General features: G+C 43.7%; 1 protein-coding gene and 1 long non-coding RNA gene across 2 annotated transcripts; one reads left to right on the plus strand and one right to left on the minus strand.

Annotated features, from left to right (window-relative positions):
• The first annotated feature begins 45616 nt into the window (after nt 1-45616).
• LOC137375786 (uncharacterized) lies at nt 45617-94931 on the plus strand. The gene is made up of 3 exons (XR_010976058.1): nt 45617-45807; nt 46140-46484; nt 94829-94931. It is a non-coding gene; the product is annotated as an uncharacterized lncRNA (long non-coding RNA).
• On the minus strand, nt 74852-92434 carry il12ba (interleukin 12Ba). Its single transcript, XM_068043217.1, has 8 exons — nt 92313-92434; nt 86322-86397; nt 84330-84587; nt 83752-83860; nt 81640-81833; nt 80650-80840; nt 78497-78699; nt 74852-77766 (listed from the first exon to the last, which is right to left on the minus strand). The coding sequence occupies exons 2-8, from the start codon at nt 86395-86397 to the stop codon at nt 77715-77717; spliced, it is 1083 nt and encodes a 360-aa protein (XP_067899318.1). The 5' UTR covers nt 92313-92434; the 3' UTR covers nt 74852-77714.
• Nucleotides 94932-144179: the final 49248 nt, after the last annotated feature.

The raw sequence follows: 144179 nt of genomic DNA on the forward strand, positions 1-144179 counted from the left end.
GGGCAATAAGTACTGGCCGAGCCAGTGACAAATAAAAAAAATTCCAGAAAAAGGGGGAAATAATACTAAAATTCGAGATAGGCCATTTAGAAGCAAAATGAGGAAGCACCTTTTCATACTAAGGGTTGAAGAAGTCAGAACTCGCTTCCTCTGTGGATGCTGGGACAATTGGAGCTTTCAAAACTCAGAATGATAGATGGTTGTCAAGTAATGATATCAAGAGGTATGGAGAAAATGTAGGTAAATAGAGTTGTGGTATAGATCTGCTATAATCTGACTGAATAATGGAATAGGATTAAGGTGTGTAATGACCTACTCCTGGTCCTATATTCCTAGATCTGACCATAAACCTTGAAATGATCATGAAAAAGCCATCCATGAAACTCCACCAAGATGTCCAAGCATGTTATGAAAGTTACAAACGTCCTGTTTGACAGTTTGATACAAGAAATGTACAGAGCTGTATCTAATTGATGACTAGAGTCAAAGCCACCTACCTGGAATGAAATACACATTTGACAAGGGCGAATGAAAACTCTGTGTGTGATACTGTCTCCCAGTGTCAAAAAGACTAGATGAGATGTTAACTAAAACTAAGAAAGAGCAGACATTGCAAAATCCTAATCTTAAAATTTACAAGAAACACAATCTGGAGTTGATCCTGAAATACAAAAGTATTGGAACTTGCTTAAGTTTTCACTATCATGGAATAGTCTTCAACAATTGCAACCCTGCATTCCGGCATTATTTTCATATATCTCTCTGGCTGCCTACTCTTTCAAAGGCTTCCTCAACATTTACCTCATTGAACTGGTCTTTGGTCATCATCCCTCACCTTCTCCATGTTCTTGGACTGGGACATTCAGGCACATTTAAAGAGGTTGTGTAATTTGTTGCTGGATTGCAACTTATGAGATGCCATGTACCAATATTCACAATTAAGCAAAGTAACATTTTCCCTCTCCTGCACAACTTAGAAACATAGGAATTGCTGGACAAGAAAAGACCAAAGTCCATCTAGTTCATTTCTACCATCCTGGTTGTCCCATGGAGTTGTTGACTAAGCATGCAATCAATCTCTATCAATTAGCCTACAACAGATCCATATGTTATTTCTCATTTACCAGCAGCAGAAAGAGCCCATATTACTGGCTGTTATCATAGTCCCTACTGTTCCTGCAGTGGTTGTCTTGAGATCCCAGAAGCCGTGTTGACATTGTCACCAATAATTTCCTTGGTGATTCTCCTGGCCTCCTGCCATTTTTCCAGAGTTTCTGCTGGTCTTCCTTTAAGACTACTGATGAAGGTCACAACCTTCAGCACTCCCGCAGTGCTGTACTAGAACTTCACCCTGGTTCATGACCCCATGGGTTTGAATCCACAAGCTTCCAACACATTCCTTTAAGAATGTTATGTAGTTTGCCGATACAAGGGAATTGGATATAAACTTCAAAAGAAAAGAAATGCAGGGTTATGGTGAAGGAATGGGAGGAGCGGGACTAATAGGATAGCTCTTTCAAAGAGGGCGCACAGGCACAATGGGCTGAATGGCCTTTTTCTGTGCTGTAAGATTCTATGGTTTTAAACGAAGTGGCTGCAGAGATAGTGGAGGCATTGGTCGAAATATTCCAGAACTCACTGGATTCCGGGAGGGTCCCAGTGGATTGGAAAACCGCTAATGTGATGCCCCTGTTCAAGAAGGGAGGGAGACAAAAAGCAGGAAACTATAGGCCAGTCGGTCTAACATCGGTTGTTGGGAAAATGCTGGAGTCCATTATTAAGGAAGAAATAGCAGGATATTTAGAAAAGCTTAACACAATTAAACGGAGTCAACATGGTTTTGTGAAAGGGAAATCATGTTTGACAAATTTGCTAGAGTTCTTTGAGGATATAACAAGCAGAGTTGATCAGGGGAACCGGTAGATGCAGTGTATTTAGATTTCCAGAAGGCATTCAATAAGGTGCCACATAAAAGATTATTGCACAAGATAGGAGCTCACGGTATTGGGGGTAATGTATTAGCATGGATTGAGGATTGGTTAACTCGCAGAAGACAGAGTCGGGATTAATAGGTCTTTTTCAGGTTAGAAACCTGAAACTAGTGGAGTGCCACAAAGATCAGTGCTAGGGCCTCAATTATTTACTATCTATATTAATGACTTGGAGGAAGGGGCAGAGTGTAATATATCCAAATTTGCTGATGATACAAAAATAGGTGGGAGGGCATGTTGTGATGAGGACATAAGGAATCTGCAATGGGATATACATAGGTTGAGTGAGTGGGCAAAAACTTGGCAGACGGAGTTTAATATAGGAAAGCGAGGTCATGCACTTTGGTAGGAAGAATCAAAAGGCAGACTATTATTTAAATGGAGAGAGACTTCAAAAAAGTGCAGCACAGAGGGATCTGGGTGTTATTGTGCATGAAACACAAAAAGTTAGCATGCAGGTGTAGCGAGTAATTAAGAATGCAAATGAAATTTTGGCCTTTATTGCTAGGGGGTTGGAGTTAAAAATAGGGAAGTCTTGTTACAACTGTACAGGCTGTTGGTGAGGCCGCACCTGGAGTATTGTGTCCAGTTTTGATCCCCGTATTTAAGAAAGGATATACTGGCACTGGAGGCAGTTCAAAAGAGATTCACTAGGCTGATTCCTGGGATGAAGGGGTTGACTTATCAAGAACGGCTAAACAGGTTAGGCCTTTATTCATTGGAGTTTAGAAGAATGAGGGGTGATCTTATTGAAATGTACAAGATTCTGAGGAGGCTTGACAGGGGAGATGTTGAGAAGATGCTTCCACCAGTGGGGGAATCTTGAACTAGGGGACATGGTTACAGAATAAGGGGACACTCATTTAAAACTGAGATGCGAAGGAATTTCTTGTCTCAGAGGGTAGTGAATGTCTGGAATTCTCCACCACAGAGAGTTGTGGAGGCTAGATTACTGAAAGTATTTAAAAAAGAGGTAGATAGATTTTTGAAATATCGGGGAGTTGAGGGCTATGTGGAGCTGGCACGAAAGAAGAGTTGAGATTTGGGGAGATCAGCCATGGTCTTATTGAATGGCGGGGCAGGCTTGAGGGGCTGAATGGCCTACTCCTGCTTCTATTTCTTATGTTCTTATGCTGCCACAAGATTTGCAGACTTTATATTGAGGAACTAACTGGAACTTGCAGGCTCTAGGAACAGTTGAGCAATATCCAACTTCCTTTATTCTGTTATGAAGAGAAGGCTGTTGCAATGTATTGGAATGAATCACAAATAAAATGAAATGCACACAATTGAATTTCGGAATAAATGTCACTTCTTGATTTTCATGTCAAACTGCAACTATCACCCTCCCCCCACCCCCTAACAAACAGAGTTGTTATCTCTGGGTTGTTGCCCGTGCCACGTGCTAGCGAAGTGAGGAATAGGGAGAGAGAGGAGTTGAACACGTGGCTGCAGGGATGGTGCAGGAGGGAGGGTTTTGGTTTCCTGGATAATTGGGGCTCTTTCTGGGGTAGGTGGGACCTCTACAAACAGGATGGTCTTCACCTGAACCAGAGGGGTACCAATATCCTGGGGGGGAGATTTGCTAGTGCTCTTCGGGGGGGTTTAAACTAATTCAGCAGGGGGATGGGAACCTAAATTGTAGTTCCAGTGTGCAGGATGTTGAGAGTAGTGAGGTCAGGGATAAGGTTATAAGGACACAAGAGGGCACTGGCATGCAAGAGCTTGGTTTAAAATGTGTCTACTTCAACGCCAGGAGCATCCGGAATAAGGTGGGTGAGCTTGCAGCATGAGTTGGTACCTGGGATCTCGATGTTGTGGCCATTTCAGAGACATGGGTAGAGCAGGGACAGGAATGGATGTTGCGGGTTCTGGGATTTAGATGTTTCACGAAGAACAGAGAAGATGGTAAAAGAGGGGGGGGGTGTGGCACTGTTAATCAAGGAAAGTATTACAGCGGCAGAAAGGACGTTTGAGGACTCGTCTACTGAGGTAGTCTGGGCCGAGGTTAGAAACAGGAGAGGAGAGGTCACCCTGTTGGGAGTTTTCTATAGACCTCCGAATAGTTCCAGAGATGTAGAGGAAAGGATAGCAAAGATGATTCTTGACAGGAGCGAGAGTAACAGAGTAGTGGTTATGGGGGACTTTAACTTTCCAAATATTGACTGGAAATACTATAGTTCGAGTACTTTAGATGGGTCTGTTTTTGTCCAGTGTGTGCAGGAGGGTTTTCTGACACAGTATGTAGACAGGCCAACCAGGGGCAATGCCACATTGGATTTGGTACTGGGTAATGAACCCGGCCAGGTGTTAGATTTAGATGTAGGTGAGCAGTTTGGTGATAGTGATCACAATTCGGTTAGGTTTACCTTAGCGATGGGCAGGGACAGGCATATACAGCAGGGCAAGAATTATAGCTGGGGGAAAGGAAATTAATGATGCGATTAGGCAAGATTTAGGATGCGTAGGATGGGGAAGGAAACTGCAGGGGATGGGCACAATCGAAATGTGGAGCTTATTCAAGGAGCAGCTACTGCGTGTCCTTGATAAGTATGTACCTGTCAGGCAGGGAGGAAGTTGTCGAGCGAGGGAGCCGAGGTTTGCTAAAGAACTTGAAGAGCTTGTCAAGAGGAAGAAGAAGGCTTATGTTAGGATGAGACGTGAAGGTTCAGTTAGGGCGCTTGAGAGTTACAAGCTAGCCAGGAAGGATCTAAAGGGAGAGATAAGAAGAGCAAGGAGAGGACACGAGAAGTCATTGGCGGATAGGATCAAAGAAAACCCTAAGGCTTTCTATAGGTATATCAGGAATAAAAGAATGACTAGAGATAGGTTAGGGCCAATCAAGGATAGTAGTGGGAAGTTGTGTGTGGAATCGGAGGAGATAGGGGAAGTGTTAAATGAATATTTTTCGTCAGTATTTACAGTGGAGAAAGAAAATGTTGTCGAGGAGAATACTGAGATACAGACTACTAGGCGAGATGGGATTGAGGTTCACAAGGAGGAGGTGATAGCAATTTTGGAAAGTGTGAAAATAGATAAGTCCCCTGGGCCAGATGGGATTTATCCTAGGATTCTCTGGGAAGCCAGGGAGGAGATTGCAGAGCCTTTGTCCTTGATTTTTATGTCGTCATTGTCAACAGGAATAGTGCCGGAAGACTGGAGGATAGCAAATGTTGTCCCCTTGTTCAAGAAGGGGAGTAGAGACAGCCCTGGTAATTATAGACCTGTGAGCCTTACTTCGGTTGTGGGTAAAATGTTGGAAAAGGTTATAAGAGATAGGATTTATACTGATCTTGAAAATAATAAGTTCATTAGTGATAGTCAGCACGGTTTTGTGAAGGGTAGGTCGTGCCTCACAAACCTTATTGAGTTTTTTGACAAGGTGACCAAACAGGTGGATGAGGGTAAAGCCGTGGATGTGGTCTACATGGATTTCAGTAAGGCGTTTGATAAAGTTCCCCACGGTAAGCTATTGCAGAAAATACAGAAGTATGGGATTGAAGGTGAATTAGTGCTTTGGATCAGAAATTGGCTAGCTGAAAGAAGACAGAGGGTGGTGGTTGATGGTAAATGTTCATCCTGGAGTATAGTTTCTAGTGGTGTACCGCAAGGATCTGTTTTGGGGCCACTGCTGTTTGTCATTTTTATAAATGACCTGGATGAGGGTGTAGAAGGGTGGGTTAGTAAAGTTGCGGATGACACGAAGGTCGGTGGAGTTGTGGATAGTGCCGAAGGATGTTGTAGGTTACAGAGGGACATAGATAGGCTGCAGAGCTGGGCTGAGAGATGGCAAATGGAGTTTAATGCGGAAAAGTGTGAGGTGATTCACTTCGGAAGGAGTAACAGGATTGCAGAATACTGGGCTAATGGGAAGATTCTTGGTAGTGTAGATGAGCAGAGAGATCTTGGTGTCCAGGTACATAAATCCCTGAAAGTTGCCACCCAGGTTAATAGAGCTGTTAAGAAGGCATATGGTGTGTTAGCTTTTATTAGTAGGGGGATCGAGTTTAGGAGCCACGAGGTCATGCTGCAGCTGTACAGAACTCTGGTGCGGCCGCACCTGGAGTATTGCGTGCAGTTCTGGTCACCGCATTATAGGATGTGGAAGCTTTGGAAAAGGTGCAGAGGAGATTTACTAGGATGTTGCCTGGTATGGAGGGAAGGTCTTACGAGGAAAGGCTGAGGGACTTGAGGTTGTTTTCGTTAGAGAGAAGAGGTGACTTAATAGAGACATATAAGATAATCAGAGGGTTGGACAGGGTGGATAGTGAGAGCCTTTTTCCTCAGATGGTGATGGCAAACACGAGGGGACTTAGCTTTAAGTTGAGGGGTGATAGATATAGGACAGATGTCAGAGGTAGTTTCTTTACACAGAGAGTAGCAGGGGCATGGAACGCCCTGCCTGCAACAGTAGTAGACTCGCCAACTTTAAGGGCATTTAAGTGGTCATTGGATAGACATATGGATGAAAATGGAATAGTGTAGGTCAGATGGTTTCACAGGTCGGTGCAACATCGAGGGCCGAAGGGCCTGTACTGCGCTGTAATGTTCTATGTTCTAACACTCCGCTTCAGTTGGGGAACCAATTGGCTAATGTGTGGTAAGAATACTTTAGCTGTTACAGGAGCTATTACTCCAATTAACCAGTCAGATGGTCCCATACGTCTCATGTAATAGCATTGCATTTTATTGGTCTGATACAGTAATGAGGACTATTTGAAGTGAAAGAACGTTGAAAGACAAATCTATCATTGATTTATATCAATGCAACAAAATAGCACATGCCTGTTAAAGGATCATATTTAATCAGTCATATTAAGAGGACATATAATTACTCTGTTGTTCCCACGTGGTCATGAATTAAGTTCATTGTAAAATATGCTTTCTCACTGACAAAATTGTTCTGTTCGCGGACGTTAATTAAATGAAGTGGCTTTTATGGCTGCTTTTGGCACATACTGTATGGGAACCTTTTTAACCCGAATGAATAGATACTCCCTCTAATATTCTTTCCTGAAAGACATATACCTGGACCTGTGTCTCCATTAATCAACCATATTGAATTGTTTGGTTTACCTTACCAGTTAAGTGCAGGCATGTGTTGAGATTATATCTATGGGAGACAAAGTGAGCACAAATGAAACCCACCAGAAACTGGTAGGCAGTGAGTGTCCTACTTTTGCCCTCGGTGTCCGTGCAGACATTTCAGGAACTGGGAATGTGATGGCTGCCATGCCAATAAGGAGAGCTAAACTCTGAGGTAGGAGGTTCAAAGATTGAGGGTGATGAGAAGTGAACAACAGCAACCTAAGATGTTAAAATTTACAAATGTCCATTGCTCTCACACTGAGGCCAGCTTTAACTCAGCAAAATCAGTGATTAGGACTTTACAGTAAACTTCCCGCTCCATTAACACTGATGGCCCGACTGCCTCTAATCAAATGCTCAATGCCCAGGAAAGTTAGTGTTGCACACAAATGAACAAACAGAAGGGAACATGGAACCATGATAGGGTTCCCCTTGTCCTCACCATCTACCCCACCAGCTGCCATATTCATTCTCCGCCATTTCTACCACTTCCAGTGAGATGCCACCATCAAACACATCTCCCCCTCCCCTCCCCTTTCAGCATTCCGAAGGGCCCATTCCTTCCGTGATACCCTGGTCCACTCATCAACCACCCTACACCATCTCCCTTTCCTGCGGCATCTTTCCATGCAAGCACAGGAAATACAATAGCTATTCTTTTACCCTCTCCCTTCTCACTGTTCAAGGTCCCAAACACTCCTACAGGTGAAACAGCAATTTGCTTGCACTTCTTTCAATTTAGTATACTGTATTCGTTGCTCACAATGTGGTCTCCTTTACACTGGGGAGATCAAATGCATTCAGGGTGACCGCTTTGTGGAATACCTCCATTCAGCCTGTAAATTTGACCCTGAGCTTCCAGTCACCTGTCAATTGAATTCTCCATCTTGCTCCCACTCTGACCTTTCTGATCTTGGCCTGCCGCAGTGTTCCAATGAAGCTCAATGTAAGCTCAAGGAACAGCACTTCATCTTCGACTGGACACTTTACAGCCTTCTGGATTTAACATTGAATTCAACAATTTTTGATCATCACCTCTGCCCCCATTTTGTTTCATTTTTCTTTGCTGTTTTTTTTTCTCTCGCTTGTTTCTCTCGTATTTCCAGTTTTTGCTTTCAGATGGAGGCTATTCAGGATCCTGCCATTCCCACCTCATCTAGACACATCTTTTGTTCCTTTACTTGTCCCATTCCCACTCCCTTTGGCTTCACCATGAAACCTTTTGTCATTAATTTCTCCTGCCCTCCACCCTATGACAGACCTTTCCTTTTGTTCTTATTCCCACCTTCTCCCCTTTCACTTGCTCAAAACCTGTTACATCTCTAAATTTTTTGATGAAAGGTCACAGACCTGAACTGTTAAGTTTGCTTCTTTGTCCAGACATGCTGTCTGACCTGCTGAGCATTTCCAGCTTTTTCTGTTTTTATTGTAGAGGAACCATGGGCTGGATTTTACCTTCTTGCCACATCATGGGTCCTGCCCATTTAGAAAACGAGTCATGCTCACAATATTGATACCATAGTGACAGTTGTTACGACCAGGTGAGAAAGGTGTCTAGGGGTCTTTTACTATCTTCACCTGGTCTTACTGTAACAGGGTTTAATTTTAAACACACTGTGTTTTGAGCTTCCCCTTGGTGAATCCTTGTTCACCACTTTCCAATTATAAGGCAAAGAAATGAGCACAAACAGGCCTTCTTAGGTTTAAAGAAGAAAAGTGAAATTTATTAAAACTTAAACTCTAATTTGGTTAACGCTTACGGATACATGCCATGTCCGACGCTAGCATGCGTGCGCGATACGCCCATGCAAATAGAGACAGAAAAGAGCAGAAGAAAAACTAAAGTAGAGAGGTTTGAGGCAATATCTGAAGAGTTTCTTGTTACTGTACTTCGAGCTCACGGTAGTCCTTGCTTGTAGGTAGTCTTGCTTTTCGTTGGAGACCAATATTCTTCTTAAACCTTGTTCACTGTAGGAGACCTTTTTTCTCTTAGTGTTCATGTGTCTTCAATGGTTTCCGAAGCTGGTGAGTGCGAGATGAGAGCAGACAGGAGAGAGATGTTCTCAGTCCAGAACCGAACATCTTTCTGAGTTTCAAACACTCTGTGGCAAGTTCAAATTCAAACAGCCAGTTAGTCATGTGACTAAACTGGTCTGACCAGGTCTTCTGTGTATTGGAGAAGCAGGGAAGGGTCCTTTATTCTAACACTGTCTGCTAGTATGCAAAAAGGTATTTCCGGCAAGGGGTCTGGCAATTCTTTGTGATAGGCCCTTTTTCCTTCCCAGCAACATTTTAAAGTTTTTAATCTTGATGTGGCAAAATAATGTGTGCCTCATTCTTGGCAGGTGGGGGCCTGCATGACACAGTCATAACCTTTCTTATCTCCCCCAATGTTATTGTTAGAATTAAATTCAGTGCTCCTACAAAACTTATCTTTCTTAATCTTTAAAAGCTGCGAGAATGTGGTCTTTTCCTCTACATCCCCAAGGCTCATTACATTGTCCACTAATCTGATTCTTCTTCAGGGTTTAAACCTGTGAAATTTCTGGCCCCTGTCACCCTTTCCCTTCCATTTACAACCTTCAGGCTGTTAAAACCCAATGCATGTTGTTACGCCAATGTGCTTTGTTGAATGATAATTTTCTTTAATACACTGATTGGAAAACTGAATTTATATTTTTTTTATAAGACACTTAAAAAAGAAAAGCTACAAGGATGACCTTGCTGGCAGCTTAAGATGGCCACCTAAATTGCAACACTGTAGCCTACATTGCAATGCTTGTGAGGAGGGAGATGAAATATCTGCTCATGCCCCAGAAAGATCCAAACCCAGGAAGTTTAAAGGAACTACCTGTTCTTTTTAGCAATACTGCTAACTGCTATGCTTGAATGGCTGAGTGACTGTCATATGAGAAGCCTTTCCCTATGTGGTTTTAAGCTTGTGCCTTTTTGCAGGAGAGAGAGGAGAAGCAACTGGACTCTGACACATGCAGACCCGAGTGGGGGTCCCTTTCTCTCCTTACCAGCTTGAAAGCTTTCAAATCCTGCCTGTTGACTGACCACCTTTGCATACTCCAGCTACAATCAGAAACCCTGTTGGAGGAAATCATTTCCATCGCTGTCTCCAAGGGACCCACTGAACCAGTCATCTAACTCTTTAAACTAAAACCCTCAGGACTACCTAGAAGCCAGCCGAATCACCAAATGCCACAGACTGTATATCCCTTTTTTCTATGGACTCTAACTCAAGCAATCTACCTTTCCCCACTCTGTAACCTATTTGTGTATGGGAAAACCTTTAGTATGTGCACATGAGTGAAAGTTGGCATGTTGTTTATTATTTTCATTAGTTCGGTTTAGGTACAATAAGGTTAACTGCTTTCTTTGTTAAACTCAAGAAAACCTGTCCAAATGGTTCTTGTCATGATCATAGCAAGTAAGTAATTGCACTTACTGGTTGGATGTCCTTTTGGCCAGCTACTGAGCAGAAGGCACCCCTACAATAAGTTAATATGGACCTGTCTTAGTCAGAAGGTCATGTTTCACGTTCCATTCCAGAGACCTGAGCACAAAGTCTAGGCTGATGCTCCAGTACAGTACTGAGGGAGGGCTGCACTGTCGGAGGGGCCGTCTTTGAATGAGCTGTTAAACCGAGGCCCTGTTCTGCCCTCTCAGGTTGACATAAAAGATCTCATGGCACTATTTCAAAGAAGAGCAAAAGAGATCCCCCTGGTGTCCTGGCTCATATTTACCCCTCAACCAACATCACTAACAACATTATCGAGGTATTATTACAATGCTGTTTGTGGGAACTTGCTGTGTGCGAATTAGCTATCGTATTTCCTGTCCTGTGACAGTGACTACACTACAAAAGTACTTCATTGGCTGTGAAGCATTTTGGGACATCCTGAGGTGGTGAAAGGCACAATAAAAATGCAATTCTTCCTTATATCACTTTGAACATGCACTCCACTGTATACCCCTCAAAATGCTGTTACGAAATCTTACGCAAGATCCCATCTGTTACACAGTAACAGGCATGTCACTAACCAAGAACACTGCCCTGGCATTGTTATGCTAAAATCCTTGGTGAAGTGGAGTAGAAAGAGGTGGTGGTCATTGGACAACACATTTGCATGCAGCTCCTTTGTGTTAACAAAATGCTAGACAGGCAAGACACAATGAAGTAGCTTCTCCCAGACAATAATTTTATATATTTGGGTGGTGGCTGTACCCGAGACACTACACATGTAGTGTCTCCCACCCACCCTCCTCCTCTAACCAAAAAAAAGGACTCTGGTGTGATGATAAGGTAATCTTTTTATTTAAGAAGTTCTGTCCGTTGGATTGCTAACCTAACAAGTTTTGACTTTTTCTTTTGGTTTTTAAGTAGATTTGTTGGGAATTTAGAATAGTGGGAATGGAAGTTAAGGCAGTTGTATGTTCCTCCTGCAGAATGTGGGAGGTAAGGGTCGCCAAGAGTGTCCCTGCTGACTGCATCTGCGGGAAGTGCACCCAACTCCAGCTCCTCGAGAACCGCGTTAGGGAACTGGAGCTGGAGCTGGATGAACTTCGGATCATTCGGGAGGCGGAGGGGGTTATTGAGAGGAGTTATGGGGAGGTAGTCACACCTCAGGTAAAAGAAGTAGGTAGATGGGATACCGTCAGGGGAAGGAGAGGGAACCAGCAGGCAGTGCAGGGATCCCCTGTGGCCGTTTCCCTCCACAACAGGTATACCGTTGAGGATACAGTTGCGGGGGACGACTTACCAGGGGTAAGCAATGGGGTACAGGTATCTGGCACAGAGTCTGTCCCTGTTGCTCAGAAGGGAAGGGGGAAGAGGAGCAGAGCATTAGTCATTGGGGACTCCATAGTTAGGGGAACAGATAGGAGGTTCTGTGGGAACGAGAGAGACTCACGGTTGGTGTGTTGCCTCCCAGGTGCCAGGGTTCGTGATGTCTCGGATCGTGTTTTTGGGATCCTTAGGGGGGAGGGGGAGCAGCTCCAAGTCGTGGTCCACATAGGCACCAACGACATAGGTAGGAAGAGAGATGGGGATTTAAGACAGAAATTCAGGGAGCTAGGGTGGAAGCTTAGAGCGAGAACAAACAGAGTTGTTATCTCTGGGTTGTTGCCCGTGCCACGTGATAGCGAAGCGAGGAATAGGGAGAGAGAGGAGTTGAACACGTGGCTGCAGGGATGGTGCAGGAGGGAGGGTTTTGGTTTCCTGGATAATTGGGGCTCTTTCTGGGGTAGGTGGGACCTCTACAAACAGGATGGTCTTCACCTGAACCAGAGGGGTACCAATATCCTGGGGGGGAGATTTGCTAGTGCTCTTCGGGGGGGGTTTAAACTAATTCAGCAGGGGAATGGGAACCTAAATTGTAGTGCCAGTGTACAGGATGTTGAGAGTAGTGAGGTCAGGGATAAGGTTACAAGGACGCAAGAGGGCACTGGCAAGCAAGAACCTGGTTTAAAGTGTGTCTACTTCAACGCCAGGAGCATCCGGAATAAGGTGGGTGAGCTTGCAGCATGGATTGGTACCTGGGATCTCGATGTCGTGGCCATTTCGGAGACATGGGTAGAGCAGGGGCAGGAATGGATGTTGCAGGTTCCGGGATTTAGATGTTTCAGTAAGAACAGAGAAGATGGTAAAAGAGGGGAGGGTGTGGCATTGTTAATCAAGGAGAGTATTACAGCGACAGAAAGGACATTTGAGGACTCGCCTAATGAGGTAATATGGGCCGAGGTTAGAAACAGGAGAGGTGAGGTCACCCTGTTGGGAGTCTTTTATAGACCTCCGAATAGTTCCAGAGATGTAGAGGGAAGGATAGCGAAGATGATTCTCGACAGGGGCGAGAGTAACAGGGTAGTTGTTATGGGGGACTTTAACTTTCCAAATATTGACTGGAAATACTATAGTTCGAGTACTTTAGATGGGTCAGTTTTTGTCCAGTGTGTGCAGGAGGGTTTTCTGACACAATATGTAGACAGGCCAACCAGGGGTGATGCCACATTGGATTTGGTACTGGGTAATGAACCCGGCCAGGTGTTAGATTTAGATGTAGGTGAGCAGTTTGGTGATAGTGATCACAATTCGGTTAGGTTTACCTTAGCGATGGGCAGGGACAGGTACATACCGCAGGGCAAGAATTATAGCTGGGGGAAAGGAAATTATGATGCGATTAGGCAAGATTTAGGATGCGTAGGATGGGGAAGGAAACTGCAGGGGATGGGAACAATCGAAATGTGGAGCTTATTCAAGGAGCAGCTACTGCGTGTCCTTGATAAGTATGTACCTGTCAGGCAGGGAGGAAGTTGTCGAGCGAGGGAGCCGTGGTTTACTAAAGAAGTTGAAGCGCTTGTCAAGAGGAAGAAGAAGGCTTATGTTAGGATGAGACGTGAAGGCTCAGTTAGGGCGCTTGAGAGTTACAAGCTAGCCAGGAAGGATCTAAAGGGAGAGCTAAGAAGAGCAAGGAGAGGACACGAGAAGTCATTGGCGGATAGGATCAGGGAAAACCCTAAGGCTTTCTATAGGTATATCAGGAATAAAAGAATGACTAGAGTTAGATTAGGGCCAATCAAGGATAGTAGTGGGAAGTTGTGTGTGGAATCAGAGGAGATAGGGGAAGCGTTAAATGAATATTTTGCGTCAGTATTTACAGTAGAGAAAGAAAATGTTGTCGAGGAGAATACTGAGATTCAGGCTACTAGGTTAGATGGGATTGAGGTTCACAAGGAGGAGGTGTTAGCAATTTTGGAAAGTGTGAAAATAGATAAGTCCCCTGGGCCAGATGGGATTTATCCTAGGATTCTCTGGGAAGCTAGGGAGGAGATTGCAGAGCCTTTGTCCTTGATCTTTATGTCGTCATTGTCGACAGGAATAGTGCCGGAAGACTGGAGGATAGCAAACGTTGTCCCCTTGTTCAAGAAGGGAGTAGAGACAGCCCTGGTAATTATAGACCTGTGAGCCTTACTTCAGTTGTGGGTAAAATGTTGGAAAAGGTTATAAGAGACAGGATTTATAATCATCTAGAAAAGAATAAGTTCATTAGCAATAGTCAGCACGGTTTTGTGAAGGGTAGGTCGTGCCTCACAAACCTTATTGAGTTTTTTGAGAAGGTGACCAAACAGGTGGATGAGGGTAAAGCAGTGGATGTCGTGTATATGGATTTCAGTAAGGCGTTTGATAAGGTTCCCCACGGTAGGCTATTGCAGAAAATACGGAAGTATGGGGTTGAAGGTGATTTAGAGATTTGGATCAGAAATTGGATAGCTGAAAGAAGACAGAGGGTGGTGGTTGATGGCAAATGTTCATCCTGGAGTTTAGTTACTAGTGGTGTACCGCAAGGATCTGTTTTGGGGCCACTGTTGTTTGTCATTTTTATAAATGACCTGGAAGAGGGTGTAGAAGGGTGGGTTAGTAAATTTGCAGATGACACTAAGGTCGGTGGAGTTGTGGATAGTGCCGAAGCATGTTGTAGGGTACAGAGGGACATAGATAGGCTGCAGAGCTGGGCTGAGAGATGGCAAATGGAGTTTAATGCGGAAAAGTGTGAGGTGATTCACTTTGGAAGGAGTAACAGGAATGCAGAGTACTGGGCTAATGGGAAGATTCTTGGTAGTGTAGATGAACAAGAGAGATCTTGGTGTCCAGGTACATAAATCCCTGAAGGTTGCTACCCAGGTTAATAGGGCTGTTAAGAAGGCATATGGTGTGTTAGCTTTTATTAGTAGGGGGATCGAGTTTCGGAGCCACGATGTCATGCTGCAGCTGTACAAAACTCTGGTGAGACCGCACCTGGAGTATTGCGTGCAGTTCTGGTCACCGCATTATAGGAAGGATGTGGAAGCTTTGGAAAGGGTGCAGAGGAGATTTACTAGGATGTTGCCTGGTATGGAGGGAAGGTCTTACGAGGAAAGGCTGAGGGACTTGAGGTTGTTTTCGTTGGAGAGAAGGAGGAGGAGAGGTGACTTAATAGAGACATATAAGATAATCAGAGGGTTAGATAGGGTGGATAGTGAGAGTCATTTTCCTCAGATGGTGATGGCAAACACGAGGGGACATAGCTTTACGTTGAGGGGTGATAGATATAGGACAGATGTCAGAGGTAGTTTCTTTACTCAGAGAGTTGTAGGGGCGTGGAACGCCCTGCCTGCAGCAGTAGTAAACTCGCCAACATTAGGGGCATTTAAGTGGTCATTGGATAGACATATGGATGAAAATGGAATTGTGTAGGTCAGATGGTTTCACAGGTCGGCACAACATCGAGGGCCGAAGAGCCTGTACTGCGCTGTAATATTCTAATTCTAATTCTAATTCTAATTCTAATTCTAATAACATATAGTTCACCGTGCATGCCAGATAGCAGTCACTGATTAGGGCTGCCAACTCATCACCTCCTACCTCCAACTGCTGCAGCTCCACACTCCAGCTACCAGTTTCCCAACATGTCCATGTTGGCAGTGCACGGCCAATGGGAAAGCAAATAAGACTCTTCATTACCTGATTGGATGATTTGTGACCATCAGTCAAGAAACCTTTCTCCCCACGTCCAATATTTTTATAATTAGTGTCATGCAGGCCCCCACCTGCCAAGAATGAGGCATATTAATTTCACCACATGGACATTAAATTTCAAATTGTTGTTGGGAAGAAGAGACGGCCTGTGACAAGAGTTGCCAGGCCCCTGGCTAGAAAGACATTTTTGCATATTAAAAGACAGTGTTGGAACAAAGGAGCTGTATCCTGTTCCAATACAATCCACAAACAGACATGGTCAGACTAGTTAGTCACATGACTAACCTACATGGCAGTCTGGGTTTTTTTTCTGAATTGTTGAGTTTTGAACAGAAAGCTGTTTGTTCATGAATTGAAAAGACCTCTCCTGGCTGGCTCGCTACAGCCTCTTCTGTCTGCTCCCATCTCTTTCTCACGGAACTCCAAAACCCACTGAAGACACTTGAACCCCAAGAGAGAAAAGTCTCCTACAGTGAACAAGGTTTAAGAAGAATACTTGGCCCCAATGAAAATCAAGGATTCCACAGTGAGCTTGAAGAACCGTAACAACTCTTCAGATATTGCCTCAAACCTTTCCACTTTATTTTTCTTCTGCTCTTTTCTGTCTCTATTTGCATGTGTGTATTGCTTTTGCATGCTAGCGTGGGTGTGTCATGCATCCATAGGTGTTAACTGAATTAGAGTTTAAGTTCAAGTTTAATAAAATTTAACTTTTCTTTTTTAACGCTAAGAAAACATGTTGTGCTGGTTTCTTTGCCTTATAATTGGAAAGTGGTGAACAAGGATTCACTAATGGGGAGTCAAAAACATGATGTGTTTAAAATTATGTGTTACAGTAAAACCAGGTGAAGGCTGAAAGGGAACCCTAGACCTGTTTCTCACCTGGTCATAACACTAGTAAACAACAGTCTTGAAAGATTTTTTTAAGTTTTAACTTTCAATGCTCCTGTGCTTTTTCTCCTATGTTACTAAAAGCATAGACACAGGTTAATAAGGCCATAAAAAAAACAAATAAAGCACTAGGGTTCATTTTTGAGAGGGACAGAATTGAAAAGCAGAGAATTTATTTTAAACTTGTATAAAACCTTGGTTAGACTACACAGAGTACTGTAAATAGTTCTGGTCTCCATATTATAAAAAGAACATAGAGGGCCTGGAGAAGGTGCACAAAAGATTTCCTAGAATTATACCTGAACTGAGAGGTTATATCTGTCAGGAGAGATTGAACAGGTTGGGGCACTCTTTAGAAAAGAGAAGACCAAGGAGTGATCTGATAGAGGGTTTGATAGGGTAGGTGTAGAGAAGATGTTTCCAAGAGTGAGGCCAAAACTAGGGGCCATAAATATAAGACATAAGATCGTCACTATTAAACCCAATAAGGAATTCAGGAGAAACTTCTTTACCATGAGAGTGGTTAGACTGTGTAACTTGCTACTGCAATTGAGGCAAAGAGCCCAGATGCATTTATGGGGAAGCTAGATAAGCAAATGAGGGATAACGGAATAGAAGGATATGTTGATAGGGTTAGATGAAGAAGGGTGGGAGAAGGCTCCTGTGGACCATAAACACTGGCATTGACTAGTTGGGCCGAATGGCCTGTTTCTGTGCTGTAAATATTTCATAATATTTAGTAATAGTCACAGCAGGATCCTGGAGATTAGTATTTAATTCATAGTGACTCCAGGGCAATTGTGGAGAGCTGGCACCTCAAATACTAATAGTAATCTGAAGCACCTTCTCACTAGTTAGCTTACACTCCCATCCACCTGCCCTATATTTCTGTGGATATCAAAGAAATCAAACATAATCATAGTTAGATCTAAATGCTGGAGAGGTATTAGGGCTAAGTCATTCAGAGGCCATGTCACTAAAGCTGAAAGGAAAAGTGACCTTTTCTCTTTCAGTTGCTGGTGGAGCTGCCTTGTTTTCCCACCATTTTCTGAAGTGCCTGGAAAATTACAGAGCTAGCAATGGAGAGTATTTTTTACCCAACGAGATGTTACGATCTGGTATGCACTGCCCGAAAGGATGGTGGAAGTGGATTTCATTGTAACCTTCAAAACCCATGTGGATACATACTTAAAAATGAAAAATTTGTAGGGCTATAGGGAAGAGGGGGAAAGTGGGACAAATTGAATAGCTCTTTTTCAAAGAGCTGACACAGGCCTGAAGGGCCTCCTGTTGTGCTGTAAGATTCTACGATTCTATGGAGACTTGTGATTCTGGTCTTTGTTAACTGACAGATGGGTGGGATAATCAGAAAATATCTGCCTGGGGCTGGATTGTGGGAAGGAAGCTTTCAGTGATTGTTTTCTTAGTGAGTTTAAATCAATTACTGTTGTTTTATTAATTGCAGCCTGACCTTGTACGCCTCTGCGTGTAAAGTATAATTCGTTGCTTTCTACCTTGCGTGCTTCCACCTCAAGGTTTACACCAAAAAACTTCCCCAAGCCGTGAAATTTTAATAAGCACTGTATCTGACAAAGAGAAACAGGGTAACACCTATAATCTTCTCTAATTCTCCTAGTTTCTAAATAGATCCGATAATTAAAGGGAGATTAGCCGCTCACTTTGAATTATGTTGTCTGTGGTTAATCCTACTTCCTAATACTAGTGTTGGGCAAATCAAAAGGTAGAAATCCCTCTTTGGTTAGCTTGTTATCAACATTTGTATACAGGGCTATAATTAGAGCGCCTAAATGATTTGATCCCATCAACTAACTCATTATTGAATTTTAAACTAGTTCCTCTTTTCAACCCATTAATTTAGCAATAATCCTTAGCCGTCAGCTTTGGTCCCTTGCACGAACGGATGGTGTTGTTGGAGGAGTTCACACAAGTTCTGAGTTAGAAGGGAGTTGTGCTGGACCTTTGCAAGGAGAGGAGTGGATTTTGAAGGCCTCTGAGCAGAAAACTTGCACTCAGTTATGGGGCGATAGCTGCAATTCCTCTTGGGCTGCAGTATCACAGAGAGATGGAGCTGAGAGGAGAAACTATGTGCAGAGGGAGGAGAAGGAGGGCTCTCAATAGAAGACTCTACCCTCCTCGGGCATTCAGAGAGCACTTGTCCTTTCTCCCTCAGCCAGGGGCAGTGTCTGAGGTGGCTGATTACTGAACTGTGCCACCTCATCAATCCAGACCTACAGTCACAGAGCAGGGTGAGGACAGAGTTGCCTGTTGGCATCAAGGTCATCATCACCCTCAATTTCAATGCTTCAGAATCCTTCTAGGCTGGAGCTGGTGACATCGCCAATATCTCTCAGTTTTCCCAACATCACTGCATCTGAGAGGTCACTGAGGGCATGTACACCAGGAGAGGGGACTTAATTGTTTTCTCTCTAAGCAGAGAGGAGTTGGAGAAGCAGGCACATGGTTTTGCCAGGGTGGTGGGCTTCCAAGTGTTGCAGGGAGCCATTGACTGCACACATGTGGCTCTGTGGGCACCATATCTCAGCAGAGATCTATACTGGAACTGGTTCTTTGCTGCTCCCTCCTGTTATGTGCCACTTTGTTCTGCAAGAGAGAGGAGAGAGTGTCAGTGAGTGTTTTGCAATGTGTTTGGGAGATGTGTCTGTGAGAGCTGAATAACTGGAAATATGAAGAAGCTGCGAGATGTGGGTGTAAGGCTTGCAGCAGTGGTAAATGTGTGAGGTTGAGGTGGAGTATGTGAATGTTAGGCCTGAGTCTCGTTTGTTAATGGGTGAGTGATGAGACTGTGGTAAGTTTAAAAGTGTGTGAGGTTGGGAGTGCGGTGGATAAGCGATGGTATTTGAGCATGCATTTACTGACCTTGATCACTTGTGAGGTCATTGAAATTTTTCTGGCACTGCAGCTCGGTCCTCAGGGCCAGACTCCTTGCACTGTCCATGGCTGATGTGACGGAAACCACACCTGCCAAAAATGAGACATATTAATTTTGTCATATGGAACATTATTTTTGAACTGTTACTGGACTTGAAATAACTTGTTTAAAAAGACACAACAGTGGCTGAAAACGTGGTTGCACATTTGCATTCTAAAATACAGTTGCCTGAAGAAGACAATGGGAGTGCCTCCCTGATTCAATTAGCCAGATGGATTTTGATCAAGAGACATTGAATGTATAAAAGCCAGCATTCGCAACTGCCACCCCCCACCCCCCACACCCCGCTGTCCCCCCTCCCCCACTAAGAGTGTCTGGTAAACTTGGGGGAAATCCACAAACCTCACAGAAGAGGTGGTTCCGAATAAGGAGATAGTCACATGACTAACCTGCTGGCCAACTTGGAGTTAATTGGATTGTGACACACAGAAAAGAAGAGATGGCAATTTGACGACCAAAGACAAGGAAGGTCTCTCCCTGTTTCTTTCTCTCTCACGCAGATTTCCAGGGACCCACGGAAGTAACTCAAGCCTCAAGCCTCAAGACAGATGACCATTGAAACAAGTTTGACAGTGTGCACTGGGCCCCAACGAGAACTGCAAGACTTAACCTCAATCAAAAACTTTACATCAAACCCAAAGCCAGTAACTGAACTCCATCTATTGCTTCAATCCTTTTCTCCTTCATTTCTTTCTCCTTCTCTGTCTTTATTTGCAAGTGTGTTTATCGCGTATGCATGCTAGCGTGGTTATGTTGCGTGTATTTTGTAGTTTTAACTGAATTAGAGTTTTAAGGTTAATAAACTTACACCTTTCTTGTTTAAATCCAAGAAAACCTGTCTGGTTGATTTTGTTGCCATTACAATTAGAGAGCAGAGAGCAAGGACTCACTGAGAGGGAAGCTAAAACACTGTGTTTTAAAAATTAAACCATGTTACGGCCAAACCAGGAAAAGGCTGAGAGGGAACCCCTAGACCGCTCTCTCATGTGGTCATAACAGAAATTTAGGGGCTAGTGTCCCGGATTGAAAGAAAGAGAGGAGAGAGAGAAAGAAAGAAACATCCAGAAGGAATGTGAGGAAAGAGAGCTGAGGCGGCTTGAGTTAACTAGAGGCTGACAGAGTTACCTCAGTGAAAGCATGGAAGATACAAGTGCGGGGCCATGTACAGAATTATTAAAATTTTCCCAATTGATTCCAAAATTCAATGAGGAAGACGTGGAAGCAGTTTTTGTATCTCTTGAAAAATATGCAAGGCAGTTAAAGTGGCCGGCTGAGACTTGGACTCTTCTGTTGCAAAGTAAATTAACAGGAAAAGCCCATGAGGTGTATTCCCTGTTGCCAGATGAGAGTTCATCAAATCATGAACTGACAAAAAGTGCTATCCTCGGGGCATACGAGCTAGTACTGGAAGCCTACCGCCAAAACTTTTGAACCCTCAAGAAGAAAGCTGATCAAACCTACCTGGAGTTTGAGAGAAGTAAGGAGCTAGCTTTTGACCAGTGGGTGAGGGCTCTTAATGTCCAGCCCAGCTATGAAAACCCCAGAGGGGTAATTTTGCTGGAGGAATCTAAAAACTCTCTCTCAATCTCCATAAAGACTCATGTAGAGGAACAAAAAGTTAGAGCAAGGCAAGCCACAGTTCTGGCTGATGAGTTTGTTCTAATATACAAGTCAGTTCCCCAGGGGAAAACTGTTCCTAGTCACCCCCACAAATCCAAAAACAACAAAGGGTGGGAAGGTGATAGCCAAAGCAGTCCTGGGAGAGAGAGAAAAGCAGGAGACACAGGAGGCCCTCCTCCAGCCAAAAAGGAAGGTGCTGTAAGTAGGAGTGAGACACAGAGACCTGTGTGGTTTCATTGTAATAAGGCAGGTCATCTAAGAGCTGACTGCTGGAAACTATGGGTAAAGCCAGTTAATCAGAGCACACCCGCTCAGTGAAGGAGAGACAACTCTGATAGAAAGCACAGCAGAACAAGGTGTGGCTTTAACTGCAGCAGTAGTAAAGCCCAGAAAACATACTGCTCTGGGTGCAAGAAAATTTAATAGGTTCCCTGAAGGTTATCAGGATTTTGTGTCTGAAGGGAGAGTAACCCCATACCACTCGAGTGGGGCAAGTAAACCCATGGTAATCCTCAGGGACACAGGGGCCACTAGATCCCTTTTACTGGGAAAAGGCCTGACCTTTCTCCCAGAGAGTGCAGTAAACACCAGAATGGTGGTGAATGGTTTTGGAGGGCAGTGTATGTCTGTACCTTTACGCCGGGTGCACTTGGAGTGCGACCTAGTTTTGGGACCGATGACTGGAGGGATTGTCCCTAGTTTGCCTGTGGACGGGGATGACCTGCTCCTAGGTAATGATCTGGCAGTGATGAAGGTGGTAGCTTCCCAGTAGTGAAAGAGAGACTTCAGGACATCAGAGAGACAGGGCAGTGGCAGGAGACAGTCCCCTGCAGTGCCCCTGAATGTGTAGTGAATCAGGCCATAATCAAACCAGCTCCCCCAGAGGAGACTGCATTGGCACTGCAGGCAGATAACCATGAGTTCTGTCTGTCCAAGACTTTTTTTTGGAAAGTTAGAGGACCCAGGGAATGAATTAAATGAATCTTCCCCAGCTGAGGCTCAGCGAGCTGACCCAGTACTGAAAGAGTTAGGACAGGCTGCCCAATCTGAAATGAAGCAGACGGAGTCCCTGACTGCTAGTATTTAAAGAATGAAGTACTGATGAGGAAGTGGAGTTCTCCTCACAGACCTGTGGGCAAAGAGTGGACAGTGGTTCACCAGTTACTATTCTTTAAATACTAGCAGTCAGGGACTCCGTCTGCTTCATTTCAGATTGGGCAGCCTGTCCTAACTCTTTCAGTACTGGGTCATCTCGCTGAGCCTCAGCTGGGGAAGATTCATTTAATTCATTCCCTGGGTCCTCTAACTTTCCAAAAAAAAGTCTCGGACAGACAGAACTCATGGTACCGGAGTGAAATATTAAGAATGGCCCATGACATTACAATGGCTGTACATTGCGAAGGAAACCCGACCCAAGTCTGAATCCTGGACCCGGAAGCCCGACCAGACCCAACCCGAACCCGACACATGACGTCGGATTCCATTGGGGTCAGGTCGGGTAACAGGCCTTTACCCATTTACTGATGTAAAGGTCTGCCACTCGACCTGACCCCAACGGGTCCCAACGACATGTGTCGGGTTCTGGTCGGGTGGGGTCAGACTTCCGGATCTGGAATTCGGGCTGGCGTCGGGTTTCCTTTGCACGCCTCTACATGTTGGTATACAAAAAACCAAAGCCCACATAAGACAGCAGTTTGACTGGCCAAAACTCAACAAAGATGTGGTGGAGAACTGCAGGAGTTGCCACATGTGCCAGGTTGAGAGGAAACCCCAACCTACAGTGAAACCCGCACTCCTAAATCCTGTATCAGCGTTTGGCGGACCCTCCAGCAGAGCTGGTGAACTGTAAGGGACCCCTGCCAAGAATAATAGGGACAGACAGGCGTAGGACTAGCAAAATGTTAGAGAGGAAAGGGGAAAAAGGGACAAAGAGGAAAGGTTAAAGGAGATCTGAGAGGATTCCCAAACGGAAGCCCCTACTGTTCAGCCAGTCAACCCCGAAATGTTGGAAATCTTAGACTCCACAACCTCCTATGTAAATGAAGACACTAGAAGCACCCCACCAGAGTTGCTCACAGCATTTACAGAAACCTGCAAGGACAAGGAAAGTCCTCAAGAGAGCAAAGAAACTGTGAGGGTGGTGTCTCACCTCATCGAAGTGCCGCAGGGGAGTGCAGTAGAATTTGGACAAATACCTGCAATCAAGAATGTCCCAGAGGACAAAGGGAAGATTAGAAAATAAGTCTCCCCCACGGTCAGGAGAAAAGGAAACCAACCATACCATAAAGCAAAAAGCCTTAGCATGATTCATCAAAGCACTGAAAGAGAGGTCAGAGTGGATCCGCCCACTGCTGACTCTCATGAGCAGAACTCCAAACCAGTGCTAACTAAATCTAACCCTCCCCCTGCAGACCTTAAGAGGAACATAGGCATCCTCGGCAGTCATGGGAATGTGCAAACTGCAAACCTTCCCAAAAATTACATGTTTATTGGGATGCCCATTCCCAAAGTATTTCAGGCTGATAGTGAAGAAACTTTAAACACCTTTGGGCAACACATAACTATCTCAGACCCACCTTGAAGGAAAAGGGGCAGTTTAAAGCAGCACTGCTACAAAGGAAAGATCAGCCAGTGCTGCTACCCTTGACTGCTCCCCAATATTCATTGTTGGAAGCAATGCATATATAGATGTTGGCTGATCACAGGATCGGCCTCAGTTGTGATATGTCCCATTGGTGGAATGGCCAGTTGGATTTGGAAACCTTGGGGATTGTCAGAGGAAGGGAAAGCTGAGGGTCATAGGGAATCTCACCATCTGGAGCCCTGGGATGAAAGTGAGTTAAAAGTTGGAGATCGGCAACAAATCTTAATTTTAACACAGGAACAAGAGACAGTGCACCGGTTTAGCACCTTAGTTTGAACAAGAGAGGGAAAAAAAAACTCAGAGGAGCAGTGACAGTTGTTGCATCAAAGAAATAAAGATGGGCAAGGATAGTTTTGACAGAGAGAGAGAGAAAGTTCAAAGCAATTGACTTTAAAAAAAACTCACTGGAGTTTTAGAAAACAAATATAATATAGATTATTGACATTTAGAAAATTTTCAGAATCTTATGCAACATTAAACTAAAGAAGGAAGATGTTATGTGAAAAAGCATTTTGCTGCTTATTACACAGTCTAATCTGGCATATGCGTGCTTCTTCCATTGTGTGGTAGCTCAGAAATATCCATAATTACATAATTACCACTGTAGCTATAGGGAAAGAAAGGATTCTAACAGGATGAAATTGTGGGCAGGTAATTTGGTCCTATTTGGAACTAATATTTATACTGAAGGCAGATTGCACAATATGAGAGTGTGTGACTCTGCTCTTTTATTACTGTGTAAAAAAATACAAGGCCCTGTAGCATATGAAACTGGATCTTTCTTTAATTGTCATTAGTGCTAAAGACTTTGGAGAATTGCCCTGAAATTATCATTCTTTAGCAGCGTAATTTGTGAGATTCATTTTCAAGGTGTTGTTGTTGAGGTAGTTATGTTTTTGAAGAATTTGTTTTTAACTTTGAATCTAGCTTCTGTATGGTTGTCTCCCATTAACCTCTTCAGTAGCTGCCTCAGGCAGAACAAGATAAAAAAAGGTTAACAATTCTATAGCACTTTTCACAACCTCTGGCCATCCCAAACACTTTACAGCCAATTAAGTGCTTTTTTGAATTGTGATCACTGCTGTAATGCAGGGAAGGCAGCAGCTAATTTGTGCAGATCTCACAAAAAAGCAACGTGATAATGACCAGATAATCTGTTTTCGTGATATTGATTGAGGCATAAATGTTGGCCAGGACACCAGAGAGAACTGTTTCGAAATTGTATACGGGATCTTTTACATTCACCTAAGAGGGACGACGGGGCCTCGGTTTAACATCTCATTCAAAAGATTGCAGCTCCCTCAGTAGTAACATAGTAAAAGATGACATAGGAGCTCATCAAATAAAATTTGACACAAAGCCACATAAGGAACTATTAGGAAAGGCTTGGTCAGAGTTAGGTTTTAAGGAGTGTCTTAAAGGAAGAAAGAGGTACAGAGGCGGAGATGGTTAAGGAGAGAATCCCAGAATTTCAGGTTTAGACAGTTGAAGGTATGGCCGCCAATGGTGGGGTGAAGGAAATTGGGGATGTGCAAAAGGCCAGAATTGAAGGAGCACAGAGTTCTCGGAGGATTATAGGGCTGGAAAAGGTTGCAGAGGTAGCAAGAGGCGAGGCCATAGAGGGATTTCAAAACAAAGTTGAGAATTGTAAAATAGAGATGCTCCTGGAATGGGAGCAAAAATAGGTCAGAAAATGTAGGAGTGATGGGTGAATGAGACTTGGTGCAAGTTAGGATATGGCTAGCCATTTTGGATGAGTTCAAGTTTATGAAGGGTGCAGGATGGGAAACTGGCCAGGAGAGCATTGGAATTGTCATATTAAAACTGGGGCATACTGCAAAATAATCTAATTTGGTTGTTCAAATATGCAAACAAAAATCAAATATATATAAGATAAAAAGAACTCAAAATATTAAAGATGTTTTATTCATATCAATCTACTAATTTCTCTCTCATTTATTTAAAGAACACCAGTGTCTGAACTCCTAAAAGTTATTCATTGGTTGCAAAGCACTTAGAGGCATCTTGCAACAATAGGATGTTATAAGGCACTAAAGAAATTCAGTTTGTCTGTTTTATCTATCGTTCTATATATTTCCAAATTTCTACATTTCTATTTATATCTCTATGTATATATATTATTCTCTGTATATTTTCTCTTTATCTATTTATCTCCATTTCTGCCTCTATTTCTCACTTCTCTTATGTTTTCTCATTTAATTTCCATATCTATCTTTCTCCCTCTGTTTACCTATGTACCACTGTTTTATTGTCCCTTCAATCATTCAGGTCATGAATCAAAAACCCATTGTACCCTCAACCAAGCATCACCCAGTAATTCATCCAATCAGATCCAAGAGACTCTTTGTCTTTTGACCAATCAGATCCCTGAACAATATTTGTACCGCCATTACTGATTAGATCAGTCATTAAAAAAAAAGCCAATCAAATTCTGCCAAGATCTCCCTGAGGCAAATGGCTGTCAAGTTAGTTCCTTATTCACCCAACTAGAGACCCTAAAAATAAAATAATAACCACCGCCCTCCCCCCCAAATTAAAACGGTCAGAAAAGAAATATCACAGACATATTTATAAATTTGGCTCCAATAATTTCTCTCCCTTCCCTCAAATGGTCTAGCACATCACACTTAAAGACAGATGATCAGTCATGATCTAGTTGAATGGCGGAGCAGGCTCAAGGGGCCGAATGGCCTACTCCTGCTCTTATTTCCTATGCTCTTGTGAAAGGCATTTCTCCTCTGCAATCCCACCTGAAATCACAGTGGAGAATGTTGGATAATCTGAATCGTGAGGCCTAATTGTGAGTCATTGCATGCCCAGGATTCCCCTTTCATTGTCTCCCCTGGAACAACATGTTCCTGTTATTTTCCCATCTCCCACATATGGTGGGGACAGAGAGCCTGGTGTGCAGACAACTTTCCCTGATCTTTGCTATATTCGCTGCCACATTTGCCTAATGGTGGTAAAAGTCACAGGAAGTGTCAGTAAGAACCAAAAGTGAGGCGAAAGGCCCTTTAGGGACCTCCTTTCCATAGAATTATAGAACCATAGAAAAGGTATGGCACAGAAAGAGGCCATTCAGCCCATCATGTCTGTGCCAGCTAAAAAAATAGCCGCCCAATCTAATCCCACCTTCCAGCACCTGGTCTGTAGCCTTGCAGGTTACAGCGTTTCAGGTGCATGTCCAGGCACCTTTTAAATGAGTTGAGGATTTCTGCCTCCACCATTGATCCGGGCAGTGAATTTCAGACACCTACCACCCTGTGGGTGAAAAAGTTTTTCCTCATGTCCATTCTAATCCTTCTACCAATCACCTTAAATCTGTGCCCCCTGGTAATTGACCTCTCTGCTAAGGGAAACAGGACCTTCCTGTCTACGCTATCTAGGCCCCTCGTAATTTTGTACACCTCAATTAGGGCACCCCTCAGCCTCCTCTGTTCTAAGGAACACATCCCTAGCCTATCCATTCTTTCCTCATAGCTGCAATTTTCAAACTCGGGCGACATTGTTGTAAATATCCTCTGTACTCTCTCCAGAGCAATTATGTCCTTCCTGTAATGTGGTGACCAGAACTGTGCGCAATATTCCAGCCGTGGCCCAACCAGCACTTTATACAGTTCCAGCATTACATCCCTGCTTTTGTATTCTATACCTCGGCCAATAAAGGAAAGCATTCCATAAGTTTTCTTCACCACTTTATCTACCTGTCCTGACACCTTCAGGGACCTGTGGACATGCACTCCAAGGTCTCTCACTTCTTCTACCCCTCCCATTTATTGTGTATTCCCTTGCTTTGTTTGCCCTCCTCAAATGCATTCCCTCACACTTCTCCGAATTGAATTCCATTTGCCACTTTTCCGCCCACTCAACCAAACCATTGATATCATTCTGGAGTCTACAGTTATCCTCTTCACTATCAACTACGCGACCAATTTTTGTGTCATCTGCAATAGCCTAATCATTCCTCCCACATTTAAGTTCAAATCATTAATATATACCACAAACAGCAAGGGACCCAACACTGAGCCCAGTGGAACGCCACTGGAAACCGCTTTCCATTTGCAAAAGCATCCGTCGACCATCGCCCAATTTTGGATCCACCTTACCACATTCCTCTGTATCCCACAGACTTTTACTTTTCTGACCAGTCTGTGATGTGGAACCTTGTCAAATGCCTTACTAAAATCCATGTAGATAACATCCACTGCACTACCCTTATCAATCCTCCTTGTTACTTCCTCATAAAAGTCAATTAAGTTACACAACCTTCCCTCCAGATGGCCCAAAGATTTCTCTACCTGATGCCTCAGGCTCAGTCTTGGTCCAGGTCTTCAGCAGGACACCTTGTTCTAATATTCATGGTGCTTCCAGGTTCCTTTAAAACCCTGCTGAAATTCCTGGCTGGCAAGTTGCCTTCTTCTTGACGTTGGGAATACAGCTAATAACCCAACCACCGTGCATGTCTCGTGAGTCCCAAATCCTGAAAAATGGGTCGCAACCAAGGTCGGACATGGAGGGTCAGATGGATTTTGGAAGCACTGCCACACTAAAAGTCCACCCCAAAGAGGAAATCCAAGCCTTGAGGCTCTGAACATCCTACAGAATCCAATCATTTCCTCATCTCCTCTCCATGGTCCAACCCTGTCAGCTGACCCCTGCTGACCCACTGTGTTGCCATGGCTCCAATGTTCGTGCAAAGGAGTGCGCTTCTTTCTTCATATAATGGGCTTGTGCTCCTCCTAAAGCATGGCCTCTCCCTTCTCATTCTCTTTGCTTTCAGTGCAATCAAACTGTTGGACAGGGAATGACACAGAAGTGGGGGCAGCTGAAAGAGAACTACATTTAGGTTACAAAATGAAAACAGGCCATTCGGCGCAACCAGTCCACGTTGATGTTTATTCATCGCATAAGCAAATAGTTCTAATCACATTTACCCACCCTGTTCCCATATCCCTTCAACCCCCTTTTCTTCATCAGCCAATCCAATCTAACCTTGAATGTTGACATAAATTCTGTGTCAACCACTGAACCCGCAGGAAAATTCCACAGCCTCACAATTTTGTCTGTGAAGAAGCTTCTACTGCCCTCTGTTCTAAATCTCTTACATTTAATCTTATATTTATGGCCCCTCGTTCTGAACCCCTCAACTACTGGAAACAGTCTGCTTCCATTCACCCTGTCCACCTGTTTATGATTTTAAATACTTCTATCACAGTCACTATTAGAAGTGTTTTGACAGCAGTCGTGTTAAGCAGAAGGGACCGTGATAATAGACGGACCACAGCAAGCTTTCATCCTGACATCCCAAGGAAAGAAAAGTAATAAAATAGGTTGATAGATTTTGTTAAGTAAGGGTATTGAGGGATATGTAACTAGTAGATAAAAAACTAGTAGATAGAACAAAGATACAGATCAGCCATGATCTAATCGAATGGTGGAACAGATAACAAATTTTTCAAGTCCTTCATACTATTTGAGTTTCTTTGCACCAGGCAAAGTCCCAGTGAATCTGCATTAAAATGGAAGTGCAGGAGAAAGTTGGAAGGAGAAGGAAAAAGAGGGAAAAAATGAAAGGAAGGAAGAAGTTCTGATGAAAGATCGTTGGCTGTTAACTCTGTTTCTCTCTCCACAGATGCTGCCTGACCTGCTGAGTGTTTCCAACTATTTCTGTTTTTATATTAGAAAGAATTACAGAATGAGAATAGCAGAGACAGATGAAAGGAGCATTTTTAACATTTTTTTTCATAATAAACATATGAAAAACAAGTTTCTTTTTATAAAGAATGAAATAAAATGAAACCTTTGTGATAGCATGTTGTATCTTTGTTCAAATTGCATGCCATGTCCTTCATTCTTCTGACTAGAGAGGCTATGGGTAACAAACCTGTATTTTTATCAGGGCAGGTATCATTGCCAGAAATTGTTGGCTATTAGTAGGAGTGGAGATGTTTGTCCGTTCATATGACTGGAGCGCAAAGAGAGAGATTTGGTGTCTTAGCTTTGCACTGATTACCAGCTATTCATACACAATGGAGGTGAGTTCCAAGATATACCTGAAAAGCTCATTGCATGCAAGACAGGAATCAAAGCCACTGGCAACTTAAGCAATCACTCCCAGCAGTCAAGGTGACCGAGCTCTTTCTGAATTTCAACTCCCAAATTACTAATTGCCCCAAAGCAGCACTCTGCATACCCAATTTTTCTACAGATAACATAACCTGTACTATTCACAGGAACATAAGAACACAAGTGGGTCATTCAGCCCTTTGAGACTGTTCCAATATTCAGTTAGATCAGGGTTGATCCCTGTTTTTACTACATCTACCGGTCTTGGATTCATATCCCTTAACACCCTTACTTAACAAAAATTTTTTTTTTAAATTTCCAAAATATACTTTATTCATAAAAATCTGTAAAAATTACATTGCCAAACAGTTTCAAAACAGCACCAAAAAATACAAACATTGCAAGGGAGATCAGTTTCCTTCAATACTGTCATGAGTTTCTTCACAACCCTTCCATTTCACAATTGTCATGCCAATTACAGTTTTACATTTACAGCAATTGAGAATATTAACGATACAGTTCGAGGGGTTTCCCATGGATCCAGCCCCTCAGTCCAACTTGGTGGGGGGACCTTACACTGTGGTCTTTCCCCATTGAGTCTTTGCTGCGGCTGCCCCAAGCTTTAGTGCGTCCCTCAGCACGTAGTCCTGGACCTTGGAATGTGCCAGTCTGCAACATTCGGTGGTGGACAACTCTTTGCGCTGGAAGACCAGCAAGTTTCGGGCAGACCAAAGGGCGTCTTTCACCGAATTGATAGTCCTCCAGCAGCAGTTGATGTTTGTCTCGGTGTGCGTCCCTGGGAACAGCCCGTAGAGCACAGACTCCTGTGTTACAGAGCTGCTTGGGATGAACCTTGACAAAAACCACTGCATCTCTTTCCACACCTGCTTTGCAAAGGCACATTCCAGGAGGAGGTGGGCGACCATCTCTTCCCCACCACAGCCAACGCGGGGGCACTGTGCGGAGGGGGCGAGACTTCAGGTGTGCATGAAGGATCTGATGGGGAGGGCCCTTCTCACCACCAGCCAAGCTACGTCTTGGTGCTTGTTTGAAAGTTCTGGTGATGAGGCATTCCGCCAAATGACTTTGACGGTCTGCTCGGGGAACCATCCGACAGGATCCACCGTCTCCTTTTCCCGTACGGCCTTGAGGACATTCCGTGCAGACCACTGCCTGATGGGCCGGTGGTCAAAGGTGTTTTCCCGCAGAAACTGCTCCACGAAGGATAGGTGGTACGGCACGGCCCAACTGCATGGAGCGTTCCGTGGCAATGTGACCAGGCCCATCCTTCGCAACACCGGGGACAGATAGAACCTCAGCACGTAGTGACACTTGGAGTTTGCGTACTGGAGATCTACACACAGCTTGATGCAGCCGCACACGAAAGTGGTCATCAGGATGAGGGCCACGTTGGGTACATTTTTCCCGCCCTTGTCCAGAGATTTGAACATCGTGTCCCTCCGGACCCGGTCCATTTTAGATCCCCAGATGAAGCGGAAAATGGCTCGGGTGATTGCCACAGCGCAGGAGTGGGGTATGGGCCAGACCTGCGCCACGTAGAGCAACAACGTGAGCGCCTCGCACCTGATGACCAGGTTCTTACCCACAATGGAGAGAGATCGCTGCCCCCACATGCCCAACTTTTGTCGTACCTTGGCTACTCGCTCCTCCCAGGTTTTGGTGCACGCCCCGGCCCTTCCGAACCATATCCCCAGCACCTTCAGGTAATCTGACCTGACGGTGAAGGGGACAAAGGATCGGTCAGCCCAGTTGCCAAAGAACATGGCCTCGCTCTTGCCGTGGTTAACTTTGGCTCCCGAGGCAAAAATCTATCAATCCATTTTATTACTTTTCTTTCCTTGGGGTGTCAGGATTGAAGTTTGCTGTGGTCCAACTATTATCGTGGCCCCTTCTGGTTAACATGGCTGCTGTCAAAACACTTCTAAGACACCCTGACACCTTTATGAAAGGAGAAAAGCTCAAGCTTTGCATGTTTCCCCTCCTTTAGAATGCTCCTTAAAACCTACCTCTTTGACCAAGCTTTTAATCACCAGCCCTGATGGCTCCTATGTGGCTCGATGTCTATTTTTCTCTGAGTGCACTTCTGTGAAGTACCTTGGATGTTTTATTTTTATTTTATTTAGAGATACAACACTGAAACAGGCCCTTTGGCCCACCAAGTCTGTGCCGACCAACAACCACCCATTTATACTAATCCTACATTAATCCCATATTCCCTACCACATCCCCACCATTCTCCTACCTCTTACCTACACTAGGGGCAATTTACAATGACCAATTTACCTATCAACCTGCAAGTCTTTAGCTGTGGGAGGAAACCGGAGCACCCGGTGGAAACCCACGCGGTCACAGGGAGAACATGCAAACTCCGCACAGGCAGTACCCAGAATCGAACCCCGGGTCGCTGGAGCTGTGAGGCTGCGGTGCTAACCACTGCGCCACTGTGCCGCCCACATTATTACGTTAAAGGTGTAATATAAATGCAAATTGTTGTTATTTGGTATTGCAAAGCAGCACAAAGTTGATAAATACAGTAAAGGATAGAATATGAATTACTGAATTATGTTTTGAGGCAAATTATGGGTACATGTTTTATGTCACCACGAAGTATAATTGCTGACAACCCTCAACTGCCTCATGATGTTTCACACAATGAATTACTTTAGGAGTGCAGAGACTGGTTTATGTGTGTAAAATAGGGCAGTCACTATGCACCAGGAACAGCCATCAAATGCAATTATCACAGAACCTGATAGCACAGAAGGAGGCCATTCAGTCCAACGTGTCTGTACTGGCTCTTTAGAGCCACCCAATTAGTTTCGACACTCGCTCTTTCTGCAAAGCCCTGTATTTTTTTTTCCTGTTCAGGTTTTTACTCGATTCCTTTCTGAAGTCACTACCAAATATGCTTCCACTACCCTTTCAGACAGCGAACTCCAGAATATAACAAGTCGCTACATAAAAATAGCTTTTCCTCATGTCACCTCTGGTTCTGTTGCGAATCACATTAAATCTGATTTACCGACTCATCTACCAGTGGAAATAGTTCCTCCTTAATTAGTCTATTAAAACCTTTCATAATTTTGAATACCGCTATTAAATCTCCTCTTAAAACCTCTCTGTTCGAAGAAGAACAATTCCAGTTTTTCCAGTCTCTTCACATAATGGGTCCCTCAGCCTTGGTACCATTCTAATAAATAATGTTTTATTCATTGGTGTCTTTGATTGAGGGAGGAATGTTGATCAGACCACCGGGGGAACTCGCTGCTATTATTAAAGAAGTGCCAAGGCTGCTTTGATGTCCACCTGAGTGGGCAGGCGGTCTTTAGTTTAATGTCTCATTTGAAGGATGGTTTTGCGAAGTAGCATTCGGTTAATACTGCACTGATGTAGCAGCCTACTTTATACACTCAGGTCCTGATGGTGGGGCTTCACGCTCACAAACTTCTGACTAAGAATTGAAAGTGCTATCAGCTGAATCAAGCTGGCTTTAGCTGAAACTGCATTTACACAGTGCCTTTCATGTTCTTCGGACAGCCCAAAGCACTTCACACCGAACAAATTACATGATAAAGTGCAGTCAATGGAAGCAAACCAGCTTCGTATGCGATGATCTTACAAACAGTAATGAGATAATAACCAGTTCATCTGTTTAAGTGGGGTTGGTTGAGGAGTCAATCTTGCCAGAACATCCCTACACTTCCTGAAATAGTGTCATGGGATCTTTCACATCACCCGGAATGGCATAAAGGCCCTTGGTTTAATATCCAATCTGACAGATGGCACGTCCTACAGTGCAGCACTCCTCCAGTACTGCACTGAAGTTTTGGCCTTAAATCCTGGTGGTGGGTTGAACCCATGATCTTCTGACTCAGAGCCAGGCATGCTATCATTAAGCTGACCTGACATTTATATTCACTATTGCCCAAGTGGTTAGCACCTAGATTTCTAATCAACTTTCCTTTCTGCACACAAGCCTCAAACACAAAAGTGAAGCTATTGCAGGGAATATGCTAAGGATGCAAACAGTTACCTCTAGACATTTTATGATAAGCGAGTTTTCTCCACCCTGCCCTCAACTGATCACAAGAATAAACTACAGCAAATATTTGTTGATTTACTTGTCCAAACATATTGTAGCAGGGTCATTTGGCAGGGCTCAGGCGGTTGGGGTGGGTGTAGGGGATCGGGGTTGGCACAGGAGTAGGGGCAGGAGTAAGCCATTCAGCCTCTTGAGCCTGTTCAATTAGATCATGGCTGATTTGTACCTTTGAGCCTTTGCTCATATCCCTTGATATCCTTGCCCAGCAAACATTTATTGATTTCATTCTTGTCCTCAGCCTCTAACTGTCATGAGTAAGGCAGTGTAATCGTACCTTGTGACTTCAGAAAGACACATCAAGTGGCACATGTATCATTGCCTTAAGAGTGATGTTCCTAGAAGATCTCAGTATGCGAGTGAGCTAAGTATCAGGATGTAGTCATGTGACTACAAGCCAGATTCACTCTGCAACTGTAACACCCAGACGAAGGGTCTGTAAATAGTTGGCTCTGTACTGTATATAATAGTTTAACTATAATAAACCCGTTAGAGATCTTCAGCATAACTGAACTCCATGTATCTCATTTATGTTGCATCAGACAACATAAAGAACTCATTATATGGTGGCAGCGGTGGGATGAAAAGACAGAATCTAAGGTTGAAGACCGCAGGTAAAGCAGCTTTGAAAACAACCCTTCCTACAACCACTAGAGAGAAAGTTCCAAAGAAATACTGACCCAAACAGTTGAAAGAAAAATAACTTTCCTCCAGCTGTAGAAGACAGAGCACAGAACAAAAGGCTGCAAATAAATTCTTGCGATCGGGTGAGTCATTGTGCCAACGGTTGAGGGATACTGATTTTAAAAAAAAACAAGCTTTGAAGTTCTTAAGTAATTGATTTTATTTCAAAGGCTCCATGGGTGAGGAAAACAACGGGGAAAATCTGATTCCTCTCCCAGGCTGATTGAGGTCAGCGCCATTACAGGAGGAGTCGGATAGCAAACGCGCAGGAAACCCTGATCACTGCAGAGTCTCCATTCACGCAGCCAAAGTTTTAAAAATTTAACCCACTCAAGCATGAAGAGTTCCGATTCATGCAGCGGCAGCTAAAAAAATAATTAAACCACTTTAGCATGAAGAATATAAACAAACTCTAGCAAAAAAGCCATTAAACTGCCTATTGAGCAGCTGTGTAAACAGACAAACGTAAGTGCTGCAAGCAAAATAAAGTAACAGCACTGCAAAACACCTGCTCCTTTCCATAAAAGCAGCCAGTCTAAATAACAGAGAGTTTCTTAAAGGGGAAACAGCACAGAGTCATAGATCAAGTCTTAAGGCAAGTTTTAAGCAAAAGAACAGCAGAAGGATGGATACCAAATTTCCCAGCATGAAGTAGAAGGCCATTGATAGTCCATCCGAGTGCCAACTTTTTAAACAAAGAATACAGTTATGCTTCACAGACCAAGTAATTGTAGAACCAGAGAAGCAGGCTGTAATAATACCAATAACAGATGGAAATGAGGGATTACATAGAGTCAATACCTTTGGCTTATCTGACGAGGACCAGAAAGATCACGCAAAGATATGGAAAGTGCAAGAAGATCAGCTCCAATTAAGAGTGAATTTTAGAATTCACCACCTAGAATTGATGTCCAACAGGCAACAGCCTCAGGAATCAATAGATTAGTTCATCAATAGATGCCGCAGTAAGTGCAACAAATGCGATTTTTCAGAAACTGAGCTGTCGGAGCTACTAATGGAGCTGGTAATTGTCTCAACACCCATTGAAGCTTTTCAGAAAGACCTCTTGGAGAAAAATAAAGGTCACAGCATTGATGAACTGCTAGAAGATGGCAGGAAATATGAAGCCATTGTAGCTGGATAACAGCACCTACAAGCACTTGGTGCAACTACTAACAGTATTAGCACAATAACTAGGTTGAAAAGAGAAAGCAAGTTGTGTGGTAAGTGTAGTTGCTCCCACTCATCATGAAGTTGTCCTGCATTTCATGATCTGTGCAAGGCGGGAGGTGCAAAAGGACACTGGGCTGCCTATGCAAGAAATCTGGCTCCAAAAATGCAGCCAGATTTCACTGTAGGACACTGACAAACAGACAAAAGGTGCAGCAGTATGGCAACAGCAGCAAGGAGACCACCAGAGCCCTGCATAAACACAAGCCAATACACAAAGTCCACAGTGAAACAGACCCGAGGCAAGACTCAGAGTGGAGTAATACTCAGCCAGAAGATGAGCAGGCGTTTCACATTGTGAACCTGACAACATTGTGTTGATGAAGTCAAACAACTGGAAGCTTTCGCTACCATCAACTTCACGTGCCCAAAGAAAGTTGGCAAACATACACTCAGGGTTAAAATTGACACTGGCACTAGTGCAAATATCCTACCAGCCTGAATCCTGAAGGATATGCACTGGGGTCATTGGAAATCAATGATACAGCTGACAACTGCAAAGTTATCTGCGTACAATGGGTCACCCTTTCCTTGCAGCGGCGTACTAACAATGCAATGCAGCTTTGGCAGGTCAGCATGGAAACCACAAATATTTAACCTGGTTGACATGAGTGAACCGGCAATGGCAGGACTACCAGCACGTAAGAACCTCAACATCATAACCATCCACGAGGTCACCAAGGTACCCATTACAGCAGAAGAGCCCAAGGGTACCTGCATTGAGTCACAGTTCCTCCAAGATCACAGTAGTTCTGGTTTGGCGAGTATCAGCCTCTTCTCAGAAACGCCACACCAAGAAAATGAATATTCAAAATGAGATGGTAAAAGTTCTTCGCCAACGGGCAGTGTCTCTTTGTGCTCCAGCGATTCAGAAGAAGAGATTGACATTGTAACTACTGAGAAGCAAAGGCTGGCAGTGGGGAGCATTCCCAAGGGGAAATCTCCAAGCACCAAAACCCACTTGTAGACTCTAGCCAGCATCAAACGGTGCAGTCTGGAAACCCAGCAACAGGACAATTATGCCATTCCTTCACTTCTGCTCTTTAGAGAACCACCAGCACCAAAACAAGCCAGAACAGACAGGTACCTCCACAAAGCCAAGCACTCCTCCCCCAAGAAGTCCTCAACCTTGAGCCCCAGGGCTTCAGACACGGAGGATGAGAGGCAAAGGACACACGATGTCCTAAAGAGGCAGAGGAGGAATGAGTTGAAGCATTGTTGGCTCTTCGAGATGAGGTGCCGGAACTTCCCAAGAATGACAAGGCATCAAAAGTTGTCAGCTTGAGAAAAGCAATACAGTATGTTAGCAGGCTGAAGGCAAAGCAACAGAAACTGAATACAGAGAGGAAGAAACATCAAAAAGAACAGCAACAGATGAGACGCAGATTCCCCGAGCAAGACTTGTCAAACTACTGAGACGATATATGGACTTTTAAGCATCTATACTTGTAAATTTCACAATCCCTATCCTATACCTGTAAATTTTATAGCTTCTATCATATAAACTAATTTTGATGTTATCTAATTTTATGTGTTTTTTTACTTGTAGCATACAAGATTTATCTTTGGCAAGAAAGGGGATGTTATATGATTGCCTTTCGAGTGATGTCCTTTTAAGATCTCGGTATGCTAATGAGCTAAGTACCAGGATGTAGTCATGTGACTACAAACCAGATTCACTCAGTAACTAATAGCCAGGCAAAGGTTGTGTAAATTGTTTGCTCTGTACTGTATATAATAGTTTAGCTGTAATAAACCTGTTAGAGATCTTCAGCATAACTGGACTCCACATGTCTCATTTATGTTGCATCAGACAACATAAAGAGCTCATTACAGCACACATTAGCAGCAGAATAATATATCACATTATTGTACTCTCCTTTCTTTAAATACATAAAACAGCATCTGACTTGACATAAGCAATGACAAATCGTGATCAAACCAGAGTAAACTGGAAATGCCACAGCTCGTGCATATATGAAAATAAAAACTCTCCCCTCCTCCCTTGATGGTGTTGATTCTCATCTGGAAACAGTTCCAATGACACAGACAACACTTCAGAAATTATCTGTGACAAATTCCAATACATTGATGGTTTTCAAAGATATCCTAAAAAATCTGTTCCCTGAAAAAAGGCAGATTTTAATTTGTTATACAGAATCGCACTTCCAATTAATTGATCCCTCCCTTTTCAGCCGTGACTCTGTCGGCAGTGCTTTCGCCTCTGAGTCAGCAGGTCACACCAGTGCAGAACGGAGGGAATGTTGCACTCTCTGAGGTGCCATCTTTAGGATGAGACATCAAACTGAGGTTCCGTCTGCCTTGTCATAAAAGGGTGGTCATAAAAGTTCCCTTGGTACTATTTTGAAGCAGAGCAGGGACATCTCCCTGGTCAATATTTATCCTTCAACAAACATCTGTAAACCAGATTATCTGGTCACTATCATATTGCTCTTTGTGGGAGCTTGCTATGCACAATTTGGCTTCCATGTTTCCTACATTACAATTGTGACTACGCTTCAAAATATATTTACATCAGGAAAGAAACAGAGCCATGCAAACCTGACTCTATCCCAACACTGAACTTGTGCCGTGAGTTAAGATCAATAGTTGGTTAAAAATCATGCTTTAAAAGCTTGTTGAATTGCACCTTTCATAATCCAGTCCATGTTAACTTCTACACCGGAGTTGTCCAACATACAGCCCGTGGTCCAGAATCTGGCCTGCCAAAGTTTTTGGGCGGTTCAGGGAGTAAGCGAATGAATGGGAATGGCTGCTGCAAGGGAGAGGGAGAGAGAACCCGAGAGGAGAGCAGGAAGCAGGCCAGCACACAGCCAGAGGCAGAGGTGGAAGTGGTGGTGAGTGAGCAGAGAGAGACAGAAAGTCAAGCAGCCCTTTAAATCAGCACTGGCTGATGAGCAGAAGGAGATATGGAGAGAGAGAGTGCACAAGAGTGAGGAGAGAGATAAACACGGTGGGGGTGGTGGAGACAAAAGGAGGCAAGAGGAGGTGGAGAAAATGGGGAGAGGGAGAGAAGGGGTCACGGGGGAAGAGACAGAGGGGGAGAGAGGTGAGAGAGGGACATGGCGGGGAAAGGGAAGGAAAGAGGGAGAGATAGGGAGAGAGAGCGACACAGAGGGAGAGAGAGAGGAGATGGGGGGAGAGAGAGGGACACGGTGGAGAAAGTGGGGAGAGAGAAGGGGGAGAGAGATGGGCACAGAGATGGGAGAGAGAGGTGGGAGAGAAATTAATACAGAGAGGGAAGATAGACACAGAGAGGGTGAAGAGAAAGGAGGAAAGAGAGAAAGGGGGTGAGAGAGGGAGAGAGAGAGGGGAGAGAGATGGATGCAGAGAGGGCAGAGAGAGAGGGAAGAGAAAGAGATCAAAATCATTCCTGACAGATGGACATTTATCCTAATACACCATATCGCTACACCAAGTGTGCGGGCAGACATTGACTACTTGTGCAAGCAAAAACCATGCCAGGTATCTCAATAAATCAGTGTTCAACATAGTGATGAGAAAGTAAGTTAATAAATTAGTCTTCTCATTAAAGGCTTGTTCACAAAAGTGCACATTTTTTGTTGTTTTGATTAATAGCAAGAGCAATTTACAAAGTCTTTATCTTCTGAAATTTGCTCATCAGCCCCCTCTGTAGGACAAAAATTGTAATGTTGCCCCTCACACAAAAAGGTTGGACATTCCTGTTCTACACTCCACATAAGTAGAAAGTGTTAACTCCTGCAAAAACAGTCTCAGCGCTTCAGGATGTTATGGTGATCATTTTTAGCTTTCGTGCCTTCTCAGTAGCATTATGGTGATTTAGAAAGAAGACTTAAGTAACTTATCAAAACAACTCAAACTGGTTTGGTTTATCATAACATCAGGTTTGCTTCTTTCCCCTGCCAATGTAAACAGTGTAATCTGAAATTCAAGAGTGGTTAAATCCACTTATTAACTTATTAACTTAGTGACTAGTTAAGGTAGACTAACTATTTTACCCTGTCCAGAACAGCAGAACCAATGGACACAATCTGTGGTTGAAGGGGAGAAAATTCAAAACTAACCTGCAGAAACATTTTAAGGGCTCCCTTGGGATGGGATTGGAGATGGGTGGGGGCGGGGGGGGTGGGGGGGGCACTGTGGGCGAGGTGGTGGGGGGAGGCAATAAAATTGTGTTGGAAGGCGGGGGTGGAGTGCCTGTCACCTTACTGACGCCTTCCAATTTAGTCCAGGGTGAGGAAGGCCGAGGACGGCCTTCCCGCCCCAGATCAATTAATGGCCACTGAAGGGCCTCTTTCTGCGTCTGCCTCAATCTATTAGAAGGTGAAGGGTCCTGCTGCCGTGGGGAGATGCCACCAGTTAAAAGTGCGGTCAGGGGAGGTTTCTCCTTGGGGGGCAATCCTGGACTCACAGTGGACCCCCCGGCTGCAATTGCTGCACCCCACCTCGGGAAGAACCCCCCCACCACCTAAACCTCACCAAACACCCCTACCCTCCACTCCATCACTGAGGCCTACCTGAATGACCATGACAACTCCCCTGACCCCACTTACCTCTCCCGGGGTCTTCTCTCTCGCTGCTGCAGGGGCTCCTACAGGACCGGCAATGGACACTGCTCCCAGTGGCACTGCCAGTACTGCAGAGCTGCTGGCCTTATGATTGACCAGCAGCTCTCAGAGGCAGGAGCTCGTCCCTTACAGGGATGGCGTGCTCAATGGTGGGCAGTTAATTGCCTGCCTGATGTGAAATTGCAATGGGGGTCTGATGGAGGGCGGAGGCAAGGTCTCCTCCCACCTTCCGGCCTGCCACTGGGACCCCTGTCGTCAGAACAAAATTCAAGAAAATATTTCAGTGAGTGAGTGGTTAATCTATGAAACAGACTTCCTAGGAGATGATGGAAGCAATTAGTATTAATTCACTCAAATGCAAATAAGGCAGATTTCCTTCAGAAAATGACATTTTGTGATACAGTATATGAGTAATTTGTGACATGGCATGTGGTAAGTGTAATATGCTTGGGAGGAAGAGGTTACTTTAGATGTTCTCAAAGCTATCCACCACTTTGTCTTTGTATCATCTCTCCGTCTGTAGACTAATTGATAGAAACTGAGGGCTATGAGTGATCAACAAATCCATTATCATTTTATCATGTGACTTCCAGGATGGTCGAAGGTGAACTAGATAGACCCTTTGGTCTTTTGTCATTTTGCAATTCCTATGTGACTGGGAAATGGCTGTGTCTCAGTATAGCTCAGATACATTGACTGTATGGATCAGACTGGAGAGGGGAAGTCTGAAGAGGTTCCCACCCTGGTTCACTGTCCAGTAACCCTTTTAAGGGTGGCGCAGTGGTTAGCACTGCAGCCTCACAGCTCCAGAGACCCAGGTTTGGTTCTGGATACTGCCTGTGCGGAGTTTGTAAGTTCTCCCTGTGACCGCGTGGGTTTCTTTCGGGTGTTCCGGTTTCCTCCCACATGCCAAAGACTTGCGGGTTGACAGGTAAATTGGCCATTGTAAATTGCCTCTAGTGTAGGTAGGTGGTAGGGGAATTGAGGGAAGGTGGGGATGTGAGAGGGAAATGGGATTAATGCAGGATTAGTATAAATGGGTGGTTGATGGTCGGCACAGACTCAATGGGCCGAAGGGCCTGTTTCAGTGCTGTATCTCTCTATGACACCCCCACCAAGCATGTATAGTGTGGATCTTGGATGAGGATGGGATTGAGCTCTGCTGTGGTACTTCCGACAGTTGAATAGCCTGCTAACACACTGCCTGAGCCCATATAACTACCCCACTTGGGCAGGGCATCAAAGTAGCTGACATTTGTGGAGCTGTACTCGAGGAAGAGGCAAGGACTTTGGGAGAGGGCTGGAGAAAACACCAGTATTAGATAATACTGCTTTAACAGTTCATCTGGTAAGAGATTCCAAAGGAGACAAAACCAATATGGTATGGAGCGGGTGTATTTTAATAGATTTAAAAGAATACACAGCAGTCGCAGAGTCAACAAGCTGACTCACTTGCAGGTAACACAAGTTAGAGCAATTAATACAACAGACATGATACTATCAGGTTCCACTGGGAGGAAAGTTGTTCCTGTTCATATTCTTTTTAGTCCAGCTATTGTGAGAGATTGCTAGATCTGATCAAGGACTTCCTCCTCCCCTTGCTACTCACAGTCTGTTTGTCTGGCTATTGTGGGAGATTGATAGCTGCTGATTGTGGGAGACTGATAGCTTGATAGATCTAATCAAGAACTTACCTCTGATCTTCGAATTCGCAGCCCATTCATCTGGCTATTGTGGGTGAGCAATAGATGTTTGGTCTGATGGAACAGTATGCTGAGGTACAAAGCTTTTCCAATACATAAAATATCGAAATGAGCATGCATTGGTGTTCTAGGCTCTATCCTATAGTCTGGAACCCACTTGCTTTGGTGCCTGTCTTGGTTCAGTTGGTCACATCTTGCTTCTGAGTGAGAGAGTTGTGGTTTCAAGTCCCACACCAGAGACTTGAGCACATAATCCTGTCTAATACTCTGGTGCAGTACTGAGGGAGTGCTATACTGTCAGAGATGCGCTTGCAGAAGATCACACGGCACCATTTGAAGTAAGAATAGGAGAGCTCTTTCAGTGTCCTGGCCAATATTTATCTTTCTGCACTTTCAGAATTGGTAGCATTGTGATAATGCTAATGGACTTGTAATTCAGAGGCTGAGACTAATGCTCCAGAGATATGAGTTCAAATCCTATCACAGCAGCTGGGGGAATTTAAATTCAATTAATTAATAACTCTGGAATAAAAAGCTAGTCTTATTAGTAATGATCATGAAACTACTAGATTGTCGATCGACTTCACTAATGTCTTTCAGAGGAGAAAATTTGCCATCCTTATCTGGTCTGGTTTTCATGGGACTCCAGATCCATAGCAATGTGGTTGACTCCTGCCCTCTGAAATGCCATAGCAAGCCAGTCAGTTGTATCAAAGCGTTACAGAAAAAAGCACTGTGAGTATACCGGCACTACACAGAATGTGGCAGTTCAAGAAGGCAGCTCACCACCACCTTCTCAAGGGCAATTAGGGATGGGTAATAAATGCTGGCATTGCCAGTGAAGGTCACATTGTAAGATAAAAATTAAAAAACAGTACTTCATTGACTGTAAAGTACTTTTGGAGGTCCTGAGGCTGTGAAGGCACTGTATAGATGTAAGTATTTATTTTCTTTTAAGTACCTGTATTGTGACTAAGGTTTCCTTTTCTTATGTTTAAACAAAATAAGATCTTAAAAGTTTAAATTAAAAATCTTGCTTAACTAATACTGAGTGCAAATAGAAGTGGCTAAGGTAGTGGTCTAGCAAAATAAGAATATGAAAACGGTGGCATCAAGCCGGCCCTACACTCATGATGGCTGGAACATCTTGACTCGACTCTTCCAACCACCGACCCTGCAGCCCCCCAATCTCCTCGGAGAGGAAAATCACGGAGAAAAATCCAAGGCCAACAAGGGAAAAAAATACTCTGGAAAGTACCTCTCTGACCCCCTCATGTGATCTAAACCAGCCGAGGCGATCACATGGACCATGTATATATTAATCGTTCTAAAAGCAAAATACTGCGGATGCTGGAAATCTGAAATAAAAACAAGAAATGCTGGAACCACTCAGCAGGTCTGGCAGCATCTGTGAAAAGAGAAGCAGAGTTAACGTTTCGGGTCAGTGACCCTTCATCGGAACTGACCCGAAAAAAGTTTTCTAATATTTGTCAGTTCCGAAGAAGGGTCACTGACCCGAAACGTTAACTCTGCTTCTCTTTCCACAGATGCTGCCAGACCTGCTGAGTGGTTCCAGCATTTCTTGTTTTTATATTAATTGTTAATCCACTTACCTTCAATATGTCATGATCTCTGCCCCAGTAAGGAACCAGTCCAGCTGCCTCTTGAAAACTTGAAGAAAGCCAATACCTACCTCACCAGCCATCAATGTATTTCAGAGGCTCACTATTCTTAAGGAGAAGTAGAACTGCTATTCTTACTTATAATCTTTAACTTAACCTACAACTTATAACGTACCTCCAATCTGTCAAACTGAAATAATCTATCAGTAGATGTGTAGCAAGCACTTTCATTATTTTATAAACCTCTATCAGGTCAACTGTAAATCTACAAAAACACAATACTGCAGATGTTGGAAATCTGAAACAAAAGCAGAAAATGCTGGAAATACTCAGCAGGTCAGGTAGCATCTGTGATGAGAAAAAAACAGTTAATGTTTCAGGCCGATGATCTTTCATCAGAACCTTTAAATCGACATAGCTCTGTACCTCTCTTCTGAACTTTCCTTCCATATGATGTAAGCCAAGAGGTTCAAATCCCTCTATGGCAAGTCATGCAATTGAATTCAATAAATCTGGTCATTTCTGCACGATCACCAGGAAAAGAAGTGACCATGAAATTGGCCAAATTCTCATTACAAACCCAACTGGCTAGGGAGATCCAACTGGATGACAGGAAGTCCTTTTTGTAGAGAGCCATCGACCTTTGAAATAAGTTGCTGGCTCATGTGGATTCACTGCAAGTATTCAAAAGGTAGCCGGACATACGTACATGAGCAATAAACATCTCTGCATGCAAATGAAGGAGCGCTGCACTGTTGGAGGTGCCACCTTTCGGATGAGACATTAAACCAAGACCCCATCTGCCCGGTTAGATGGATGTAAAAAATTTCGAAGAAGTGTAAGGCGCTAGCTCCATTGTCCAGGTCAATATTTATCCCTCAACCAACATCACAAAGTATATATCATCTTGCCATTATCTACATTGCCATTTACGGAAGCTCTATCTGCACAAATTGGCTGCCACTTTTCCCTTTTTGCAACACTTCAAAATACTTCATTGGCTGTCAAACACTTTGGGTTGTCCTGAGGCCATGCAAAGCAATATATAAATGCAAGTCTTTCTTTTATTCTTTCTTTTTACCCTGTCCCACCCCTTTATAATTTTAAACAGCTCTATCAAATCACCCTGCAAACTGTTCTGATGAGAACAGCGCCAATTCTCCTTGGGGCCTAATCTGTGATCAATAATCAGTAAACATCTTCTGAGATAAGCATGCTCATTACACATTTGACAGGTTGTTCACCCATTGTGTGCAGAGGTGGGCACTACAGATGGGCCATTGCTATCCTCAACCAACATTCACATGTGCACACTTCCCAGTACAAGTCACTGGAAAACAGTCAGGTAACAGGAACCCTGGCCAGTTTGCTTTCCTTTGGGCCCGGGTAGCTGAGGCCCAATTCTAATGCTCTCTGGATCAGGTCATCTGACAGGGCGGATATGGAACTGAACGTCGGGACTTCCTGCTCTATATATGACTGCAATCCTGAGCTAAAATAGGGAGGTGGGGGTACGTGGGGTGCATAGAGAAGCCATAGTTCCTGCTCCATTGGTGAGGATGAGCAGGATTGAGTTAAATAGTGATGCTCCCTATGAGTGTGAGGCCTAATAGCCCTGCCTGATAGGCTTGTTCATAAACAACATACAGAATAACAGCCTATGCCTGTGGGAACGTCGCCAAGTATGACTCAGCACCTTTGGCAGAGATAGGGAATGAGTCTAGGGTCAAAAATAGTCCTTTAAAAATGATCAATCACGACAATTATGACAATTCCCATGAACAAAAAGTACTTTGCGTAACATCTCCGTATCAGTCTCAAATATCAAGAGGTTGCTTGCACAACTTGTCATCAAAGGCACGAGAATTGTAGGTTACAGAACTCAACAGAGCCGATCAAGGTCATGTCACGCAAATATCATGTCATTTACGGGTGATTTTGGAGCAAGTTCATATGATTCCAAAAGGCCTCAAGCTAAAACCTCCCATCAGCAGCCTTTCTTTCTGTGGTTGCTGATTGAAGAAATAATCCCCTGAGATTCCCAGCCATTGCATCATATAAAAGGTAAACGATTTATTAGTTAACAAAAGCATGGTCAATGTAATCTTTTGGACTGGATTTGATCGCCTAATAAGGTCAGAGAGCAGTTTTCCTGAGTTTAATTTTTCCTTATTGGTCCTGGGTTCTGTTCTGTTTGTGCTTTTGCCTTTCCCAGTAAATTACATGGCTTCGGGAGAGTAAGGAAATGTCTAGTCACAATGCTGCAGCCATCATGAGTATGGGGCAGGCTTAATGGACCAGCTGGTCTTTTCCTGCCCATCACATTCATATGTTTAACACTTTGTTGCCATTTTGATTTTAATCATTTCAGAGCTTGTTGTCATTCTGTCTTTCAGATCCAATACAATTTCTCCTGGGAGTATCAGTGATATTTTAAATATGAAAATAAAACAAGACTCAGGACTTCAGCTCCTAATTGTCCTAATGCCTCTTTCTTTAACTTGATGAAAATCTTATTCAACTTGGGACGTTTTACTGGATGCAGGCTGATGTTGTTTCAATACAAGCTTACTCGGTGCAGATACATCATGTTAATTTGTGAGCTGAAACACAGCAATGGATTCCACACTGACAAGACAAAACTGCATGACAATGCACTCCTGTCCCAGACTCCATGGTAACCCGATGCAGGTGGACAATTACCTGTGCTGATAGTAGCTGATTTAATAATTTTTCTACTGGTAAGTACTGTTAAGAAGTTCAAAGGTGAGTCACTGTCATTGAAGTAAAATCTTAGAAATCAGTTCTGATGAAGGGTCATGCCTAAACATTTATCTGTCATTTCCTGTTTTAGTAGCAGATTGGCTTGCTGTGAATTTGAAACATTTTGGGCTACAAATTTGGTTGCGCTATGTTTTGGGTCATGGGGGATCACAATTGGTGACCTGTCCACGCCCGTTCAGTTTGTGGTGGGCAATATAGAAACTCATTTGCATGATTGTATTGTCTGTCCGAGCAGGTCCCACGCTGCTGCCTTCATCCTAACGCTGCTGATTGCCTCTGCGCTCAGCAGGGGAGCCCAGTAGCATTGTTCACAAGCTGCACGGTGCTGCCAGCCTGCTCTTCTTATTGGCAGGCTGTTCCTCTTAAAGGGAAACTGCACCAAAGAAAATTGTTGCAATTTAAAACATAAATATTTGAACACCAGGGCACAGAGAAGGTTCCAGAGTATTAGATATAGCGTAGGAGTCATTCATGGTGGAGGGAGGTAGGAGAAGGAGAGACGCCATGATTCCGTGGAGTGGCCCAGGAGGTCCTCAAGAGCAACCCTCAGAAAGGACTAGGAGCTGATGGCCAGGGAAATCAATTCACGGAGTTTAGATCTGAGGACCTAGCAGCTGTGCCACGAGAGGTCTAATGTCCTCATGTATGTAGTCAAGCTCAGAGAATGCATCCTCACATGACATCTCCTACCCATCGTTCCACCAAACTCTCACACTGCTTAATGCACCACACCCTCATCACTCCCTGGCACGCAAGGCTCACACCTAACATCCAGCTACTCCATGTCACTCTTACACACCTACCAATGCTGCCAACCTCACATCCACCTCTCACTACCTTCACATACCTCCAGCTATTCATCCATGGCAGGCACATCATGCAAGATAAGCACGACACAATTACTGGCATTCTGCCCTCTCTCATGCAAGAGAAGGGCACACAATAGAAGGAATCAGAGCAAAACCAGCAGGGGACAAGGACACCTGCATCCTCTGAGCCCTATAGAGGAAATGGCCATCAGCATCATGGGGCCGGCTGCAATGGAGCTTCTGGCATTCAGTGTCACTAAGATCCATTGGGGATGGCAGTATGTTACTGCCTTATGCCCCTTCTCAACTCACACCCTCATCCTGCTTTCTGGAATGATGTACGAGCTGCTGATGGTGTGACTTTGGAGCTCTTGCTTTACATCCCACCCCCCACCCCCCCACTTCCCTCACACCAACCTTCCCCTTCTGATTTCTGGCTTTCAAACATTAAAGAACTGCTACCTGCCCAACCACAGTAGCCCAAGGAGGAAGAGGGAGAGCAACAGGACAGCATTGATGAATATGTCTTGTCACTTGATCTGACACTTGCAGCCACCAGCACAGATACTGGTACCGCACATAACCAGGAGGCTAGTATAGAGTTGGGACCAGCATATGGTAAGCTGGGCATAAGTGGCTTGCAGCCAGGTCAGGGGTAAAGGATGGTTCATTTGCCAGCTCCCTGGAGGCGAGGTCGCAGACAGGTTCTGCTGCAGAGGGCTCCGATGAGGGCTTTGATGGGCCGGAATGCAGGAGAGTGCTGATGTGTATGCACACCGAGATGCTGGCCTTCCAAAGCCTCTTGTCATTGTCAAGGAGCATGGAGGAATCCAGCTCCATATTGGCATAGTGCAGAGCTTTCCCTCACGGCAGCCTCTGCTCCATCCCCCTGCTGTTCTGCAGACTCAGAGGCACTGCCACTGCCCCCTACTTGTTGCAACCTTTTGAGTGGACAGGTCACCTACTCTGCCATCACTGTGAGGATAAGGCAACACTTTCCATCAACTCCAGGAGCTCAACACAAAAGATCTCCAGAAACACTCCACAGTACTCCCAGATACTTTACCTTAGCTGCAATTTGGATGCCTGGTCCTTTCAGAACATTAGTGGAGGGCCCATCTTGCAGCTTCATGCCAGATCTTTGAAGAGTGATGAACCAATCCATACACTGGACCTGCGTGGTCCAAATTTGGAATCCTGGCAACACATCAACCATGGAGGAAACAACTGGCAATGCATCGTGCCACCGGGAAGCAGTAGTATAGGCCTCGAGTGCAGCTGTGTGACTGAATTTCTTGCCCAGTCTCTGTTTTTGCCATTTGATATGACAGACAGATATGAGCCTGAAAAAAGGGAAGACAAAAGCTGTTTTAAACAAATGAATTTTTCAGATTAGGATGAAGATTCAACTCAGATCAGGCCTTCGTGCTGACAGTGACTTGACGCATCTGGAGGAATATCAGCGGGGATTAGAAGGACATTAGGTACCTGTAGTGCTGGCAATCATTCTAACTCAGAAATCTAGCTCAATCTTCCATGGACACCAACTCTGCCTACAATTATAAGCTTTGGTAAGGGAATAGGTCAGCAATTACTCAATGTCTAGAAGAGAAGATAGGATCTCTTCTGATAACTAAGTAAGACATAAAATTCAAGAACGAGTAAAGACCAGTTGGCCAATCAAAGTTTATCCCTCTAATTCTAAACTGTCCCATCACGACCTGTAATGTGTATTAAATAGGCTTCTTTCTTGGCAGATTATTCTAAACATGTACCACTTTTAGAATTTATTTTTTCTGTTCTACATATGCTTTTGACTACTTTCTATTTATTCCCTTTGGTTGTCTGATAGTCAGGGCAGCAGTAGTTGAAACTGTCTATTCACCATAAAGCCTTGAACCCTGAGAGTTACTTGATGTGAGGAATGATGCGACCACTGATTGCTGACATTCTGCCTCAGCAAGTCTATCAAGCATTATGCCAACTACTGGAGCTCTTCGGGTGTCTTTGCTTAACCTGGCCATTAATCTCATTCAGCAGGCTCTATCTATGTTTCCGTTTTGTTACTGAGTCAGTCAGACTGGAAAAGCCAATGGACTCAGTCCCTGCTCTGTACTGTGCTACATGATTTCATCAGGGGCAGTGGTGAGGGAACTACTTCGGCTTCAGCTTGAGAAGGGAACATTCAACTAGGATTCCTGGTCCTCCTTATTTTCAGTGACCGCATTTGGAAGTGCAAAGAAGTGGACATAGAATCATAGAATGGTTCCAGCACTGAAAGAGACCATTCAGCCCGTCCTGTCTGTGCCGGCTCTCTGGAAGAGCAACTCAACTGATCCCGCTGCCATGTCTCTTCCCCGTAGCCCTGCAAATTTCTTTTGCTTCAGATAATTATCCAATTCTCTTTTGAAAGCCATGATTGAATCTGCCTCCACCACACTCTCAGGCAGTGCATTCCAGATTCTAGCCATGTGCTGTGTAAAAAAAAGGTTTATCCTCATGTCCCCTCTGGTTCTTTTGCCAATCACTTTAAATCAGTGCCCTCTGGTTCTCAACTCTTCCACCAATGGAAACAGTTTCTCCCTATCTACTCTGTCAAGACCCCTTATGATTTTGAACATCTCTATCAAATCTTCTCTTAATCTTCTATTCTCCAAAGACAACAGCCCCAGCTTCTCCAATCTATCCAAGTAACTTAAGTTCCTCATCCCTGGAACCATTCTTGCGAATCTTTTCTGCACCCTCTCTAATGCTTTCACATCCTTCCTAAAGTGTGATGCCCAGAATTGGACATGGTACTCCAGATGAGGACGAACCAGGGATTTGTACAAGTTCATCATAATTTCCTTGCTTTTGTACTCTATGCCCTTATTTATAAAGCTCAGGATACTGTGTGCTTTATTAATGACTTTCTCAACCTGCCCTGCCACCTTCAATGATTTGAACACATATTGCCCCAGTCCCTCTGCTCCTGCACCCCCTTTAGAATTGTACCATTTAAGTTTTTGAACAAGGGTGTAACATTTGCAATTCTCCAGTCCTTTGGCATCACCCCTGTGTCTAAGGAGGATTTGAAGGTTATGGCCGGTTCCCCTGCAATTTCCACAGTATAATTGAATGGATCTGATCTAACCTTGGTGACTTATCAACTTTAAGTATAGCCAGCCTTTCTAATACCTCCTCTTTATCAAGTTTTAGCTCATCTAGTGTCTCAACTACCTCGTCTTTCACTATGACTTGTACAGCACCTTCTTGCTTGGTTAAGGCAGATGCAGAGTACTCATTGAGTATCTAAGCCATGCCCTGCCTCTATGCATAAAAATCTCCTTTTAGGTAACTAATCAGCTCCACTCCTCCTCTTACCACCCTTTTACTATTTAAATGCCTATAGAAGACTTTTGGATTCCCTTTGTGTTAGCTGCCAGTCTTTTCTCATACCCTCTCTTTGCCTCTCATTTCTTTTCTCACTTCCTCTATGAACTTTCACTATTCAGCCTGGTTCCCAATTATATCAGCTGCCTGACATCTGCCTCAGCAAGTCTATCAAGCATTATGCCAACTTTTTGCACCCTTTTTCTGCTTTTTCTTACTCTCTATCACTGTTGTCATCCAGGGAGCTCTGGATCTTGTTTGTCCATCTTTTCCCCTCTTTGAAGACAGCCCATTGTTCAATTAAAGTTTTGCCTGCAAATCTTTGATTCCAATTTACCTGCGGCAGATCTATTCTCACCCCATTGAAGTTGGCCCTTTCCCAATTAATTATTATTACTCTGGATTGCTCCTTGTTCTTTTCCATAGCCAACCTAAACCTTTTGATACTATTATCACTGTCCCCTAAATGTTCCCCTATTGATACTTGATCCACTTGACCCATCTCATTCCCTCGAAAAAGATCCCTTGTTGGGCCAGAAACATACTGATCTAGAAAATTTTGCTGAACACACTTCACGAATTCTTACATCTCTCTGCCTTTTACACTATTGCTATTCCAGTCTATATTAAGATAATTAAAGACCCGCATTATAACTACTCAAAGGTCTTGCACCTCTCCATAATTTCCTTGCAAATTTGTTCCTTTATATTTTTCCCATTAGACATTGGCCTATAGAATACCTCCAGCAATGTAATGGCACCTCTGTTGTTTCTTAGCTTCATCTCTAGACCGCTCTCGGACACCCTCTCTCTCCAGCACTGTAATGTTTGCCTCAATCAGGACTGCTATACCACCTCCTTTCTTTCCTTCCTTATCCTTCCTGAACAGCTTGTATCCAAGAATATATTTTTTTATTTCTTTGGGGGATGTGGACATCACTGGCTAGTCCAGCATTTATTACCCATCCCTAATTGCCCTTGAGAAGGTGGTGGTAAGCTGCCTTCTTAAATCACTGCAGTCCTTGGGGTGTAGTGCGCTGCGAGGAAGAGAGTTCCAGGATTTTGACCCAGCGACAGTGAAGGAACGGCGATAGAGTTCCAAATCAGGATGGTGTGTGGCTTGGAGGGGAACATGCAGGTGGTGGTGTTCCTATGCATCTGCTGCTCTGGACCTTCTAGGCACTAGAGGTCGTGGATTTGGAAGGTGCTGTTGAAGGAGTCTTGGTGAGTTGCTGCGGTGCATCTTGTAGATGATACACATTGCTGCCACTGTGCATCGGTGGTGGAGGGAGTGAATGATGAAGGTGGTGGATGGGTGCAAATCAAGCGGGCTACTTTGTCCTGGATGGTGACAAACCTCTTGAGTGTTGTTGGAGCTGCACCCATCCAGGCAAGTGGAGAGTATTCCATCACACTCCTGACTTGTGCCTTGTAGATGGTGGACAGGCATTGGGGACTCAGGAGGTGAGTTACTCAATGCAGAGTTCTCAGCTTCTGAACTGCTCTTGTAGTCACAACATTTATGTGGCTGGTCCAGTTCAGTTTCTGGTCAATGGTGAACCCCAGGATATTGATTAAGTGGATTTAGTGATTGTAATGCCATTGAATGTTAAGGGGAGACGGTTAGATTCTCTTTTGTTTGAGATGATCATTGCCTGGCACTTGTGTGGTGCAAGTATTATTCGCCACGTATCAGCCCAAGCCTGGATATTGTCCAGATCTTGCTGCATATGGACATGGGCTACTTCAGTATCTGAGGTGTTGCAAATGGTGCTGAACATTGTGCAATCATCGGCAAACATCTCCACTTCTGACCTTATGATTGAGGGAAGGTCATTGATGAAGCAGCTGAAGATGGTTGGGCCTAGGACATTACCCTGAGGAACTCCTGCAAGATCCAGTCCTGCCCTTTTATCGGCCAGGTCTCCGTTATCGCCACAACATCATTTTCTGACGTGGCAGCTGCACCTGCAGCTCACCAACCTTATTCCACACTCCACGCAATCACATCCATGCACAGTAAACTTAATTTAGACCTTATTTCATTCCCTCTTACTCTGACCTCACATAATGCTTTACTATTTCCTACTCTAGTGCCATCTGTCTCTTCCAATTCTCTGTTCACCTTGTTTTCCCTCTCTAATGACACCTCCTGGTTCCGATCTCCCTGCTAAATTAGTTTAAACCCTCGCCAAAAGCACCAGAAAATTGCCCTGCAAGGATATCGGTGAAGATGTCCAAATAATTCACCAATCATCACTGTTCAGGCTTACACATAAATAATTTGGGTGGATGACGACTGTGGAATTGTAACCCAGCAAGAGTGGGCCCTTTCGAAAGGTAGCAGGGGAAACGTATGCAAACTATCTGAAGAATGGGTGCAAAGCATCATCTTGGGGCCTCGTTTCCAGTGACCCCCTCCCCGTATTTTGTCATTCTAGGGTGTTGAGTCTTTTCCCAATTAGCATCTACAGTTGAAAGTGTGGCAGTGTTGAAACCTGTCACTAGAAATTGCATACTGTGCAAACCTATCAATTCAGAAGGGGACAAGCTCTGTTGGAAAGCTTTTTGCAGCTTTCTGCAGAAAACATACTGCAGAAATATTTCTGTGCAATATTCTGGGTGGCGCATCGCAGAAACCCAACATAACAATAATGTCGATTCTCAGAATGTATTTATATAAAGCTGTATCTGGCAGGTGAATACTGTGCGATGTTGACATCAGTTGTGGCATCAATTCGATATCCAAGTGACGTGTGTTAATTTCACATATTCTAAGTGCTGCCAATGGCCTCGTCCATTCCTATCTCTGTAAGTTCTTCCAGCCCTACAATTCTCTGAGAACTCTGCATTCCCCCAACTTCAGCCTCCTGTGCATTCTCCACTTCCTTCACACCACCATTTCTGGCCCTGCTTTCAGCCATTTTGTCCCTAATCACTGGAATTCCCTCTCTGCCTCTCTCTCCTCCTTTAAGACACTCCTTAAACCCACCTCTTTGATCAAGCTTTTGGTCATCTGTCCTTACGTCTACTTTTTTGGCTCAGTGATTATGCTCGTACGAAGCACTACAGGAACTTTTCCTGCATTATAGCCTTTTTTTAATTTTTTCATGGGATATGGGCGTCGCTAGCTAGGCCAGCATTTATTGCCCATTCCTCATTGCCCTTGAGAAGGTGATGGTGAGCTGCCTTCTTAAACTGCTGCAGTCCTTGAGGTGTAGCTACACCAACAGTGCTGTTGGGAAGGGATTTCCAGGATTTTGACCCAGCGACAGTGAAGGAATGGCGATATAGTTCCAAGTCAGGATGGTGTGTGGCTTTGAGGGGAACTTGCAGGTGGTGGTGTTCCCATGCAACTGCTGCCCTTGTCTTTCTAGATGGTAGAGGCCGCGGGTTTGAAAGGTGCTGTCTAAGGAGCCTTGGTGCGTTGCTGCAGTGTAGATGGTACACACTGCTGCCACTGTGTGTCAGTGGTGGAGGGAGTGAATATTTGTGAATGGGGTGCCAATCAAGTGGGCTGCTTTGTCCTGGATGGTGTCGAGTTTCTTTAGTGTTTTTGGAGCTGCACCCATCCAGGCAAGTGGAAAGTCTTCCATCACACTCCTGACCTGACTTGTGGATAGTGGACATGCTTTGGGGAGTCAGGAGGTGAGTTATTCGCTGCAGATTCTTAGCCTCTGACCTGTTCTTGTAACTACAGTATTTATATGGCTATGTCAGTTCAGTTTCTGGTCAATGATAACCCACAGGATGTTGTTAATGAGGGATTCAGTGATTGTAATGTCATTGAATGGCAAGGGGAGATGGTTAGATACTGTTTTGTTAGAGATGGTCATTGTCTGGCACTTGTGCGGCGAAAATGTTACTTGCCACTTATCAGCCCAAGCCTGGATATTGTCCAGGTCTTACTGCATTTCTACACAGACTGCTTCAGTATCTGAGGAGTCACTGGATTACTCTTCAAAAGAACTGGCACAGATTCAATGGGCTGAATGGTCTCTTTCTGTACTGTACTGTTCAGTGATTCCATGATTTAAGTCGCTTACGTTTCAAGATTTTCTAATGCTTTCTTTTTAGGCAGTGCATTTTTTAAGAAAGCAATGGTTTATGTAACTCATTCTGTTTTTGCATTTGGCATAACTGATACTTCAAACAGCCTTTTTCCCATATCGCCATTAAATATCAAAAGCAATATACTGCAGATGCTGGAAATCTGAAATAAAAACAGAAAATTTTGGAAAAATGCGGCGGGACAGGCAGAATCTGTGGAGAGAGAAGCATTTATGGTTGGTGATCTATCATCAGAACAGAGAGCACTTTACAGTTAAGCCAAGCGCAAAAATGGCATGTGTTATGTCAGCCATCAACCTCAAATGTTAACTCCGTTTTTTAGCACAGATGTTGCCCGACCTGCTGAGATGTTTCCAGCATCTCTGTCCCCATTTAACATCCTTGTGCCTTAGCCGATCAGATTACAGATCCTTCATAATCAGTTATGACATAGAAGTGACCTCTGAACTTTTCACCTTTGTGCTGGCTGATCTGTCACCTGTGACTCCATCCTCCTTCTCACTGTTAACAGGATTGCTGGCATTTTCTTCCTCTCTCTCATTGATTCTTGGCAGAACAGGGGCAAGCATAGGCAAGAGAGTTGGACAAATGCAAAGGTTTCCTGCCACCAAACTTCAATGGCTGCGTTTGCTGACAACGCTACAACTAGGTGGCGCTGCAGCGGCACATGCGCAAATGCAGCTTGTACCACTAAAACGTCACAGTCTGCGACTTCAGGCAGCTGCCAGGACTAAAAATGGAGCTGCTCAATTAATCACACGAAGGCAACCTAACCTAAACACATGGCAGCACACAATGGCGGGAGGGAGAAAGCGAGCCGGCTAGGGGGGTGGGGGGAGTGGAGCAGGCTGAGGCCGGGGACAGTGGGTGGTGGGGGGGGGAGCTGAGCGGGCCGGGGACGGGGAGGGAGCAGAGCGGGATGGGCCGGTGGGGGGAGTGGAGCAGGCTGGGGACGGGGGTGGGGGGGGGTAGCGGAGTGGGCAAGCGTGCGGGCCGGGGATGGGGGGGGGAACGGAGCGGCCGAAAGAGCGGAATGGCTGGAGAGAACAGCGAGGGGGGAGCAGAGCGGCTGGAGAGAACAGCGAGGCGGGGAGCAGAGCGGCTGGAGAGAACAGCGAGGGGGAAGTGGAGCGGCTGAAAGAGCGGAGCGGCCGGAGAGGACAGTGAGGGGGGCAGCGGAGCTTGACGCATGAGTGAATACCCGTTGGCGTTGCATTGCTGTATGCGTAAAGTGCATGTGCAGAGGCCGACCAGGCGCGTTGCCCGAAGATGCACACGTCATGCGATGATGTCATCAGCGCATGCGCTAACCAGTCCTGGCAAGTCGGAACGCAGCGCACGCGCAGAGAGCAGGAGCCTGTCTGCGCATGTGCACACCTTGGGGTAGCCTGATGACGTCAGTGGCCGGCTGCGTTGTCAGGAATCACTTTGAACTTCATTGCATCTAGCCATATATACACAAGTGTATTATAGTGATAGCTAAGTTATGAGAATCCAGTATGTCATTCAAAGTACTTCCTGTTAATTATGCCATAGCAACCCTGGACACATGGGATGCCTTTTGGCACTTGAGAGCTGGTAATGCTTTAAATGGCAGAAGGGCCATTGGAAATTAAAATTAGTGTAATGTAATCGCTGACCTACATTGGCTCCTGCTCCAGCAATGTCTCGATTTTAAAATTCTCAACCTTGTTTTCATCCACGTCCTTCCCTATCTCTGCAAGCTCCTCCAGCCATGTAACCCTCCAAGATCTCTGCGCCTCTCAACTTCTGATCTCTTGCGAATCCCAAATTTTCATCACTTCATCATTGGCGACCGTGCCTTCAGCTACTTAGGCCCTAAGCTCTAGGAATTGCCTCCCGAAACCTCTCTACCTCTCTTTCCTCCTTTAAGATGTTTCTTAAACCTACCTCTTTGACCATGTCTGAAAATCTCTTCATGTGGCTCAGGGTCAAATTTTGCTTGATAATGCTCCTGAGAAGTGCCTTGGGAAATTTAACTACGTTAACGGTGCTGCTATGTATTATTGCGACCTCAGTGAGACTGTTAACATTAAAACCAGAGACAGGAACTCCCCACACCAATTTAAAGAAATACACAAGATTTCATGTTTTAAGACTCATACTACAACAACTAAACTAAAAAAAAATCATCCTTAACTAAATAGTACTTTGTAAGTATCTAATACACTAAATTATAGAGAAAGGTATTTCCCTTAGCTTATCAACACACTTGAAAACCCCACACCACATTTATATACTACAGTGTACTCATTGAAGCAATATCTTTACACTTAAAAGTCCCAAATTCCTCCCAGTTGCAATGGGTTGGATCTCCCCAGTCTTTCTCAAAGTCAATGTCCTTGTTGCTCACTTCTTCCAAGCACTTTTGACATGAATAAGCGATTTTTGTTGACCCTGTTGGTCTTTTTCTTCTGCAAATCTCAGCTTTCGAAATGGGTTCAAGTCTTAGCAGCCTTTCATTGTATCAGTCTTCTGAGAGCAGGTGTATTCTCTCTCTCTCTTCTGAGGCTGCCATTGATGGTCTTTGTCTTCCAGTCTTCATTATAGCCTGCCAGACTTCTGAAGGCCTGTTGAATTTATCCACAATCAAAAGTCAATGGCATTTGTCTTTTCCAATATGCAGAGTCCACAAGCCTGGCCACAGCAGAACCAGCGGGGCCTTCCTTTGTTTCCAGCAATGCACCAAGGTTGCTTAGGCAGCACCTTCCAAACCCGTGACCTCTACCACCTAGAAGGACAAGGGCAGCAGATGCTCAGGAACACCACCACCTGCATGTTCACCTCCAAGCCACACACCAACCTGTCTTAGAACTATATCGGCATTCCTCACTGTCACTGGGTCAAAATCCTGGAACTCCCTTCCTAATAGCACTATGGGTGTACCTACCCCACTTGGACTACAGCGGTTCAAGAAGGCAGCTCACCACCACCTTCTCATGAGCCATTAGGAACGGGCAATAAATGCAGGCCTGGCCTGAGACATCCACATCCCATGAAACGAATAAAAAAAAGGTGTTAAAAATTTTAACTCAAGATTGAAACTTCAGAGCCCCTGGCTCCCTGTTTGTGATCTGAGAGTCTGAGAGCGTGAATCCCATTGTTCTTCAGGTGTTACAACCTTGCCGTTTGCTTTCAAAAGGATCTTTGATCTGGGTTTCTTGTTTGCATGGTAACCAGGATCCCTGTCATGTCTCTACGTAAAGGTGGTGTGAGGTCACCTGTCTCCACCGACTCCATCTTTTTTACACTACATTAAAAATCACAATTTTTAAAACCAAATCATACTATCAGGTCCACCATTCATAACAGTGTAAATACAAGTGTTGCTGTCTGACAATAGTATTCAACTTGAGCAGTAAACTGAATATTCATGTCTGACAAATGCTACTCCGTCCCTCCAAAGGCCAGCTGCAAATCAATAAGATGCTTTATCTCACAGTAAGGTAAATGTGCAAGAAACCGGTTATAATTGAAACTCACTTCACTTCCTGTTAGTGAAGAAAGTAATGAATTCACTACACGATTCCACATTGGTGGACTGCCTTACTCCTATTTACAGAATGATGTCTTTGTAAGAAAGTTTGTGTTGACATTTTGGGCCTTTAGCCGAGGGCAGAACCACCTCTCCCCTACAGTCTATATATTCTTACCTAACCTAACTGTAGTGTAAGCTCTCAGTCAAAACTGACTACCCTCCTGCCCAAAGGCAAAATTCACCAGTCTGATTTAGCAATGACTCCTCCTGAGTTCACATGGGCAGAGCTGCTGTCGCAACAATAAGTGTAAGATTACTGGAAAGTTACATTACTTTCATTGCACACAGCACATTGGCCTAGCTATCCCAACAGAAAACTAATCTGCATCTCCCTGTCCTGTGAATTTTGAGAGATTGCAGCTCAACTGTTGCAATTTTTAGCGTACATTGCATGATTACATGGAAGTCCTATAGCACAGTGTACCACTACAGGTCAAATAGCTTGGCAAAAGCATAGAGCATGATGGGATAGTTAGCATATTGTAGATGAATGAAGTGTGTACAATGGAACATGAAGAATCAGCTGAACTCAGCTGTCAGGGAGACTGAGATAAAACAAAACAAGTATTATGCCAGGAGAATTATATTCAGAGCTATTTTGAACAGTCACCCTTTTTAGCATTGTGCCAGTTTTCACTGGTTCTCTAAGTTGCTATGTATGTTGGTTGTGAGTCTTGTCGGCCTTTATATGGTATAGAGTGGCGCAAAGCTAACCCTCTTCCTGTGCCACCCAAGGACCGTATGTGTACAGCAGGAGTCACTCAATGGCAATCAAGAGCAAGAGAAGATGGCTGATTTCATCCCCTTTTGTAGCCAAGTTGCTGAGGTCAATTGTAATGCTAACTTTCCCTTTTGAATAGACCTGGCTCAGGAAGGTGCAAAGTATGCATGTCACAAAATGAGCCTTTTTGTATTTATTTCCCATGTAGAACCACACTTGTTAATCAAGGAAAGTCTCCTATGTGTGTGTTTGTGTGTAAGAGTGAAGTTTTCCCACTGGCTGCTCCGAATGGAACTTGACAATGTCATGTCATCATGACCCTTCCTCTAAGTGTAGTCATTATGGATACACAGAAAACTAGTGTCACCTGTTTGACCAGACCCCAATGGCAGGCTTCATAGCCAACAGCAAATAACTGTGGTGTTTTACCTCAGGAAGGTCACAATGTGAAAACAACTCTGTGCTGTGTGAGTTAATGGTTCATGTGTCGTAGAACTTTTTTTTTTACTCTTTCATGTGATGTAGGCATTGCTGGCTGGCCAGCATTTTTTGCCCATCTCTAAATCATAGCTCACAGAATGATACAACACAGAAGAAAGCCATCTGGCCCATTGTGCATTTGCCGACACTTTGGTACAGCTATACAATTAATCCCACTCCTATGCTCTGTCCCTATAGCCCTGTAATCATTTTTCCCTTGAAGCGTATATCCAATTCACTTTTGAAGGTTACTATTGAATCTGTTTCTACCATCGTTTCAGCAAGTGCATTCCACAACTCACTGTGCAAAAAAGTGTTTCCTCCTGTCACCTCTGGTTCTTTTTCCAATCGCCTTAAATCTGTGTCTTCTGGTTACCAACCCTTCTGCCAATGGGAATAGTTTCTGTCTAATCTACTCTGTCCAGGCCCCTCTTGATTTTGAACATCTCTATCAAATTTCCTCTCAACCTCCTCTTCTCTAAGGAGAATAATTCCAGCTTCTCCAGTCTCTCCATGTAACTGAAATCCCTCATCTCCTGTACCTTTCAAGTAAATCTCTTCTGTACCCTCTCCAAGGTCTTAACATACTTCCTAAAGTGTGGTGCCCCAAACTGAACACAATTGTGCAGCTTAAGTGTCAGCTGTGGTTCAGTTGGTACCACTGTTATCTCTGAGGTTCAAGTCCAATGCCAAAGACTTGAGCATGAATTCTAGGCTTCAGTGCAATACTGCAGGAGTTCTGTACTGTTAGAGGAGCTGTCTTTCAGTGGAGAGGATAAATTGAGGCTCAGTCTGCCTTTTGTAAGGCAGATGTAAAAAAATTCATGACACAATTTTAAAGAGCAGGGGAGTTCTCCCTGGTGTCCTGGTCAATATTTATCCCACAATCAACAGGACGAACATAGATATGGTCATTATCTCATTGCTGTTTGTGGGATCTTGCTGTGTGCAAATTGACTTCTGTGGTTCCTACAGTACAAAAGTAACTACGATTCAAAAAAAGTACTTTTTAGCCATCAAGCGCTTTGGAAAGTCCTAAGGTCGTGCAAAGCTCTATATAAATACAAGTCTTTCTTTTCTTTGAGGCTTAACCAGTGTTTTATAAATGTTTAGCATATGTTCTAGTATATTATATCAAGCTCTCACATGGTACAACCATACACACATGCCCACAAAAGCCTTCCTTATCCCAATGAAAAATGGAATTTATCTACCGTTATTTTGTCACTAAAAATAGATTCTGTAGCAAAACTGTTCTGTCCAGAACAAGAGGTATAAATATAATGTAGTCACCAAGAGATCAAATAAATGATTTTGTGATGAATTTATTTACACAGCGGGTGGTGACAATGTGGAACACATAGCCACATGGAGTGGTTGATGCAGATCGCATTGAAGCATTTAAGGGGAGACTTGGCATATATATGAGGGAGAAGGAAGCAGAGGGATATGGCGGGGTGGGGGAGAGGGGGCAGGATGGAAGGAAGTAATTGGATTGGACGAAAGCTCATGAGGAGTATCAACCCCAGCATAGACTATTTGCCTGTTTCGATGCTGTAAATTTCTTGGTAATTCTGTGTAATATTCTGCCCTGAACATAATTAAAACACATTATTTGATCATTTTTGTGTTGCTGTTTGTGGAAGTTTGCTGTGTGAAAATTGGCTGCAACATTTCTTACAACAGTGACCACACTTTAAAAGTACATAATTGGCTGTAAAGCATTTTGAGACATCCTGAAGTCTTTCTCTCTTTAATGATTGTGCTAGCCACGAGCCATCACATCAGTTTGTGGCAGGTTTCTCACCTGCATTTAGACCAGCAAACGAGAAAATCAGAACAAAAACAGCAAATGCTGTAAATATGCGGCAGGTCAGGCAGCATCTCTGGAGAGAAAAGCAAAGTTAATGTTTCAGGTCGATGACCTTTCATCAGAACATCAGAAAGGAAAAAATCAAGTTGGGAAGAGGCATTATTAAGGAACTGCAGTCCTTCCTTCCTTTCTGAGCTATGATTTCTCTTCAGAAAATTCTCTTCAGCTGGCCCTGATCTATGTGCCCCGAGTGAAGCATTACCCTGTATAGGGGGAATCAAGCTTGATTTCTTGTATATATGAGTTGGCTTATCTCAGCGGGGATTACTATTGGAGTGGTACATTTACCCTCCTCATTGGATGAGGTTGGGGTAAATTCAGGCAGCGTACCTTTTACTAATCGACATCTGGTGGGTCCTCACTGCAGATTCTGTGAGCTTGGACATTAGAACATAGAACATAACAGCGCAGTACAGGCCCTTTGGCCCTCGATGTTGCGCCGACCTGTGAAACCATCTGACCTACACTATTCCATTTTCATCCATATGTCTATCCAATGACCACTTAAATGCCCTTAAAGTTGGCGAGTCCACTACTGTTGCAGGCAGGGCGTTCCACGTCCCTACTACTCTCTGAGTAAAGAAACTACCTCTAACATCTGTCCTATATCTATCACCCCTCAACTTAAAGCTATGTCCCCTCGTGTTTGTCATCACCATCCGGGGAAATAGACTCTCACTATCCACCCTATCTAACCCTCTGATTATCTTATATGTCTCTATTAAGTCACCTCTCCTCCTCCTTCTCTCCAACGAAAACAACCTCAAGTCCCTCAGCCTTTCCTCCATACCAGGCAACATCCTAGTAAATCTCCTCTGCACCCTTTCCAAAGCTTCCACATCCTTCCTATAATGCGGTGACCAGAACTGCACGCAATACTCCAGGTGCGGCCGCACCAGAGTTTTGTACAGCTGCAGCATAACCTCGTGGCTCCGAAACTCGATCCCCCTACTAATAAAAGCTAACACACCATATGCCTCCTTAATAGCCCTATTAACCTGGGTAGCAACTTTCAGGGATTTATGTACCTGGACACCAAGATCTCTCTGCTCATCTACACTACCAAGAATCTTCCCATTAGCCCAGTACTCTGCATTCCTGTTACTCCTTCCAAAGTGAATCACCTCACACTTTTCCACATTAAACTCCATTTGCCATCTCTCAGCCCAGCTCTGCAGCCTATCTATGTCCCTCTGTAACCTACAACATCCTTCGGCACTATCCACAACTCCACCGACCTTCGTATCATCCGCAAATTTACTAACCCACCCTTCTACACCCTCTTCCAGGTCATTTATAAAAATGACAAACAGCAGTGGCCCCAAAACAGATCCTTGCGGTACACCACTTGTAACTAAACTCCAGGATGAACATTTTCTATCAACCACCACCCTCTGTCTTCTTTCAGCTAGCCAATTTCTGATCCAAAGCTCTAAATCACCTTCAATCCCATACTTCCGTATTTTCTGCAACAGCCTACCGTGGGGAACCTTATCAAACGCCTTACTGAAATCCATATACACCACATCCACGGCTTTACCCTCATCCACCTGTTTGGTCACCTTCTCGAAAAACTCAGTAAAGGTTTGTGAGGCACGACCTACCCTTCACAAAACCGTGCTGACTATCGCTAATGAACTTATTATTTTCAAGATGATTATAAATCCTATTTCTTATAACCTTTTCCAACATTTTACCCACAACCGAAGTAAGGCTCACAGGTCTATAATTACCAGGGCTGTCTCTACTCCCCTTCTTGAACAAGGGGACAACATTTGCTATCCTCCAGTCTTCTGGCACTATTCCTGTCGACAATGACGGCATAAAGATCAAGGACAAAGGCTCTGCAATCTCCTCCCTAGCTTCCCAGAGAATCCTAGGATAAATCCCATCTGGCCCAGGGGACTTATCTATTTTCATACTTTCCAAAATTGCTAACACCTCCTCCTTGTGAACCTCAATCCCATCTAGCCTAGTAGTCTCTATCTCAGTATTCTCCTCAACAACATTTTCTTTCTCTACTGTAAATACTGACGAAAAATATTCATTTAACGCTTCCCCTATCTCCTCTGATTCCACACACAACTTCCCACTACTATCCTTGATTGGCCCTAATCTAACTCTAGTCATTCATTTATTCCTGATATACCTATAGAAAGCCTTAGGGTTTTCCTTGATCCTATCCGCCAATGACTTCTCGTGTCCTCTCCTCGCTCTTCTTAGCTCTCCCTTTAGATCCTTCCTGGCTAGCTTGTAACTCTCAAGCGCCCTAACTGAGCCTTCACATCTCATCCTAACATAAGCCTTCTTCTTCCTCTTGACAAGCGCTTCAACTTCTTTAGTAAACCACGGCTCCCTCACTCGACAACTTCCTCCCTGCCTGACAGGTACATACTTATCAAGGACACGCAGTAGCTGCTCCTTGAATAAGCTCCACATTTCTATTGTGCCCATCCCCATCCTACGCATCCTAAATCTTGCCTAATCACATCATAATTTCCTTTCCCCCAGCTATAATTCTTGCCCTGCGGTATATACCTGTCCCTGCCCATCGCTAAGGTAAACCTAACCGAATTGTGATCACTATCACCAAAGTGCTCACCTACATCTAAATCTAACACCTGGCCGGGTTCATTACCCAGTACCAAATCCAATGTGGCATCGCCCCTGGTTGGCCTGTCTACATACTGTGTCAGAAAACCCTCCTGCACACACTGGACAAAAACTGACCCATCTAAAGTACTCGAACTATAGTATTTCCAGTCAATATTTGGAAAGTTAAAGTCCCCCATAACAACTACCCTGTTACTCTCGCTCCTGTCGAGAATCATCTTTGCTATCCTTTCCTCTACATCTCTGGAACTATTCGGAGGTCTATAGAAAACTCCCAACAGGGTGACCTCACCTCTCCTGTTTCTAACCTCGGCCCATACTACCTCAGTAGACGAGTCCTCAAACGTCCTTTCTGCTGCTGTAATACTTTCCTTGATTAACAATGCCACACCCTCCCCTCTTTTACCATCTTCTCTGTTCTTACTGAAACATCTAAATCCCGGAACCTGCAACATCCATTCCTGCCCCTGCTCTACCCATGTCTTCGAAATGGCCACAATATCGAGATCCCAGGTACCAACCCATGCTGCAAGCTCACCCACCTTATTCCGGATGCTCCTGGCGTTGAAGTAGACACACTTTAAACCAAGTTCTTGCTTGCCAGTGCCCTCTTGCGTCCTTGTAACCTTATCCCTGACCTCACTACTCTCAACATCCTGTACACTGGAACTACAATTTAGGTTCCCATTCCCCTGCTGAATTAGTTTAAACCCCCCCCGAAGAGCACTAGCAAATCTCCCCCCCAGGATATTGGTACCCCTCTGGTTCAGGTGAAGACCATCCTGTTTGTAGAGGTCCCACCTACCCCAGAAAGAGCCCCAATTATCCAGGAAAACAAAACCCTCCCTCCTGCACCATCCCTGCAGCCACGTGTTCAACTCCTCTCTCTCCCTATTCCTCGCTTTGCTAGCACGTGGCACGGGCAACAACCCAGAGATAACAACTCTGTTTGTTCTCGCTCTAAGCTTCCACCCTAGCTCCCTGAATTTCTGCCTTAAATCCCCATCTCTCTTCCTACCTATGTCGTTGGTGCCTATGTGGACCACGACTTGGGGCTGCTCCCCCTCCCCCTTAAGGATCCCAAAAACACGATCCGAGACATCACGAACCCTGGCACCTGGGAGGCAACACACCAACCATGAGTCTCTCTCGTTCCCACAGAACCTCCTATCTGTTCCCCTAACTATGGAGTCCCCAATGACTAATGCTCTGCTCCTCTTCCCATTTCCCTTCTGAGCAACAGGGACAGACTCTGTGCCAGAGACCTGTACCCCATTGCTTACCCCTGGTAAGTCGTCCCCCGCAACAGTATCCAAAACGGTATACCTGTTGTTGAGGGAAACGGCCACAGGGGATCCCTGCACTGCCTGCTGGTTCCCTCTCCTTCCCCTGACGGTAACCCATCTACCTACTTCTTTTACCTGAGGTGTGACTACCTCCCTATAACTCCTCTCAATAACCCCCTCCGCCTCCCGAATGATCCGAAGTTCATCCAGCTCCAGCTCCAGTTCCCTAACGCGGTCCTCGAGGAGCTGGAGTTGGGTGCACTTCCCGCAGATGCAGTCAGCAGGGACACTCTTGGCGACCCTTACCTCCCACATTCTGCAGGAGGAACATTCAACTGCCTTAACCTCCATTCCCTCTATTCTAAATTCCCAACAAATCTACTGAAAAACCAAAAAAAAAGTCAAAACTTGTTAGCTTATCAATCCGACGGACAGAACTTTTTAAATAAAACGCTTACCTTATCAACACACCAGAGTCCTTTTTTTTTAAGTTAGAGGAGGAGGATGGGTGGGAGACACTACCTGAGTACTGTTTCGGGTAAAGCAACCACCCAAATATGTAACCTCACTTATCCAGCAGTCCCCTGGTCCGCCGAAACAAAAGGTAATTAACTTTAACCTGAAACTGACCTCTCAGCTGTTAGCTCGCTCGCACTATCAGCTCCCGAAAAAAGCCGCTGTACCAAAACATTGCATGAGGATAGAATCAATCTTGGCTTTGATGCCCTCCATGACAGAATTGCCAAATCAACCAAATCTCTGTGCCTCTGGAAGAAGTGGAAAGCTGCCAGTGTCCATGGAACTGAATTCCAGAATGAGAAGAACCTATATTACATTATATTACATTAGCACAACTGTGACATCAGAACGTCTCAAAATAATTCACAACAGATGTATTACATTTGAAGTGCAGTCATTCATGTGTCAGTGGTGGCTCAGTTGGTGGTATCTTTGCCTGTAAGCTATGCAGGCCGTGGGCTCAAGTTCTGTCATGGACTTGAGTACAATAGTCTAGCCTGGCATTCCAGAGCATTGCTGCAGGAGTACTGTATTTCTGGCATTGTCTGCCCTCTCAGGTGGATGTTAAAGATTCCTTGGTGATGTTTTCAAGAAGAACAGAGGAGTTGTCTCCATGTGCTGACCAATATTTTTTCCTCAATCAACATCATAAAAATTATCTGGTCATCACATTGCTAATTTGTGGGAGCTTGCTGTGTGCAAATTGGCTGCCATGTTTCCTACAATCCAACAGTGACTACATTTCAAAAATTACTTCATTGGCTGCAACACACATTGGGATGACTGGTGGTTGTAGGAGTTGCTTTATAAATGCAAGACTTTCTTTTTTGCGATGTCGGTAAACACAGCAGACATTTTGTGTGTAGGTGAATGACCAACGAAATGAGTTTCATGGGATTGTTTTGGGGAAAAATGTTGGTTAACAGAGATGAAGAATCTGGACCATCAGGAAAGGGGCGGATGAAATTGGAGATACACAAAGATGTTACTTTGTGTTTTAAAAAGTTCAATTTTTTCTGTTCTGTGCGACTCATGTCCTTGTGTTGATTTAGTGACTACTCATTCCCACTCATGTTTCTTTTTGCTGTGAATGGCCCCTCTTCTGTCCACCAGCTGCTAATTTGTCAATCTGCTGGAACGGTATTATGCAACAATTTATTTGTTTGCTAAACAACAGTAATTTTCCTTTCTCTTTGAGATACAAAATAGCACCATGCCATGCAGTAGGGAAGGAATTCCTGTTTTATTGCCTAAAGGTTGACCGCTTTGCCTTAAGCTGGCAAAATTCCTCCTTCCCTCAAGTAAGACAAGTGATTGACAATGACACATCATGGGCTGAATTTTACCAGCCCCTCGATGCCACGAGTCATGGAGTGGGGGCCGGTAAAATTCTACGGAGAGAGACCTGCCTTGACCAGTGACGTCGAGAAGTGCCCACTGCATATTACTGGCAGTGGGGGGACTCAGTACAGCACCCCCACCACCGCCCCCCCCACCGCTTGGCGGTGGACCCTTCATATTCCTATGCAAATCATTCCAAATGAGATGCAAATAAACTTACCGGCGGCGGCCGGCCCACACCAATTTTATAGCCGCCGTTTGTCCTTCATGCGCCTTCGGAACTCCACATGGAGTTCCGAAGCGAGAACCTGGTGGGGAGGGGCAAGGAATAAAATTTTCAGAGCGGGAGTGGCGGAGGAGCAGGGAAATCAATTTTTATTGGATGTGGGGATGAGGAGAAGGGGTTATAGGCCAAATGTTAGAAAGTTGGGGGGGGTAAAGGGAAAAAGGCATGTTTTGGTTATTTTGGGGAATTGAAATGAGAATTGGGGTGTTGGAAACGGGTCTCCATCTCTTTATTATCTGCTTCATAAAAATGCCGATTACTTTGCCTTTAAAAATTAAAACTTCATCTAAGGCCTAAAGCCCTTTAAAAGTGGTGCAGGTGTCTGCGCGGTGGTGATGGATGTCATTGCCAGGGACACGGCGGCAGCCCCCCTCCATATCATCAGGGGCGGCCACTCTGCCCCCTCTATTTAAATGAGCCCCCGTTGTAATATCACGGGGGGTCCTCGGCAGCATTTCCATGTCGGAAGGCCGCCGAGTTAACAGAGCACCACTGCGCAGCGCAGTATTTAATTAAAATCCAGGCTGATATGTTTGATTGTCAAAATGTTAAAACGCCCTTTCTAGATAGCCATTGACATCACTGAGGTAGGAAATCTCTCACTATTACTTTACTCTTGCTCAATGAAATGTAACAAATTCAATAAGGATTCCTTCCTCTTCCCCCTAATAGAATAATGTCTCTGTGCAGCTGTGCAGGGCTGCTAGGCGGGGCACTCCTCAGCAGATATGGTAAAAACTAGCCAAGGTTGATACTCCTGGTTCCTTTTTGTCCTGCGCACTGGACTACCAGGGACTTAATGTTTCCTTGTGGAAAACCTAGCATTGCATTTCAGCTTGCTTTTTTTTCTCTTTTATGTTCCATGCGAAAGCTATGATTTAGGATTTGACTGACTGTCTTGCATGGATTGTTCTCAAGGACCATACAGGAATTATAATAAGTACAAATAAAGGAAGATGTGAAATTCTATAATACCTTTCCCCACACGCATGTGCACACGCACGCAAACACATATGCGTGTACACACATACATGCGCAGGCAAACACCTGCATATGGATACCATACACACAAACACACACATGCACAAACACATGCAAACACACAGACACGTGCGCACACACATACACATAAACAGACACACAAATGAACACACGTGCATGCAAACACACATTGCATGCATGCACACCCTGATGCACAGATATGCAAGAATATTCACAGGCAGAAAGAGGGCAGCAAATATTGAGCAGGAATTAGGAGACCAGTTAAGAGAGTGAAACATCCTTGTGTGTGTGCATAGGCGGACACATATGTAGAGACACGGATGCATAATAGGCAATCACCCAGAGCAATTGGAATTTTTCAGTATATCCGTGTACTTGGACAAATTTTCAGTTTAGACAATACATGCCAATCACGAGAATTCAAGGTGGCGGGGGGTCAAGATACAAAGCATAGAATTAAAACAGTCAGAACAAAAGAAAATGGAGACACTGCTGAAGGCCAAAGAGAGTAGCTTTGAGTTATGTTTTGTTTTTGATTCAGCTATCTCAGACCACTCTTATAGATTGGCCCTTACTCATTATGTACCAGAAAATGCTTATATTTGACCAACATCTAAATCATTTAGCATACCTAGGGATCAACTAGAGAACTATCTTCACTGGTTACTGGTTTTATCACATGTTCTTTGCAGTTTAAACCCTGTCCTAAAAGAGTTTCGCTCATTAGTGTCATAATTAACTATTGTCTTGGAGCTATTTTCTTTAAAATTATGTAAATAGACTATGCTGCATGACATAAGAGTTAAAGGTAACTTATTAAATCCAAAACTATTCTGCAAAATGACCAGAAGATCCCAAAATGTGCTACCTCTCCCTCCCTAACAGCTTTCATATTGAATATACCTATCTACAAAACACTACATAAATACGAGTTTTTGTAGCTGTGCCAAAATACAATAAACATGATATTATTCATGTTAATTTTTTTTTTATTCATTCATGGGATATAAGCGTCGTTGGCTAGGCAGCATTTATTGTCCATCTCTAGTTGCCCTTGAGAAGGTGGTGGTGAGCTGCCTTCTTGAACTGCTGCAGTCCAAGTGGGGTAGTTACATCCACAGTGCTGTTAGGAAGGGAGTTCCAGGATTTTGACCCAGTGACAGTGAAGGAACGACGATATAGTTCCAAGTCAGGATGGTGTGTGACTTGGAGGGGAACTTGCAGGTGATGGTGTTCCCATGCAATCAAGTGGGCTGCTTTGTTCTAGATGGTGTCGAGCTTCTTGAGTTTTGTTGGAGCTGCACCCATCCAGGCAAGTGGAGAGTATTCCATCACACTCCTGACTTCTGCCTTGTAGATGGTGGACATGCTTTGGGGAGTCAGGAAGTAAGTTGCTCGCCACAAAATTCCTAGCCTCTGACCTGTTCTTGTAGCCATGTTATTTATATGGCTACTCCAGTTCAGTTTCTGGTCAATTGTAGCCCTAGGATGTTGATAATGGGGGATTCAGCGATGGTAATGCCTTTGAATGTCAAGGGGAGATGGTTATATTCTCTCTTGTTGGAGATGGTCATTGCCTGGCACTTGTGTGGCACGAATGTTACTTGCCACCTATCAGCCCAAGCCTGGATATTGTCTAAGTCTTGCTGCATTTTTACACGGACTGCTTCAGTATCTGAGATGTCACGACTGGTGTTGAACATTGTGCAATCATCAGTGAACATCCCCGCTTCTGACCTTATGATTGAAGGAAAGTCATTGATGAAGCAGCTGAAGATGCTTGGGCCTAGGACACAATGCTGAGGAACTCCTGCAGTGATGTCCTGGAGCTCAAATGACTGACCTCCAACAACCACAACCTTCTTCCTTTGCGCTAGGTTTGACTCCAACCAGCGGAGAGTTTCCCCCTGGTTCCCATTGACCTCAGTTTTACTAGGGCTCCTTGAAACCATACTCGGTCAAATCCTGCCTTGGTATCAAGGGCAGTCACTCTCACTTCACCTCTCGAGTTCAACTCTTTTGTCCATGTTTGAACCAAGGCTGTAATGAGGTCAGGAGCTGAGTGGCCCTGGCGGAACCCAAATTGAGCGTCACTGAGCAGGTTATTACTAAGCAAGTGGAGCTTGATGGCACTTTTGAAGACACCTTCCATCACTTTACTGATGATTGAGAGTAGGCTGATGGGGCAGTAATTGGCCCGGTTGGACTTGTCCTGCTTTTTGTGTACAGGACATACCTGGGCAATTTTCCACATTGCAGGGTCCTGCAGAGGATGCTAAGATATACAACCATCCCAGCTCATACGAGGTTCAGACACCCAGTGGTGTGCTTCTCAGAAGAAACTGGAGTCAGCTCAGAGAGAGATGTATGACAACACTACATGTGACAATCCTGTGGCATCACAGATGCATTGAAAAACAAAATCTGGCAATGAACGCACAGAGGCTTCAAACACTGAAAGAAAACAGACTAACCAGAGTTCTGAGTCACCAGTATCTCAAGGGAATCATCAAGCTGCGCTCAACTCTGGGAAGAGACATCACAACCAGACCCGGATGAATCAAGGTCATTTACGGCACAGAAGGAGGCCATTCAGCCCTTCGAGCCCATGCTGGCTCTCCATAGAGATACTGTCGGACCCACTTCCCCACTCAATCCCCATAACTCTGCAAGTCTATTTCCTTCAAGTGGCTATCCAATTTTCCCTTGACGTCATTCAGATACTGGAAGAACCTTTGTACAAATTAAGATTTGCAACTAAAAACAAAATCAGATAGCATGAAATAGAAATGACATTGCAAAGAGTTTACTCGTAACACTTCTGGAATTACAGTATGTTATATAAAAACAAGAATTGATTTAGCACCTTTTACAATCTCAGGTCATTCAAGTCTCTTCAGATAATTAAATAATTTAAGTGTAGTCACTGCTTGTAATGTCGAAAAATGCAGCAATTTGCACAAAACAAGGTCGCACAAATAGCAAATAGGTGCGAAAAACAGTATTTAGCGGTTTGTTGAGGAATAAATTTTGGCCAGAACAGAGCTTTGATTTCTTTTTAATTGTGTGAAAATATTTCTTTTTAAAAAACGCCAACCCCAAGACTCTAAAATGACAATTAAAAAGATGGTGCTTCCAATAATGCAGCATTGCCTCAATAATGCATGGAATTGTCAGCCAAGATTGTGTGCTTAAGTATATGGTGTGGCATGTGAACTGACAACTGTCAGATTCAGGAGTTGAAAATGTTACTACTGTGCTAAAACAGAGAAATAAAGGTTTCAAATGCATTAGTTTACTTTAGAACAAGGCTCACATTCCTCTCGTGTCCACTGTCCTGCCAGGGTTTGTCAGTAGAGCCAGATACTTTCTCATAGACAAGTAGGACTACATTTAGTTGTCCCTAAGATCAAGTGAAAAACTAGTTTGTGCTGCAATTGGATGACTTTAAGAAAAGGCCCTTCTTTGGGAAGATATCGAAGAGAAAAATCAGTAGAGCCAAGAAATGCCTCAGCAACTGCTGGAAATGCGAAATAAAAACAAAAATGCCAGAAACGTAGGTCAGTCAACATCTGAAAAGGAAAAGGCAAGTTAAATACTTTGAGTGGACGTAGTGAAAACATTTTCTTTTAGGCGCATTGGAGCAAACTATAGGAGAATAAGCAAACCTCCTCTACGTTTTACAGACTGTTCAATTTGAAACAAAACATTATTTACAGATATGCAATCATGTATAGTTTGTCAGAAACACAAAATATGTACATATGTTTTTATCTTTGAAAAAAAGGGGAATGTTGTGGGACTGTCTTAAGCAAGGACTACCTTAAGACTGGATCACCTGAAGGACAGCAAGTGCAGATCATCAGAGGAAGTGATAACAAGTCACATGCAACCAGGCAGTTGGGGGTGGAGTCCAATATAGTAAGATGTATGTAGATGATCTCGTGCAGTAAACATCTGTCTTCACATGTTCCAGTTCAGTTATAATAAAACCCAAGTTTATTTTTGGCTATTACTTGTAGTCCTTTGACTCTTAATAACAGAGCACACGCCAAGGGCCAAGTAATATTACACTGACTATACAAAAATGCTCTTTCTTGGGACATGCTATTTTAATTTGGGTTCTGGAAGACCTGCAATCATGCACCAGCTCCTGGCATTTATGCTGTAAATCTGTCTCTCATATCCTGGCTATAGGTAGACACATATGTTATATGTTTGTTTGGTATGCTGCCACCTTTAATATGCTTAGTTAGTCTAGCTCAGAGAAATTCCTTAGTCTAGAACAATTAGAACTTTACCTTTTATTATATTATAGCTATGTACAGCTTCACACTAGTCTGTGTGACTCCTTCAAAGCCACGCTGCATCGGTCTTCAAGTCACTCTCACATGTGATCTCTTACATCATCATGATAGGAGGTATTCTTTACACTCTCTCAACATTAACCCTTTCAAACACTTATACTACAACTTAGACCCAGTCTTCCATGGCTCTATGGGCCTGTGGCCAGGACAGAGCAGCTGGATCTAAGTGGTGTAAATGATGGGATTAAGGTGGTCAATCCTCTAGGATTGCCGTGGAGACTCCAGGAACAACAGATTAATCTCCAGGACACTGCTGTGAGCAACCCTGGGAAAGAAATTACAAGGGCATTGCAATGATTTATTCAATTTCCTTGAACATGTATTATAAAAATATTGGAGTTGGGATAAAAAGACTGTTTGACTGACAGACAAGCATCCAATCAGGTAATTGAGAGCCTGTTTGCTTTCCAATTTGTGTGGGAAGAGGGAATGTGCAAGGATGGATATGTCAGGCGACCAATGGGGAGAGTAAGGGGAGTGAGGTGGCTGGAGGCTGGAGGTCACATGATAAAACCTCCAGGAATGCATCCAATCAGGGCTGGCAACCGGCAGACTTCTGGAGTGTGAATTGAAACAGCACCAGTGTGAAAGCAGCTAAACCCCTACCGACATCAAGTATCAATCTAACCACAGACCACTGACAAAGCAAAGCCATGTGTAGAGAGAGGAGAATGGGTGACCTGCAAGTGTTGAAAATCTAAAATAAAAAGGGAAAATCCATAGCATTGTTGAGGACAAGTGGTTAATGTTAGATCTGTCCAAGGGTTATAGCCAGAAAATAAAAACAACAGACAAAAATGACCAGCTGGTCCTTTAAACCTGCCCCGTATTGATGACGACTGAACACTTCCTCTCTCTCTCCCTCCCTCACTCCCTCCTTCCATTTCCCCCACCACCATCACCCCTCCCCACAGCCACGTAACCACCTGGGAAAGGCAAAGTAACGAGAGAAAAACCCAGGGCCAATAAGGTACAAAATACTCTCACCTAATGCCCCAGTCAGTCAAAACCAGTCCAGGAGATCACATGGAGCATAAATGATCTGTTAATCCATTACCTTCCCTCTGATGTAATCTCTTCCCCAGTCAGGAACTAGCCCAACTCCCTCATGAAAGCGTGTAGAGAGTCAACACCCAACTCACCAGCAGGCAAAGCATCACTACTCTCTGGAAAATGTCGAATTGCTGAACACGCAGTCTATTCCTATGTTTGTGTAGTTTAAATGCATGTCTGCTGGTCCTTCCCAATCTGTCAAACTGGAATAACCTGTCAATAGACACACTATCCAGCCCTTTCATTATTTTACAGCCTTTATCAGGTGGCCTCTAAAGTTATGCTGCCCTAGAGTAAATAGACTCAGCTGTTTAAGTCATTGAATTAGCTTTTCTCATTACAAAAGCAGACGCTCATCTCCCCAATAGTAGCTTCAGAGCGGTGCAAAACTAAAATATTTCTCTAAAAATCTCCAACAAACTACATAAACATTGCAAAGATCAAAGCCATCTGTACAAAATAAATAGTTACATTCAAGTGTGCTGTTTTAAAAAAAAAAGTCTAAGTAATGAGGGACATTTTACTACATTTAAAGTGCTATCTAAATGTAAGTTTTTGTTGTTGTTGGGCTGGGTAAACCTCGATAAAATATCGGAAACAGAATTTCACGCACATTTTGCGCTAATATTGCACGCCGTGATTTTGAGGCTTAGCGCTCTATCAACATAGTCGGCCTGTCAAACCAATGCTATTTTAACTGGTGGGAGCAGGAGGAGGAGGAAGATGATGCAAAATGGGTTGATTATCTCAGAGAGGAACAATCAAAAATGAAGTGTAGCTGAGCCTTACCAGAGGGAATAAGGTGATTCCCAGAAACCTCTATAACTAATGTGAGCAACTTAAGCATCCTTTAAAAATAAAAGGGGCTTTTATTCTTTGCAAAACAAAAGCATGAACCAAATTTACATTTTCAATGCTTTTATTGGCGAATAAAACAAAATATTAACTTAAATACAATAAATTAGAAATGAATTCTTCTAATACAAGGGCATTTTTATTTAAAAATAAAACTATATAACAGATTCCAAGTACTGACAGTGTGCATTGGTTTTTCAGAAATAAATAAATATCACAGAAAGTGGGGTATTTGCAATATGCCCGTGATCAGTATTTACTGAACACTTCAAATCGTTTGCTTTTTCTTCTTTTCCTTCATTGTCAAAGCATCACTTGTTACCATGGCACCATACTGATAGATCCAAACACCTCATAAACGGGAGTTCCACACAAATACAAAAAAGACCTTAAAATGCCAACATTTTGCATGTGCAGCGTTCTCCATCAAAATGGAAGCCCAACCCTGGATGGCTATTACCGCGGTAACTATGGTGAGCTCTGCTGCTCACGTGGAGTCTTGCCAGAGGTGAGCAACAGTCATATTACCAAAGCCACAGCTCCATCACCAGCTCGCTGTTGCTCAGCAAGGCTCCATACTGACAGCAGAGCTGTGTGAATCTATCCCTTCTTCACGAGTGTGCAGTATCAAGTGAACTCTCTGACATGACACACCATCCCAATCAATTCCCATGCATGGCCTCCTGTGCCCATTTACTCAAATTGCACATAATGAGGGGAAATGAAAATGGAGGGCTTGAGGGGGTTTACGTGATGACTAAACACTTGCTCAAACAAAGCTAAGTATATCTTCCGACAGGAAACAGAGTATGGTGGATATCTGTGTAGTATGTACCTCATGTTGGGTCCATCACTTGTAAAAATATCATAGCAACTGTTTGTGCAAGTGTTATGTACTAAATAGGACATCAGCATTATACAACAGCAATCTGTGCATTCATTTTTATGTTAATTTTTGGGATGTGGGCTGGCATTTATTGCCCATCCTTACTTGTCCTGAGAAGGTGGTAGTTGGTCTTCTGCTTGTGGTTTGATGGAATGGAGTGGGTTGCTGGGCCACTTCAGAATTAACCACATTGGTGTAACATTGGAGTGTCATCGAGGTCAGACTAGGTAAGAATTGCAGATTTCCTCCTCCAAAGGACATTAGTGAACCTGTGTGCTTTTTATGGTCACTTTTACTGGTACCAACATTTTATTTTAAACCCAAATCAAACGCTCAAATTTCCACAGAGAGATTGGAACACACAGATCACTACACGATTCAAGCAGGTTGCTGGACTACTCATCCACTTATGTAACCATTACTTTACCACCCCGTTATAGAATGGCATCAGGATTACAGGACATTCAAAAATCACAGACTGCTCAATGATTAAATCAACACTGAAAAATGATCTCAACAAAATAGCTCATAGTTAGATAATTAAATAATTACTCAGCATTCCTGATTGGAATCTACTAGATAAAGGGTAAGTGAATATCTTTTGTTCGACATTTCATGAAGAGCCACAGTTTTCTTACTGCATGGGTTAAAACAGGATTTAGATCTGCCTCACTCTTTGGGCCAGAGTTTAACTCATTCAAAACCTATCCACATACACACAGTTAAAATTGTGTCCTTTTTATCTCAATGTTTAAGTTTTTGGCACTTCTGTTAATTAATATTTTTCCAAAATTATCATTTCATCACGTTCAATTATGCACCAATTTAAACACATTCAGAAATGGAATATCGGGCTGGATCTTAAGGAGCCCTCGATGTCAAGATCCGTGGCAGGGGTGGGGGGCCTGAAGACAGCCCCAGATGAGGCCTGCTATGGACCTTGGTGCCAGCAGGCCCGTCCCAATATTACCAGCGGCAGCGAGGCCTCATGGCGGATACCCGTCACTCGGTGATGGTGCCACAATTTAAATATATAAATAAATTAAAATACCTGAATTAATTAATTTCACATCGCCTCCTGATGTCCCGCCACAATCTTTACCCCGGAGGCTAGCACTGCCACGCCTTCGGATCCCCCGTCACGGAAACGTGGCAGAACAATTGTGGGGAGGGGGGTAGATACGTTTGACAGTGTGGTGTTGGGGGGAGGGGGAAATGGAGTCAAATTAGGGTTATGGGTGTAGGGGATTGTGGGAAGGGTTGTAGGTGAACGTTTGTGCAGTTTGGCAGGGGGAGGTCAGATGGTAAAGGTAACTGTTATGAGGGGGGGGAAAGCAAATAATTAATTTAATTTTAATTGGGGTGGGGTGGGAGAGCGGCAAAAGAGATGTATTTATTTTTGAAATTCCAGTTAACTTTAAATATTTAAATTTCCTGGTAGGGATGACAGCCCTTTAAAAATGGCGTCAGCACCTGCGCACAGGCAACTGACGCCATTGCCGGGGATGGGCAGCCCACCCCTGCATGTGATTGGGGGAGGAGGGGACGACCTGTCCCGGCTATTTAAATGAGCCACTGCATTTGGGATCGTGGCGGCTCTTAGGCGCATTTATTTCACCTGCTGCCAATTTCGGCAGCGGGCTTATAAAATTCAGCCAATTGTGTCTTTTTCCTCACTCTCCACCCCTCGAAATGCTGACTCTTGCTGGGGGACAGTTCTACGGATGCACTATGGACAGGCCATTCAAGCACAGGTCGCATTACGACCAAGTCCAATCTTTGCACACTGTCCAGCGAGGGGCCATGGATAGTGATCGGGGCAGGAATCTCGGCCACTTTCCCTCCCTCCTTCCCTCCCCTCAACCAGCCAGTTGGTACTGGTACTAACTGTAGCAAATCTACTGCACTTATTACAGTTTAACGGGAAAAAAACAATTAAATTATTAAATATATGTGTCATTACAAAACAAATTAGCTCTGAATAAATTAGGAAGTAAATAAAATAATTAAATAAAGTGTATTCACTCTGCTGTAATTCATTTCAACAAGACCTCTAGCTTATTTGAAGACTGTGCTTGAGGGTAGTGTTGGGTCTCACTGTGCTGTGCTGTCAGGAATGCACTCAACCTCCTCCTGATTGTTTTTTCTGTGAACAGATCAATAGAAGAAGTTACTAGCAATTGTGTGAATTTGTGTGAATGTATAACATGTTCATGAGAAACTTGAGAAGTTTGTGCTCATCGAGGTGAGGGATGTTAGCTCTGGGGAATTGAACACTTTTTTTTATCACCAACCAGCACTCCCAGAGCAGATATTGAATTGTAAGGCACAGAGTCTTTGCCTCTACCTCAGAAAAAATATAAGGCAGTTTCTGAGGAAGCAATACACATTTAAAACATAACATTAGGAACTGCAGGAGACTATTCAGCCACTCGAGCCTGCTCCGCCATTCAATTAGATCATGGCTGATCTGTATCTTCATGCCATCTACCTGCCTTGGTTCTATAACTCTTAATAAGGGTAAGTGAATATCTTAATAGCTCTTAACACCTAACAAAAATGTATCAATCTCGGGTTTGACACTTAATTGACCTTGAGCCTCAATAGCTTTTTGTAGAAGGGAGCTCAAGATTTTCACTAACCTTTGTGTGAAAAGGTGCTTTCTGACATCACCCCTGGCCTAGCTCTAATTTTAAGGTAACCCACCACTCGTCCAACCCTGTTCTGGGCTCCCTCACCAGGCAAAATGGTTTCTCTCGATCCACCCTCTTGTTAGATGATGGCATGTGTCAGATGGCTGAACCGTGGGAGGCGGCCAATACCTATAAAGCTTGTAAAGATAATCTTTCAGGATGTCCCTGCTGCCCCTTACTTACTTTTGGTGATTGTTGCAGCAGGGCTTGCTCCAAGTTGAGTTGAAGAACAACTCCTTCACACGGACACATATCCTCCCTATCTTGTGACTCTGCTTCTTGGTGACTGAAAACACCACGCAGGGACTCTCGGTGTAGCAGCTGATAGTCTGATAGTGTTTCAGCTGCTGGTGGATCTCAGTGGCATTGCTGCATAAAATCAGTGACTGTGACAAAAAAAATAGCATTGGTTGAAGATTATTTTACAGGAATATAGAATCACACAGCATTATTTTAGCATCAAGTCACTGTCGACACGATGAAGACCTGATCTGTGAGTCAAATTTACATGACAAACTGAAGGTTAATTTGTTTAAAACATGTTTTGTCTTTATTTTTTAAAGGGTTCAAATCTATCTGTCCTGTCAATGGCAAAAATAGAGACTTTATTTTAAATTCAAGGTGTTAGTGCTGGGCAAGGAACATTTTCTAAGCACTCAGTCACAGTGTGAAGTACTCCGAGGCTAGATAAAACATCTCTGCTGTAAAGTAATCATACTGCATAGAGGGAGGCCATTTGGCCCATCTTGTCTATGCCAGCTCTTTGAAAGAACTATGGTATTATTTCTACTCCCTGCTCTTTCTGCTCATCCGACAAATGTTTCATTTTCAAGTATGTATCTAATTTCCTTCTGAAAGTTACTGTTGAATCTGCTTCCATCTCCTTTTCAGGCACTGCATTCCAGACCATAACAACTCGCTGCATATATTATTTTTAAACCTCAACAGCTTTTTGTGTGAAAAAGTGCTTCCTGATTCATCCCAAAACGGCCTAGCTCGAATTTTAAGCTCTAGTTCCCTTATTCTTGATTCCCCCACCAGAGGAAATAGTTTCTCTGTTTTTACCCTATTGGATTCTTTTAACATTTTAAGCATCATCATTTCCTAATAGTAACTTGTGATACTTGTCTTGCGATATAAAATTAAACTCAAGTTATTGAGGTTCTTAACACTGGCAGAAGAAAGGCAGCAATTCGAGATTACAATTCCTCCTTCAGCCCTGCCCCTCTCTTGCTTTGGACGAGGGACAAGCCAGTTGCAGACAAATTCAGGAGTTTCTGTCTGTGAGGCAGTGGGGAGTCTTCCTAGTCACTTCTGTATTTGTCGCCTGCATGTGCGTGTGTGTCTATTGTCACCTACTGATTTTAATATGTATTACACCACTGTCTAAAAGTGTTTAGAAAAAGCACTGCAGTTTCATAGAAAGCAAAGAAAGAACTTGCAATTATATTGTGCCTTTCATGGCCTCAGGACAGCCTAATGTGCTTCCCACCCAATGACCCACCTTTCAAGTGTAGCTATTGTTGTAATGTAGGGAACACAGCAGCCAATTTACACAGCTAGATCCTACAATGACCACAGAGTTTGTTTTTTTAACCGACAATTCAGGTATAAATATGGGCCCACGGCACCATGAGAACTATTCTTTTACATCTTGGCTTGAAAGTTTTTTCTCCCCTTTAAATTAATAGCACTGTAGCCAACACGTGAACTGTGCACGTGTGTGGATGTACAACTCTGAACTTCGGAAAGCATGGAATGAGAAAGGCCACAAGACCAATTGAAGCTTGTCCCTCCACAATCCGCTTTGTGACAGATTCTACCCAAGCATTACACTGTGGATGGAGAGGGCAGCACTCTCAAAAGTAACTAAGCAATATTCATCCATTTCAAGTTCCACTATAGAGACGGACACGGGGAGTGCTGCACTTTAGGAGATGCCGTCTTTTGGATGAGACATTAAACCAAGGCCCCATCTGCCGTCTTAGGTGGATGTAAAAGATCCCATGGTGCTATTTCAAAGAAGAGCAGGTGAGTTCGGGCCAATCTTTCTCCCTCAACCAATATCACTCAAACAGATAATGTGGTCATTACCTCATTGCTATTTGTGGGAGCTTGCTGTGCACAAGTTGTCTGCCACATTTCCTACATTAAAACAGTGATTGCACTTCAAAAGTACTTCATTGGCTGGGAAGTACTGTGGAGTGTTCCAAGGCGCTATAGAAATGCAAGTTATTTCTTTGCTTTTAGGTGACGGGACAACATGCTTATCCATTATATCTCCCAATTCCTCTGCTGAGCAACTTTCGACTAATGATCTACATCCCAAAATGTACCTCATTTGATGTGTCCTTGTTCCTGATCTGTCTCTTATGTTTTCTCCTTCTGGAAGTGAGTTCGACATCGACCTTGGAGAGTAGTGGGAAGTAGGAATGAGGGCTATTCCAGGAATCTGGGAAGTTCCAGTTGATTCCCACCTTTTGTGCCTTCACATATGTTGTTAGTTGCTTTGGAGCAGCAGGTTTTACTGAAACGGAAGTAGGAGATGCCATGAAAATGGTGTGAGGACACCTCCCCTCCAAGTGTCAGGTGCACAATTTGCTTGGTGACCTGCCCCCAAAATAAAATAAACCCATTGAATAAGGGCTTCATCTCATTCCATTACTATTAAATTGTTGCCATTGTTTTTTTGTCAATTTCCCACCCTCCCCCTCCACCTGCTGTCCAGAAAGTGTTGGCTCTGGTCAGGGTACAGTTCCCTGGGTACCTCATCCAACTGACTATTCTCAATGCTTCAGACTAGACCAGACAAGCTCTTTGGCCATGCAGGGGGAAGCGTCTCCTATCCCAACGCCATCACCTGCCATCTGCGTTTTGCAAAGGGAATCCCCCCTGATACCAGTCGTGAGTTGAAAGCCTGAGTAAGTTTTCCTCTCAGTTGGCAATGGTGGGGTGAAGTACACAGGAGACCAGAGCCAGAAATGCAAAGATCTCAGAGGGTTGTAGGGCTGGAGGAAGTTACTGAGATAGGGAAGGGTGAGGCCATGAGGGGATTTGAGCACACAGATGAGAATTTTATGTACAAACCCAGGGTCCTCTGGTCTATATGGGGTATTAGACTGTGTGGTGTCTTGGCTCACCCAGTCATCCAGGGCGTTAATAATTATTTTGTCATTCTGTTTTAGCACTATGTTTCCAGGTACAAATTGGAGGAGGCATTACTTATCACAGTCAGGTGCAATAAAAGGATCCTGTAATGACAGTAATGTTGGCTTCAATGAGCTTAAATTAGTCAATTTTCAAGAGATAAATCTTTGCATACTTACAAATATCTCTGATGTAGAAACGTTTTGTGTGCTTTTCATATCGTTTGCTTGTAGCTGCCTCCACAGTGAAGGTGATTTGCCTTAACTCTTCAGCATATGGGGAAAAGGTGTGGTCTGTGCAGGTTGCTTGGACAGTGCTGTGTGAATGCTTACATGGTGTCAAGACACAGTCCTTGGAGTCTCCGTTCCAACCTCTGTAACACAACAGGAAAAAGAAATGAATACTGAATCTCACACAATACACAGGCCAGAAAATATAGAGCATGCAATGTCTATCTCACTCAAAGGATGGATGGTGTGGCAAGCAAGAAATTTTGCACTGGGGCAGTAGGACATCCCTATTACGATTGTGGCTGAAACATATTGTTGGGGCAGAGAACGGGAGGATTCTACCCTGCTTCGAGCCCTGACATTTATTTTTGCAGTTAAGTCTTGGTATGTGGGTGTCACTGGCAAGGCCAACATGTATTGCCCAGCTTTAGCTACCCTGAGAAGGTGGCAGTGGGCCTTCTTTTGAAACAATGAGTGGCAGTTCCAATACAACTGAGTGGTTTGCTAGGCCACTTCCAAGTGGCAGTTAAGAGTCAATCACGTTGGTGTGGGATGGAGTCACTTATCGGTCTAGACCAGGTAAAGAGAGCAGGTTTCCTTCTCTAAAGAACATGAATGAACCAGTTGCGGGGAGGAGGGGGTGGTGGTTGTGCCTGATCATGACACTGGGTGCCAGAGATGTAACACAAACCATCCTTCAGCACTAACGTCCTTCACCTTGAGAAGCATCGTGTTCACATACAAAAATATGAGAGGCTCAAGTGCCATGAGGCAGCAACAAAAGATTTAACACAATTTGTCTTCTTGTTTTCCTGGTGATCTTTATGGTGTCAAGTTGTCATGTTTCTATTTCAAGGGATAACAGTCCAAATATGACCGAGGGAAGAATCAGTCTTCTCCATTGCTCCTGAAGAAGTCAACTGTCCCAGCATCGGACATGCTGGGCCACAATGAACAATGTTGTTTTCACTCATTAAAATACCAGCCATGTGGGGAGGGGAGGGGGTGGGGGGGTTGGCTGGATGGCACAATGAGTTGGACAGAAGCCTTTCACCTCTGGGAATTAGGTTCAAAATCCAGCCCAGACAGATGGAATGAAAATCTTCCAGCCTTGCTTTGCTTCCACATTTATGGCCAGAAAAAACCTGTAACCTGGTCACAAACCGAATACAAGGCCTAAATACAAGTGCAGTCCAATTGCATGAGCTCAAAGGGTCTCTCAGCATTGCAAACAGGTTTTCAGGTGCGGCAGGAAAGGAAATAATTTTTCTGGTATTTTACTGTGAACCTTTTGAATGCTTTAAAAAAACCTATCCTCATTGAGGCCTGCTCATATTTTCCGTCTCGTTAAATGCATTTTTATGGCCTCAATATAAGTCACACTTAAAATTAAAAACATTCCCTGCTTGCAGGTTCTTAAACATGCTAATGTCTGATGTGCATGAATGATGGTTAAATGAGCTGAAACTTATACTTTTATACTTAGAGAAGGAATATAGTGTTGTGGATTCAGTGTTGTTTTGACACTGATTGTTAACACTAATTTATATCCATTGACATCCATTTAAAGCAGCCATATTCTAATGAGTTTGGGAGGATGCTTGGTCCAAACTTTAAATTAACAAAATGGGTCTACAACACTGCATGCCTATTTGGGTCTAACATCCAAGTTCTACCGATGGAGGAAGCCCCAACCCCCTCTCATGTCTGATCGATGTACGGAGCCAGTGTTGATTAATTTCCCACTGTGCCCCTTCATTTTGGCTCCCTCACTCATAGAGGTCACAGGGTGACCATTGTGAGAAACACATCACCCTGACGCAGTGTGTGAGTGCTGTACTGAAGCCTCGGAAGGAGATTCATTACTGGGGCCGGAGTTTCACTCTCCTGCTAACTGAGGCTTGAAGGAACCTGCTGATCAAAATGGGGAAAGGTTCTGTTCCTCCACCTGCACTGATATTGCTCCTGCCCACGAGCATTAAAAAAGAGGAAAGGCTATTTCTTCAAATGTAAACATTGCATATTGCTGAATAAGGGATCGATTGAAATGAGTTTCCTTACTTTCGGTGGAAGCTTGCTGAGAAAATGGCTTTTTCCCTCTTACTCCAGAAGCAGGTGAAGTTCCCACTGAATCTCTCCGCCTCGCATGTGATGTAGTTTCCATTTGCTTCTGTTTGTAGGCAGAGAAAAAACAGAAGATTACAGCATTTTGATAGAGATCGACTCCATTGTCATTGACTACCAGAATGGTAGCAGGCAAACCAGATGGACATTTTTTTTTATCATTTGGCAATTCCTATGTATTTGAAGAAAATTCAAAATATACTTCATGCAGATTTGTGTACCAGAGTAGTATCAGTGAAAATCTCAGTCCCCAGCTCCCTGTACCCCAACAGACAAAACCCCTCTCAGCACCACATCACCTCCTCATCCCAACTCAAGTATTCTGGCCCTGCCAACTCCATGCTAACAGGTGGAACTGCCATTTGGGGCACTGATGCGTGGAACTCTCACCCAGAGGCATATGCAGCAAGTTGTTGGATCTGCCCAAAGCCTGATGCACAATCGGCAGTGTAAATGGGTGCTTCCAGCTCGTGGGTGTTTTTTAAAAAGGTACCTTGCACTTGTGGTTCTCTCACCTTTCAGTATTTTATCAGTTTGTTTCCCCACATCTATCAGTATATAGTAGTGTTTTAGTAACTCTGCCGTGTTGTTGAGGTGACAGCTATAGTTGCCCGCATCTGGCCGGTCTGTCACTTCCAAGTCGAGTATGTTCGCATGGGCGTTCCTGCTCAGTGGTACGCCATCGAGCCGCCAATGGATGCCAGTCCGCAGCTGATCAGGAGAGGCCTTGCAGCTCAGGTGTATCAACTGATTGGGTTTGTTTACAATAGTGTCTATGGAAATAAAAATATACATATATATTTTTAAAAGGTAAGAAAAAGACATGTTAAACCAAAGGTTTAGGGCAGAATTCCCAACAGCCCTGTCTTACCAGCTCTGACATACTAAAAAAAAGTTTCATTAATATTTTAGGGTGAGGTGAAAGTTGCCTTGGGTGAGAACCAATTGCCAGGCCCATTTTACATCCTAACTGATTTTGTCTTCCATTGAAGTCCATTATTTCCGAGAATGAGAGAAGGAACAAACATGTATTCTTTGCAGCTTTCGTGCCCTCAGAATATTTCAAAGTGATTCACAGCCAATGTGTAGCTTGTATCATACTGGGAGGAGCATTTCCCTACACAGCCACATGAGGAAGTGGGGGTCACTCTTCTTGCTCAGGCCTAGGATTGCCATCTCCGGTGTGATCCATTCCTGGACATTTGATCACATCCCCTTCAGTCACATGACACCACTCATGTGATGCTTGGTATTTGCCTGCTGTTTGCAAATGTCCATTTACCTGAGTTGAGGCTTCGAGTATCACCAAGTCCCCAAATAAAATATTTAACTTTTTGTTTTATAGTGAGGTAAATAACATGGTTTATAAATCAAAGAAAGAACACAAAAGAACAGAAAGATTTAAGGATCTGTTTAAATAAAAGCTATCTGTGATCATCCTACAGTATTAGCCATAATGAGAAACACCAAGTAAAGGACATCATCAATATAAATAACTTTCAAGTGACGTTTTTATCCCATTTTATGACATTTCACAATCCACAAGTTATAAAAATAAAAAATAGAACCAAAACCAAACCTAATTTAATCCACTCCCACACCCCACCATTGATGCCCACCATAATGGAGGTGAGGTAAAGTCCTCAGAGAGCAACACCAAAACTGCCTGACACATCACAGGCTGACGTGGCCTCTCCCTCCCTAATTTGTGTTTTTTTTTCTCTCTCTCCCCCCCTTTCATTTTGAGTTTCTCTCTCTCCCCTCAGTTTGAGTTTCTTCCTCTTCTCCCACTTTGTGTTTCTCTCTCTTTCTCAGTTTGTGTTTCTCTCTCTTTCCCACTTTGTGTTTCTCTCTCTTTCTCAGTTTGAGTTTCTTCCTCTTCTCCCACTTTGTGTTTCTCTCTCTTTCTCAGTTTGTGTTTCTCTCTCTTTCCCACTTTGTGTTTCTCTCTCTTTCTCAGTTTGTGTTTCTCTCTCCCCTTTCAGTTTGAGTTTCTCTCTCTTTCCCCAGTTTGTGTTTCTCTCTCTCCCGTCCTGCCCCAGTTGCTCTCTCAGGACTGATGGAATTTCCAGACAATTTCCGATGACCCTGATCTTGTCACCTTCACAACCCAACAATGAAGCAGTGTCCTCCGAAGAGCGGGGCAGATCAGCAGGGCTCAGGTAATGCAGATTGGTTGCAAGACATGACTGCCATGGTATAGTGCATGCATAGACCATACACACAAGGATCCTTTCCTCCAAGTTGCCAACAGCACTCAGGAAACCAATTACCCCTTCCTGTAAAATCCTGCCCAAAGTGGGAGAGTTGGGAACTATTTGGAAAAATGCAGGTAGTATCCGTCTGCTATTTTTAGCCCCAATTAGTTATTGAAAGACATGGTTGTTGATGTACCAACCACTGGCCCAGGGCTGGGGCAAGAAATCTCTCCTTTGCAGGACAAATACAACTTTGTTTCACGTTAACTAAAAACAGCAAAAAAAAACTCACACCAGGGTATCACTTACACTTCTCATCAAATGCCATCCTCACCGTCACACTCAAGGATGACAACCACAAACAGAGTAACCAACGGCCAACCATCTGCCAGAGAGAGAAGAGGATGAAATTAGAAGCTTGAAACACAGGGAAATGTCCCAGCCCTCAGTGAGCAGCTGAGTTCCAAAGAAACAGTCAGTGTGTTCTGGACTGATGTCCTTCCTCGATAGGGACTTGAATACCTAGGCTGCTTCAGTTAGATTTGATTCATTGAAAAGAAAAGAAAGATACAAAGAAAGAGTGAAAAATAAATTGCATTTATATAGCACCTTTCATAACCTTGGATGTCCTCAAGTGCTTTACAGTAATGAAGTACTTTTCAACTGTTGTCACTGTTGTAATATAAGAAACGTGGCAGCCAATTGCACATAGCAAGTTCCCAACAGCAATTTGATCATAACCTGGTAATCTGTTTTAGTGATCTTGGTTGAGAGATAAATATTGGCCATGACATCGGGGAGAACTCCCATGCTCTTCTTCGAAACAGTGCCATGGAATCCTTTACCTTCACCTGAGAGGGCAGATGCAACCTGGGTTTAATACCTTATCTGAAAGATGGCCTGGCCTCCCTGACAGCGCAGCACTTCCTCAGTTCTAACACTGGAGTGTCAGCCTAAATTTTACTCTCTAGTCTCCAGATTGGGACTTAAATCCACACACTTCTGACTCAGAGGCAAGAGTTGCAGCTGTGGTCACCATGTGTCAATATGAGAGTTTCATTGCTTGTTCTTGTGGTCTGAGCCATGGCTGACACTTAAACATTTAACACCTAACATTGCAATGGTGTAGACACATGCATAATTGATTGTCTCACATCCTTGTTCATTTACCTGTATATAAAACTTCACATAGCAAAAGCATTAGGGGTGTAAAACAATGTGCAATACATTGTAAACGGGCTGATATTTGCCACCAATTTCATTCTATAGTGTAACAAACTGCTTATATCACAGAGTCTTGTCATAGGTCCACGGCCCTAAAATGATAGAATCAAAGAATCTTACAATACAGAAAGAGGCCCTTGGGCCCATCATGCCTATGCTGTCTCTTCGAAAGACACTCCACTGCTCTTTCCCATAGCCCTGCAATTCTTTCCTTTTCACTTATATGTGCAATTCCCTTTTGAAAGTTACGACTGAACCTGCTTCCACCACCCTGTCTGGCAGAGCATTCCAAATCATAATGTCCCACTGGGTATAAAAAAATCTCTCTCATCTCTTTTTGCTAGTATATGGACTCTTAAGACACTTGTCTGAAATTTCTCTCTGCTTTTCTTTTAAACAGCTAAAATATCAAGCAGAGCTAAAATTTCCCATGAACACATAGTATCACTTTGAGACCTGTATGTTTTTCTAAAATACCCCTGCCTCTGAAGCAAGAAAAAACAATTTAAATTGCACAATTTTCACTGGTGCAGCAATGATTTTGTATCAAATTGTGCAAAGAAATTTGGGTCCACTTGTCAAATGTCCAGTTGGCCAAGAAGTACAAGATCACCTCTCTGATCTACAGTATTACAATCTCACACTCATTGCACAGTATGATGAAGCCAGTGTCACACCAAGCAGGTATTTCACTGAGCAAGTATCGCACCGAGCATCTATCACACTGAGCAGATATAGCACTGAGCAGGTATTGCTTCAAAACCGGTACCTGCATTTCTATAACACTGCAAATTACACAACTGCTGTGTTATTATTTTCACAACTGGCAACTCGCAATGTTGAGGTTCCTGCAGGCCACAAGCTTATAATTGAAAATGGTTCAGAAGAATGCACTTCTTTCTGGATAGAAAGTCAGACGTCTTTAGTAAAAGATACAAATCTTTAAAACTATTATTCTACAATACACATTGACTGTCTCCGCACTGGACAGACTTGCAGCGGGAATGTCAGGGTCAATGTCAATGGGGACATTGGTGATGAATCCAGGACTCAGATATGGCAATCAGATATCCTTGGAGCTTGATTAACCATCCCATGTGGCAGATTAAACTCAAATAACAGAAGTCATGATGTGATTTCAGGTCTGGATTTGAGAAGAGATGTTAAAAGGAGGCCCCGTCCAGGAGCAGACTGGCCATAACTGAACGGTTTCACTGCACTGTAAGATTGGCATCCGCTCTTTTCCATCAGAATTCCCGAGGTCACCCATGCCCTTTCATAGCAAGCTAGTCCACCTTGGCCCCATCCACCTGTTGTCTGATTTCAGGTGGGTGTTATAAGTTCCGTGGCACTATTTGAAGAAGAGCAGGGAGTTCTTCCCAGTGTCTTGGCAAATTTTCCTCCTTTAACCAATACCATAGAAAGAAACAAATGAACTGGTCATTCATCTTATTTTTATCTGTGGGTCACTGCCACCTTCTCACCTACACAGTGACAGTCACTGCACTTCATTCTAACAAGCAGTGTGTTTAGACATAAAGCGACAAATATTTAAATTACTATACAGGCAATGGTTCGAAACTCACATTTCACTGCAAAGCCTTGTGATACAGTCTGTACACCTTAATAAGATTAAATAGGGAAATAGCTTGCATTTATATAGTACCTTTACATAGTGACTTCATGATGTCCTAAAGTGCTTCACAGGCAATGAAGTTCTTTTGAACTATAGTCACTGTTGTAATGTAGGGAATTCCACAGTCAATTTGTACAATTCAATAATGTCCAGATTATTTATTTTATTGATGTTGGTTGAGGGATGAATATTGGATCAGGACACTAGGGAGTACTCCCCTACTCTTTTTTGAAATACTGCCCCGTGATCTTTTACAGCCACTTGAGAGAACAGACTGGTCCTTGTTTAACGTCTCATCTGAAAGACAGCATCTTTGACAGGGTAGGATTCGTCAGTATGGCACTTAAGTGTCAGTCTAGATTTTGGAGTGGGTTTTAAACTCACAACCTTCTGACTCAGGAGCAAAAGCACTACCAACTGAGCCACAGCTAACACCCATTGCCATGTGATCATTCCATGATACCTACGGGCACTATTGTACCATGGCTATTAATCTGACACCAGGTTAGTGTTTTATGGGGATTATGCAGTCCGTAGTTATACTGCAGGCTCAACTGACCAGGAAAAGCCCAGAGTTTTCCTCACTTGCATCCAAATACCAATCTTAGGAGGTGACAGCACAATTGGCACTTTGCAATTTTTTTTCAAAAAAACTTCTATGAAATGAATTCAAGATTATTCAACCAACTGGGATATTTTTAAAGTTCACTTTGCACCATTTTCAGCGATTGTACATCCCATGTTGTCCTTATAACACCCCTACGCTGTTGTAATCTACCTCCTTCAAAGCCTTTGACATTCATATGAGCTGGTCTTCACCTCCGAGTTAATGACACAGTTTGTTCCCAGGAAAATCCAAAATGGCTTTGCACCAGACCAACCTTCCCTAACTTCAGTGTCACAGTGGTTAGCACCGCAGCCTCACAGCTCCAGCGACCCGGGTTCAGTTCTGGGTACTGCCTGTGCGGAGTTTGCAAGTTCTCCCTGTGTCTGCGTGGGTTTCCGCCGGGTGCTCCGGTTTCCTCCCACCTCCAAAGACTTGCAGGTTGATAGGTAAATTGGCCATTGTAAATTGCCCCTAGTGTAGGTAGGTGGTAGGAGAATTGTGGGGATGCGGTAGAGAATATGGGGTTAATGTAGGATTAGTATAAATGGGTGGTTGTTGGTCGGCACAGACTCGGTGGACTGAAGGGCCTGTTTCAGTGCTGTATCTCTAAATAAACTAAATAAATAAAGTTTAGCTATTATATTCAGGCCTGGCTCAGTGTGTAATACTCTCATGTCTGCGACATAGCATTGTGGCTTCAAACCTCACTCTAGAGATTTGAACACAAAATCCAGGCTGATGCCTCACTGCAGTATTGAGGGAGTGCTACACTGTCAGCAGCGGTACCACCTTTTGGATGAGCTGTTAAATTAAGGCCTGGTCTGCCCTCTCAGGTGCATGTAAAAGATCCTATTGGCACTATTGGAAGAAGAGGTGAGTTCTCCCAGTGTCCTGACCAATATTTATTCCTCAAGTAACATCACTAAAACAGATGAACTGGTTATTCTTGCTGTTTGTAAGACCTTGCTGTGCTCCACTATTCCAACAGTGACTGCACTTCAAAAAGCTGTGCACTGGAAAATGTGGTGTCCCCAGAGCGTGAAAGGGCTGAATAAATGCAACTTTGAAAGAACAGCGTAATAAAAAAATTGAAAATTAGAGCTTACTCTTTGCATTATAACCTCATTAATGTTCTTAGCAGACTGCGGTAGAGAAATTACAGTCCGTGCTGTTTTGCTATAAACTCTCCGACCGTTTATTTTCAACGCCTGAGCTTAAAAAAAAAGCCGAGGGACGAATTTGGGACCAGTCCGTTATATGTTGGTACCAGAAAAGCGCCGATTGTTAATTTTTCTCTTCACATTACTTTCTACTTTTTCTGAAAAAAAATTACAAGCCATACTAAATTTTGAAAAACATGGATTTTCGATAAATGTTTTACTCCACGACCATTGCGTTATGTGGTCCAGTCGCTCCATTGGGATAATAGGATATCACCAGGCTGGGTACATGTTATTTATGCTCTGCATCGCCCAATAAACGGAACGAAACCCTCCCAATTTAAACTGGATTGCCAGAATCTAGCGTGTGTGTGTATCAAAATAAGCCCAGGGACTACTTTAGACGAGCCTTTTCTGTTTCACCCTCAGCTCAACTCAAAACAGACCCTATTCCGATATATTAAAACATTGTCTTACCTTTAAACTAAACCTTTGCTGATCATCTCTCACTTTGATGTACGACTTTTACATCCCGGCCCTTATATATAAGCTTTCCCCAGCGCTGTTTGCACATTTATGTAAATAAGCAAGGGATTCCTTAAGGGGGTTACCACACAATGAACCCTACAGGAATTTTAGATACTCTTTTGTGTATCACCCACGGTAACAATGTTTTTTTTTAGAAAGTCAGTCTTTCAATAGTAACAATTCACACACTAACCTTCTGCAAAATAGGTAGCAGGAGCGTACGAGAAGTTGAAAAGCCGAGTCATTGAAAATTGCTTACCAATTACTAATATATTAAATGATAATTCTGCTTTAAAAAAAAAATCAAATTCCACATTTTCGTTGTCTAACAGTTATGGCTACGGTTTGGCTGTCTGCCAATTAATTTGCATGTACCTGCACCACATAGACTGCAGCGGTTCAAGAAAGCGGCTCACTACAAACTTCTCAAGGACAATTCGGGATGGCCTACCCAGCGATGCTCACATCCCAAGAATGAATTCAAAAATGCTGTCAAATATAGAATTTTTTTTAGCAGAAAATTAACTCCCACTTGGCACGTTAGAAAAGACGAATACATATTTCAGATGAGAATGCATCCTTGCATATTCCTGTGAAAAAAGATTTCCAGTTCTTTGAAAACGAATCTTTTGCTACCAATAGATGAATGTAATTAAAATATTTAATTCTAGATATTAATCTGTGAAAATTCAGAATATATCATTTCAAATTAATCGTTTATTTACTGACGCAGAAAGCATAAGAGGTGCGTTCAGCCAGTTCATCTTTCATCCTAATACACACGCATTGATTTCAAAGACTTCCAATGACAAGCATAAATACTTTCTTTTATAATGATTAAAAATCTATACCGTTCGGTGACAGGAGGTATGTTTTGTGCAAATCTAGAAATCTGCTTTTAAAGTTTTTGCAAACTAGTTCTAAATGAATAAAATGCCTATATTTCTAAATAAAATGTTTCAATTCCTAAATTAATAAAACGTTTCCATTCCTAAATTAATAAGATGCTATTATTTAGCTATGATCTATTAGTCGCTATTCAATCCACCTGTAAAAGTAAAATCCGTTCATTAGAGGGAAAAGAACATAAGGCATTAAATTACAATAAAATATAATTTCAACTTTAACACGGACGAGTATTTTACCTTGTCTCTCGCTGTGCAGTGGCCTGTCTTCGGTCACCTGTGATCTAACTAGCGAGCTAATGTTGCGAGTTTATATCAGATTTGGAATGGAGGGGGGCGGGGGCAAAAATGGAAAATGAATGAATCCTGCTCCCCGATAGTCTAAACAATACGTGTGAAAATATTCAAGCTCAACGGACATTTTTCTTTTATGGAAACAATATCCTAGAGAAGTGACTCCCCTTTTTTATTTTCCCCGGGGGTTCCCCTCTCTACTTTTGAAAATACTCCTTTGCTGTCGTACACTCTCACGCCCCATCCGCAGCATACCTTTCCATTTGGCAAACACATTGTTAAACGAAAATCTATAATTCTCTCCATGTTGCAACTACGTAACTTTTCATAACAGCGTTTCGGCCTGAGGGCGGTACCTTTCTATCTCCACTTGCAGTTTTTGTTGGTTTAGTAATTTCTCCTTTAGTTATTTTTCAGGTGGTGGGGGAGGGAAGAGCAGAAATGAATGAAATTGCAGGTTGAAAGTGACGCGAAACAAGGTGAGCCCTAAGATCATATAGGCTGGGTGAACAGGGGCGTGCAGTGGACTGCATAACACAACTCAAATTTATTTAAGTATTTAAGTTCAGCATCTCATATACGAGAATTGGGATAAAGGAAGACTTTTGCTTGTCCACTTCGAGAATATTCTATCACAAAGTGGCAGGTAGCGTGAGTGTCAGAAATATCCACACATTTGTTAGACTGTGTCAAGTTTCCTTTTAGTTAATGAGAGTTGGACGAAAATTTCTCAAGCGGTTAGCCCTCTATCTCCCTCCCAAGTTTTTGTGTAACATTCCGCATCGGATAATCCCAAAGGGTAAACATCCTCTTCCATGATAATCACGGTATTGTTTCCCATAACCTTGCTCTGATCTCAGGGGAAATTTACATCCCATGGACAGAGCTTCCCACTTCCTCTCTCTCGCTCTCTCCGCCCGCTTCAACGTCAGACGTACGTTCAGTGCTGACTGTCCTTCACTTTCAGTTTCTGACCCCCTGGTGTGTAAACATAAGGGACTGGGTTTTATGTAAAGTCGAGGGACTGCCCCTAAAGTAACCCGCCCGCCTGAAATCAGCCCCCTGGCTTTGCTGGCTATATTGCCATAGTTCCTTATAGGAATATTTGTAGTGTTAATTCCATGCCACATACATTCGTGTCACACCTTAGATAAACCCTGCTCTGCAATTTCGAAACAGCCACATTAAAAAAAAGGGTTTGCAAATTGGAGTGAGTCTTTGCATTAGAATTTCAGCGAGGTTCTATTGAATGGGTTAAAGAAATGCTGGGGCTACTGGCTTGGGTCACCATCAACAACAACAATTTACATTTATATAGCACCTTTAATGTAATAAGATACCTCAAGCTGCTTCAGAGGAGTGTTACCAGGCAAAATAAAATTGACACTGAGCCAAATAAGGACATATTCAAAGAATCTTACAGCCTGTGCCAACTCTTTGAAAGCGCTATCCACTTGAATCCCACATCCCAGTTTTTCTTTATACTCCTGAAAATTAGTTTGCTTCAAATATCTGTACAATTGCCTTTTAGAAGTTCCTGTGGAATCTGATTCCACCATCCTTTCCAATCGTGCATTCCAGATCACAACAACCCTCTGTGTGAAATAATTTCTCCTCATTTCCCCTCTAGCTCTTTAACTAATTAGTTTAAATCTACGATCTCTGGTTCCTGACCCTCTTGCCAGACGAATCAGTTTCTCCCTACTTGTTCTATTAAAACCCTTAAAAATATGGAATACCTCTATTAGGTCTGACCTTAACCTTCTCTGTTGCAAGGAGAACAACCTCAGCTTTTCCTATCTCTCCACATAACTGAAGTCCCTCATTCCTGGTATGAGTAAACCTCTTCTGTACTCTCTCTAAAGCCTAAAATCTTTGCTAAAATGTGATGCTCAGAATAGTACACAATACTGCACCTGAGGTCGAAACATTTGTAAACATGATTTCCTTGTTTTTGTATTCAATGCCTCTATTTACAAAGCCAAGCAACTTACCAACTTGACCTGCCACCTTCAATAATTTCTGAATATGTACCCCAGATCTGTCTGCTCGCATCCTCCTTAAAATCATCCTATTTAGATTATATTGCCTCTCCATATTGTTTCTCACAAACTTCCTTACTTCACACTTATCCACAAAAATTGCATCTGCCATGTGTCTGACCATTTCACCAGCCTATTTAAGGCCTCCCAAAGTCTTCTCTTATACTCCTCACTATTCATTATGTTGCTGAGTTTTGTAGCATCTGCAAATTTTGAAATTATACTCCTTATACCAAGGTCCAGGTCATTCATACAAAACAAGAATCCTAATCCTAATACCGACCCTGGGATATCTCATGGCATATTTCTCTCCAGTCAGAAAAACATATGTTCACTGCTATTCTCCGCTGCCTGCCACTTAGCCAATTGCATACCCAAGTTACCATCATTCCTTTAATACCATATGCTTTTATTTTTCAGAAGTTTTTTATGTGGTACTTCATCAAATGTCTTCTGAATGTCTATATATACATCTACTGCAAGGCTGTCGTCAATCCTTTCCGTTACATCACCAAAGAACTCAATCAGGTTAGTCAGACTGAATTTGCCTTTAACAAATCCATGCTAGCTATTCTTTATTGACCCATATATCTCCAAGCGAGAATTAATTTTGTCCTTGATAATGATTTCTAGTAGTTTTCCTGCCTCTAATGTTAGGCACAGTGTGGCTTTCGTGCAGAGAGATCGACTATTGACATGCTGTTCTCCCTTCGTCAGATACAGGAGAAATGCCGTGAACAACAGATGCCCCTCTACATTGCTTTCATTGATCTCACCAAAGCCTTTGACCTCGTCAGCAGACGTGGTCTCTTCAGACTACTAGAAAAGATCGGATGTCCACCAAAGCTACTAAGTACCATCACCTCATTCCATGACAATATGAAAGGCACAATTCAACATGGTGGCTCCTCATCAGAGCCCTTTCCTATCCTGAGTGGTGTGAAACAGGGCTGTGTTCTCGCACCCACACTTTTTGGGATTTTCTTCTCCCTGCTGCTTTCACATGCGTTCAAATCCTCTGAAGAAGGAATTTTCCTCCACACAAGATCAGGGGGCAGGTTGTTCAACCTTGCCCGTCTAAGAGCGAAGTCCAAAGTACGGAAAGTCCTCATCAGAGAACTCCTCTTTGCTGACGATGCTGCTTTAACATCTCACACTGAAGAATGCCTGCAGAGTCTCATCGACAGGTTTGCGTCTGCCTGCAATGAATTTGGCCTAACCATCAGCCTCAAGAAAACGAACATCATGGGGCAGGATGTCAGAAATGCTCCATCCATCAATATTGGCGACCACGCTCTGGAAGTGGTTCAAGAGTTCACCTACCTAGGCTCAACTATCACCAGTAACCTGTCTCTAGATGCAGAAATCAACAAGCGCATGGGTAAGGCTTCCACTGCTATGTCCAGACTGGCCAAGAGAGTGTGGGAAAATGGCGCACTGACACGGAACACAAAAGTCCGAGTGTATCAGGCCTGTGTCCTCAGTACCTTGCTCTACGGCAGCGAGACCTGGACAACGTATGCCAGCCAAGAGCGACGTCTCAATTCATTCCATCTTCGCTGCCTTCGGAGAATACTTGGCATCAGGTGGCAGGACTATATCTCCAACACAGAAGTCCTTGAAGCGGCCAACACCCCCAGCTTATACACACTACTGAGTCAGCGGCGCTTGAGATGGCTTGGCCATGTGAGCCGCATGGAAGATGGCAGGATCCCCAAAGACACATTGTACAGCGAGCTCGCCACTGGTATCAGACCCACCGGCCGTCCATGTCTCCGTTATAAAGACGTCTGCAAACGCGACATGAAATCGTGTGACATTGATCACAAGTCGTGGGAGTCAGTTGCCAGCATTCGCCAGAGCTGGCGGGCAGCCATAAAGACAGGGCTAAATTGTGGCGAGTCGAAGAGACTTAGTAGTTGGCAGGAAAAAAGACAGAGGCGCAAGGGGAGAGCCAACTGTGCAACAGCCCCAACAAACAAATTTCTCTGCAGCACCTGTGGAAGAGCCTGTCACTCCAGAATTGGCCTTTATAGCCACTCCAGGCGCTGCTTCACAAACCACTGACCACCTCCAGGCGCGTATCCATTGTCTCTCGAGATAAGGAGGCCCAAAAGAAAGAAAAAAGAATGTTAGACTGATTAGCCTATAGTTACCAGGTTTATTCATCTCCCCCTTTTTTAAACAAGGCTGTAACATTTGTAATTCTCCAGTCCTCTGGCACCACTCTCATATCCAAGGAGGATTGAAAGATTGTGGTCAGACCATCTTTTATCTCCACCCTTCCATCAGCAACCTAGTTTGCATTACATTTGGACCAAATGACTTGTTGACTTTGAGTGACTATTTAGCTCCTCCTTTCTATCTATTTTTATCCTATTCAATATCTCTACTCCCTCTTCCTCGACACCAACATTAATATAATCTTCCTCTTTTATTAAAACAGATGCAGAGTGTTCATTCAGTACCTCAGTCATGCCCTCTGCCTTCACAAGAAGATTTCCTTTTATGTCCCTAATCTGTCCCACCATTCTTTAACTATCATTTTACTTTTATATGTTTATAAGATTTTTGGTTTCCATTTCATGTTACCTGCCTATCGTATCTCCTGCTCTCTCATTCCCTTCTTGTATCTTTTTTCAATTTCCCCTGCACTCTTTGTATCCTGCCTGGTTTTCTACTTTATTCTGTGATTAAAATCTTAATCAAAGAGGTTGGTTTTGAGGAGTGTCTTAAAGGAAGAGAGAGAGGTGCAGACACAGATATGGAGAAAATTCCAGAGCTTAGGAACTTGGATGCTGAAGGCATGGCTGCCAATGGTGGAGCAAAAGAAATTGGGGATATTCAGAGGCCAGAATTGGAGGAGATCAGAGATCTCAAGGGCTGTCGGACTGGACAAGGTTACAGAGATGGGGAAGGCCAATTCCATGGAGGGATTTGAAAACAATGATAAGCCTCCTTTTTGGCAAGTAATTGAATGCAGATGAATAGAGGCTTTGGGCTTAAGTGTGATGCCCTTTGTGATCAAATGGCCAACCAATATTTGCTATTTAACCTCACATGTGCGGAGCGTCACCTGAGAGATGTAGCAGAGGATCTCGATGGAAACACAGCCACTAGTGATCATAGCCCTCAATCCCACAGGGATGTGTAAATGCTGAATACGCTGCTCTAAATAGCCATAATTGCAAAGTCAACTGAGATGGTTAGTAAAGTAGTAACTCTAGGAACAGAAGGAGGCCAGCTCTGCCATTCAATTAGATCATGGCTGGACTGCACCTCAACTCTATTTTTCTTCTTTGATGCATATCCCTTGATACTCTTACTTAACAAAAATCTATCAATCTCCAACTCAAAAGCTCCAATTCTCCCTCAGCATCCATAGCCTTTTGGAGGAGAGAATTTCAAATTTCTATTACCCTATGTGTGAAAAAGTGCTTCCTGACTTCCCTCCTGATAGGCTTAAATTTAAGATACTTGGAAAGTAAGTGGATGACAACTGATATATGTATTGACCAGACAGGAACAACCCTTCTGGTCCATCCAGTCTGTTCCACACAAATATGATGTGTATTGTTATGGATAGGTCGGAAATGATAGGGGCGGTTTCTCTTTTCGCCTCTCAACTGACTGTAGACATTGTTTTTATTAAGATTGTGTTTTAACCCTTGAGCATTGTTATGGACATTCACGGCAGGTTTTCTCATAGGTTTAAAGAAAAATAAATGTTTATTAAACAAAAACCCGAAAATTCACGACTTCACCCACACACACAAACACACATGCACACACATGTATTTAGGTCTGGTGTTTTTTAAAAGAAGAGTTTTTGTGAAACCTTGTTTGTTTTCCCAGGAAGAAAAATTAAATGATGCAGGCCTGTTCTTCCTTTTCTCCTGGTTCACTGAGTCAAGCTTTGGAGAGTTTCAGGTGGACGGATGCTTTACTGCAGACTTCTTTGGTTAACTCTCAGTTACAGGCTGATGATTCTATTTCAATCTCTCAGATGGGGAGTTTTCAAAGGTTACCTTTTCATCTCTGCCTCTAGGTAGTTTTTTAAAAAGTTGGTATTCATCAAGGTCTTCTTGGCTGGGATAGATCTCTCTCTCTCAGCATCCTGGCTGCTGGCTTTCTCTCTCTGCTTTGGCTTTCTGCACAGAAAAGTTTCATTAAAAAAAAATACTTATCAGGCTTGCTATCTGTCAGGTGACCAAAGCTGCTTTCCCCTGGTGTTTTCGTACAATGCCTCTGAATGTGTGGCCATTGTTAGACAATGGTGTTTGAATGTTGCTCATCTTGTTAAAGTGGTGTTTGGTCACACCTATTATCCTGAGTTTGGGTCTGGAGACTCTGTGTCTGCAAAAAGCTCGTCCAACTGGTTGAAAAAGGCAGCCATTAACACTGAATGGGGCCAGAAGCATTTTGAATACTTTCTTCAAGACTGGTCCAGACATGATGATGGGTTCAGTCTCCAGTAGAGACTGTGTGTATTCACAGTACAGGAGAGGTCACCTGACCTCTTACTCCATTTTGTCTTGTAGCATTTTTGGAGGTTAATTCATCAGTTCATTTTTATAGTTCATAATTGCTCCTTGCATGAGCATGACAGTATCTCAACGCAAACATTCCACATTTCCACCTGGGAAAGAGAAACAAAAAACAGATTAAATACCCAGACCAGTTCAAAAGAAATCTGGGAAATTGCTCTCCAACCTGCTTAGGTGATAGGAGCTAGCCAGGAGACCATTCTGGATCTGATTCATACCATGCAGCTGCTACCTTTGTATGAGGTGATGGCTAACCCAGCAAGAAACACGTGCAGCTCCTGTTTGAAGGAATTCAATGAATCAATGTTCACTGCACGGGCTGACAGCCTGTTCGCCATTTATATAGCACTCCTCCTATCTAGGAAGAGGTTTTAAAGTACAATAAGGAGGAAAGGGATATAATGGATAATGTGAATGAGGAAAAGGAGGGGAATAGAGAAGTTAGGATGGGGAAACTCAAGGCAACTCAACTCAAAGGGAAGGGTTATAAAACCGGGAGGAGGTAACAAGGCACAGATGAAACTAGGTAGAGAATTCCAAAAGCAGAAACACAGGAGGTGAATGAGAATGGTGCAGCAAGAGAGCAGGGAAAATCCAGTGCTAGAGCAGTAGAGGCCATATGCAGTGAAGCAAGGCAGGAGAAAAATGACAGATCGTGTGGGGCAAGGCCTCAGAGAGAATTGCGAACAAGCACAAGAATCTTGAACTCAAGGAAATAGAAAAGAAAGATTGGGAATTGGAATGTAGAAGATAGAGGTGCTAAACAAATTGGTGGAGCAGGCTGAGAGGACTGAACGGTCTACTCTCGTTCCTATGCCAGTATGAGTAGACTTTGCAAAAACAAAAATTGGAAAAGATGTTACTTACTTTTTCAATTAAATAATCAGTTTCTTATTTTTTTCCCAGCTCTTAAAGAACTTTGTCACACAGGGGTTTCACCAACACCCAACAGCAGGCATGATCATGCATTGGTATCAGTCAAGCAACTGGTGCTATGGAGATAAAAGCAAAGCAGGGAGCTACTGCAGAATGGGGCTGGGATCTATGGAGCGGCATTAATCCATTTATTTGGAGGCAGGGCTCCCAACACCGGGCCAAAAAGCTGGATGGAACCCGCCTCGGCCTTTTCACGTCCCCCTGGCGTAATCCTCCATTGTTCTGGAGGCGAAGTTTCTGCCGCGGAATCTCCATCACTTTAAAGAAGAGGAGCTCGCCTCCATGAGCTGCTTTCCAATCAGAGGGCTGGCAGCTCAGCAGTATCAGCAGCACCACTGGGAGCAATGGCCACTGTCCGTACTGTAGAGCCCATGGACCCAGGGCTGGAACCCTGGTAAATGAGGCAGGGTTTTCGGGGCCAGTCGGGAAGGCCCCCATGAGTGGGGGTGGGTGTGAAGTCCGGGGGTTGGGGGGGATCTATGGAGGTGGAGATTTTGCTGGTGGGGGTCTTCCATGGGCAACAGACTGCCCATGTAGGAGGAACCCCCCCCCCCCCCCTCCACAAAGCCTGCAGGAAGGGCGCCTCATTTTACAAGGTTCCTTCCCCGCATGGCAGAGCTACCCCTGCCACTGTTTAGATCCCAGCAGTGGCAGGAAGAGGCCCTTAAGTGGCTACTAATAGGCCTCTTAAGGGCCTCAATTGGTGTCTGGGTGGGAAGGCTGTCATTGGCCTATCCTGCCCCTAGCAAAATCACTTGGGGTGGCATCCGACCCCACCTCAAGGGGGCCCATAAAATCCAGCTTTGGATAGGCGATGGCGGACTGCAAGATGCTGGTGGAAACAGTAAGCAATTCATTGTTGCGGGAATGACATGGCACATTGTGAGGATGAAGAGTTTCTGTTTATGTAAATTGGTATGTTCTCATTTAGAAAGTAAGGGTTGAAGTTATATGAATGCTGCTTTTAGAACTTCAAAGGGAATAGATAATGAAGACCATGACAAGCTATTTCACCTTGTCCAGAACCATTGAAACAGAGGACATGGCCTGCACTTGAATTGAGCTAAATTCAAAGTTAATCTGTGGAAACAATATTTCAGTGAATGAATGGTTAATCTACGGAGCATGCTCCCAAGCGAGAGGTTGGAAGCAGTTAGTATTAATTCATTCAAATCCAAATTATACAGATTTCCTTCAGAAAATGACATTTTTGGAATATAGTCTATAAGTTATTTGAGACATGACATATAGTAAGTGTAGCATGCTTAGAAGACAAAAGGTGACTTTGTACCTATGGTTCCCATAGTTCTCCATCATTTTCCTGGTGTCATGTCTGATTCTGCTGCCAACTAATTGATATAGATTGATTGCTGTGTTTAGTTAACAACTCCATTATTATTGTAACATTACCAGGATAGTGGGAGGTTAAATAGATGGACCTTGGTCTTTATTTGGCTAGCAATTCCCACATTGCTATGTTTCCATTAGGCTGATTGAACCCAAAGATACTCAGTCCTTGAAATTATGCTGTGTGATATTAACGTACAAACATTTCTATGCCCTATTTTAGCAGAGGCATTAATCCATTTATTTTAGGCATTCAACCACTAGCATCAAACAGATCATTTAAAAGTCCTTTGATTTTGAAATGAAAAGCTGGAATTCTGAAATAAAAACAAAAAATGCTAGGACTGCAAAGCAGTCAAGACCAAACCTGTAAAAGAGAGTCAGACCATAGAATTATACAGCACAGGAGATCTTTCGGCCCATCGTGCTTGTGCAGACTCTTTGGAAGAGCTATCCATTTAGTTCCACTCCCCTGCTCTTTCCTGATGACCCATCAAGTGTTTATCCAATTCTCTTTTCAAAGTTATTATCGAATCTGCTTCCACCATCTTTTCAGCCTGTACATTCTCGTTCATAATAACTCACTGCATAAAAAATTGTCCTCATTTCGCCTCTGATTCTCTTACCAATTACAGAATCACAGAATTATTATAGTGCAGAAGGAGGCCATTTGGCCCATCGTGTCTGCACCGGCTCTCTGAAAGAACAATTCACCCAGTGCCACTCCCCCACCTTCTCCCTGTAACATTGCACAGTCTCCCTTTTCATAAAATAGTCAACTCCCTTTTGAATGCTTCAATTGGACCTGACTCCACCACACTCTCAGGCAGTGCATTGCTGACCTTAACCACTCACTGCGTGAAAAGGTTTTTCCTCATGTCGCTTTTGCTTCTTTTACCAATTACTTTAAATCTGTGCCCTCTCGTTCTCGACCCGTTCATGAGTGGAAACAGTTTCTCTCTGTCTACCCTGTCCAGACTCCTCATGATTTTAAATACCTCTAACAAATCACCTCTCAGCCTTCTCCTCTTCAAGGAAAACAGTGTGAACTTCTCCAATCTACCTTCATAACTGAAGTTCCAAATCCCTGGAACCATTCTCGTGAATCTTTTCTGCATCCTCTCTAATGCCTTCACATCCTTCCTCAAGTGTGGGCCCAGAACTGGATGCAATATCCCAGCTGAGGCCAAACTAGTGTCTTATATAAGTTCAACATAACTTCCTTGCTCTTGTACTGTATGGCCCTATTAATAAAGCTCAGGATATTGTATGCTGTATTAATCGCTCTCTCAACCTGCCCCGCCACCTTCAATGACTTATGAACATATACACCCAGGTTCTTCTGCTCCTGCACCCCCTTTAGAATTGTACCCTTTATTTTATATTGTCTCTCCATGTTCTTCCTACCAAAATGTATCACTTCACATTTCTCCACATTGTACTTCATCTGTCACCTGTCCACCCATTCCACCAACTTGCCTTTTGAACTTCTACTCTATCTTCACAAGGCTTCCATGCTTTGTATTGTCTACAAACCTTGAAATTGTGCCCTGTACACCAAGGTCTAGATCATTAATATATATCAGGAAAAGCAAGGGTCCCAACACTGATCCCGGGGGAACTCCATTGTAAACCCTCCTCCAGCCCACAAACATCCATTAACTACTACTATTTGTTTTCTGTCACTCAGCCAGTTCCACATAGATGTTATGACTGTCCCTTTTATTCCATGAGCTATAACTTTACTCACAAGTCTGTTATGTGGCACTGTATCAAATGCCTTTTGGAAGTTACCTTTATTATTATCCAGTGGGAATAGTTTCTCCTTATCTACTTGGTCCAAATGCCTCATAATTTTAGAACAGCTCATTTGGATTCCAATGAAGTCTCTCCAACTGCAATACTAGCCTGTCAGACTGGAAATGTATTTTCAACGCATTTAGTTTTATTGCAAGACACTTTTTCCTACTGTTAGAGATAGGTGAGAGAAGATAGGGGTGGTTCCCCCTTTTCCACCTCTCGACTGACCGAAGACAGCAATTTTTTTTAAAAGGTCCTTTTTTAACCCGAGTGCTTTAATTATCAAGAACAGACAAATGACGGGTTTTCTGCTAAATTTAAAAAGAAAGATAAATGTTTATTATTCAACACGTGAAATGTACACAGCAACACCCGCTCTCACACTCATACAGATACACATACACTCAAGAGAAGATAGAGTTTATAAAGATAACATGCATTAGGTCTGATGATTTGTAAAGAGTTCTCTGTTAAACTTGCTTTGCCCCGGGAGTGAAGACTTAAAACATTGCAGGCCTGTAATCTTTTCCTTTGTTCACTGAAGAAAGACTTGGAAGGTTCAGGAATGCAGATGCGCTGTTGCAGACTGCTGTTGTTATATTCTAGCCAAAGGTCACTGGCGAAGTCCTGGTACGATTTCTCAGGTAGGAAGTTCAAAACTGGTAATTTTAGACAGGGTCCTTTCTCTTCAATGGCATAGATTGATCCACTATGTCTTATTAAAGATTCTTATCAGAAACCTAGTTTCTATCATGTGACCAGCGTTTCTCTTTCCGTTGTCCTCATAAATGGTTTCTGATGATGAGGCCATTGTTAGACAATGGAGTGCGGGAGTCATTCATTCTCATCTCACCTTGATAAAGGAAGGCTTTTCATACCCATTCTTTGGAATTTGAGTTTGGAGTCCCAAAGGTCTGCAACAGTATTGTTAACCCAAACAGTTGGAGAGAAGCAGCCATTACCACAGAAAGGGTCATTTGCATTTTAATAATTTCTCAGGGATATGTTCAGAAAGGCCAATTGTATTTTAACAACTCCTCCAAGACTTGTCCAGACATGAAGATTAGCTAAGGGTGCTTGTAGTTCTATGTGTATTGACAGGAAATGAAAGGTCACCTGATCTCTTTCTTACTCCAAGAAAAGTGCCTGTTTTGGGTTTACTTCATAAGTTCATTTTATAGTTCAGAAGTTCACATTTTGTGGGTGTGATGCTGTTGTAAAGTGAAACAAGTAAACTATGTTTATGATCATGCTTTGGTTCAATTGGTAACATCCTTGCTGCTGATTCAGAAGGTTTTGGATTCAATCCCCACTCCAGAGACTTGAGCACATAATCCAAGCTAACACTCCAGTACAGTACTGAGGGAGCATTGCACTGACAGAAGTGTCAACTTTTGGATGAGACGTTAAAATGAAGACCCGTCTGCCCCTCAGAGATACATAAAAGATTCCATGGCACTATTTCAAAGTAAAGCAGAAGAGTTCTCCCTGGTATTCTGGCCAACATCACCAGAAACAGATTACTTGGTCATTACCACATTGCTGTTTGTGGGAGTTAGCTGCGTGCAAATTGGCTGCTGCATTTCGTACATTACAACAACAACACTTCAAAAGTCCTCATTGGCTGTAAAACACTTTAGGACATTCTGAGGTTGTGAAAGGCACTATATAAAAGCACATTTTTCCTTTTTTCACATTTTCATTTTTGGGCAAGCATTGGATTCTAAATGGTATATATGATGTCTTAGTTATTTTTTTACTCAATTTCTCATTGCTGTACATGCCGGCTCAGGTTCAGTTTATTAGAGATTACTATTGCTACTGTCAAGGGTGAAATTGGGGAAGGAAGCAATGGCCCATATAGAAGGAAGTGGTAGCCTCATAGAGGAACATCTTTGGTGAATATAACCATCAATTAAGTGTGTGCCAAGGTATCCCTGGCTCTGGTGCTTCTACAATTTCTGTCACTGGTTACATGCCACTCTTCTTCGAAGATCCTTACCAATCATTTTACCATCTATACAATATGAGATGTTTGTCTTACAAGCAACAATGTTTAAATGCGAGATGATTAAAAGTTCTAAGTCAATTCAGTCAAATGCAAGTCGGCACTGGAGGTGAAAACAACATACGATGGAATGGACACACTGAGTGTTTATATATTACCAGATTGTGCCAGGGTGTGGTAGGTCTTGGCACTTGCCAAGCTGTGAGTTCACAGTCATCTAGCTAGTATAAGTACAGGAGGTTTTGCTAAATCACAAAGTAAGTAGCACAAAGTCCAGCTCAACTGAGTCCTGCGACACAAAGTGCTTAACTTGGGAATTTGGTAAGTGTGGGAATTTGGTGTAGTGAGGGAGGAGGTGCTGTTCTGGTTTTTTACAGAGCAAGGAGTGATCTAAGAGAGGGAACCGGAGACAATGACACCTGAGAGCTAAAGCCGGCATTAATTAAGTGAGCAGGTTGGTGATTGGGCGGCATGTTTTAAGCTTTTTTTCCTTTCTAAACTGGGGCAGTATTTTAAACTGCCACGGGGCAGATTTAAGTATTGCATTAAATTTGTAGCTTAACTAGTTAAACTACTTAACATAACTACAAATGATCATTCTGTGATATTTCTAAACTTGAAGCCTAATTAGTTAAATAAAACACAATAAAGATGGCAGGGCAGATGATGTGTAGCAGTAGTAGCATTTGGGCACTGGTGGACACCAATGTGATCCACAGCAACCACATCTGCAGCAAGTGTCTGTTGATGAGCTGGAGTCTGAGATTCGGACACTGCGATGTATCAGGGAGGGGGAAAGTTACCTGAATACTTTGTTCCAGGAGGCAGTCGTACCCCTTAGGTTAGGTACTTCAGATTTAGTCCGTCCTCAGGGATAGGAAGATATGACTACGAGTGAGGCAGGTGTGGGGATCCAGAAGTTAGCAATGGAGAAGCCTCAGCCCTTGCACTTGTCCAACAGATTCGAGGTTCTTGCAGCTTGTGTGGATGAGAGCAGGGACTGCGGGGAAGATGAGAAAACTGACCACAGTACCATAGTGCGGGGGCCATTTAAGTAGGGGGAATAAAAAGGAATGTAATTATAGTGGGGGACAGTATCGATAGGGGGCTAGGTGCTGTTGTCTGCAGGCAAAAGGGTGATTCCTGAAGGCTGTGTTGCCTGCCCAGTGCCAGGCATAAGGACATCTCCTCAGGGCTGGAGAGGAACTTGGGGTGAGAGGGGAAGGATCCAGTTGTTGAGGTCCACATAGGCACCAATGATATAGGTAAGACAAAGAAAGAGGTTCTGCTGAGGGAATATGTGCAGGTGGGACTAAATTAAAAAGCAGAACCACAAAGCTAATAATCTCTGGATTACTATCTGAGCCATGACTATAGGGTAAATAAGATCAGAAAGCGTGGCTCAAAGATTGATGTAGGAGAAATGGGTTTTGATTCATGAGGCAGTGACACCAGCACTGGGGAAAGAGGGAGCTGTACCGTTGGAATGGCCTCCACCTGAACTGTGCTGGGCGCACTGTCCTGGAGAATCATATAACTAGGGCTGTTGAAGGGGCTTTAAGCTAAATAGTTGCGGGAGGGGGAGGGTTCCGGTGAGGGAAAATTTAGAAGTGTAACGAGAAAGGACAAGGTTATGGTCCAGGGAAGCAATCCGGGCAATGGTATCCAAGCAGGAAGGGGCAGAGTGTAAAAACATAAGAGTGCTGCAACAGAGTAAGGAAAAATGGTAAAAAGACAGAATTAAAGTCTCTTCACCTGAATGCTTGCAACATTCATAACAAGATGGATGAATTGATAGTATAAATAGAAATAAATGAGCATGATAATGATAGCCATTACAGAAATGTGTTTGCAAGGTGACCAAGGCTGGGAACTGAATATTCAAGGGTATTTGACATTTTGGAAGGATAGGAAGAAGGGAATAGGAGGTGAGGTAGCTCTGTTAATAAATGAGGTGAGATGAGTACATTCATGAGAAATTATCGTGGCTCAGAAGATCAAGATGTAGAATCAGTTTGGGTGGAAGTAAGAAATAGCAAAGGAAAGAAGTCATTAGTGGAATAGTTTATCGGCCCCCTAACAGTAGCTACCATGTAGAACAGAGTATAAATCAAGAAATCATGAGGGCTTGTAGGAAAGGTACTGCAATAATTGTGGGCAATTTTAATCTCCATATAGATTGGACTAATCAAATTGGCAAAGGTAGCCTGGAGGATGAATTTTTAGATTGTACGGGAACAGCTTCTTGGAACAATATGTTGTGGAACCAACCTCGGTGCAGGCTGTTTTAGATTTGGTAATGTGCAATGAGACAGGATTAACTATTGACCTCACAGTAAAGTATCCTCCAGGTAAGAGTGATCATAACATGACAGAATTTCACATTCAGTTTGAGGGTGAGAAATTTGCACTGGAAACTAGTGTCTTAAACATAAATAAAGGCAATTACAAGTGTATGAGGACAGTGTTGGCTAAATTGAACTGGGAAAATAAGTTAAAAGGTAAGATGGTAGAGAAACGGTGGCAGACATTTAAGAGGATATTTCATAACTCTCAACAAATATATATTCCATTGAGAAAGACAGACTCGATGAGAAGGTTGCACCATCCGTGGAGAACTAAGGAAGTTAAGGATGGTTTCAAATTGAAAGAAAAGGCATACATTGCTGTAAAGATTAGTGGTAGGCCAGCAGATTGGGAAAATCTTAGAAACAAGCAGTGGATCATTAAAAAAAATGAGTGAGCAATTAGAGCATCAGAGTGAACTAGCAAGAAATATAAAACAGTAAAAGCTTCTACAAATATATAAAAAGGAAGAGAGTAGCTAAAGTAAGTGTTGGTCCCTTCGAGGATGAGACTGGGGAATTAAAAATAGGAAACAAGAAAATGGCAGAGACTTTGAACGAGTATGTTTTATCTGTCTTCACAGTAGAAGACACAAAAAGCAGCCCACGAGTAACAGAAAATCAAGGGGCAAAAGGGAGGGAGGAACTTAAAACTATCACTGACACTGGGGAAAAAATGTACTAGGAAAACTAATGGGACTAAAGGCTGAAAATTCTCCTGGACCTGATGGCTTACATCCTGGGGTCTTAAAAAAGTGGCTGCAGAGATTGTGGATACATTGATTGTAATCTTCCAAAATTCCCTAGTTTCTGCAGACGCCCAAGTGGATTGGAACAGCTCTATTCAAGAAAGGAGGGAGCTAGATAACAGGAAACTATAGGCCAGTTAGCCTAACATCTGTCATTTGGAAAATGCTAGAGTCCATTATTAAGGAAGAAAGACATTTAGAAAATCATAATGCAATCCGGCAGAGTTAACATGGCTTTACGAAAAGGAAATTCTGTTTGACAAATTTTTTAGAGTTCTTTGAGGATGCAATGAGCAGGGTGGTTAAAGGGAAACTGGTAGATGTAGTATATTTGGATTTTCAAAAGGCATTTGATAAGGTGCCACATGAAAGGTTATTACACAAGATATGAGCTCATGGTGTTGGGGGTAATATATTAACATGGATCAAGGATTGGCTAACTAGCAGGAAACAGAGAATCGGGATAAATGGGGCATTTTCAGGTTGGCAAACTGTAACTAGTGGAGAGCCACAGGGATCAGTGCTGGGGCGTCAACTATTTACAATTTATATTAATGACTTGGATGAAGAGACCGAGTGTATTGTAGTCAAATTTGTGGATGTTACAAACATAGGTAGGCAAGCAATTTGTGAGGAGGACACAAAGTGAGCGGGCAAAAATTTGGCAGGTGGAGTATAATGTGGGAAAAGGTGAGATTGTCCACTTTGGTGGGAAGAATAGAAAAGCAGAATATTATTTAAATGGAGAGAGACTGCAGAATGCTGCGGTACAGAGGGATCTGGGTGTCCTTGTACATGAATCACAAAAGGTTAGCGTGCAGGTACAGCAAGTAATTAGGAAGACAAATGGAATGTTGGCATTTATTGCAAGGGGGATGTAGTATAAAAGTAGGGAAGTCTTGCTACAACTGTACAGAGTAATTGTGAGCGTACACCTAGAGTACTACATATAGTTCTGGTCTCTATAAGGAGGGATGTACTTGCATTGGAAGCAGTTCAGAAGAAGGTTCACTAGTCTGATTCTTGGGATGAAGGGATTGTCTTATGAGGATCAGTTGAACAGGTTGGGCCCATACTCATTGGAGTTTAGAAGAATGCGAGATGATCTTATTGAAATAGATTCTGAGGGGGCCTTGACCAAGAGGATGTTTCCCCTCATGAGAGAATCTAAATCTAAGGGGCACAGTTTAAATTGGAGGGGTCTCCTTTTTAAGACAGAGATGAGGAGGAATTTCTTCTCTCAGAGGGTCATTGTTCTTTGGAAATCTCTTCCCCAGAGAGCATGGAGGCTGGGTCATTGACTATATTCAAGGCTGAGTTAGACAGATTTTTGATCTACGAGGGAGTTAAGGGTTATGGGAGGGCAGGCAGGTAAGTTGAGATAAGGCCACAATCAGATCGGCCATGATCTTTTTGAATGGCAGAGCAGGTTCGAGCGGCTGAATATCCTCCTCCTGCTCCTTATGATCTTGTGATCTGGCCTGCCAAGCGATGGCACCAAGCAGAAGCTTGGCAACAGAAGTTGGAATCAGAGGTAAGGCTGTCCAAGATGATGCTGATGGAACCTCTAGCAACAGAGAGTCAAATGGTCCATTGGCAGATTATGAGAGGATTGAGCATTGTACAGACAAGTATTGGTAGAGATAATTAAGTACCGTGGAGAACATAATGGGATCATATAATATGACGTTAGGCATTTGGGTGTAGAATCTAAGGTGATGTATTTTTGAAGTGTGGTCACTGCTGCAATGTAGAAAATGCTACAGAGTTCTGCCTCAGCTGTGGCAATATCAATGAAGGCTAGCACCGTCTACTCCATCGGGGTGAGGGCATGCAGCTGTGCTTGTTCCCCACCGGTTGCTGCATCCGATTATTGGCCACCTTGTCCTGCAAGAGAGAAGGCAGTATGTCAGTGAGTATGGCGCAATGTGTTTGGGCAATGTGCCAGTCACAGTTGAATAGCTGGCATTGTGTGCAAGCTGTGAGATACAAGTGTGAGGCCTGCAGCATTGCTAAGTGCGTGAGGGTCAGGTGAGGCTATGGATGTTGGGTCTGAGTCATGTTTGATGGAAAATGTTGGCAGGTGAGTGAAGGGGAGTGGTGAATGGAGCAGTGTGTGAGGATAATGACATATTTATAAGGATATGGCAAGTGACAATGCGTCACTGACCTTGACTACTCATCTGAGGTCATTGAACTTCTTGTGGCACTGCATCCAGGTACTCAGGGCTACACTGTTGGCATTGATGTAATGGCTATCTGCTTCCCATGTACTCACTTGTCCAACTGGAGGGCTGCCTGGCCCCCTAAAGGAAGAAGACCTCTCTCCTCCTTCTACCTGTTGCACAATGGCCTCCAGTGCTGTATTGGAGAAACTTGGAGTGCGCTTTCTGGCCTGTTGTGCCATTCCACTGCTCATTCTGCTCATAAACACTTCCCCAGCCACTTCCAGCATCTGCTGCAGCTAGAATGCACCTCACCTTTAAGAGGTGCAGTCTGACTTTAAATAGTGCAGGCTAGATTCAAGTGATATGAACCTCACACAAACCTGGGACCCTGCAGAGGTGTGCCTGCTACTGTCATTGAAATCACCAGGCAACATGAAGTGTGTGTGCTATCTGCATCACAAGGAACGAGCACGAGTTTATCACTAGTCACCAATCACCACGCCTGATTACTGGTCTTTTCTAATTTTTCCCTATTGGAATTACAATGCTTCAGAAAGCAAATTACTTTGGGGTATGGTAATTCCAATAGTTCACTATATATTCTAGACCAAGAATGTTTCAAAGCAGTATTGAGATGAATGAGCAGCTAATCCTATTCTTGCCAGTGCTGATTCATGGTAGAATTTCGGTCCAGGATGTGAGTAGATCTTCCTGCTTGTCCTCACATAGTGCCACTCAACCTTTCACGTGTGCCTGAACAGACAGATAGGACTTTGATTTACCCTTTGAGCCAAGGAATACCACCTCTGACAATAGAGCATTCCCTCAGCACTGCACTGGAATGCCTACCTGGGCTCTGCACTCGAGTCCTGTGAGACTCAACCTCATTGACTTTTTAACAGTGCTGTGAAGTGAGTCATGCAGGTAAATATTTATCTGGCAGAAAACAGTGGGGATATTTTGCAATGCCTTGTCATATTCAAGCAGAAGAGATGACATCGTTCATTCGTCCTGTCACTTAGCACCAGTGAGCTGAGCTAGTTTGAGGAAGATACAGATGAGATCATGGCTGTTCAGTCATGCTGCACTGTTATGTAACAACAGAATTACTTTTGATTTTCCAAAACAAGCAGCTCAGATGTAACTCCACAGGAAGTCCTGAATGGCAATGATATTAGAATTTCTATTACTTGGAATCATAGAGCAGAAGGAGGCTGTTTGGCCCAGCATGCGAATGCTGCCTTTCTGAAAGAGCTACCAATTACTCCCAGTCACCTGCTCCTTCCCCATACCACTGCAAGCTTTTTCCTTTTTAAGTGGAAATCCAATTCCCTTTACTTTTGAATCTGCTTCTACCACCGTTTCAGGCAGCACATTCTAGATCATCATAATTCACTGACTAAAAAAACTGTCCTCATCTCCTCTCTGGCCTTTTTGCCAATTATTTTAAATCTGTCTCCTCTGGTGATCGACCCTGTTGCCAGTGGAAACAGTCTCTCCCTATCAACTCTATCAAAACACCTCATAATTTTGAATGCCTTTAATAAATGTCAGAGACGCCATCTATGACTCAGCAATGACCACCTTTGGCAAACGTGAGAAGCAGAATGCAGACTGGTTTCAATCTCACTTTGAAGAGCTGGAACCTGTCATAGCCGCTAAGCGCACTGCACTGTTGAACCTCAAGAAAGCCCCCAGCGAGTTAACATCCGTAGCACTTAAAGCAGCCAGAAGCGCTGCACAAAGAACAGCCAGGCGCTTTGCAAATGACTACTGGCAACACCTATGCAGTCATGTTCAGCTGGCCTCCGACACCAGAAACATCAGAGGAATGTATGATGGCATTAAGAGAGCTTTTGGGCCAACCATCAGTAAGATCGCCCCCCCTCAAGTCTAAATCAGGGGACACAATCACTGACCAACACAATCAAATGGACCGAATGGTTGAACAGATGTTGTCAAAAGGGTGTTAAATGAAAAAATGCAAAATAAAAAATAATAATTGTGATGAGATAATTTCAGAAGCAAATGCATCTGCAAGCTGAATTTTCTTTATGGGGGGGGTGGTAAACATTAAGAATACATGTTGCCTCATAGGTGTTCCCAGTGTTTTATTCCTGATGTCCTTCTCTCGCCATTGTATGGCCATCAGTTTGCCCATCCTGCTGTAATCTGGTAGCTGCTTGTAGGTGTGGTGAGGGAGCTGCCTTTTCGGTCTCACACTCTGTGCAAAAGTAAAGATGTGTGAACATTGAATGAGAGCTATTAATTTTGTGCATGTTGGTCAGTGTTTTGCATGGCACACCCTTGTATCAATTTGGGAATCGTGAAACAGTAAGTGAAAGCTACACAGCAGCAAAGGCACGCAGAATCGCCTTCTGAGCCTTGAAATCTTAGTGAACAAAACTTTTTATTCATTATTGTTAGTGTTTAATTTTACGTTTAATTTATTTGTCACTAACTATAATGTTATGTCATGAAAATATTGTTTATTATTTAGATTGTGAAAAATCTTTTGAGATTGCAGCTTTATTTCTGAACTTTTGCTATTACTGCTCAAAGAATTGGCACCAAAATATAAGTTTGCCCAGGACACATTTTCCCTAAGGTTGGCCATACACCTTACCATGTGATCAGGGTAACATTTCTCCATAAATTAGGGAAATAGTCACAATTTGTAATCTTGACTAACAAGATTGTTGAAAAATTAGCTAAGTTCCACCCCCCTCCCTCCACCACTGCCCTAGCTTCCATTGATGTGCGATCCCCTTGTATTTGGCTTGTATCAAGTTATCACATAAAAGTTTCCCAGCAAGAAACTAAGAAGTTTCCATTATTTTCAGTGGGAATCCACAGCCGGTCATGCTGATTAGTGAGCATTCCCATCAGCAAGGCAACTTCAGTTTATGAACTTTGAATGGATTGAAACACTTCCAGACTTAAAAGGCAACAGTTTTTTTCTTTTCTCAAATAAAGTTGTGAAAGGAGGACTGAACACTTTATTGTAAAAATAAATCAGTACTGCAGCGGTGATTCAGTTTCAGCTTTTGTCTCAAACAGGAAGTTCCATGGGATGATTAATTATCTGACTTGTTTTCTGAAAAGTTTATCCCAATCGAGTCCAATGATCGAGAAAGCAACTCTCTGTCTGCCAGCTGTAAGGACCCTATGTGAAATCAACTCCTTAGCAGATGTGGGCCTAAAGAAAACAACTGTCTGAGGGTTTGCAACAATTGGTAATCTCGCACAGGCCACAGGATGTGGGAAAAGTTAAAGTGCTTTTCTACATAGGTGTAATAAGAAGTGCTGTATCAAGGTTGGGGATCTGATGTGTCATGGGGCAATGTTGTGGGACCTTTTCTCTGTGTCTAGCTATTGCACAGCTGATTTGGGAGTGTTTGATGTGTGGCTGAAATGGCAAATGTTCTTTTCCAGCTAGGCAGGAATGCAAAGATGTGACCTCTGACCCTTCTGATGAAAGGTCACAGAGATGAAACGTTAACTCTCTTTCTCTCTCCACAGATGCTGCCAGACCTGCTGAATATTTCCAGCACTTTCTGTTTTTATGTCAGGTTTCCAGCATTCATAGTATTTTCCTTTTATTTTATTTACCTCTGACCCCTCTCCTGCTTTCTGCATTGGGTGAAATTTATTAAACTTAAACTCTAATTTGGTTAACGCCTTTGGATACACAATGCGCCCACACTGGTGTGCATATGTGATACACACATGCAGATAGAGACAGAAAAGAGCAGAAGAAAAATAAAATGGAAAAGTTTGAGGCAATCTTTGAAGAGGGTTTTTATTATGGTTCTTTGAGCTCACTGTGGAGTCCTTGATTGTAGGTAGATCTTGCTTTTCGTTGGGGCCCAGTATTCTTCTTAAACCTTGTTCGCTGAAGGAGACTTTTCTCTCTTGGGCTTCATGTTCCTTCAGTGGATTTGGAGGTCCGTGAGAAAGAGATGGGAGCAGACAGACAGGAGGCTGTGGTGAGCCAGCCAGGAGAGGTCTTTTCAGTCCAGGAACAAACAGACACTCTGAACTCAAACTGTTTGTACAATTCAGAAAAAAACAGGTTGCCAAGCAGGCTAGTCACATGACCAGCTGGCCTGACCACATCTGTTTGTGGATTCTCTGGTCTTAGCCTACCCTGGAATGCCTCTTTGTACACACGATACCTGGTGCTCAAAGTCCATTGTGTGTTAAATTGGATAAGGGAAGTAACTCCTTTGTTTCCACAAGGACTGTCTGTTAATATGCAAATGTCTTTCCAGCCAGGGGCCTGTTGATTTTTTTGAACACGCCCTTTCTTCACTTCAGCAACAGTTTTCAAATCAAAAATGTTCATATGACAAAATTAATATGCCTCATTCTTGATAGGTGGGGATTTGGCATGACAATTGATGATTGACTTGTCGACCTGCCAATTAGAATCCTCTTGAGTATGTGTCCCATCCCCTTCCACCCCGCCCCTCCGCCCCCCCCCCCCCCACTCCCCTGTCCCTCCACTCCTGGGAGCTAAGCCATCACCCACTGGACTGGAATGAATGAGGCCATCTCAATATTATGGGGCTGATTGCAACATTTGGCACAGAAGGAACAATTGACTGCTGGAGTGAGCCTGCAGTTTGCAAATGGTTGCTGCCATGAGGGCAGCAAATTCAAATCTACCCTTGGGTGTTTGATGTGAATTGTGAATATACAACGTCTGTATTTTTATGCCATTGATACAACCTGAGGAAATGGGGATCAAAGCTTCATTAACTGGTTAGCCCACAAGACCAGCCTCCTTAGGTGGAATATGGTGATTGTTCCTATCTGGTACATTTATTCTCAATATATTTTGCAACTAAAGTATGGATATGAAGTTGGCTAAGTGACAGAAGACAGGGAATGGTGGAGAATGTTTCTTTTGGACTTGAGCAAGGTATACAGTGGGGTTCCCCAGGGGTCAGTACTAACACCACTGCTTTTCTTGAAATACATTAATGACTTAGAAAATTTCAACATTTGCAGATAATATAAAACTTGGAAGAATTGTGAACTGTGAGGAGGATAGTGATTGGATTCGGGAGGATAGTCAGGCAGGTGGAATGGGCAGACATGTGGCAGATTAAATTTAACACAGAGGAGCATGAAGTGATACATTTTGGTTGGAAGAACAAGAAGAGGCAATATAAACTAAAGGGTACAATTTTAAAAGGGGTGCGGGAACAGAGAGACCTGGGGGTATCTGTGCGCAAATTGTTAAAGGTGGCAGGCCAGGCTGAGTGGTTAAAAAGGCATATGGAATCCTGAGATTTATAAATAGAGGCATATAGAGTACAAAAGCAAGGAAGTCATGATGAACCTTATAAAAGTTCAGTCTTGGTTTAGTCTCAGCTGGAATATTGTGCCCAGTTCTGTGCACTGCAAATTAGGAAGATATGAAAGCTTCAGAGAGGTTGTAAAAAATGTTTATGAGAATCGTTCCAGGAATGAGGGACTTCTGTTACGTGGGTAGATTGGAGAAGCTGGGGTTGTTCTCCTTAGAAAGAGAAGGTTGAGAGGAGATTTGATACAGGCATTCAAAATCATGAGAGGGCGAGACAGAATAGATCGAGAGAAACTCTTCCTATTGGTGGAGTGGTCAAGAACTAGAGGACACAGATTTAACATGCTTAGTAAACAAACCAAAACGCAGCAACTGATTACAATCTAGAGTGTGATGGAGGTGGATTCAATCGTGGCTGTCAAAAGGGAATTGGATAAGCACCTGAGGGAAAATATTGGGAGGGCCACGGGAAAAGGGCCAAGAAATGGGACGAGCTAAATTGCACTTGAGAGCTGGTATGGGCTCAATGGACTGAATGGCCTCCTTCTGTGCTGTAAATATCCTATGATTATATGATTCTATTAAGGATATCTCATCCTTTCAAATGGGTCCTGAAGAATTTTCGGATTAGATTTTTCTCTAATATCCTGCTGTAAATTGGTATCTGCATGATCTCTATTTTCCTCCCCTGGAATAGCAGGGAAGGCTACTGGTTGCCTCCTTCATCACTCAGTACATTGTAGACTATGATGGGGGAGGCAGAGCTTGGGGATCCACCCGATTTCCTTGTATTCAGCTGCTGCTGCCATCAACCACATTCACCACCAGAAGAGAGGTAGATACTGGAACAATGGCGGAAGGCCCGATGAACCTCCCACCCCACCCTTCAACCTTCACCTTTTGGAGGCAAGAGGTCCTAATTGTGGGCATTCCTCTCTCTCTATTCTGACCCTGCAACCTCACTATTTTGAGCCTTACGGCTTTGGGGCCCTACTGTCCCTTTTAATGGTGACTTGACTTTTTAATGGCATTGTAAGCACTGCTATACATTTACATAGTGCCTTTCACCACCTCAAGATGTCCCAAAGCACTGTACAGTCAATGAAGTACTTTTGAAGTCTGGTCACTCTTGTAATGTAGAGAAATGCGGCAGCCAATTTGTGCACAGCAAGGTCCCACACAAAGTAGATAATGACCAGATTATCTGATTTTAGGAGTTGGTTGCCACATCTTTCTCGCCTGGCAGTAGAGAGTTCTCTATCGGTTGGTGGGAATGACCCTAGGAGCCCAACCTGCAACATTAATCATGCCCAAGCCAGGATAAATGGATCAGGATTGTGGTCGGATCAGGGATCCTGGCAAAAGTCCAGTTCCAGCCCTCCAAACTTGCCCAGAAGGAAAATACAACTCTTTGCCAGTGTGGCCAATAGGTTGACTTTGAAATGAATGTGCAACTTTCAGATAGAGCATGATATCCAACAAAATAATTTAAACTGAGAGACACAGTCAAAGAGAGATAAGCAACAGTGGACAAACTAGTTCAATTTTTCTTTGTGTTATAATGCAATTATCTGCATGGTTGGAGCTGGATAGGAAAGTTACTGAGAGTCCAAATAGGTCACTGGCTAGGTATTCTCATACATATTGTAATGATACAGGGGAGAAGTAGGGACTGTATAGTAAAATGAATGTCAATGTAATGGGTCTTCCTGACCTTTAGAAAGAAAATCAAAACTCCTCTCACCCACCTGTGGAGGTTACAGACAAAGAGGAAGTTTATGGTTGTAAGGGGAAGTGAATTAACCCAAAGGGCTCCAGAGTTTAGCACATGGTTTCTTCCTGAGTGACATCCCTAGCAACAGGCCCCTCACCTTAAACAGGTGAGTGTCTATTTGTGTTAAAAATAGAAAATATTGAAACTGTGTAGCATAAAAGAGGAAGATAACACAGACACACTTTACTGCTAATAAAAATCCAGCTTTCGAACAGCTGAACCTCTTTGATCTCCATGTGCCATTATTCCCATTTACTTAATCTTATTTGGTGCCATTTTGTGTGGTCCCGATTTTGACTGCTCCCACCTGGTGGAAACTGGGCTTTATCCATAGTTGTTTCAAACCACTTCACTGAGTGCCTTTGTTCTCTTCCATGTACAGTACTTTATGCCTGTCCACATTAAATTTCATCTGCCATTGTTATGCCCAACTCATTCAGTATTATCTATGCTGCCTTCTCCAGTTCCACTGCCTCTCCCAGTTTGGCAGCATCTGTGACTTTGACCAATTTGCTTTGAGTTTCTGAATGTAAGTCATTGATGTAAATTAGTAACATTGAATGGTCCCATCACTGATTCTTGGGCATCTCACTCAGTGCTTCCCCACCTGCAAAATCCTGTTGTAACTTCGCTGTGTGTTAGCCATGGTTCAATTGGTAGCAGTTCTGCCTCTTAGGTAGAAGGTTGTGAGTTCAAGTTCTACTTCAGAGATGTGATCACAAATTCTAAGCTAACAGCCATGCTTGTATTGGCAGAGTTGCCGATTTTCAGATGAAATATTAAACTGAGACCCCATCTGCCCTCTTAGGTGGTTGTAAAAGATCCCATGGTACTATTTGAAGAAGAACAGGGAGCTCTCCCTGATGTCTTGGTCAATAATGACCCCTCAAGCATTGCTGTTTGTGAGAGCTTGCTGTGTGCAAATTGGCTGCTGTGTTTTCTACATTACAACAGTGACTACATTTCAAAAGATCTCCATTGGCTGTGAAGTGCTTCGGGACATCCTAAGGTCATGAAATGAGCCATGCAAATTCAAGCTCTCACTAATTTCTATCCTTCAGCCAATTTATTAACCAATCTGAAATCTCGACCACTTTGACCTTAACAGATAGTCTTTTGTGTGCAGCATCATCAAGTGGTTTTCTGGAAGTCTCAGTACACCACGCTGTAGGGCTTTCCACAGTCCACTGGGAATGTCACTTCCTCAAAAAAGTTAAGAAAGTCAGGCATGATGTTCCCCTTCCAGATCCATGCTGACTGCTGCATATTAACTTATTAGAATTAGAATTAGAATTAGAATTAGAACATTACAGCGCAGTACAGGCCCTTCGGCCCTCGAAGTTGCGCCGACCTGTGAAACCATCTGACCTACACAATTCCATTTTCATCCATATGTCTATCCAATGACCACTTAAATGCCCTTAAAGTTGGCGAGTCTACTACTGTTGCAGGCAGGGCGTTCCACGCCCCTACTACTCTCTGAGTAAAGAAACTACCTCTAACATCTGTCCTATATCTATCACCCCTCAACTTAAAGCTATGTCCCCTCGTGTTTGCCATCACCATCCGAGGAAAAAGACTCTCACTATCCACCCTATCTAACCCTCTGATTATCTTATATGTCTCTATTAAGTCACCTCTCCTCCTCCTTCTCTCCAACGAAAACAACCTCAAGTCCCTCAGCCTTTCCTCCATACCAGCAACATCCTAGTAAATCTCCTCTGCACCCTTTCCAAAGCTTCCACATCCTTCCGATAATGCGGTGACCAGAACTGCACGCAATACTCCAGGTGTGGTCTCACCAGAGTTTTGTACAGCTGCAGCATGACCTCATGGCTCCGAAACTCGATCCCCCTACTAATAAAAGCTAACACACCATATGCCTTCTTAACAGCCCTATTAACCTGGGTAGCAACTTTCAGGGATTTATGTACCTGGACACCAAGATATCTCTGTTCATCTACACTACCAAGAATCTTCCCATTAGCCCAGTACTCTGCATTCTTGTTACTCCTTCCAAAGTGAATCACCTCACACTTTTCCGCATTAAACTCCATTTGCTATCTCTCAGCCCAGCTCTGCAGCCTATCTATGTCCCTCTGTAACCTACAACATCCTTCGGCACTATCCACAACTCCACCGACCTTTGTGTCATCCGCAAATTTACTAACCCACCCTTCTACACCCTCTTCCAGGTCATTTATAAAAATGACAAACAGCAGTGGCCCCAAAACAGATCCTTGCGGTACACCACTAGTAACTAAACTCCAGGATGAACATTTGCCATCAACCACCACCCTCTGTCTTCTTTCAGCTATCCAATTTCTGATCCAAAGCTCTAAATCACCTTCAACCCCATACTTCCGTATTTTCTGCAATAGCCTACCGTGGGGAACCTTATCAAACGCCTTACTGGAATCCATATACACCACATCCACTGCTTTACCCTCATCCACCTGTTTGGTCACCTTCTCGAAAAACTCAATAAGGTTTGTGAGGCACGACCTACCCTTCACAAAACCGTGCTGACGGAGACTGTAATTGTGTACATGAAATTGAAGTAGGTATACGTTTCTGTAGTTGCCTATGTCTATGTCTGTCTTGTCCCTCTTTTTGAAAGGGGGCATTATGTTAGCCTGTTTCCAATTTATCGACACACTTCAGTGTCCAGTGACTCCTTGATTATGATTGCAATGCTTCACAAATCTCATCCCTAGTTTTTCTGAATACCCTTTGTTCTATTTGATGTGCACCCTTTTAGCCTGCCTGATGCTCTCTTATATTTATAATGAAGACATTAATTATTCTTAGTTTATCTCTACTAAGGAAAAGATGTCATTCATTGTGAATGCTTGGTGGAAGAAATCATTCAGAATATTAATCATCCTTTGTTTTACCCCTGTATGCATCTTTAGTGATTCCTAACCTGGTCTAGCTACCCTCTTACTGTTGTAGTATTCAAAGAATTTGTGACTGTGATGTTTTGTATCTGCAGCTGTACTTTCTTTTTCAGGCTTCTCTTTGCCCTCTGACCATTCTTTTAGCATGTTTCTGAATGCCCTATATTTACTGGTAATTTAGTGACAGCCAACTGCTACAGTGCCTTCTGGTGCAACTTTTGAGGAGCTTGGGAGTCCAAATTGCTCCCTGGTGACAACCAGACAAAACACTAGAAGAAATGGACTTTCACCACCTGGCTGACTTGCAAAAAAAAAAGGAAAGAAAATTAAACTCTGCTTCAACAAAATGCACCATCAGCTGAAAACTGGACAGATAGTAAACCAAAGTGCGATACTAGAATTGTAGCAATATAGAATTACAAGACATTGGTGCGTTAGAGCACATTGATGATAATGGTGTTGGTAATACTGACTCCGTCTGCCGTTACCCTAATCTATCTGGCTAGTGGATCATCATACGACACCTTCATAAGATAGGTTTAAACCATAGAGTCAATGTCAACACAAACTGGATCATGCAGCAGGTGTGTATAAGTATGGACCTGCTCTCTGAGCTTTTGTAAATTAAATTTGTAATATTAACATATAAATTAAGATTGAGATTATACCTATCAGGGGAAATGCACACAGTGTGATATTGCCTGTAAGTCAGAGTACATAGAATTACATAGAATGTACAATACAGAAACAGGCCATTCGGCTTAACTGGTCCATGCTCCACATGAGCCTGCTCCCACTCTACATCATCTAACCTATCAGCATATCCTTCTATCCTTTCTCCATCATGTACTCATCTAGTTTCCACTCAAACATATTTATGCTATTCAACTTAACTACTCCATCTCCACATTCTAACCCTCTCAAGGTAAAGAAAATGCCTAAATTCTTTATTGGATTTATTAGTGACTCTCCCACTATCTATGTACATCCTTCTTGTCCAAGGGTTGCTAATATCACTGTGAGGAGGCAAGCCCCAAAAACTACAACAGCCAGTACAGGGATTGAACCTACACTGCTGGTCTTATAATGACTATCTTATATTTATGGTCTCTAGTTTCCGACTCTCCCACAGTAGAAACATCTGTACTTCTACACTATCAAACACCCTTCAAAATTCTAAAGATGCCTAGTAGGTCACTGCTCAGCCTTCTCTTTTCTAGAGAAAAGAGCCTCAACCGGTGTAGTCTTTCCTGATAGTTATAACCATCAAGTTCTGATGTAATCCTTATAAATATTTTTTTGATCTTTGTCACTGCCTCTCTATTCTTTTTATCATATGGAGACTGGAACTATGCCCAGAATCCCAAGCGTGGTCTAACCAAGGTTGTGTATAAGTTTAACATAACCTCTATACTTTTCAATTCTATTTCTATTTTATGGTCTTATTAACCTGTATTGCCACTTTTAATGACTTGTGAATCTGTTCCCTCAGATCCCTCTGCTCCTCTACCCCATTTAAACTCATTTCCCAAAGGGTATGTGGCCTCCTTGTTCCTCCTGTCAACATGCACCACATAACATTTATCTATATTGAAATTTATTTGCCATTTACACACACATTCTGCAAGCTTATTAATGTCTTGTATTTTGTCACACTCCTCATCAGTGGTAAGTATACCCCTCAATTTGGTGTCATCTGCAAATTTCTAAATTGTGTTTTTGATTCAACAGTCCAAATTGTTTATGTAAATGGTGAACAACAATGGTCGCAGCATCCTTCCTTATGGATCACCAGATCCCACCTGTCTGAGTAAATACCTTTTACCTCTAGCAGAATCCCATTCACAGAAATATGTCTAATTAAATATGTATGTGCCAGGGTTTAATTTTCTCTGTGTGAGATTTTTAATGCACTGTTTAAGGCCTTTATGCAAATTATTTCGTATCATACAGCACAGAATAAGGCCCACTGTGCATCTCCTGGCTCTTTGAAAGAGCTATCCAATTAGTCTCCTCCCCTGCTCTTTCCCCTTAGCCCTGAAAGTAGTTTTCCTTTCCAAGTATATATTTAATTCCTTTTTGAAAGTTACCATTGAATCTGCTTTCATCACCCTTTCAGATAGTGCTTTCCAAATCATATCAACTTCTTCTCTGTGCAATGTTAATGCAGTCACTAATCTATTGTAACTTAACATGAATATGTTAAACCTTGCACTAAGACAGATACAGCCCACAATGATCATTCAATGTGAAAAATTATGTATCAGTGGGTAATGAGGCTGCAACTGAATTTGACCACATGTTATGATTCACTCACTTCTATTTCATTTCCAAAGGTCGAGTACTTCCCTGGACTCAGGCAATCCTCGAGAATTGAGAGAATACAGACAAGCCTGTTTCTCTATCGAGGACTTGTGCAACCTGCCTGTCTGCAGCAACTACCTGATAATATCCAGCACAACAATCCTCTCAGGTTTCTGTGCACATCCAATTCTGGCCTCTTGCACATCCATTGGTGGTCATGCCTTCAGCTGCCGAGGCCCGAAGTCCTCCCTGAACCTCTCTGCCTCTCCATCTCTCTGTCCTCCTTCAAGGCTCTCCTTAAAACCTACCTCTTTGACCAAGCTTTTGGTCATCTGCCCTAATATCTCATTATGTGGCTTGGTGCCAAATTTTGCTTGCTAGCACTCCTTTGAAGCATCTTGGGCCGTTTACTCTGTTAAAGACGCTATATAAAAGTAAGTTGTTGTCATACCACATAAATCAATATTTTTGGGAAAAGGGGAAAACTGGGAGGAAAAAGGCCACAAAAACACCAATCTCCTAATAATATGCTGAAGATTAGAAGGCAGATGAAAGCAGAAAGGTATTTGGCCCATTTTTAGCTCATCTATTTAGAAACCTATAGTACCCCCATTACCGTGTCCAGTAATCATCATTGTTTCCTCTGAAACTTGATATCGCTCAAGGAGGATGCCATTATAGGGCAACTATCTGTCTCTTCTGCCTCAGATCCTTTTCCTCAGCCTGATTCAGGGAAGGAGAATTCGGAGAGAAAATTGAGACTAATTAGTAACTTCTGAGGGCATGCCTTATTTCAGTCCCTTTGGTTAACATTTACCCATGAAATTATTGGTGGAGAGACCATCTTAGCCAAGATGAATTTTATTCTCACCCACACACACAAACACACATTCTTAACCAGGGGTCACTGGATGTCCTGTGGATGAGATGTTAAATCAAATCTCCTTCTGTTCTTTCAGGTTGGCGTAAAAGTTCCTAGTCACTATTTCGAAGATGAGCTGGGAAGTTTTCCTTGATATTCTAGCCAATATTTGTCCCTCAACCAACACAACCAAAATGGATTATCTGGTCATTCTCTCATTGTTGTTTGTGAGCTCTTCCTGTGTGCAACTTGGTTGCCCCGTTTCCTGTACTAAACTGTCACTACACTTCAAAAAGTACTCATTGGCTGTAAAGTACTTTGGAATATTCGACGTTTGTGAGATGCACTGCAGGAATAAAATTGTCTCTTTTTTTTGCATAGCAACCTATAGAAGGAATGCCTGACTGAATTTTCCTCAGGCATGCGGAGAGCAACTGAGTGTTCCAGCTACTTTCCTTCTTGAGTTTCTCAGAGGTCACTGACCCCAAGCAAGTTCAGTTCACCTACTCACTCAGAGTGACAAAAATCTTTGTAGAAAATGCCAGAACTGAACTGAGGGTATGGATATCACAAGACACAATGGGCAATAATTCTCGGAGATATGCCTTCTTCAACAAGGAAATCAAAGTTGTTCAGGCCATTTAACTACGTCACAATGGTGACAGGTTGGCACCGGTTGCTGACAATGGAATATCATCTTCGGATGCATATATTTCCATTTGAGGATTTTCACCCCAGACCCTGTGCCCAAAGAGTTCTCCAAGACCTGGGACCAGGCATCTACTAAAGAGGCTTGGAACCAGCAGGTCAGGGAGAAGATCATTCTCACTCCATTTTTTCTCCAACTCTCCCTCTGCGGGCAAGCTCCTTGACTCAGCTGGACGTTTTCTGCACAGAATTGCAAAGGAACTCCAAAATCTGGGACCTGTTCGCAAACGGAAATCCCATCACCCTGTACCACTGCACATTGCTACTTCATTGTGGTGTGCCATCTTATCTGTACATTTTCTTGATTTAAATTGCATCATATTCTGTCACATATTTTAAGCGTTCAAATTTGTTCCCTATAAATTGCTTTGGGATGCCCTGAGGACATGAAAGGCACTATTTAAATTCAAGTGATTTTGCTCTTCTCTTTCATAGAAACCTAGAATCTTACAGAAGAGCAGAAGGCCATTCAGCCCACCATGTCTGTGCTAACTCTTTGCAGTTTAGTCCCACATTTCACACTTTTCACGATAATCCTGTAAATTAGTCCTCTTCAAGTACACGTCCAATTGGCTTTTGAAAGTTCCGATGAAATCTGATTCCACCCACCCTTTCAGGTCGTGCATTTCAGATCGTAACAAACGCCTGTGCGAGAAAGGTTCTCCTCATTTCACATCGAGTTCTTTCGCCAATTATTTTAAATTTATGGCCTTTGGTTACTGACCCCCTTGTCAGAGGAAACAATTTCTTGTTATTTGCTTTATCAGAACTCTTACAATATTGAGTATCTCTATCAAGTCTCCCCTTAATCATCCCTGCTCCAAGCAGAACAATTCCAGCTTCTCCAGTCTCTCCACATAACTGAAGCCCTTCATACCCGCTACCATTTTCGTAAATTTCTCCGCATCCTCTCTGAGGCTTTAACATTCTTCCTAAAGTGTGGTGCTCAGAATTGTACCCAATACTCCAGCAGAAGTCTAACCAGTGTTTTATAAAGGTTGTTTTTGAATTCACTGCCTTTATTTATAAATCCTAGGGGCTTTTTTAACTATCTTATCAACTTGCCCTGACACCTTTCTTGCCTTGTAACACATTTAATTTCATATTAATTAAAAATGATCATATTTGAAATTTAAAAAATGTATATATTTCTGGAGCCAAATACAGATGAAAACACAATGGATGGAGCTCAAGTTCCCGAGCAACAGTTGGCAATACAGCTCGGTAAGAGCTGGCAGAGTTACCACAATGATGAAATTAAAGATAACAAAACTACAAGAGTACAAAGGAACACGGAGGCAGCAGGAAGTGCAGCAACAACTGGAATTTCAAAATTTCACACTGACAAGTGACCTCAGTTTCTCGTTAAAGAGGTTAAAGTTCATTTGGATTGATATGGGTTAATATCTTCAGTTAAAGCAGTGGACAAAATATTTGCAGGTAGACTGCAGTAACTAGGCACAGTGTAATTTTTATTTAGAACAGTAAACATTTTCTTATGTTTAAAAAGAAAAACTTTGTCAGAAGTGAGTGAAGGAGTCAAGAGGCCTGGTAAATTGGTACTTGTGGATAAGGATAAGAGTAGTCCTCGGGTGAAGGTGCTAAATTGGGGGAAGCCTAATTATAACAATATTAGGCAGGAACTGAAGAATTTAGATTGGGGGCGGCTGTTTGAGGGTAAATCAACATCTGACATGTGGGAGTCTTTCAAACGTCAGCTGATTAGAATCCAGGACCAGAATGTTCCTGTAAGGAACAAGTTTGGCAAGTTTCAGGAAGCTTGGATAACGCGGGATATTGTGAGCCTAGTCAAAAAGAAAAAGGAAGCATTTGTAAGGGCTGGAAGGCTAGGAACAGACAAAGCACTTGAGGAATATAAAGACAGTAGGAAGGAACTTAAGCAAGGAGTTAGGAGGGCTAAAAGAGGTCATGAAAAGATATTGGCAAACAGAATTAAGGAAAATCCCAAGGCTTTTTATTCGTATATAAAGAGCAAGAGGGTAACCAGGGAAAGGGTTGGCCCACTCAAGGACAGAGATGGGAATCTATGCGTGGAGCCAGAGGAAATGGACGAGGTGCTAAATGAGTACTTTGCATCAGTATTCACCAAAGAGAAGGACTAGGTGGATGATGAGCCTAGGGAAGGGAGTGCAGATAGTCTCAGTCATCTCATTATCAAAAAGGAGGTGGTGGTGGGTGTCTTGCAAAGCATTAAGGTAGATAAGTCCCCAGGGCCTGATGGGATCTACCCTAGAATACTGAGGGAGGCAAACGAGGAAATTGCTGGGGCCTTGACAGAAATCTTTGCATCCTCATTGGCTACAGGTGAGGTCCCAGAGGACTGGAGAATAGCCAATGTTGTTCCTTTGTTTAAGAAGGGTGGCAAGGATAATCCAGGAAATTATAGGTCGGTGAGTCTTACATCAGTGGTAGGGAAACTATTAGAGAGGATTCTTCGGGACAGGATTTACTCCCATTTGGAAACAAATGAACTTATTAGCGAGAGACAGCATGGTTTTGTGAAGGGGAGGTCGTGTCTTACTAATTTGATTGAGTTTTTTGAGGAAATGACAAAGATGAAGGAAGGGCAGTGGATGTTATCTATATGGACTTTAGTAAAGCCTTTGACAAGGTCCCGCATGGCAGACTGGTGCAAAAGGTGAAGTCACACGGGATCAGAGGTGAGCTGGCAAGATGGATACAGAACTGGCTTGGTCATAGAAGACAGAAGGTATCAGTGGATGGGTGTTTTTCTGAATGGAAGGATGTGACTAGTGGTGTTCCGCAGGGATCAGTTTAGTTTAGTTTTGTTTAGAGATACAGCACTGAAACAGGCCCTTCGGCCCACCGAGTCTGTGCCGACCATCAACCACCCATTTTATACTAATCCTACACTAATCCCATATTCCTACTACATCCCCACCTGTCCCTATATTTCCCTACCACCTACCTATACTAGGGGCAATTTATAATGGCCAATTTATCTACCAACCTGCAAGCCTTTTGGCTTGTGGGAGGAAACCGGAGCACCCGGAGAAAACTCACGCAGACACAGGGAGAACTTGCAAACTCCACACAGGCAGGACCCAGAATTGAACCCGGGTCGCTGGAGCTGTGAGGCTGCAGTGCTAACCACTGCGCCACTGTGCCGCCCAGTGCTGGGACCTTTGCTGTTTGTAGTATATATAAATGATTTGGAGGAAAATGTAGCTGGTCTGATTAGCAAGTTTGCGGACGACACAAAGGTTGGTGGAGTTGCGGATAATGATGAGGATTGTCAGAGGATACAGCAGGATATAGATCAGTTAGAGACTTGGGCGGAGAAATGGCAGATGGAGTTTAATCTGGACAAATGTGAGGTAATGCATTTTGGAAGGTCTAATGCAGGTGGGAGGTATACAGTAAATGGCAGAACCCTTTGGAGTATTGACAGGCAGAGAGATCTGGGCGGATAGGTCCACAGGTCGCTGAAAGTGGCAACGCAGGTGGATAAGGTAGTCAAGAAGGCATACGGCATGCTTGCCTTCATCGGTCGGGGCATAGAGTATAAAAATTGGCAAGTCATGTTGCAGCTGTACAGAACCTTAGTTAGGCCACACTTAGAATATTGCGTGCAATTCTGGTTGCCACACTACCAGAAGGACGCGGAGGCTTTGGAGAGGGGACAGAGGAGGTTTACCAGGATGTTGCTTGGTCTGGAGGGCATTAGCTATGAGGAGAGGTTGGAAAAACTCGGATTGTTTTCACGGGAACGACGGAGGTGGAGGGCCGACATGATCGAAGTTTACAAAGTAATGAGTGGCATGGACAGAGTGGATAGTCAGAAGCTTTTTCCCAGGGTGGAAGAGTCAGTTACTAGGGGACATAGGTTTAAGGTGCGAGGGGCAAAGTTTCGAGGGGATGTGCGAGGCAAGTTTTTTACACAGAGGGTGGTGAGTGCCTGGAACTTGCTGCCAGGGGAGGTGGTGGAAGCAGATACGATAGTGATGTTTAAGAGACATCTTGACAAATACATGAATAGGAAGGGAATAGAGGGATATGGGCCCCAGAAGAGCAGAAGGTGTTAGTTTAGGCAGGCATCAAGATCGGCGCAGGCTTGGAGGGCTGAATGGCCTGTTCCTGTGCTGTACTGTTCTTTGTTCTTTGTTCTAAATCTGTGATTTTTGCACAGCAGATTAGTTATAAGGGATCTTCCACCTTCGTCCCCTGCTATTCCCCTGCCCCAACACATCAGAAACCACATCTGGGTATTGATTCTGGCACCATTCTGGCCTGTTCAACTAAATCAGCACAGTTTATACTTCAAACAAGTAAAAGACTTGTATTTATATAGTGCCTTTCACAACCGCAGGAGATTCCAAAGCAATTTAAAGCCAATGAAGTACTTTTTGAAGTGCAGTCACTGTTGTAATGTAGGAAATGCAGCAGCCAATTTTTGCACAGCAAGGCCCCATATACAGTAATGACTTCATGATCAGATCATCTATTTTTAGTGACACAAAAGCAAAATACTGCAGATGCTGGAAATCTGAAGTAAAAACAGGAAATGCTGGAAATACTCAGCGGGTCAGCAAGCATCTGAGGAGAAAGAAATGGAGTTAATGTTTCAGGTCCGTGAACTGGAAGAGGTAAGCGATGTAACAGGTATAATGCAAGTACAGAGTCGGGGGGAGGGGGAAAGAACAAAAGCAGAAGTGCAGGAAATGGGACGGTCAAGGTCGAGGGGCCGAGATCTGTCAACGACAAGACGGGAAGATCCGATCCTTGGTTGAGGAAAAAGGAAGACATAGTGGAAGCATTGGTATAGAAGGTTACATCGTCAGATACGATAGAGAAGGCGAAACTGGGAGAGTGAAATAGATTCCTTACAGGAAGTGGGATGTGTGGAAGTGGAGTCAAGGTAGCTGTGGGAGCCAGTAGATGTTTAGTGGATGTTGGTCAGTTGCTTTACCCCAGAAATGGAGACAGAGAAGTTGAGGAAGGTAAGGAATGAGGAAGCAGTCAAAATTGGAAGGAAAATCAATGAAATTTTCCAGTTCAGGGTGCGAGCAGGAAATGGCAATGGTACAGTCATCAATGTACTGGAAAAAGAGGTGAGGGAGGGGGCCTGAGTAGGATTGGAAGAAGGGACGGGGTCAGTGGAAAGTGAAAAGGAAGAAGGATCTGGAGGGACATTGGTATCCATGTTGAAATTTGCGAGCCTTGACACCTGAAAGGAAGAAAAAAGTTTTTTCTGAAAACACCGGATGAGGTGAAAGGTAAAATGGAACTGTGGACCAGGACAGCTTTCAGCTAGAGGGAGTCGAAGCTGCTGAAGAGAGAGATCAGAAGTATTTATTTGACATGGCGTGGTATTGAATGTGGATCTCAGGATGCAACAAGAGCAGTGGTTTGAGAACCGCTGAATGTTTTGGAGATATCTGTAATCATAGGTGGATCTGAAACATGAAGGGTTGAATTTCATCAGCCCGCCGCCGAGAACGGCGATGAGTTTGGAAAAAGCGCTGCTCTCGCGCGACGTGTGCACTGCTGAGCCTCTGCGGTACTTCGCGCAGTGGCTCATTTAAATGGAGGGTGCAGAAGGCCCGCCCCCGATGACATAGAGGGAGCGGCCGCTCCGTGCACTGCAGCGGCATCCGGCCCCATTTTTAAAGGGCTTCAAGCCCTTCAGTAGCATTTGAGTTTTTAAAGGCAAAGAACGTTGAAACCTAAAGTTACACATTTGCCAAAATTTTCACTCCCCTCACCCACACCCCCGAGGTATATTAGATTCAATAATTGCCCAGTGCCCCGGAAAAAGGTGATTTTAACTTCCTTAATATTGACTGGGACTGCCTTAGTGCTAAGGGATCAGATGGGGAAGAATTTGTTAAGTGTGTCCAGGATAGTTTTCTGAAGCAGTATGTGGATGGCCCTACTCGAGAAAGGGCTACACTCGACCTCCTCTTCGGAAATGAGGATGGGCAGGTGGTTGATGTGTCAGTGGGGGAGCACTTTGAGACCACTGACCATAACTCTATTAGCTTCAAGATATTTATGGAAAAGGATAGGAGTGGTCCTTAGGTTGAAGTCCTAAATTGGGTGAAGGCTAATTTCGATGGCATCAGACAGGAACTCTCAAAAGTTGAATAGGAGAGGCTGTTTACAGGTAAAAGGACGTCTGGCAAGTGGGAGGCTTTTAAAAGTGAGATAGGAATAGTTCAGGGCCGGCATGTTCCTGTTAGATGGAAGGGCAAGGCTGACAAGTTTAGGGAACCTTGGTTGATGAGGGATATTGAGGGTCTGGTCAAGACAAAGAAGGAGGCATATGTCAGGTATAGGCATCTGGGATCGAGCGAGTCCCTCGAAGAGTATAGGGGATGTAGGAGTACACTTAAGAAGGAAATTAGGAGGGCGAAAAGGGGCCATGAGATTTCCCTGGCAGATAAGATAAAGGAGAATCCTAAAAGATTCTATAAGTATATTAAGAGTTAAAGGGTAGCTAGGGAGAGAGTAGGTCCCCTTAAGGATCAGTGTGGCAATCTATGTGTGGAACCATGGGAAATGGCGAGGTCTTAAATGAATATTTCTCATCCGTATTTACTGTGGAGAAGGTCATGGAAGCTAGTGAGTTCAAGGGAGGGAACACCGATATCCCGGAGCATATCAACATTACAAAGAAGGAGGTGTTGGAGGTTTTGAAGTATATTAAGGTGGATAAATCCCCAGGGCCTGACCAGGTGTATCCGAGGATGCTTTGGAAAGCAAGGGAGGAGATTGCTGGGGCCCTGGCAGAGATTTTTGTATCATCGTTAGCCATGGGTAAGGTACCGGAAGACTGGAGGATAGCGAATGTTGTGCCTTTATTTAAGAAGCGCAGCAGGGATAAGCCAGGGAAATACAGGCCAGTGAGCCTTACATCAGTAGTGGGAAAGTTATTGGAAGGGATTCTGAAAGACGGGATTTATATGCATCTGGAAAGGCATGGTCTGATTAGGAATAGTCAGTATGGCTTTGTGCGTGGGAAATCATGTCTCACGAATTTGATTGAGTTTTTTGAGGAGGTGACCAAGAGGATTGAGGAGGGCAGGGCAATGGACTCTGTCTACATGGGCTTCAGCAAGGCCTTTGACAAGGTCCCGCATGGTAGGCTCATACAGAAGGATCCAGGGTGAGCGAGCAAATTGGATACAAAATTGGCTTGGTGATAGGAGGCAGAGGATGGTCGTGGAGGGTTGTTTTTCAGATTGGAGGCCGGTGACCAGTGGTGTGCTGCAGGGATCGGTGCTGGCCCCTCTGTTGTTTGTCATATATATGAATGACTTGGATGTGAATGTAAGGGGCATGATTAGTAAGTTTGCAGATGACACCAAAATTGGTGGTATAGTGGACAGTGAAGAAGGTTGTCTAAGGTTACAACAGGATATAGAGATCAACTAGGAAAGTGGGCAAAGCAGTGGCAAATGGAATTTAACGCAGACAAGTGTGAAGTGGTGAATTTTGGGAAGTTAAACCAGGGCAGGACATATACAGTGAATGGCAGGGTCCTGGGGAGTGTTCTTGAGCAGAGAAACCTTGGGGTGCAAGTACATAGTTTCTTGAAAGTGGCAAGACAGGTAGACAGGGTGGTGAAGAAGGCGGATGGCATGCTTGCCTTCATCGGCCGAGGCACTGAGTACAAGAGTTGGGATGTCATGTTACAGTTGTACATAACGTTGGTTAGGCCGTATTTGGAGTACTGTGTGCAGTTCTGGTCGCCGCACTACAGGAAAGATGTGATTAGGCTAGAGAGGGTGCAGAAAAGATTCACAAGGATGTTGCCTAGTTTGGAGGGCTTGAGTTATAAAGAGAGATTAGATAGGCTGGGTCTGTTTTCCCTGGAGCGAAGGACGCTGAGAGGGGACATGATAGAGGTATATAAAATTATGAGAGGCATGGATAGGGTAGATAGCCAGAGTGTGTTTCCCACGGTAGGGGTGACTAAAACTAGAGGGCATAGATATAAGGTGAGATGGAGGAGGTTGATAGAGGATCAAAGGGGGAAATTTTTCACACAAAGAATAGTGGGTATCTGGAATGAGCTGCCTGAGGAGGTGGTGGAGGCAGGAACAGTAGCAGCATTTAAGAGGCATTTGGACAGGTACTTGAATGAGCAAGGCATAGAGGGATATGGAATTAATGCAGGCAGGTGGGATTAGTATAGATAGGCATTATGGTTGGCATGGATGCGGTGGGCGGAAGGGCCTGTTTCTATGCTGTACGACAAAAAGAAAAACAAAATATGGAGCGGGGCCTTCTCAGCGTCAGGGAATGCGGCAGACCTCGCCTGCAAGTATTTTCTGCCCCCCCTCCACCACGAACATTGAGCGGCTGGCAAAATTCAGCCTGAAGAATGCAATTTCAGTTGGAATCCACATGGATTAAGTCAAAGCCGGAGACAGTTGCTGAGGAACTGTGAAACTATTTTTAGTGATGTTGGTGGAGGAATAACATTTGGCCAGGACACAAGGTGAACTCACTTGCTCTTCTTTAAATAGTGTTCTGGGATCTTTTATATGCATCTGACAGTGCAAACAGAGCCTCTGTTTAACATCTCATCCAAAAGACAGCACCTCTGACAATGTAGCACTAACTCAGTTTTGGACTGAAGTGTTAGCTTAGATTATGTGCTTCAGTCTCTGGTATGGGGTTTGAACCCACAGTCTTCTGACTTAGACAGTAAGAATATTACACACTGAGCCAAGGACAGGGTGGGTAAATGTTGCATTTTTACTTGCAGGCATCAAGGGTGGTATCCTGCCACACTGAACTGGCTCACTTCCTATGGCGTCAGAACAAAAAAAATGTTAATTGCCACAAGACATCTGAACAAAACTTCAAGATACTTTTGTGTAGATCATCCTGCAGCACAGCTGGAATGATCAAACCCTTTCCTGGTTAAACTGGACTGCTCAAGGCATATGACAGCATGAGAAAGTCTGTATGCATGTGGGTGTGTCTTTAATTGCAGGCCATTACTTGCATGCTGTTTAATTAGCAGTTTAATGACAAAAGGAGCAGTACAATTGCCCTTGGAATAGAGAGATGTGTAAATGTTTTAAAACACATTAACGAAAGACAGAACTTGCATTGAGATAGCTCCTTTTGCAATCTCAGGACATTCCAAATCCCTTTACAGCTTACAAGGTGCAGTCGCTCTTCTACCAGGAGAACTCCCCTGCACTTGCTTAAATATGGAAGATGGGGTAGAGAACTAACCTTACAAGCACCCACCCCATTTTGTACAACATTACAGCGATGTTCCCATGTTAACATGACAGCTAAGTTCAGTTCCACTATCTCGAAAACGCAGTTTTTTTTTAAAGCAGTGAAGTTTAAGGTCTTTACATATGGTCCGAGTGTTATCATTGAGCAACCAGGTCAACTTCATAACTCTTGCCTTAGGGAAAAATTGGGCACTTCTATCACTCAAGATGGCTCCTCAATGGCCAAGCAGATCGGGCACTGAGTAATGGCGTTGCTAATGAGTGTTCAGCTCCCCACTCACCATGCTACTTGTGCAGTGCCAAGGGTACCTGTCTCCCAATGGCTGAGTCCCCCTCTGCGCCATTGAAACTTTTATGGCTCCGGGGTAATTCCCTGGGGCAGCCATGGGTGCCTCCCCACCTTGTACCCATCTCCCTTCATCTGGTCTGTCCAAGTCAACTCATGTAACCTGTGCTTCAGCATAATGCTATCCCTTCACTTGAGGCTTGATGAACTGAATGGCCTGTCTCTATGTGGTACCTGTCTTGTGATTCTATAGACTGTGGATTGACAAAGAGGAATCTTACAGGTGTGAGATGGGATTATACTGGTTAGTTCATGTGGAGAATAAACACTAGAAAAGACTGACATGATGGGCTGAATGACCCGTTACTGATCTGCAACATTCTCTGATTATAATCTGTCCATGAAGACTCTGTGGTCTAGAAATGAGTAAATCTGTGTCAATAAGATTCAATTTGTAGCCCTGTGTGAAGTGGTCAGTGCTGTATGTATATTATCTCCTACTCTTTGGTCTCCATTCAAACAGAAAGTAAAATGTCGCCCAAGTAAAAGCCCCGAATGTCTGAGTGTTGAGATTCAAATGTGTGTGAGTGAAGTTTGGGAAATCCAGATGAGTTAAAGAAAAACATGTTACCATGTGGAAACGAGCCAGTTAGAAATGACAGTATGGGCTGAATTTAATTCGCACGCCGCAGGTCTTGATTAATAGCCAATTAACAGGCTGGAGACGTGGAGCCTGTCCAATGATGTCATGGGGGCAGGCCATGAGATGCCAGTTTCAGCACCACCTGATTACTGCAGAGTGGAGGGATCAGAGGGCAGATCACTGCAGAGTGGAGGGATCAGAGGGCAGGTCAATGCTGCGTGGAGGGATCAGAGGGCAGATCACTGCAGAGTGGAGGGATCAGAGGGCAGGTCAATGCTGCGTGGAGGGATCAGAGGGCAGATCACTGCTGAGTGGGGGGATCAGAGGGAAGATCACTTCTGATTGGAGGGTTCAGAGGGCAGATCACTTCTGAGTGGATGGTTCAGAGGGCAGTTCACTGCTGATTGGTGGGATCAGAGCAGATCACTGCTGATTGGAGGGATCAGAGGGCAGATCACTGCTGTTTGGAGGGATCAGAGGGGAGGCCACTGCTAAATGGAGGAACCAGAGTTCAGGCCATCGCCGAGTCAAGAGCAAGGATAGCTACTCGACCGGTCAGTCAAGGAGACAGCCAGAAGGGCCCAGCATGACACTGGGTGGCCCCACAGTTTAGCAATGCCTCCCTGCAGGTTCTCCTCCAGGCTGCACTGGAAAGGTGGGAGCTACTCTTCCAAAGGAACAGCAAGAGGAGGTCCTCCAGCCTAACCAAGGAATCCTGGATGGAGATAACAGCGGAGGTCAGCAACTATGGGATCACCCTCTGGTTTTGGATGCAGTGCCACAAACGGTTCCATGACCTCCTCCACTCTGTCTGGGTGAGTCTTACATACTGATCTCCTCATTGGGTCTTGCAATTGGTAATGCGGGATTGATCGCCACATTGGGAGGGAGGCTGGTAGTGGGCAGTGCCAGCAATAGCTACCTGATGATGCTTGGCCGTATCTGGGTGTCAGCCAGCCATCTATCTTTGCTTACCCTCTCCAGGTCCCTTGAGGGTATACATTTGGAGGAGACATCAGGGAACCCCTATCTTGGGCCAGAGGGATGCCTGCCGCATGAGTGTTGTGCTGCTCTTGGTGTGGAAACTCACAGTGTTCCTCCTTTCACCTGCAGGAGAAATCAGCCGACAACACCAAGGAGAGGATTAAGTGGCTGACATCAGAACAGTGATCCCTGCAGAGGAGGAGCCCCTTGAACTGGTGGGAGTGCAGGGTGACTGGCTGATTGCAGATGGTGAGACTGAAGTCGTGAGTCAGAAGAGGGAGGAGGCATCGAGCTCATGTGTCCACCACTGGAGTTTCACTGCAGGCATGGTTGGGAGGAGCAGAAGTGAAGCCCCAAGCCCTAACTGTTTGTGTTATCTCATGCAGTTTTCCACACCCCACAAGGACAGTCAACCGCTGAGACCGGGGCACTGCAGTCCACCTCTGAGGAGGAGGAGGAAGGTTCCTCAAAGAATGCAGCATCACCTCATTCTCCCGCACCCTCCACCAGCGCAGAGACTCTCACATCGGTGGGTATGCACTCGTGATTAGACATGAGGTCACAAGCTGGTAGGCACAGCCGGAAGTACCCGAGCAGCTGAGAGAGGCTGTGACAGCCAAGGCCACTGACAGTCAGATGACTGTGTGAGGCCAGGCCCATACTGAGACCCAGGTCGATGATGGGTCTCTGGTGTTGGCAGAATGAAACCTGATGGAGTTGCAGCGACAGGTAAGGGTTCATCTGACAAAGATCCCAGAGGCTAATGCACAGCCATGTGTGGACGATAGAGGAGTCCATCCAGGCCATGAGTTCTGCCATGTCTCAGGCATGTGTGTGCATGTCTTGCTTCATCATGAGGATGGCGATTCTCATGATTTCCTGATCAAACCGACCACTCAGAGAATGCTGGAAGTGCACACAGAATTCCACAGCATCACCTTGGCCATGAGCTCAAAGCAGCAGTGTCAAAGCGAGAGGGGGATGAGGAGCCTGGAGTCTCTTCCAGGTGCCCCTGCCTCTCTGCTCCACAGGGAGGTACAAGTGTGCCTTGCAAGGGAGGAGGAGCAGCTGCCTTCAGCATCTGGGTGGTCCGAGTGCGGACAGTGGCTCATCAGCCCCTCTGCCAGTGACCCTAACACCTCCAGTAGCCGCACTGACCGAGGGGAGGGGGCGGGTGGGGTGGGGGGATTCCTGTACCTGTGCAGGAGGCCCTCAGATGCCAGGGCTGTCCAGGCATCAGGCAGCCAGATGATGGCCTCCAAAGTCATTCCAGGCCATGTGGCAGCCCGATCAGCAGACTGCCTCCACGGTAGCTGCAAGCGCAGGGGTCACATCTCATAGAAGCAATTGTAAGCACATTAAGAAGAATACTTAGCTGCACCTGGGCCTCACGGGTGTTTAGACTTGGTACATGTTCATGATTGATAGTGTGGTTCCAATTAAGATATGTGACTGTTTGTGATGTGGGTCCTCTCAGATGTCACCTGTACTCTTGCACCTTCAGTGGGCTGGAAGTGTAGGGGTAGGTGAGTCAGGTCATCTTCTCAGATGTGTCAGTGCGTGTGAAGAGGCTGGGTGCTAGGCGATGGTGAGAGATATGAAGGAGGTGATGTCCTGTCAAAGTAGGTGTGAGTTTTTGCTGGACAGTCATTGAACAGGCATCATGGTGATTATATGGTTGCAGGAAGCAGCTGTGAATTCGATTTCCCCTTACCTCCCTTGTGCGTCTCTCACTGGCTCTTGCCTCCGGTGCAGGGAATCATCACCTTGTTCTGTCTGCTCTGCCCCCTCCTCCACATGATGCTCGTCAGATGAGGAGTAACTCTTATCTAGATCCTTCTGATGCAAGGCCACACCCATAGGTTGTGCAGAGCACAGCAGACAAAGATGATTAGAGAAACCCTTGTTGGGGTAACACTCCACCAGATCGGTCCATTGGTCCAGGACACAGAATCTCACCTTTAAGAGGCCTGCTCAATCGTTACTCACCTCAACCCATGATAGGTATTGTCACACTCCTCAGTTGCAGAGCGAGGATTCCTCACCAGCGCCAAGTCTCAAGAGAATTCAACAGGTTTATCGTAACCTTTCTCCCTGAAAAAACCCCACCTAGCTCTTTCCCTCCTCTATCTGGTTCATCTTGTGTGTGTGTTTGTGTGCGAGCGAATGTGTGAGTGAATGAGGTTGCGACAACTTCAGAATAAGGCATAATGATCAATAAACAATTGACTTTCTGCTTTTAAAAACCTACAAGAAAACCTGTCGTTGTCTGTTTATTTGGAAAATAAAACACAAAGGGGCTAAACTCTAATACAAATACACTTGCTGTGGTCTGGTGGGGAGTTGAACAGCAGGAACCACCGATGTTGCACCACCTATCACTTTAGGTGATCACAAACCAGCTCAATGTTGATTGAGTAGAATCCCTTTCTGTTGATGAAGGCCTCGGCTGGTCTGTAGGAGCCTTGATGGCCACGTGGGTGCAATCGATTACACCTTACACCCAGGGGAATCCTGCGATGGCACTGAAGCTGATTGACCTCTCTGCCTGGCTGTCCTGGTCAGTCTGGAAGTGCATGAGGTCACCAGCCCATTTAAACAACGCATTGGTCACCTCTTTAATACAGCAACAAGCTGCTGTTTGGGAGACTCTGCACATGCACCCAGTGGATCCCTGGAAAGAGCCGGATGCATAAAAATTCAATGTAACAGTTATGGTCAGGGCCGGAGCATTGGGTGACCACCAAGTCCCATGGGTCACAGCTCATCCTGCAGCATGGCGCACAGATTGGTGATGGTCTCCTTTGACAGCCACAGTCTTCGTTAATGCTCTGACATCTACAGGTAGTTGAGGCGAGTCCGGAATGCTCTCAGCCGCGGTTCAGCCCGTCTTGGCGCCACTGCTTGCTGCCAATGCAGTAAGTGCCCTTCTGTGGCTTGCTTAGCTGAAGCCTGGCCCTCTTACTGCTGCTGGTGCTGCAGTGGTTCCTCTGGCTCCTGTCCTTCCCTCCCTCTGCATCACCCCTCCCCCCCACAGGGCTCCAGAGGACTTGGTGGATGAGCCCCATGGCTATTGGTCCCTCCCTTTATTGTGTGCTGCTCTTGGATGCAACCTTCCCTAGGACCCTTCCCTTGTCACCCATTTGACCAAGCAGCAATGACCCTCTCCATGCCCTGTTGAGAGGCCATGACCACAATCTGTTCTGTCATCTCCTTTGAACCCAACACTAGGCTGCTGTCCTCCTCTTAGAGGCCTACCGCCACACTCTAATAATGGCCTCCACTCCCCTCTTTTCCACTAATGTGAAGTACGAGTGAATCCAGCTATAATAATGCTGACTTCCACAGGCAACCCTGAGGCCTTGCCTTGGTACTGCCAGCTTTCAGCAGTTGGGGATTTGACGGTCTGTGATCTTGGTGCGCCACTCATTTAATTCAAAACCCTGCACTGAATTGCATTCAGCTGCATTTATATGAGAATGAATTACTTCCCCAGTAGCACAATTGCCATCCCATTGCATTGCAGAAGCAACGCTGCCTTGGAGGCTTCCCGTCGCTGGTAGAATTCTCCCACATATTCAGCAGTGATCTCTCAGGAACCAAGTTTTATTTAAAGAGATTCCACATTTGTTAAATCAAAGAAATTGGTTAACACAGCAATCTGATTTTAATCCTAGGCCTTCACCTGGGATATTTTGCTTGGCTTCCTAATGCTAGTTTTTAAACAAAAATCATTCTTAGCATGTGGGCACCGCTAGCAAGGCTGACATTTATTGCATATCCCTAGTTGCCCTAATGCACGAGACCCACTTTAACCTTTAACCTCTAACTTCATTGAAATTAACCCACGAGGCTCTCATCATCTGGTCCTATGCTCAATAACCCAGTAGATATGTCAGCTGTCGATTGAAAATTTTAGAATCAAAACCAGGCAGCAAAATAATCTTCCTTTCATCCAATGGCTTCCTTCTCTCCACTTGTTACAGTAGAACCTATAAATCCAGCACTACCCTGGCTTTTGGCCCTCGTCTGTAGAATTGGAAACTCTGACTGGGTGCATTCCTTTAGGTTTCAACACATGATGGGCTACCTCCAACCATCCTGCCCAGTCAAACATCACTTTTCCCATCTCCTACATCCTTATAACTAAGTGTTCAAAGAAAATGAAGGAACCAAACATGTTTTTAACGGCCCTATGATATTTCTCTCAGGTTGTTTTTAGCAGTGTCCAGGAGATTAATCTTGAATTCCCGACGATTCCTGGAGGAATGGCAACTCTATTTGTTGGGAAGAAACTAAAGTTCTTTTCGATTCTCCACCACAGATTTGGAATATGCGGCTATACAGGTCACAAATCAACTTGTTTTCAAAGAATAGCTTCAAAGTCAGGAAGGCTGATGCCAGGGATTTCGCCAAAGTTCGGTTTTTAGATCTGGCCAAAGGTTGCATTCTCCAACTCGCTGACAGGTGACAGGGAAAGAGGCTCGTGGTTTGAAATTTCATGTTTAGAGAGGGGCATTTTGGTTTGACAGATTCTTTTTTTGCTTTGACCCTTCAGGGACTGTTAGTTTCTTATAATCTCCCGAGGTTAAAGTACATTTGGATTTATATGGGTTAATATCTTCAGTTAAAGCCCTGGACAAAATATTTGCAGGTGGACTGCAGTAACTATGCACAGTGTAATTTTTATTAAGGGCAGTAAACATTTTCTTATGGTTTAAAAAGAAAATCTTTGTCAGAAATAAGTGAAGGAGTCAAGAAACCTGGCAAATCTGTGGTTTTCGCACAGCAGATTAGTTATAAGGGATCTTCCACCTTTGTCGCCTGCTATTCCCCTGCCCCAACACATCAGAAACCACATCTGGGTATTGATTCTGGCACCATTCTGGTCTGTACAACTAAATCAGCACAGTCTATACTTCAAACAAGTAAAAGACTTGCATTTATATAGTGCCTTTCACGACCGCAAGAGATTCCAAATCAATTTACAGCCAATGAAGTACTTTTTGAAGTGCAGTCACTGTTGTAATGTAGGAAATGCAGCAGCCAATTTTTGCACAGCAAGGCCCCATATACAGTAATGACTTCATGATCAGATCATCTATTTTTAGTGTCACAACAGCAAAATACTGGGGATGCTGGAAATCTGAAGTAAAAACAGAAAATGCTGGAAATACTCAGAGTGTCAGCAAGCATCTGACGAGAAAGAAACGGAGTTAATGTTTCAGGTCCGTGAACTGGAAGAGGTAAGCGATGTAACAGGTATAATGCAAGTAGAGTCGGGGGGAGGGGGTAAGAACAAAAGCAGAAGTGCGAGAAATGGGACGGACAAGGTCGGGGGGCTGAGATCTGTCAACGACAAGATGGGAAAATCCTTGGTTGAGGAAAAAGGAAGACATAGTGGAAGCATTGGTATAGAAGGTTACATCGTCAGATACGATAGAGAAGGCGAAACTGGGAGAGTGAAATAGATTCCTTACAGGAAGTGGGATGTGAGGAAGTGGAGTCAAGGTAGCTGTGGAAGCCAGTAGATGTTTAGTGGATGCTGGTCGATTGCTTTACACCAGAAATGGAGACAGAGAAGTTGAGGAAGGAAAGGAATGAGGAAGCGGTCAAAATTGGAAGCAAAATCAATGAAATTTTCCAGTTCAGGGTGAGAGCAGGAAATGGCAACAGTACTGTCATCAATGTACCGGAAAAAGAGGTGAGGGAGGGGGCCTGAGTATGATTGGAACTGGAAATATTCCACATATCCCACAAAAAGGCAGGAATAGCTAGGACTCATACATGCTCCCAGAGTAACACTGTTTATTTGGAGGAAGTGAGTGGAGTGAAAGAAGCAGTTTTTCAATGTGAAAACAAATTCAGCCAGGTGGAGGAGGGTGATAGTGGTCGGGAATGGAGATGAGGCCTTTGCTGAGCCCTGATCGTTCCATGTCAGAGAGGAGAAGTTAAGAGGGGATTGTGAAAACACGGCAAGATGTGAGATTGGAAGAAGGGATGGGGTCAGTGGAAAGTCTGGAGGGACATTGGTTTCCATGTTGAAATTTGCGAGCCTTGACACCTGAAAGGAAGATTTTTCTGAAAACACCGGATGAGTTGAAAGATGCAATGGAACTGTGGACCAGGACAGCTTTCAGCTAGAGGGAGTCGAAGCTGCTGAAGAGAGAGATCAAGAGTATGTATTTGACATGGCGTGGCATTGAATGTGGATCTCAGGATGCAGCAAGAGCAGTGGTTTGAGAACCGCTGAATGTTTTGGAGATATCTGTAATCATAGGTGGATCTGAAACATGAAGGGTTAAATTTCATCAGCTTGCCGCCAAGAACGGCGATGAGTTTGGAAAAAGGCGCGGCGCTTGCACAAAGTGTGCACTGCTGAGCCTCTGCGGTACTTCGCGCAGTGGCTCATTTAAATGGAGGGTGCAGAAGGCCCACCCCCGATGACATAGAGGGAGCGGCCGCTCCGTGCACTGCATTGGCATCCGGCCCCATTTTTAAAGGGCTTCAAGCCCTTCAGTAGCATTTGAGTTTTTAAAGGCAAAGAATGTTGAAACCTAAAGTTAAACATTTGCCAAAATTTTCACTCCCCTCACCCACACCCCCAAGGTATGTTAGATTCAATAATTGCCCAGTGCCCCCCAAAAAGAATTTTATTCAGATCCCCACCTATCCTCCCGACCTTTATTAACTGCAACCCTCAGCCCCTTCCCAACATGCACCCCACCAATCGAAAGATTTTTCCCCGCTCCACCCCACCCAGAAAATTTCACTCTTCCCCCCTCCCCGCCAGTGGAGATCCGAAGGCGCGGAAGCTCCGGCCAATGGTCGGAATATCGGCGTGGGACGGCCGTCAGGATAAGGTAAGTGTATTTTCATGCATTAACCTTTATTTACATATTAAGATGAAGGCTCCGCCGCCGTGTGGCAAGGAGGCCGCATCGAGGCCTTGCCGCTGTCGGTAATATGGAGTTGGGCCTTCTCAGTGTCAGGGAATGCGGAGGACCTCGGCAGCAAGTATTTTCTGCCCCCCCGCCACCCAACCACGAACCCCAATATTGAGGGACAGGTAAAATTCAGCCTGAAGGGTGCAATTTCAGTTGGAATCCACATGGATTAAGTCAAAGCCGGAGACGGTTGCTGAGGAACTGTGAAACTATTTTTAGTGATGTTGGTGGAGGAATAACAATTGGCCAGGACACAAGGTGAACTCACTTGCTCTTCTTTAAATAGTGTTCTGGGATCTTTTATATGCATCTGACAGTGCAAACAGAGCCTCTGTTTAACATCTCATCCAAAAGACAGCACCTCTGACAATGTAGCACTAACTCAGTTTGGGACTAAATTGTTAGTTTAGATTCTGTGCTTCAGTCTCTGGTATGGGGTTTGAACCCACAGTCTTCTGACTCAGACAGTAAGAATATTACACACTGAGCCAAGGACAGGGTGGGTAAATGTTGCATTTTTACTTGCAGGCATCAAGGGTGGTATCCTGCCACACTGAACTGGCTCACTTCCTATGGCGTCAAAACAAAAAAAATGATAATTGACGCAAGACATCTGAACAAAACGTCAAGATACTTTTGTGTAGATCATCCTGCAGCACAGCTGGAATGATCAAACCCTTTCCTGGTTAAACAGGACTGCTCACAGCATATGACAGCATGAGAAATCTTTCAGTCTGTATGCATGTGGGTGTGTCTTTAATTGCAGGCCATTACTTGCATGCTGCTTAATAAGCAGTTTAATGACAAAAGGAGCAGTACAATTGCCCTTGGAATAGAGAGATGTGTAAATGTTTTAAAACACATTAAGGAAAGACAGAACTTGCATTTAGATAGCTCCTTTTGCAACCTCAGGACATTCCAAATCCGTTTACAGCTTACAAGGTGCAATTATACCAGGAGAACTCCCCTGCTCTTGCTTCAATATGGAAGATGGGGTAGAGAAACAACCTTACAAGCACCCACCCCATTTTGTATAACATTCCACCGATGTCCCCTTGTTAACATGACAGCTAAGTTCAGTTCCTATCTCTGAAAGGTAGTTTTTTTTTTAAACCAGTGAAGTTTAAGGTCTTTACATATGGTCCGAGTATTATCATTGAGCAACAAGGTCAACTTCATAGCTCTTGCCTTGGGGAAAAATTGGGCACTTCTATCACTCAACAAGATGGCTCCTCAATGGCCAAGCAGATCGGGCACTGAGTAATGGCGTTGCTAATGAGTGTTCAGCTCCCCACTCACCATGCCACCTATGCAGTGCCAAGGGTACCTGTGTCCCAATGGCTGAGTTCCCCCTCTGTGCCATTGAAACTTTTATGGCTCCGGAGTAATTCCCTGGGGCGGCCATGGCTGCCTCCCCACCTTGTACCCATCTCCCTTCATCTGGTCTGTCCAAGTCAACTCATGTAACCTGTGCTTCAGCATAATGCTATCCCTTCACTTGAGGCTTGATGAACTGAATGGCCTGTTTCTATGTGGTACCAGTCTTGTGATTCTATAGACTGTGGATTGACAAAGAGGAACCTTACAGGTGTGAGATGGGATTATACTGGTTAGTTCATGTGGAGAAAAAACACTAGAAAAGACTGACATGATGGGCTGAATGACCCGTTACTGATCTGCAACATTCTCTGATTATAATCTGTCCATGAAGACTCTGTGGTCTAGAAATGAGTAAATCTGTGTCAATAAGAATAAATTTGTAGCCCTGTGTGAAGTGGTCAGTGCTGTATGTATATTATCTCCTACTCTTTGGTCTCCATTCAAACAGAAAGTAAAATGTCGCCCAAGTAAAAGCCCCCAACGTCTGAGTGTTGAGATTCAAATGTGGGTGAGTGAAGTTTGGG

Source organism: Heterodontus francisci, chromosome 12 (assembly GCF_036365525.1).
Source record: "Heterodontus francisci isolate sHetFra1 chromosome 12, sHetFra1.hap1, whole genome shotgun sequence".
Lineage (NCBI taxonomy): Eukaryota > Metazoa > Chordata > Chondrichthyes > Heterodontiformes > Heterodontidae > Heterodontus > Heterodontus francisci.

Bases quoted from the DNA above. Each gene is read 5' to 3' on its own strand.
- il12ba (XM_068043217.1), bottom strand. From the start codon at position 86,397: ATGGTTGGCCGTTGGTTACTCTGTTTGTGGTTGTCATCCTTGAGTGTG. The intron at 83,861-84,329 runs GTGAGAGAACCA...GCCTACAAACAG, and splicing joins AACTGATAAAATACTGAAAG to AAGCAAATGGAAACTACATC. The intron at 80,841-81,639 runs GTAAGTATGCAA...CTTCCGTTTCAG, and splicing joins TTTCTACATCAGAGATATTT to TAAAACCTGCTGCTCCAAAG.